The sequence below is a fragment of the Panicum hallii genome, chromosome 6 (genome assembly GCF_002211085.1).
Source record: "Panicum hallii strain FIL2 chromosome 6, PHallii_v3.1, whole genome shotgun sequence".
In the NCBI taxonomy this organism is placed as follows: domain Eukaryota; kingdom Viridiplantae; phylum Streptophyta; class Magnoliopsida; order Poales; family Poaceae; genus Panicum; species Panicum hallii.
The window spans coordinates 44,097,893-44,234,534 of NC_038047.1; the positions used below are offsets into that span (position 1 = coordinate 44,097,893).

Here is a 136,642-nt window from a genome sequence, read left to right on the forward strand (position 1 = left end):
TCAACACCCCACAGCAGGAATGGATGTAGGGGGAGGCCCCCAAATCACATCTAAATATATGAACTTTGACCTTTATGTCAAAATTGGAATTCAAATCCAACTCATATATTTAGGGGGAGGCTCCTACATCCATTTCTCGAAAAATTCTCAGTTATAGTTTATACTTTTGTAAGCTCTAATTGGGTTGTCATCAATCACCAAAAAGAGGGAGATTGTAAGTGCAATCAAGCTCTTTGTGGGTTTTGGTGTTGATGACCACCTAATTAGGGAACTAATGAGATTCATCGAGATGACATGCAGGTAATTTAAAAGGAGGAGGATGTACAGGTTGGAGGATCCCCCAAATCTATTTGATGGCTATCTTGACTCATGAAGGCTTAATTTATTTTATATTTTGAATATTGAGTTTAAGGAAAGCCGTACTATAAAGAGGGATCCAAGTACAACTGTCCAACTGTTGAACCAAATGCTCAAATCCTGAAAACCACATCCTCATACTCAACCAAAATAGCCAGCAAAATTTCACATCCAGCAGAGTTGTTTTGATGGGTGCGGCAGTGCCGCACCTTGGTGCGGCAGTGCTGCACTTAATGTACCGTTGGAACCAGAGGGGTATAAATTCCTCAACGGTTACTGACCTCCCAACAGGGCTCCCAAATGTTCAGATTCGCGGAAGAAAGAACCAGAGCTTTTCTCTCTCTCCTCCATTGCTCCCACCTCTTCCCCCAAGCGGATCTCCACATCCACCCACCAAATCTTGAGGGAAAGGGCAGCAAACTTCGATTGGAGAGCAGATCTACTGTTTTCCCCACTCAAAAGAGCATTTGGTTCACATTTGGCCGGCGGTTCTAGGGTCTGTTACTCTTGGAGTTTGCTCCTAGCCGACTAGTGGTCGCCCTTGTGCTTGCCCCTCCGTGTAGCAGCCTTGGGAGGTCTGTAACTTTCCCTTGCAGCTAGTAAAATCACTCCTCATCTCAAGAGTTCACTCTCTTGACTTGAGAACGAGGACGGGCCAACCTTTGTGGTGAAGCTCAAGCCTTTTGTGGCAGCCTCAACAACGTGGACTTAGGCCAGCTTTTGTGGCGACGCCGAACCACGGGATAAATCCTTGTCTTGCGTGTTGATTTGCTTTATTGTTTAGATACTTGCTTGTTCTAGGTTTGAGGCCGATCTACTTATCTACTATGGTGTTATCTGTTTTAGCTCCATATATGTGTTGCTGACACCTGCAGGAAACCTAGAAATTAACTCGATCTACTTTTGGTTCGTCAGTTTTTGAACTCAGTAATTTCTGTTCTGTTAAGCACGGCAGTGCCACACTCGGCACAGCAGTGCTGCACTCACCTCTAACGAGAATTTGGAGTTGAGTTTTTACAGGCCTATTCACCCCCCTCTCTAGGCCTCTTTACTGGTCCAGTGATCCTACATTTTCAAACTCCGCTGCTGTAACCTAACGCTTTAAACTGTTTTGTAATAATGTTCCTCGTTGAAAACTAATGTTACTTTTATATCCTTATGTAATATACCTGCCTGTGATGTAAAGTGTAATGGCATTTATATCTCTGGACTTGCCTTCGTGCGAGGTACCTTGTTGGATCCTGGTTTCGGTGGTTTATCGGGACGTTACCCGACAAGCCAAGGGATTATACCGTTTGAAGCACGAGGTAGCCCTCCAGAGAGGACTCGCGTACTTGAGCCGGTGTAATTCAGGTTGGTTCTGCCACATCGGGCTACCACGACTATGTCTCCGACTGCTTCTGTTACACCTCCGTCTACTACAACTACAACTTCGACTTCTAAAACTGCATCTCCGACTACTACGACTACATCTTCGACCACTTCGACTACATCTCCGACTGCTTTTCTGTTTTGACGGTTTTTCAGTGGATAAAGAGCTAGTATTTTTATCACCAGGGAAAATCTACTCAGCCAAAAATTTTCAAATTTGAACAGTAGCTGATTGAGTAAGTTTGCAACAAGTTTGATGTTGAACACTTCTGCGGAAAATATCACTAAGAAGGTCTAAGAATTTATTTGTAACATGAGTGCTCAAAATAGGTAGAAAACCGAGGTGTGGAAGTTTCTAGTGTTTCCAACTGAGTACTAGTCCAAAAATTCTCAAAATTTAGTAGTAGAAAGGGGCAAAATTTGAAGCAATTTTCGTGTTGAGTTTTTCTTCAGATAAGGTCATTTCCTAAGCCTAATTAATTTCTCTAGATATAGCAGAAAAAGATAGATTTCTAGATAGCCCTTAAGTAAGTGCTCACACGTGCTCTAGTGCAACTTACTCCCTTAGAAATCCAGGATAATGTTTCATTCAATTTTCATGTTTGATCATGATGCATGCATGTTCTATTCATCCTCACAAAGTAAAATAATTGCCAAATAGATTTGGTCTTACGTGGTTAATTTCGGTGGCATACATAATACGTCTCCCCTTGTATTAACGAACCGAATTTTTCTAACTGTGCCAGCACTCACGAAAGCGTCCACATTCATTACTGTTTACTGTAGAAATGGCATCCGTACAATTTCCGCAGTACGAACAACGTTAGCATACACTACCGAGATAGCGTATTCACGGGAGTACCATCACATAGTGAGACAGGGGTATGAACAGCAATTGCCATACCCTGCACCAACCCTTTACTCCCAATATAATCAACGAATAGTTAGTATATTGGCAGCACCTCAAGTAAGCCACTGCTTGAGGGCAGTGTTCGGTTCGCGTCACCATCCTATCGCCGCCCTTGACGTCCGGGACCGCGCCGCGAACCCTAGCGCAGCCTCCTTAAGAACCCCCCGAGGCCGCCGCCAAAAACCCTAGCCGCCTCAGTGTCTTCCTCTTCCACCGCCACCGCAACCGAGAGGGAGGAGAAGGAGGGAGGGAGAAGGAAGGAGAAGGAGAGCACGGGGGAGAAGGATGCCCCCGCCATTGCAGTAGCGTCTTCACCGAGCCAGCACCCCGATTGACTACATCGACGACCCCGCACTGCCCGGCTCTGCTCCGCCTCGCCACGGCCTCGCCTCTCCGCCGCCCCGAGCACCGTTTTCCCTAGCCTCGACAGGTGAGCTCCGCCACTGCTCCCCATCTCCCTTGTGCAGTCGGCACCGCCGATGAGCCTTCCCTAGCTCAGCTCTAGGACCCCGGGTCCTGTCCTGATCTTGTGCCACCCTTTTTGCAGGAGCCCGTCGTGCCGCCCGTGCCTCCTACCACCGTCGTCGCCTCCTCGCCGCCGCACTGTGCTGCAGGTTCGGAACGCCGGTACCCCATGCACGGCACGGCCACGCCGTGGTCCTGGGAAGCCAGGACTCGCGCGCGTGCGTGCACGCCCGAGCCATCAGCCAAACACCGGGCCCTGGCCTTGATCGACCGACCCACCGCCGTGCCGCCTCGCCGGCGTCGAGCCACGCCACTAGAAGACCAGGACATCGCGGGCACACACACGCACAAACCCAACACCGACCCGTGCCAAGCCCTACTACCGGCCGTTCTCCTTGGCCACGCCGCCACCGCCGCTGTCATCGCGCCACGGCTGCGGTGACCGCGCACGCCACCGCGACATCGCGGCCTGGCGCACGCGAACGCCTCTATGCCATATCATCGAGCGCCTCACTTGCGTTTGCACACACACACTCACTGCACACACACGAGCACACGCACACCTACCTGCCGCACCAGATCCTACTGGTACCGATGCGTGGGTCCGACCAGTCAACGAGAAGAGGAGGAGGAGGAGGGGAAGCCGCTCAGCCCGACACGGCCCACGGTGCTACCGGGCCCGAAGACGTGTCAGCCCGCGACGAATCTGAAGCCCAACCCAGCCTGCTAAACCCCGAGTCGGCCTGTGAGCTGAACCGAGTTGTTGGGCCAGATCAAGCCAGCCCATCGCTTTCAACCCAAAAATGGAGTCGAGCCCCGTTTCCTTTTTCCTTTTTCCAACCTGACCTGTGGACCCCGCCTGTCAGCCTCGAGGTGAGACTGACCGGTGGGTCCCACTGACCGCTGACCCCGTTGACCGTTCACCGGTCAGCGTTGACCGGTCAACCCTGATGTCAGCAGGGCCCACTGCTGACGTCAGCTGGTACTGACCCCCTGCTGATGTTAGCATGCCACGTGGTAAGCTCTGGTGGTGCCACGTGTCACTGCTATGTGTTTTTCTTTTTTGAAATTCTTTTATTAATTTTAGAAATAGATTTTTTCTTAGAAAATTCATAATAAATCAATCGGACCTCCGAAAATTATGAAAGCAATTGCATGATTCTTCAAGTCCTGGCACTGTGAGCTCCTCCCGCCGCCACCTTACATCCGTGAACCCAAGTACTGTCATGGCTGCCCAGAGATCTGCTCCTATGCGGTGCTCCGTGGTGGGTCAAGGGCGTTGGCACCTATTGCCTGGTGTTAGAATGTAAACGTGTGGCTCATGGGCCTGCCACAAGTGGCTCCCCTAATGGCCTATATGTACTCCCTAATTGTCACTATTGATGGTAATTCGAGTATTATCAAACCCTAATACTCTCTCATGGTATCACAAACCGGATCACGATCCTCTCCCTTCCGCTAGAGCCGCTGCTGCAGCGGATCTCGCCAGCCTCCCGCGCCGTCGCCGAGATCCCCTCGCCGGCTCCCCTTCCCTTCCCCGCGCTCTCCCATGGCGCCTGATCCCGATGCCACCGCTGAGGAAGAGCGCCGCCAGCGCCAGGCGGCAGAGGCCGCCACCAATCGTGAGGCCGCCCTCGACGCGTTCGACGCCCAGCACGCCGCTGTCCACACCCAGGCCCTGGCGGTCATCAACATCAAGGTGTTGGTCCCCATCACTCTTGATCGCATCGCCAACAACTACGACCGGTGGCGCAAGGTGTTCCTCGTCACGCTCGGCAAATACGTCCTCACCGACCATGTGCTCTCCGACGACGCGCATCCGACGCGCTCGACATGGCAGCAGATGGACTGCACCGTGCTGTCCTGGATCTACGGCACCATCAAGGACGATCTGCAGCAGCAGGTCCTGCTCAAGGAGCCCACCGCTCGGGCCACGTGGCTCACCCTCGACAACGAGTTCCTAGGACAGCGAGAGTCCCGCGCTCTCTTGCTGTCCGCCGAGTTCCGTCAGTTCAAGTAGGGCGCCCTCAACATCACCGACTACTGCCGGCGGTTGGAGACGATGGCGAGCGCTCTCGCTGAATTTGGCGATCCCGTCGGCGATCGGACCTTGGTGCTGACGTTGATCCGCGGCCTCAACGGGACGTTCCGTCACATGATGTCACACTTGAAGCTCCACCGCCCCTTCCCCACGTTCGACGAGGCACGCACCCTCCTTCTTCTTGAGGAGATCGACCTCCAGGATGCTGTCGGCGACAAACCGCCGAACCCAACCGCCCTCTTCGCATCTGGCGGCTCTGGTGGCGCCCCTCAACGCCCCCCTGGCGGGTCCGGGCAGACCGGGGGCTACGGTGGCCCTCCCGGTGGTCACGCGGGCAGCTCCAACGGTGGCAACGGTGGTCGCAACAACCGCCGCCGCGGCAAGAACAAGAGTGGTGGCGTTCCTAGCAGTCAGGGGGCCGGTCACGGGGGGAGCTATCGGCCTGGACCTCCTCCACCGCTGGCTCCCATCCCTAACCCGTTGTCAGGCACCTTCCAGCTCTGGCCGCACCCCTACGGCCTCGGAGGCGGCATGCATCGACCCCCGACGACGCCGTTTCAGCAACCTCCGGCTGCGTTCCACGCGCAGGCGCAGCAGCAGCCCTACTTCGCGTCTCCACAGGTGCCTTACCTGCAGCCGCATAGGACAACTGGTGCTCCTCCTGGCTTTGGCTATGGGGGTGTGCTTTCTTCGCCGACGACGCAGCAGCAGGCTCCCTGGACTCCTATGGCTGGCGGGTCTTGGCATCAAGGCTCACTGATCGACAACTTCAACACCACGTCGCTCAATGTGCCTCCACCTTCGGCTGAGTGGTACCTCGACTCTGGGGCCGGCTCCCATATGTCCAACACCGCTGGTATACTCACCTCCTCATTTTCTCCACCCTCCCATCCTTCATCCATCATTGTCGGTAACGGGGCGACACTTCCCGTTACATCCGTCGGGTCTACTTCTTTTATCACGCCGCGTCGGTCACTAGTTCTTTCTAATGTTCTTGTTGCTCCTGGCATTATTAAGAACTTGATTTCCGTTCGCCGCTTTACCACTGATAACAATTGTTCTATCGAATTTGACCCGTTCGGTCTTTCCGTGAAGGATCTTCAAACCAGGAGCGTGATCGCCAGGTGCAATAGTTCGGGTGATCTCTACCCGTTCTTTACTACACCCACCACCAGCACCACCGCCCTCGCAGCCATTGCCGCTTCATCCACCCTATGGCATCGTCATCTCGGTCACCTAGGGTCTGATGCTTTGTCCAAGCTTCTTAGTTCCAAAGTCATTTCATGTAATAAGAGCACCACTGAAACTTTGTGTCATGCCTGTCAATTAGGTCGTCATGTATGCCTACCTTTCAGCTTGTCTACCAGTCGTGCATCTAAACCTTTTGATCTTATTCATTGTGATCTTTGGACGTCTCCTATTCTTAGTGCATCGGGGTATAAATATTATCTTGTCATTTTAGATGATTGCACTCACTATACCTGGACATTTCCTCTCCGTCTCAAGTCTGAGACGTTTGAGACGCTGTCCCATTTTTTCGCCTATGCACGCACACAGTTTGGCGCCCCCATCAAAGCCGTCCAGTGCGACAATGGCCGCGAGTTTGATCACTCCTCGGCCCGCACGTTCCTCCTTACCCATGGCGCCATTCTCCGTATGTCGTGTCCCTACACCTCACAGCAAAACGGTCGTGCCGAGCGCATTCTTCGAACGATTAATAATATTGTTCGCTCCCTCCTATTCCAGGCTAGCCTACCTCCTACCTACTGGGCTGACACCCTTCACACTGCCACATATCTTCTCAACCGTCATCCCACTAAAACCATGGCTGGTCGAACTCCATACCTCGCGCTCCACGGCACACCTCCCACCTATGATCATCTTCGCGTGTTTGGATGTGCTTGTTACCCTAACTTGTCATCCACCGCCACCCATAAGTTTTCGCCTCGCTCCACACTGTGTGTCTTCCTCGGTTATTCCACAGATCACAAAGGTTATCGGTGCCTTGATCTCCACTCTAATAGGATTATTGTCTCCCGCCATGTCGTGTTCGACGAGTCGTCCTTTCCCTTCGCCGACATGTCCACAACTCCAATTGATCCTGGCACTCTAACTTTTTTGAGCGATGATGACACCACCACTTTGCCCATTGGGCCTAGTGTTGTTCCTGCAGGTCCTTCGGACGTCAATGCGGCTGCTCCACCGTCCGGCGCTGCTGCCCCTGCCGACACACCATCGCAGGTTGCTGCCAGTAGCGCCATCGCGAGCAGCTCTGACTCCGGCGCTGCTGCCCCTGCGGACACGCTGTCCCAGGACGCTGCCAGTAGCGCCACCAGGCCGCACAGTACCGCTGACCCTGCTCCGCAGGTCGCTGCAAGCAGTACCTGGCGCACCGTCTCCACCAAACCGGCCGTCATCTCGCCGGTGACCAACGCCCACAGCATGCGTACGAGGGGCAAGTCCAGGTTCATTCAGCCAGTGGACAGACTCAACCTCAGTGTTGCTGTCCTCTCTCCGTTGCCGGCGTCTGTTCGGTCTGCTCTTGTTGACCCGAACTGGCGTGCTGCCATGCAGTCTGAGTTCGACGCTCTCAAGGCCAACGACACCTGGACCTTAGTGCCTCGGCCTCCCGGCGTCAACATTGTTACCGGTAAATGGGTTTTTTGGCACAAATTTCTATCAGATGGTTCTCTTGACTGTTACAAGGCTTGTTGGGTTTTGCGTGGCTTTACTCAATGTCCTGGCATTGATTTTGATGAGACTTTCAGCCCGGTTGTGAAGCCTGCCACAGTTCGTTTGGTTCTCAGCTTGGCTCTCTCTCGTTCTTGGCCTATGCATCAGCTCGACGTCAAGAATGCTTTCCTTCACGGTCATCTGACAGAGACAGTATATTGTGCTCAGCCCTCTGGTTTTGTCGATGCATCACGTCCTGATCATGTCTGCCGCCTCAACCGGTCACTATATGGGCTCAAGCAGGCGCCGCGCGCCTGGCACACTCGGTTTGCCTCCTTTCTTACTTCGATTGGATTTGTTGAGTCGAAGTCAGATACCTCTTTATTCACCTTCCACCGTGGCAGCGAAGTGGCTTATCTCCTCCTATATGTTGATGATATTGTGCTCACCGCTTCGTCGCAGAGTTTCCTTCAACGGATCATTTCAGCTCTCTGTTAGGAATTCTCTATGACTGACATGGGTCCACTTCATCATTTCCTGGGGATTTCAGTTGAACGCCGAGGTGATGGTCTATTTCTTTCACAGCGACAGTATCTCTTGGACATTCTGGACAGGGCGGGCATGCGTGACTGCAAGCCGTGCTCCACTCCCGTGGAGACCCACTCCAAGTTGTCAGCTGACGGTACGCCTGTGACAGATCCTACTCACTATCGTAGTATTGCTGGAGCCTTGCAGTACCTCACTTTCACTCGTCCAGACATCGCCTTCGCTGTTCAGCAAGTGTGCCTGTTCATGCATGACCCCAGAGAACCTCACCTCACTGCTATGAAGCGGATCCTCCGGTATTTGCAAGGCAGCCATGACCTCGGTCTTCACCTTTCTCGGAGTGCACCTCTTGATCTCACAGTATACTCTGATGCAGACTGGGCAGGATGTCCAGACACTCGCCGCTCCACCTCTAGGTATGCTGTGTTCCTTGGTGACAACCTTGTTTCATGGTCTTCCAAGCGTCAGGCAACAGTGTCCCGTTCGAGTGCTGAGGCCGAGTATCAAGGCGTGGCAAATGGCGTCGCTGAAGCCTGTTGGTTGCGACAGCTGCTTGGTGAGCTTCGCTGCCCTCTCCGCCGTGCCACCATTGTTTATTGTGACAACGTCAGTGCCGTTTACCTCTCCACCAACCCAGTCCAGCACCAGCGCACTAAACATGTGGAGATTGACCTACACTTCGTTCGTGAGCGCGTCGCCCTTGGAGAAGTTCGTGTTTTGCATGTTCCCACCTCTTCGCAATATGCTGATATCTTCACCAAAGGGCTTCCGACATCAGTGTTTACAGAGTTTAGATCCAGTATTAATGTTCGCGGTGGTCACAGTTCCGACTGTGGGGGTGTGTTAGAATGTAAACGTGTGGCCCATGGGCCTGCCACAAGTGGCTCCCCTAATGGCCTATATGTACTCCCTAATTGTCACTATTGATGGTAATTCGAGTATTATCAAACCCTAATACTCTCTCACCTGGACACAGCAAGCCACACATGGAGTGAAGTCGGCAAATGGACCTTACCGTTCCACGGCAGGGTTGAGTATGTGCCTGAGCTCAAACTCTGGTTTGGCCTCTCCGGTGAGGCCCGGCACTTGGCTGCGGCTGACCTATCTTCCATGGACTCTGAGCCACAGCAAGTGGGCCCTTGGAAGGAGCACTGCCTGCCAGAGGAATGGAAGGAATGCGAAGATTCTCAACTTGTCAACCTGGGTTCAGGTAGGTTCTGCATCACAAGGTTCTTCCACACTAGGATTCACAACGGTGACTTTGGGGATGAATCGGTTGCAGTGTTTACCGGTGTGGAGGTTGTGCCACATGTGCGCGACTTCAATGGCAATGCAAACAAAGGTGGCAATGGGAAAGTGGAACTCCAAATGATCCCTCACAAATCCAAATGTCACACGTATAATGGCAGTACCATCGATGCTGTGTTCTAAATAATATTGGCCCTTTGCATCCTTTTTTATCCATTATATACCGTCTGAATAGTTTTGGGAATGTACTGTAATAGATAACTCTGGAATATCGATCTCTATTTACTAGGTATTGTGTTTTGTGAACAGGCTATGTATGCCTGTTGAAAGGAGTGGATTGGTTATGTGAAAAATATTTTTCCAAGAGTGTCCACTTTTACATGTTCATTTACACACGGAAGGAACATTTAAAATTCCAGTTGCTTAAAAAGTATGTGATGAGACAATTAGATTATTATAGTTCTTTCCAATCCTGAGTTACAGAATGAGATTCTACAAAAGGACAAGTATGAAGGTAGAAGTACCTGCAGGCATTGAGGCATCAAGAAGGCCACTGAAACCCTCGCAAGCCAAGCCTCTGACCTTGTGGTCTGCTGTCTATTGTATCTACAAAGAATTGGAGATAACCAATGAGGTGTTCTGTACAAAGAATTGGAGATAAACCAAAAAAATTATGTCAAATACAACATGCTATGCTACTGCAGTACTGTTAACTCTTGGTAGTCTTGTTCATACACTCAGAAATTTGAATGCCAAATTGAGACTATTGACTAGAGATTATTCCTATTCCAGGAGGAATAGTCAACTACTGAAAACAACATACAACTTCCATGCCCAATATTGGAACCAACTATCATCATGCAAAAATTGAAAACGACATGATATAATTTGCAAGCTACTATAATAAAGAGACATGAAGAGGAGGTGGTGTGGAGCTTACCAAAGAGGACGGTTTTCCTCTATAGCAACTATAGCTGGATGGTACACGACAGATATTATCCGACAAAAAGGTAATCTTCAGATCAGCTTTTAGCTATTTACATAACCATGGAGTGATGTAGAGAATTAGATCCATAGAGGTAAATATTTTCCCCTGAAAAGCAATATGTAAAATGGTCTTCTTATCCGTGGAATTTGTGGGTAACCTCTCGATTAGCAATCTGCAAATATTTTCGTTTGATGCTGATCAATTTAATCCGTTCAGTTAGGACCTCTGTGGCCATGCCTGCAACTCATTGTTGCTTTCTTGCTAGCCGACTGTCTATGCCCATGCCTGCAACTTTTCTAGTGGTAACTAAACCATTTGGTAGGTAAGCATTGTCACTCAATGATGGATATTAGCTGATGTTACTTGTTGCCAGAGTTGAAAATAGTGATGTATATATTCCTCATAATGAATTTATCTCTCTTCTTCGATTGACATGCTGAAGATTGCTTGAGAAAGAAACGTTTTGTTTGCATCTACGTCGACTCATGTGTGAATCTGTGATGCAAACTTTTTGTTTCCATTGGGAGCTTCCAGTTCTTCTTCCATGTACACCATTGAGCTCAATGCATTCTTTTGCTTTGCGAATCCTTGATGCTGCTTCTTGTGCAGAGTTTGTTTTCTTTAGTTTTTTATGTCTTGCATTACTCGGCAGCAGTAGACATAGTAACTCTGATGTCCCAAATTGATGAACCAGGTTTTCTGAATTTTTCACATACTAGAGGCATCTTTGATGTTTAACAGTAGAAATAGTACTTCTGTTCGTTGCAAGTCTTTTCAGAACTGAGATACGTATAGCACAGATTTAGGTAAGATTTAAGATTATTGCAGATTTAAACAAGGTTTATAATTGTTCCCTATTTAAATAAGGATTATGAGTATTATTACATATGTAAATGGTTTGCTTAGGCCATCTTGGAGGTGAGGTGGCATCTCGTAGTCTGTATTTATTTGTTTATTTGGATACCCGAACTACTATCCCCTCTAGCCAAGCATGAAAGGTTTCTAAGATGGAAAGATGATTGCTAGACAATCTTCCAGGTTAAGCCTTCATCCTTAGCAAGAGAATATTCACATGAAAGTGAATGTGTATAAGACAAATAAGAAGATAAGATGATCAATATCTAGCGCAACACGTGTGTTCAGAGGAGGTTTATCATATAAAACGTCACTTATGGATGATCAGCTTGTATTTCAGTGACTTCTCATGTATGGTTCTGAATGAAACTGGCGTTTCCTGTCTATGTGGAAACCCTTTCAGCTTGGGATCATTCGTTTTCTGAATTATTTCCTTGAGACGGGTTTAGATTTTAGAAGGATCGTGGCAAGTTCGAATCCATCATTCAGAAGATAGACGGCAAGTGGCAAGTTCGAATCCATCATTCTGAATATAGATGGTATGTCCGAATTTGTTGTCCAATGTTGGTTGTCGGACCACAGCTTGGAATGGCTTCATGAAATATTCCCAAGAGCAGAAATTGGTATCGAGAAGATTTTGATGAACCTTCCTGAAGATAGTGCTACATCGACTCGTTATGCTTGTTAGTTTTATTGGATTGCCTGTAGATGGCTCCTTGTTCTGGCAGACAGTGTCATTGGACATTTGCTAACAGTGTAGCCAAATTCAGTTGTTAAAATGCATTGTTTTGCTAAAATGATTAATCAAATCCTTGTTAAAGTCTTTGCTCGTTCTCTTTTTCAGGATTTTCTGTATTTTCTCTTCTATTTTTGATCACGAGTATGCAACTGCATGCATGGAGAAGAGGAAAGCAAACGTTCAAGTTCATCGCTTCTGAGCTAAAACCATGGCAACAACCCCTGCTTTGCTAGTTCATATCCGAGGTGCATGATGCTCTGGTAATCAGTCAATCACATGATACTCAGGTGCTGTTTGGTTTGCTCAAATGTAACGTAATCCCATTACACATGGTAAGCGATACGGTTCCGACTGTTTGTTTCCAACAACCTATAATCAGTTTCATATCAGATAATGCTGCCCCTACTCTGTAATCAGAAAAAAAAAATACGACGCCGCCCACGGCCCACCTCGAGAGTCGAGACACAAACAAGATGCCGGACGCCCACCGCCTCTCTCCCGGAGGTCCCGACCACACGCGCACTCGGCCGCTTCCCTGTGGACGAGTTTGTTGCTCCCCGGCGTCGCAAACGGGGCTCCTCCTCCGACCACTCGCCAGGGTTCCACCGGCGGCGGCGCTGACCACGCTGCTCTGGCTCCGCGACTTCCTCATGTCACCTCAGCCGGTGGCAGCGGCTGCCGGCGACGACGTCGGTAGCTGCCTCCTCCGCCTCCTCCTCCTTTGCTTCCTTCTCCACGTGCACAGCGGCCAATGACGCCGGCTGCTCCAACTTCAGCTTGAGGTCGATGCTCTCCTCGCTTCCTCGCGGCCGCGACATCCCCGGCGTCGTTTCCACCGCCGGGCACGCCGAGCTGGAGCTCGGTCTCCTCGAACCCGAGGCCCGCCATGAATTCATTCCCCAATGCCGCCAAGATGCAAAGGGAGAAGCAGGGAGCCAGATGATAATGTCAGATGGGTGGTTAAATATGCAGATTTCCATTTATCTTCACAGCGTGGGAACAACCAAACAAAGCCTGACTTTTTTCTTTTGCTAACGTTTCTGATGTTTTTTTGGTTAACGTTAACGCTGGTTTTCTGATGTTTGTGTTTGCGTTACAATTTCTGAAAGAAACAGCACCTCAGACTTGCTTTGGGAGCACAAAATGTTTGTGTTAGCGTTACACTTTCTGAACCAAACAGCACCTCAGACTTTGCTTTGGGGGCACAAAAGATGCAAGAAGAAAAAGATGGTGGAACGGTTGACATTGTGACAAACAATCGCTATTTATTGTTATTGCGTTGCATTTATATGTTTGCAGCCCACCTCTGATTCCATTTAGAGTTGATCAACAAACCAAATCAACAAACTTCAAGAAAAATAAGCTTTGAATTATGATCAGCTGCAAATCTCCAATAACTTGCAGAAGGTTGTTGCTTACCAGTTGATGCACGCAACACTGCTAGTCTGCTACTACTAACAATGTTGAGCAAACAAGGGGAATCATAAACACAAGCAGAAACAATAGCTGAGACACGGCACTTTAACAGACACGTCTGCGCGGGGTCTGGGGAAGGGTTATCTTTAGCGCCAAGCCTTGCCCGCACAAATGTGCAGAGGCCGGGGCTCGAACCCGGGATCTTCCGGTTACAGATGGTAGGCTCTACCGCTGCACCAGGCCCGCCCTACAAAGCTGACCAAAAACTCAGCAGCACCATTTAGTAACAGGCACAGTATATCATATTACTGAACATTGTCTCCTTGGTGACTGAACAAAAATATTTAGGAATAAGACCCCTGAGATCAATCGTAGTCCAGGACAGCACATGCTCAGTTAAGAAATCAAACACATAAGCTGAATCACCCCTTTCTTGTGAACTTCATCGTTAGGACAACTGGAAATGCTACAAGCAGAAAAGGATGTACTAGAAGGTCAACTTGTGCTATTCCTAGCAGCACCCTGGAGCAGAGTATATCGATGGAATAGGATCAGCAAGTCTAGCACCAAGCGTGTCCCACTCCCCTTTGACCCAGAATGCCTCGAATGCTACAGGCAGGTACAGAGGAAAATTGTAACGGAGAAGCTGTATGACCTCCTTTCTTGTGTACGGAGCATGGCGAAGGTTACTGGCACATGAACCTGGCAAAAAGTCAATCAGTGGAAGCAACTTGGACTCGACTGAATGTATTGAGCCGTGTCTATTAACATCAACCAATATGATTCCAACTGCCAAGGGCAGATCAGAACCAACAGGGACTGGCATTGGCGGAGATATGGCCATCCCAGGGCCACCAGTACCAGTTTTGATTGATGAAGAGACAAGACCAAAGATGGAGCCGGGGCCACGAGGCCTCACAGTTTCAGGACCACAAGTTACATTATCTGCCAGATCATCAAGATGAAACTGCACATTCTTCAACGAGCTAGGCAGGTACTCATTTAGAACTGGGTGCTTCTGGCACACAGCAACACAGTCTGGCTCCGAAAGGGGAATTTGCCTGAGAATAGCTATCGGTTTCGCGGATTTACCAAATACACGGAACTCATTTCTCAGAAGCCTAGACACCTGAATTAGCATACTGCCATACTTTTCATCGGACAGAAGACAAGGATAATCCAAAGCAAATTCTGGCTTCACCTCATTTCCATCCAAAAGGGAAAAGAAAGCATCCAATCCCTTGGGCAGCATATTATGCGAAGAGGGGTGACGCTCAGAAATAATGCCTCTCATGAAGATACTGAACTCATTGTAGCCCACCGCAGAGTTTGACTTCCACTTGTGATCAGCTTCTTCTTCTAGATTCCTGTACGCGAACATCCCAAGGTCGGCAATCACCCCCACATTACCTTTGCTAAAGGCACCAGAGCATGATTTTCCAAGAATGTTACGGAAATATGGAAGGTAAAGCCCTAACTTTATGAGGCGATAACTTGCATCATTACTCATGTACGGTTGACAATCATCAGGTCTTCCAAACAACCTGTTCACAGGCACATCCTCAAGTATGGGTTTACTATCCAAAAATTCATCCAGATCTATCCATCTTTTCCCAGGATAAACAATCTGACCATGCCTGCCCCTGCAAGCAATCAAGAAGGTATTAAACAACAGAAAACATAATCCAGTGACAACATAGCACGCCAAAACCTGATGCACAAAAATGGAATCGGAAAAACTTACATCATAACGCATGTTTCTGGGGGACCTGTGTTAGGAAACACAGAAAACCTCCGAATGTGGTTGGAACCAGAAGCTGTGCTTGTTCCAAAACAAGAACTAACATTTTCTCGGGAACAAAACCTGACACCAGCCTTACAATTGTGAAATAGCCTACCAAAATCCTCAAATTGGTACAATCTTATCAAAGATCTGCAGTTCTACACACACAGAAGAAGGGTCATGCTCATGTCATCAATCTGAAAAATAAAAGATGCAATCACTATGCCAAAACATCTTATTACAGACGTGTTACAAAGTTCATCACAGACGCAAAATACCCACGTCTCTAAATTCACGTCTGTGATAAGGCATCATCAGCATCTCTGATGACTCTGATCAGAGACATGTTTTGGCAAAATGCGTCTCTGATGACTCTTATTAGACACACGTGTTGGCAATCAGTGTCTCCGATGATGAATTAAAAAACAAAAAAAGAAAAAAGAACATGAAAAGGTATAGCAAATTGGTCAAACGTACATCACAGTTCCTCCTCTCATCACAATTACATTCAAAAGAGTAATTTACAACAGCTTTTGTTCATACATATATATCTGCATCATTGCTACACTATGTTGAGATTCAACACTATGTACAAATATGACAACTGAAAGGTTAAAGAGGTTTGAAGAATGAACTTACAGTGTCAAGATACCATGCTAATGTAATGCTACATTATGTAAAGATACAACGATATGGCCATGATCATGCTGCAAACAAGATCAAGTAACTCAGCAAGTATCATGAAAAGCAACAGCCTATAGGCAGCACCAGGCTGCAAACAAAATCATTGTCACCATCATGTTTCCGTTTGTTTGGGACTTACTGATAGTAGGACAACGCCTTCAGGTTCAAGTGTTGAACAGCACGGACCAAACTCTCGGGCTTGCACAGTGAGAACTCATGCCAATCCCTTAAATCACTGACTCCAAGCCACTGCTCCATAGTTGGTGTTCCCAACAGCCTTTTCCAGAAGTAGATTTCAGTTAAAAGCCCATCTCTGCTAAAGAAAACTAGAATGAGTTAATTAATGCATGGCAGATCATTTGTCACACAAATTTTGACAGGCCAACAAAAAGAACTTACGCAATTTTTGACAGGCTTACCAGAAGAGAAAATATGATGAAGCTTCTGTGAACAAATCAAAAAAGAATTCTAGTTAGTTTGGGGTAGTGAAGGCTTGTTTGATCAAAGGTGTAAAAACAACAGAAAAGGGGAACAAAAACCTGTAGGATTTCAGTTAGATCCAGTGGTGGCATTTCCTGCATTATATTCCAAACTCAGATTAGAAAGGACACTCTAAACAATAAACAATCAGATCAACTAGCAACAGAAATTCTAGAAATGAACATGCAGATAGGAGTTAATGCTTGTGCAAGTGAGGTGGAGATGTTTCAGTGTGTGCTTTTCGCCAAGGCCTTGAGATGGTAAACAGTGGCGGAGGGCCCGGTATTGCCCGGGCAATACCTCGGCCGGCCCAGCCCAATTAGAAAAAAAAAATCTAACCCTAGTTTGCTCGACTGCTCCCCACCAGGCACCGTGCTCTGCTGTCTGCTCCCCACCCCGCCGCCGCCTGCAGCCCCGCCCGTCGGCCGCCGCCCGCAGCCCCGGCGCCCCGCACGCCGCCCGGACGCCACCCGCAGCCCCGGCGCCCCGCACGCCGCCCGCAGGCCGCAGCCCCGGCGCCCCCGGCCGCCCGCAGCCCCGGGCCCCGGCGCCCCGCACGCCGCCCGCAGCTCCGCCCGCCTCTGCGGGCTGCGGCTCTGCGGCTCTGCCTTCTGGCTTCTGCGCCAGGTCGTGATTGGGTACTTGGGTGCCAGGTCGTGAACTCGTGATTGCTCAATGTAGTGGTTCTGTGGTTGGGTACTTCATACTTGGGTGCCAGCCTGCCAGGTCGTGATTGCTCATTTGCTCAACTCTCAGTCTCTCACTCTCTCAGGTCTCAGCAAGGGCGTGCAGTGCAAGAGCATGTGCCCTCGTCTAAGCTCTGGCAGGAACCAGGAAGCAACTAGCAAAGTACTAAAGTAGCAAACTAGTCAGGAAACTCAGGATCAGAGCCGCAAGAAATCCAAATCCCCACAAATCCAGGCATCCAGCAGCTCCGGCCTTCTGCCTTCTGCGCCTCTGCGCTCCGAGGCTTCTGGTGAATGCTTTCTTCGATTCCCTATGTGCTTTGTGAATTGTGAAGACGTATTTTGATTCCCTACATTTCAATTTATGCAGTGATTAGTGGATAGTACTCCAATCCCACGTCTTTGCTAACCAATCTACTTTTCATGTACTAATATCCGTGTATGTGCAGATTGGCGCCGCTCCGGCCGCCGTCCTTGCCGACTTGCCGTCTTGCTGAGTGCCGGCGCCCCGCCGCCATCCTAAGTTCCTAACCATGGTTGGAAATAGCAAGGGGAAGAAAAAAATTAACCAAAACGGTATATTTTTACTCATTGTCCAGTGTCTAGACTCTAGGCCTCTAGCAATGTCTATTACTATTAATTTATAGGTATATCTTGAACATTCGGCATTTCGGCTGACCAGTGACCATATTTAATTTCAGGGATCTATAGATATTTTACTCGTGGACAAAGTAGCACTCATGCTAGTGGAGTTTATCTTCATCATGAACCTGAAGTAGAAGTGGAAGCAGAAAACATTGCTCATCTGGATGTTCAAGATGACAACGGTGAAGCGGAAGAAGATGCACATGTTCAAGAAAATGCACATGTTCAAGAAAACAATAGTGAAGAAGTTAATGGTCAAGAAGTGGAAGGTATAATTGAGTTCAACCCGGACCACATTATTTCTGATCCGGGTCTTCGTATTCCAATTGATCGCTTTGTTTCTAATATTAGAGATGAAGTTAGAAGGGCTTTCATAGTTAAAGGTCCGACTCAACCAATTGGTCATAATTTTCCCAAATCAAATGATAAAAGGAGCTTTCAAAAACATTGGTTTAGGCAACATAGTTGGTTGGAATATAGTTTGCAGAAGAATAAGGCTTATTGCTTCTATTGCTACCTTTTTAAACATGATCGAATGGATGATAAGTTTTGTTATGATGCATTCACAAAACTTGGCTTCTCACAGTGGAGGAATGCTTCCTTGGCATTTTCCAAACATGTTGGTGGGCCTAATAGCATACACAATATTGCAACAACAGCATTTCATGATTTTGCTAACCAAAGGTCAAGTATAGGAGATAAGGTTTCAAGTTATACTAGAGATGCATTGGTTAAATATGAGACTCGATTGGAAGCTTCCTTAAGTATTGTAAGTTATCTAGCATTGCAAGGTGAGCCATTTCGGGGACATGACGAGTCTGCTACTTCTTTGAATAAGGGAAATTTTTTAGAATTTCTTGATTGGTACAAACAAAGGAATGAGGAGGTCAGACAAGCTTTTGATGAGTTGTGTCCGAAAAATGCCAAAATGACTTCTGGAACAATTCAAAAAGAACTTGCAAACTGTTGTGCAGAGGCAGTTACAAAGGCAATAAAGGAAGAAATGGGGGACTGACTATTCTCTGTTCTTGTTGATGAATCCCGTGATATATCGGTCAAGGAACAAATGGCTATAGTTGTGAGATTTGTCAACAAAAAAGGAGAAGTAATAGAAAGATTTTTGGGTATCAAGCATGTCAAGGACACAACATCAGAATCATTGAAGAGAGCATTGGTTGAGATGTTAAGTGATCATGGATTAGTTGTTGCAAGGCTTCGAGGGCAGGGGTACGATGGTGCTTCTAATATGAGAGGAGAGTTTAATGGTCTTCAGAAATTGATTCGTGATGAGAACCCATTTGCTTTCTATATACATTGCTTTGCTCATCAGTTGCAATTGGTAGTTGTTGCTGTCTCAAAATGTTGCTCATCTCTTGAGGATTTCTTCAACTACGTGACATTGATTGTGAATAACACTAGTGCTTCTTGCAAAAGAAAGGATTTACTGCTTCATAAGCATCGCTTAACTCTCTTGTCTAAGTTGGATAGTGGAGAAATTTCATCAGGAAGAGGTAAACAACAAGAAACATCATTGGCAAGACAAGGAGATACAAGATGGGGATCTCATTACAAGACTTTACTTCGTATTGAGTCTATGTGGGATTCAGTAATTGAAGTTTTAGAAATTGTGCATCAGGATGAGCGCAATCCATCGGGTGCAGGAGGCTTGGTGGAAAAAATGGAGTGTTTCAGCTTTGTATTTAACATGAAGATGATGTTGCAAATTCTCCGCATCACAAATGAGCTCTCTCTTCTCTTGCAAAGGAAGGATCAAAATGTTGTTCAAGCTATGTCTTTGGTTGTTGATGTGAGAACACGTTTGCTTAATTTGAGAAGTGAAGGTTGGGAGCCATTGTTTGAAGAAACTAAAGTATTTTGCCTTGCAAATGATATCCCAATACCAAATATGAGTGATGCTTTACCACGATATGGTCGGTCAAGGAAAGGTGAGAGAAACAATATCACTCAAGAGCATTATTATCGTGTTGATACTTTCTATACTGCTATAGATTCTATTATCACTGAGTTGGATCATCGCTTTAATGAGCTATCCTCGGAGTTGCTTGTGGGTTTTTCTTGTCTTGACCCAAGAAATTCATTCTCTAAGTTTGATGTGGATAATCTTGCTCGGATTGCGAATATCTATTATGAAGACTTTTCTTTTGATGACTGTAAGACTATAAAAGATCAACTAAAAACTTTCATTATTCATGTGCGAAGAGTTGAAGAGTTCAAAGCTTGTTATGACCTTGCGAGCCTAGCAAAGACAATGGTTCATCTAGAGAGACATATTGTGTTTCCATTGGTGTATCGGCTTATTGAGTTGGCATTGTTATTACCAGTGGCAACCGCAACAGTTGAAAGAGCCTTCTCGGCTATGAAGATTATTAAGACAGAATTGCGCAATAAGATGACCGATGGTTGGCTAAATGACTTGATGTTGTGCTACATTGAAAGAGAAATATTCAAAAGACTTGATCTTCAACAAATAAAAAAGGCATTTCAAAATAAGAAAAATAGGCAAATGCAATTGCCTAGGTCTCCTAGACCTAAGCGCAACTAGAGGTATATTTTATTCCTCTTTTTAAACATTCTTCACTTAAATATATCATTATTAACTTATTTTTATCTTTTTTGCAGATTTTTAATTGCTATATTGTAATTGATATTTGGATATTATATAACATGATCGCGTCATCACGATGACCTCTTGATAAGGTATTTTTTCGCTCTCATTTCAGTCTCATTTTATATTTGCTTGTTGTGAAAAACGTTTAAATTACGGCATGTATTTTTTAAGCTGTTATCTCGGCAACACCTTGATTTTTTTGCGTCCTCCGCCACTGATGGTAAAGAAGCATGCCAAATAATTAACACATACCAGCAACACATTGTTCAGTCCAAAAGATACTTAGTTACTATCAGCAAGCATGTCTTAGTTACTATCAGTACCAAGCACTAATTATCTTCAAGGAGATCAATCCAAGTAGCTATTGTAGATCTATCAAGAACACAAGAAAAATCCACTAGAGATACTTATCCAGATTAAGGCAAGACAAAGAAGAGAGTGATTTAAATATTAGCTGATGCATTCAGGTTACCCGTCATTCAATGAGTAGGTGAATATTCATTCAGGTAAACAAGCAACAGGCTGCTATGCAGAACAGAGATATAAAAAGACAGCACAGGCTGCTCTTGTACTGGTTACCACGTGATCTAGGTTCGCTGAAAATGGCCAATATATATTTGGTGACCTGGGCTCCCTTCTCTTGTGCTGCTTACCTGCACAAAATTCAGCCAAGCTTAAACATGCATTCAACCTAGCAACTACTAGTAGGCAAACAGCATGCCAATAAACAATACTGCATATGTACTGCCTATAACTTAGGTGCGTATTACACGTATTATTCTAAATGTTGAGTTGAGCAATAAACAATACTGCATATGTACAGGCCATTCTATAAAAAGAAAATTTCCATTGACAGTGCATGTGATGTGTAATTGTATCCACCAACCACCATCTCTTCATAAACTGAATAAAATCTCTCCAGCCTCCAGGTGACCGTATTCCCAATAGGCAATATGCGAACTAGCATTGTTCTAATGATGAACACTAACATGAGGCAACTCCGAACCCAAGACAAGAAACAACGCATCAGAGGAATCGATGGGGCAGCCAAGTTTAATTTAAACCAGAAGCTACCAATGCAAAACCTTGCAAACCAGTAGTCTGCTAATGTTCTATTTTGAAAAAGAATGCAGCCGCCCATGACGAATCGTGCACCAGGCGGGCGAGACGAGGAGGGATCTAGCGTGTTACTTCCGGGGACGAAGAGCAGCTGGGTGCCGTGGAAGTGGCAACCGCGAATGGGCCTGTCGTGCTCGTCGAAGCTGTCGAGGAGGCCGGCAGTCGGGGAAGGGGGCCGGCGTCGCGCCGCACGATGGGGAGGCGGCGCACCGGACTCGGGGCACCTCCGGCGGAGCGGCGTGGAGGCCTGGGCGGGCGGCGCGGAGGCTTGAGCCGCGGCGAGGTTCAGGGTGGCTGCGTCTAGACGGAGGTCGGGAGCGGGCGGCGAGGTCGGGGGAAGGCCAGCAGTGGGCAACCGTAGCATGGGGGAGGTGGATCCGGCGTCCCGCCGCCCCCACGGAGGGCTGCGACGACGGATTCGGTGGTGGATCCAGCGTCCCCCCCACCACGGAGGCGGTGGCGGCGTTGGGGTGTCGGGGGCGTTGGGTGGATGACCTAGGCTGGTGATGGTGATAATAGCAGTTTTGTTAATCAGTTTGGTTGCATACAATAACTCATGTATAACCTTTGCACATCGTAAACAACTTTGGTAGCTCAATGGGCTTTGGCGTGGGTGGGTCAACTGGTGTTGGGTTCGATTCTTGCGAAGCCCACCTTTTTTCCTAATGCCAGGGATAGGCCGTCCGATCCGTCGGACGCCCCTATCCACTCAAATGCGCTGCCTCGCTCGCCTCTCGTCCCCGCGTGTGCTGCCTGCTCCCTCGCTCGTCCCAGTGTCCTCCTCCCCCACCTCGGCGGCTCCTTCCCAACATCGGCGGGGGCGCCTCACCCACCCCGGCGTCATCCTCCCCAACCCCGGCGTCTCTCGAGGCCGTGGCGAGCAGGGGCGGGCCAGCCAGCGGCACGGGCGCGGGGGAGAAGCAGCGCAGCCGACGGAGGAGCTCCAGGCGGCGTCCATAGCGGGGCAGCAGGCAGGTTTTAGTGCATGTTGCAAGCATATATTCCACGTGTTTAAGATATTTTAGAAAAATATTGCAAGTGTTTTATATGGATGTTGCAAAATAGATATAGATATTGCGATGTTGCGTATGCTTCACAAACACGTTGCAGGTGCTTAATCCGGATGTTGCATTTTTATTGAGATGTTCATGTGGATTTTGAATGTTCCATGAAACATGAAACAGATGTTGCGACGGGTTTTTTTCCTCGTCATCAATGAATGCCGTAACTTTTTTCGACATGTTTTTTAATGTTGCAAAGCTACTGTTGAGGAATTGCTGTGAATAATTTTGGGATTTTGCTTTCAACACTTCCTGCATTCTCTATTGGTCCGAATAAAATTTTGAAGTTCAACCACGAGGCAACTTGACATCTTTAGTAGATTAGCCATGATAGCGTTATACAGTTTCCAAGTTTTGCGTGCACCCATTGTATTTTTTATCTAATGCAAATTAAGTATAGCGACCTATGTTTTGATAAGCTAGCATGTTTATTTCTTAAGTGGTAGTCCGTGTTTTGTTTATCCACGGCTAGTTAATTATTTTCTTCATCTCTGAGTGATGTTCGTATCAAACAGTCCCTCGCCGTAAAGACTCCTCCAACAGATAAGCCGCCAAAGAAACTCGGCTGCACCGTAAGCATGCATAGCCACCCAGAAACCTTTAGATACAATGCCTAGACCCATGCCGAAACACCACAGCCTTGTGCATAGTCGAGCATCACATCCTAGTGCATAGTCTCCACTGAGCTCTCCACTGTCGTTACTCATCCCATGCACACAGCCTCCACCAGCATGCCATTGATGCTGCTTGCGTTGTCTTCCGAGTTCAGACAATGTCCTGCACCAGAATAGCCCCTGCCAAGGAGAACAAAACCGCAAGAATCCGCTGGAAGCCTATTCTACAAGCCGCAACCGCTAGAAACCACAGAAAAGAACCCAGAGAAACCCCTGGAACAAAACCCACAGAAACCCTAACCCTAGCTAAAAGAGGAAAATGGGACGGCGGTCAAGGGGAGGACTTACCTTTTCTCTCCTTGCGCCGTCCACCGTCGATGCCTTCGGGATGCCGGGCGCGTCGACCCGACCTCGCGAGGCCATGGGCCTCGCGCAGACAAAAGCCGCGCGAGCCGCCGCCGTGCCGCTCGCCGCGCGCTAGATCTGGGCACCACGGTGATGCCGCTCGACGGCGGCGCGCTCACCTTGCGGTGGACGCGCGCGCCGGCGAGGGGGCTCACCGTGGCACCGCTTGGTACACCGCCGGCCACCGCTCTCTCGCTCGCTCGGGTGAGAAGAAGAGGCGCCGGGAGAAAGGGAAGAATGAGCTAGGGTTTCACGGGGCAGCCGCGCCGGGGGTTTTTGTTCCGCCGCAACGCGCGCGCAGCCGTCCATCGCCATCCGACGGTCGAGATCAAGCCGCGCACCACTGGGCTTCTTTCGGCCCAGGCGGGAACGTGAAATTGAGGTCCGGGCCCAGGTTGCCTCGCTCGCGGCCGCGGGCGCACACGGGGGCGCGCAGGCCGGCTCGTAACAGGCCACTGCCACGCGCCCCGCGCGCGGGCCTGTTTTTTTGTGGGCTGCTGCGCGCGTGCGGGCCAGTCTTGCTGCTGGGCCCCGCGAAAAGAGTGGGCCGGACAGGCTGAATTCCAAGGAAGCATAGTGCATTATTGTCACACATTATTGTTGCTACAAGTGACGTCCTTGGACGCAGCCTTGCCGCAATGGCTACTACCATGCAAAGCCAACCTCCGTGGTTCTATACGAGCAGCAACCCCGATGAGCATGCGGCAACCATTGATTGTCCATCCGATTGCCATTTGTCGATGCCACCACCATTCACGACCTCATCCTCTAGCCATTGCCAGTCACAACGCCTTGGCAAGGCCGCACTAGCACCACCACCTCAGCTCTACCGTACCGCTGTTGGCTTCACCGTCTTAAGGTGCAGTATATGTGCTGCTCGCAGGGTCTGACAAAAACCGTCGAAACAGCGAAACAGACTTGCCAGCGTCGTAGCTCGTAGAGCTCTTTCGGCCATCGGTACATTAGAATTATATCAGAGTGCGTTGACCACCGCAGTCACAGATGGACCACACACATGGATCAGACCCGACCGCCGTAGGCCAGTCGAGTCGCCTCCACAAATGTGGCACACAAATGCATGCCGTCCCCGTGAGATGGCATTTTCGTTAATGGTCGCCAATTATCGTAAAGGATGGGTGTGGAGCACCATTGGATTGACCCACATTGCTCCACTTGATCCATGCAGCTAACAAGGCGCACTGTATTTGCTGCCACTATTACGATCCATTAATGTAAGTTTGTACATCGACGTTCTGTTTGTATGTATACACCTGTAGTATCTTTGGCCTCCGCTGCAGGGACTGATCGCGGGGCTTCTTCAGAGCGTAGACGTATGCGCTTTGGTTGAGGCAGCACCACACAACACCATCAGACGTCCACACGTCGGCCGCGATGCGGAAGCGGATCGATCCACACGATCCTATATATGGAGAACCCTAGTCTTTTTAGGGGAACGGAGAACCCTGGGTGCCCACCGTTGTTTCATGCACCGAACCGTTACTTGTTACTTGTTGGCAGGTTTTGGGAAGGAAATATTTTAGACTTTATCCTGCTTCTGTATCTGTGGAACTGTACCCTCAGACAGAGACAATGCTAAGCAATACTGGTCAGGTGATTAGTCCATTTTAAACATGTACATTACATATGGAATAGAAGTTTTTTCGAGATCAATGGTGTTTGCATGCTAAAGTGACATGAATAAAAAAGCTTGATTGGATGCCAAAAATGCTGGAAGCTTACCTTATTGTCAATAACTATTGTGTTTCTTGCTTTTAAAAGTTTCTGAACCTGTAACAAATATGCTATGACCTTTGAACAACCCTGATGTCAAGATTCTGAAAATACAGTGATTTCTTTATAGTTCTGGGAATGAGTAACTAGGCTAAGCAAAGTGAGGTAAGTAACCTGTACCTGTTTTAAACGATCACTATATAGATGGAACCCTTTTCCAGATCAATGTTGCTTGTATGCTAAAGGGACATATGACTCTAAAACTTAATTGGATGCCAAAAGCATAGGTAGCACTTTACCTTGCTGTCCATAAGTATGTTGTTGCCGGCTCCAAATATGCTACTTGATGATGAGATTTTGAAAATAGGGTTAGCTGTTCTTTTAATAATTCTGGGAATACAGTGAATATGCCAACCAAGCATACGACTAGTGATGGTGCCAGATTTTTTTTTTCCTGAGCGCCTCTGGTCAACCTTTCTTTATGGGAATCCCCCTGTTCAACTTCGCTTGGTAACAACCCAAATCAATTATCAGTCTGCGATCCTATAGCTTTGTACTGTCAATAAGGTTTATTGAGTTCTGTTACAAACCAAGTTGATCTGCATGTGATTTATTGTGCTAGTCTGTCTTAACAGGTAGATCTTGACAACTTTGACGAAAAGGAATTCCCGAAGGCAGCAGATCTTGAATTCATGGATGGCATATTGGAGGAAGGTGACCTGCTTTACATTCCACCAAAATGGTGGCATTAAGTGAGATCTCTTTCTATTAGCTTTTCTGTTAGCTTCTGGTGGCGAACGTCACATCTTCCTTCAGGATATTCATAATACCATTGTTTTGATCGTCCATGATGTTTCTATCATCGGATTGGTAGAGACTTGGTAAAACCTCATTAAGCCCATGTTTTCTGATCCACTGGCATGTGGGTATGGCCTCGCCACGCTGATGTATATTGTAAGATTGTGTATACTGCGTGCGATGTATTGCAACGAGCTTCTAGGGCGAATATATAGGAGTACATAGCTTGGAGGGCAAGTAGCCTCTCCTAGAGTTAAGGAAGGTTATCCCCGGATTACAATCAATTCTAAACTAATCATATCTGGAGTTGCCTAATATACTAACATATATCATTGTTTTCATGGCAGTGATTTAAATTGTTAGCTGTAATCATACTAAGTTACTATCAGATACTAGTGTGTTTGTTTTACCCTGAACTGATGACCTAACTATGTTCCCTAATCGATTTAATTTTTCTTTTTCGAGTAGAAGGGATCACTAGTGCTTAGTCCGTCATTGATGTAAATGTTATGTTTGTCTTTACCCCTGCGAGATAGGCAACCAAGAATGGTTTTTGTAACTTCTGTTCTTACTTTGAATGCATCTCATGTCTGCTCCTTGATGTCTTTCAGATGAGCTATGGAGCAGATCATTTGTTTTACTTGGCTGTGGATTTAACTTTTGTAATTATTTATGATACAGCACTAACTGCTAACTGTACTGTCCATAATAAGTACTCAAAACATTTTTGGTGATGATATAAGCATGTATTTTGTTCCCCAACCAAGTTTCATAATTTTTGGAGAAAATATGGGTATTATTAATTTTCAAATTTTATATAGTGGCAAAGTAAACTGAAGTGTAAGGTATATAAACGTTTGTATTTATCCTTCCAAATTCCATTTAAATATTATTTTTACAGCACATGTAGTTGATATGCGATGTAATTCCATTAAATAGGTAGAAACATATTCAAATTCCGTAAAATAGACTTGAATATATTTAAACAATACTAGATATATTTTAAAGATTCAAATGATTACTAGCAATAAATCATATAGTCCTAAGCCTCCGGAAATATTTTGGGATTTTAATTAAGGTATTCTTTTTGAGCTACATTGTGAATATCATTATCATAGTTGATTATTGTCGGTGTTTTACCGGCTGTCCACCGAGGGGTACACCCAAGGTGGTAAATTTAGGTGAGGAGTCACCGAGATTAGGAACTCGAAGGTGTAAGGAACACAAAAATTAGACAGGTTCGGGCCGCGAGGTGCGTAATACCCTACGTCCTGTGTGGTGATTTGTATTGTCTTGGATGTAGAATGATCTTAGGATGATCTGTTTTGAGGGGGTCCCTGTCCCCCCTTATATATCCGGGAGATCAGGGTTACATGAATCCTAATCGATACTAGCCAAGGAATCGTACCAGAACATATCTCGAGTAGATTCCCTCTGTACCGACTAGCTTTATCTCCTATTCATACGAGATAAATAAGAGATAAATGAGATAAACAAAAGATAAGACGAACTTAATCTCTCAAGCCTGTTTAAACTACGTTATGTACACAGTTCCGTGGCCCCGGGTCTGACAAGCCCCCGAGCTCTTCGTAGCTGAGTACTGCAGGCTTATCGAGTACTTTCGAAATAGTCTTCGGCTTCTCCTGAAGCTCCGTCTTGAAGTCCTTATTCAAGTACTTACTTGGCTTCATTGAAGCTATGAGGTGCTCATGCCCCGAATTATTTCTTTGGTATGGTGTGCGATTGAAAAATCGCACTCCATATGGAGTAGCCCCCGAGCCTTAGGTTGAATCGGAGAATCAGGCTGAGGGTCGCATTAGTCTTGAATCTTCCTTACTTACTCTTCGAATAAATTTGAAAAAAAAAAGTAGTCGATGCCACGTACCCCGCAGCCCCCGAGACTTAAACCCAAATCTCGCAGGTTTGGGAAAAATGATCCAAGAATCGTGGCATTGGTGTTACTCTGAAATTCTAATAAAAAACTCTTCGCCTTCTGCATAGTGAAATTAAGTCTCCCGCTGGTTTATTTAACCGCACGGTGATTTAGGGTTTTTTCTGCACTCTCAGTCTTCATATGAGTCATCTTCGAGTAGTTTTGCGGCGTCCAGCCCCCGAGCTTACAAGTCAGGAGAGCCGAATGAGCCATGTCGAGTAGTGTGCATCGCCCAGCCCCCGAGCCTGGGAACTAGCGGAACTGTGATGGCACGCTGTGCTGCCTGGAGGGTTGTTGCCGAAGCTTGATCTGAAAAAAGACAATGCATACATTATAGTGCTGTTTGGATCCAACCAGCAAAAGAGCAAAAGGGCAAAATTTTTACCATTTGCCAAAAGTGGCAAAAGTTTTGCCATTAGGGGTGTTTGGATCCAAATGGCAAAAATTTTGCCCTTTTGCCAAACAGGCCCTTTTGCCATCCAGCGCTGGCTCGACTCCGGGAACACCACCTGCCCGGCCACCATGCTCCCGCTTCCCTCCACGGACCTCGTCCCCAACCTCACCCTGCGCCGCCTCATCGCGCTCTGGGCGTCCACTGCCCCCCCCTCTCCCTCCTCCTCCTCATCATCGTCCCCGCCCGCGCCGTCCGCAGTTGGGCCCACGCCGGCCGCCGCGGCGGCTGAGCTTCTTCGCCGGGTCGCCGCGCCTGGCGCCGACCCCTGCCCCCCGCTCCGGAAGCTTGCGGCTTTCCTAAACGACGACGACGTGGACGAGTTCGACAAGAACACGTTCGCGAGGGCGGCTGGCGCCACGGAGACCGTGGCGTCCGTGCTCCGGCGGGCGGAGAAGGAGGAGGCCCTCGAGGCCGCGGAGGCCGCCGTGCGCGTGCTGGCCACGATCGCGGCGTCCGACTGCGTCGAGGAGGAGAACAAGCGGCGCGTGGCCGCGGCGCTCGCGGCTGACGCGCGGTCCACGGCCACGACCCTGGCGCGCGTGTTGCGGGGCGGGAGCGTGCTGGAGGCCCGCGTCGACGCGGTGGTGGCCGAGTCCGAGCCGCTGGTCGTGGAGCTGGTCCGCCTCATCAGCCCCGCGGACGAGAAGGGCGGCCTGGACAGGGGCGCCGTGGCGGCGGGGCTCTCGTGCCTGGCGGCCATCGCGGCGACGCGGCGCGCCCGCGCCGAGATGGTCCGGCTGGGCGCCGTGTCGGCGGCCGGCGCGTCCTGGCCGCCGACGCCGGGTGCCCTGCCCAGGCGCTCCGCGTCCTGGAGGCCGCGGTGGGGTGCGCCGAGGGCCGCGCCGCGATCTGCGAGTCTGCGGAGACCGCCGTCCCGGCGGTGGTGTCGCGGATGATGAAGGGCAGGATGGGCGGCGCGGCGAGGCAGGGAGCTGCGTGCGAAGGGGGAGGGCAGGGAAACAGCGGGCGGATTTGAAGGCCGCGCAGGGGCAGGGTGGCAGCAGTGCGGAGGGCAAAGAGAGGAAGATGGGCTGGAAAGAAATTGGGGGAAGGCGAGGCGAGGGGCAATGGTGGAAGACGGGGCGGCGGGGGGGGGGGGGGGAAGGGATGAGACGGGAGGGGCGGGGTCAGGCGGCGGGGTCGGGCGGCGGGCGGCGGGCGGCGGAGGTCGGGCGGTGTCGGTGTTTAACCGGCTGCCCACCGAGGGATATACCCAAGGTGGTAAGTTTTGGGTGAGGGAACGCCGAGATCAGGAACTCGAAGGTGCAAAGAACACAAGACTTTAGACAGGTTCGGGCCGCACGGAGCGTAACACCCTACGTCCTGTATGGTGGTTTGTATTCTCTTTGTTGTAGAATGACCTAATGATCCTTCTTTTTCTGAGGGGGGTCCCTGACCTCCCTTATATATCCGAGAGGTCAGAGTTACAAAGATGCTAACCAACCCCCTCCGAGGAATCCCACCAGAACTGATCTCGAGTAGATCCTCTCTGTGTTGGTTAGCTCTATCTCCTATTTAAACGGGATAAACAAGAGATAAACAAAATGAATAAGAGATAAGACGAGCTTAATCTCTTAAACTCCGTAACATGCCCAGCCCGGTGGCCCCGGGTCTGACAAGCCCCCGAGCTCTTCGTAGCTGAGTACTGCAGGCTTATCGAGTACTTTTCGAAGCAGTCTTCGACTTCCTCTGATGATTCGTCTTGAAGCCCTTCTTCGAGTACTCCTTTGGCTGCATCGAAGCTATGAGGTGCTCATGCCCCGAATTTCATTCCTGCTATGGTGTGCGATTGCAAAATCGCACTCCGTATGGAGTAGCCCCCGAGCCTTAGGTTGAATCAGAGAATCAGGCTGAGGGTCCCTTTAATCTGTAACCCTCCTTATCCTTGAAAGAAATTTGAAAAATAAGTAGTCGATGCCACGTACCCCGCAGCCCCCGAGCCTTGAATCCAAATCCCACAAAATTGGAGATAAGGGTCCAAAAATCGTGGCATACGGGCTAAACAGTGATACGTTAAGGGGTGACCAAAGTGATGGTACAAATGATGTAATTGGACCAAAGATTCGGAAAACCCCTTTTTTCGGGCTAATTAGCCCTGAAAAAATGATTAATTGAATATTTAATCCAATCAGACCACCAAACGACCCCTCACCTTCGGAATATTCCACAAAACGACTCTTGAACTTCAGAACAGTAACTTTTCCCCATCCCGCTGGTTACTTAACCCCGCGGCAATAGGAGGGAAAATTACACTTTCAGTCCGCATTCCGCCAAAAACCGCCAAAACCCCAATCCGAGCCAGACGCCGCCGCCATCCCCTCAAGGAAATCCTCCCGCTCCAACCTCCCCACCCCTCTCCCCGCAGCCCCCGAGCATCTCGTGGCTTAGTGCATCGGAGATGGCGTCCAAGAAGTTGGAGATCGAGGAAATGAAGAAGGATGCGGAGCCATTGACGACGGGGTGGACACACAGTAAGTGCTCCCTCAACAATCTGAAAAAACTTGTTTCCGAGGGGTTGCTGCAAGAGAAAAATCTCGTCAACTGGCGCCCCTCTTTCCGTGAACCTTTCCCCATGGAGAATGTCGATGAAATCGTCACATTCTACCATTTTGCCGAACGGGGATTGGCCCTCCCCTCTTGTTCATTCTTTCGCGGCCTTCTTTACTACTACGGGCTTGAGCTCCATCACCTCAACCCGAATTCTATCTGCCACATTTCCATTTTCATCCACTTCTGTGAAGCATTTCTCGGAATTGAACCCCACTGGGATCTATTCCGCTTCCTCTTCCGCCTCAAACCCCAGCCGACCACGAAAAAACTCGCTGTGGTGGGGGGCGCCGGCATCCAACTGCGACAGCAGGCCGACGAGAAGTACATTTCATATAAATTCCCCTCCAACCTTCCTGGGTGAAGAAACCTCTGGTTTTACATCGAAAACCATGCTCCCTCCTGCCGACGAAGTCGAGCAAACCGCCAGTGGTGAGGGGGGAATGGAACCTTGAACCCTCCGGCATGGAAATGATACAAGTCAAGGAGCTGCTGGAGGCCATCGAGGCACTGAAGAAGGAGGGGGTGACCGGCGCCTCCGTCATGTTCTCATTTTACAAGCGCCGCGTCCAACCCATCCAACAGAGATGTTGCCTAGGCTTCGAGTACACCGGCCCCGCTGACCCTTCTCGCATGTGCACAGAGGAGGTGCCAGATGAAGTCGCGCTCCAGCGGGTTCAGCGGGTGCTGCTGGACGTGAACACCGTGCCGTACGTGCCCACCTTGTACTCCGCGCAAAAGCCGCCCCCGCCGGTAAGTATTCGACTTCTTTTGCTGAAAAAATCGGCTACTACGCCGATACTGAACTGAAAGACTTTCTGCAGGGACACTCGGAGCTGTGCTGCAGCTACCCGCCGCAGCCGGACCTCCCCCGAGCGTATCACCTCCTTCCTTCTGCAGCCACGGCAGCCAAGAAGGCTCGCCTTGCTGCGGCCCAAAGCCGCAACGAGTCCGCCGAATGCGTGGACTTGCCAGCGGGGGAAGAAGCTGAGGGAGGTCCGCGCCCTGCTGCCGCCGTTGCCACCAAGGCGGCTCGCCTCGCTGCGGTTCAAGGCAGCAGCGAGTCCACCGAGTGCGTGGGCTCGCAGGCGAGCGAAGGAACCGGAGGGGAGCCGCGCGGGGACAACTCCTCCGACCAGAGCGTGGAGTTGACCGGCGCTCTGCCACCGGTGCCGAAGGGCCAGCGCCAGGTGCGCAAACGCAAGGCTCAAGAAGTCGAGTCCTCCAGGTACGGAATTGTTGTTTTGGCCAGTTCCAATGTTTCCATGATGCTGAGTACTGACAGCGTCCCCTTGCAGTCTCCCTGCCCCGCCGCCCGGGACTGAACCCGAAGGGGTGGAGGCAGGCCCCTCTGCCGCCGCGACGGTGACAATCGCCGTGGCGGGGACCCCTCCATCGGCCGACCAGACCCCGCCATCCGCAACGAGCGTCCCCCGACGGGCCTGGCGGGTGAAGAAGGGTGAAGAATATGCTGTATCGACGTACAGATGAAGTCGAAAGGCTGCAGAAGGTGATCGGCGACACTGAACGCCAGTTCGTCGACTGCCTTCAGCAAGTCAAAATGCTGGGCGAGAAGGACGAGCAGCAGCGCAAGGAGCTGGAGGAGCTCCGGGGGGCCGCCCAGGAGCTGGTGGACATGGTGGACCCGCCAGAAGAAGGCGATGCAAGCCCACGGCCCCTGCTGGAGCGTCTCCGCGAAGCCCCGAAGAAGGTGCTCAAGTTCCTATCCGAGGCTCCGGTCGCGTGTGTGAGCAATGCGCTTGCATACGTCAAGTCCTTCGTGCCTACCGCGCAGCTGAGCATCTTCGCGCAAGGGATGGCGGCGGACTGCACCGACGAGCGGTTCGAAGAGTACCTGCAAGAGGCCCAACCTGTAGCAGAACAGATTGCACACAATGTACTGCAGGATTAGGGTGTATGAAACACATAATTATTCCCTTATTAAAACGCTTCCCTCGACATCTCTACTATATTTTCGTGCTCGGCTGAATGGCGATCTAGGCTTACGAGACCCGAGTAGTAGATGCGCCCATGGGTGCAACGGCCCGAAGGGCAGATAGAATTCGGCTAACAGAATAGCCACAACCCGATCGAGCGGGTCTAGACTTGTTAGGGAAAAACGCGAGCATCGTCGCGGGGTTGCCGTGCGTAGGGCAAAAAGGGGACTACCCCGAGTTCGCGGCCTCGGAGTGTAGTCGAGGAGCGCTCCTTCTGTGAGCGTGCTCCGCAAGCTGGGTAGGACCCGGACAGGCGGATCAAGCTTGCAAGGAGCAGGTGCGGGCAGCGCCGCGAGTGTGCCATTCTTTTGGCAAAAACAAGACTGTTCTGGGTGCAGCCACTCAGAATGTAGTCGATGCAGCTCTATATGCGAGCCATTCCAACGTACTAGGTGTAGGCCAGTCGAACGGATCGACTGCGTTGGAAAATGTGCGACTGCTGTCGCGTGCGACCATCGAAGGTCGCGGCGGAACTCGATATGCCGAGGAGTTAGTCGGAGCCGAGGGCTCCGCCAGACGCGGAAGTCGGAAGGAGATGACCGTGGCCGTGGCCCCCGCGTCATGCGCGACAAGAAGTCGATTTGTGTGTATACATGTTTGCTCATGACACCTGCCACCGTGGAAGTAAGAAGGCATGTACAACACGAGTTATGTGGCTCGCGGCCTCCAACTGAGCTCGGGGAAAAATCTTCTGAGCCCCCGGGGAATTGGCGATCACCGGGCCTTGGCTTAAGGGTAGAACTTGCGCAGGTTCTGAACGTTCCAGGAATTCGGGATCTCGCGACCCTCGGGAAATTGTAGTCGATAAGATCCTGGCCTTGTGACCTGCTTGACGACGAACGGGCCTTCCCACCTTGAATTGAGCTTATGTAGGCCGGACTCATCCTGAATGCGACGCAAGACCAAATCACCGACGCTGAATGACCGCTCCCTAATGTTGCGATCATGGTATCGCCGGATCCCCTGCAGGTACCGGGCTGACTGAACAAGGGCGGTACAGCGAGCTTCTTCCACGGAATCGAGCTCTAATTGCCGCGCCTCGTCCGCCTCGCCTTCATTGTACATTTTGAACCTTGGGGACTTCCACATGATATCGGCCGGTAGGATAGCTTCGGATCCATACACGAGGAAGAAACGAGTTTGTCCTGTGGCTTTGGACGGCTGAGTCCGAAGCCCCCAGACGACATGTGGTAGCTCGTGCACCCATTTTCCTCCCTTCTTGCTGTTCTCATCATAGAGTCTCTTCTTGAGGCCGTCAATGATCAAGCCGTTCACCCGCTCGACTTGTCCGTTAGCTCTGGGGTGTGCAACCGAGACATATTTGACTTCGATGCAAGCATTCTCGCAGAACTCCCAGAACTGGTTCACCGTGAAGTTTGATCCCAAATCCGTGATGATGGAGTTGGGGAAGCCGAAACGATGCAGAATATCTGAGATGAAGTCGACGACCCGATCTGGTGTGAGCTTGGCTATCGGCCTGTACTCGATCCACTTAGTAAACTTGTCGATAGCCACCAGAACATGGGTGAAACCGCCTGGTGCTGTCGTGAAGGGCCCGATCATGTCAAGACTCCAACAGGCGAAAGGCCAGGACGGCGGTATGGTGATGAGGCTGTGAGCTAGAACGTGCGTCTGTTTGTCGAAGAATTGACAGTTTTGGCACCTGCGCACGAGATCCTCCGCGTCGGTCACCGCGGTGGGCCACCAGAAGCCGGCTCGGTAGGCTTTCCCCACCAGCGTTCTTGAAGCCGCATGATTACCGCAGACGCCGTCGTGGATCTCCCGCAGTATGGCGTAACCATCTTCCTTTGTGACGCACTTCATGAGAACCCCTGACCGGGCGCCTCGCCGATAGAGCTTGCCGTTGACCAGGACGAAACCTTTGCTTCTTCGCAAGATGCGAGTTGCGTCAGCACTCCTGGCGCTGACTCCCGCTGGCAACCGTTGATCTCGTATGAAGTCAATAAAAGCCCCTCGCCAGTCTTCCTCCAGCACCATAACCTCTCGATCGGGTTGTTGGGGGCCCGCATCGATGGCTACCTACGGAGAAGACTTGATGGATGGCTGGTTGAGCTCCTGGACGAAGACTCCCGGCGGGACCTGGGCACGCGTGGACCCCAGTTTAGACAGGGTATCCGCGCCAACATTGTGCTCCCGCAATACATGATGAACCTCCAGGCCGGAGAACTTGCTTTCCAACTTGCGCACTTCCTGCACATAAGCGTCCATTGTCTCTTTGTTGCAATCCCATTCCTTGTTGACCTGCTGAACAATAAGAAGAGAGTCGCCATATACGAGTAGTCGCTTGATCCCTAGTGATATCGCCACACGAAGCCCGTGAAGCAAAGCTTCATACTCGGCTTCATTGTTGGATACCGCCCACAGGATCTGAAGGACATATTTCAACTGCTCACCTCGTGGGGAAATAAGCAGAACCCCAGCACCGCCGCCGTCGAGCTTGAGGGACCCATCAAAATACATGGTCCAATGCTCTGGCTTGTCCACTGGAGTTGGGACTTGATTCTCCCTCCATTCAGCCATGAAGTCGACGAGAGCCTGCGATTTGATTGCAGTGCGTGGCTTGAAGTCTATTGACAAAGCCCCCAGTTCCACTGCCCACTTGGATATGCGCCCCGTGGCATCTTGATTATGAAGAATGTCCGCCAGCGGGAAGTCCGTGATCACAGTAATCTTGTACTCGTCGAAGTAATGGCGTAGCTTTCTAGATGAGATCAAGATAGCATACAAAAGCTTTTGAACAGCGGGATACCGTACCTTGGATTCGGAGAGGACCTCGCTGACGAAGTAGACATGCCTCTGCACTCCAAACTCATGGCCTTCTTCGCCTCGCTCGACTACAATAGCACTGCTGACGACATGAGTTGTTGCCGCAATGTAAAGTAGTAGATCCTCCCCTGGCAACGGTGCTGTAAGGATTGGAGGTGACTGCAGATGATGTTTCAGATCTTGCAAAGCCCGCTCAGCCTCCTCCGTTCACTGAAACTTATCCTGTCGTTTCAGGAGCTTGAAGAAGGGTAGTCCTCTCTCCCCGAGCCGGGAGATGAACCTGTTCAGGGCCGCCATACAACCTGTTAACTTTTGCATATCCTTGACTGTGGCCGGAGCCTCCATATCAGTGATGGCCGTGATCTTCACAGGGTTGGCTTCAATGCCCCGGTTGCTGACGATGAACCCGAGCAATTTCCCTGAAGGTACGCCGAAGACGCATTTGGTGGGATTGAGTTTCCACCGGAATCTGCGCAGACTGCTGAATGTTTCCTCCAAATCCGCGATCAAGTTATCGGATTCTCTGGTCTTGATGACCCCGTCATCCACATGGGCCTCGACATTCCGATGCAGCTGATCCGCGAAACAGATCTGGATCGCACGCTGGTACGTTGCTCCTGCATTCTTCAACCCGAAGGACATTGTTTTGTAGGCGTAAGTCCCGTACGGCGTGATGAATGCAGTCTTGATTTGGTCCTCCTCCTTGAGCGCGATCTGATGATACCCTGAGTAACAATCAAGAAAACAAAGAAGGACACATCCAGCCGTCGAATCGACTACTTGGTCAATGCGCGGTAGCCCAAAATGATCTTTTGGGCAATGCTTGTTGAGATCGGTGTAATCGACACACATTCTCCATTCATTGTTCTTTTTCTTTACAAGGACGGGATTCGCTACCCACTCTGGATGGATTACTTCTTTAATGAATCCAGCCGCGAGAAGTTTAGCGATCTCCCGTTTAATGGCCTCACGCTTGTCGTGGGCAAACCTCCGGAGGCGTTGCTTCTTAGGCGTGGCCTTCGGGTGTACATTTAAAGCATGCTCGATCAACTCCCTGGGCACCCCTGGCATATCCGCTAGTTTCCATGTGAATATGTCTCGGTTAGCCCGAAGAAAGCTGACGAGCGCGAGTTCCTATTTATCACCCAAGCCCGCGCCGATGATGGCGGTCTTGGATGAATCTCCCTCCTGGAGCTGGATCGTCTTGAGGGCCACATCATCAGTCGACTGGATGCTCGACTTGTTGGCCTTCTTGGAGGGAATCTCTAGCCCGGTCTGGGAGAGCTGCTGCGCGGCCGCGAGTACTTCTCCCGAAGCATCTGGCACACGGGTAGTCGAGGCGTACTGGATCGCCTTCTGATTGCAGTCGTACGACTTCTTCAAGTCGCCGCGGAGGGTGAGCATGCCACCGAGTCCTGGCATCTTAAGAAGCAGATAGACATAATGCGGCACTGCCATGAACTTGGCGAGTGCCGGTCGACCCAGTATTGCATGGTAAGAAGAGTCAAAAGTAGCCACTTCGAACTTGATGAATTCAGTACGATAATTCTCCCGCGTGCCGAAGGTGACTGGGAGGACCACCGTACCAAGCGGGTGCGCCGCATTACCTGGGACGATGCCGTAGAAGGGAGACTTGCTGGGAACCAGCATCTCCTTGAAGTCCAGGCCCATCTTCTTCAAAGTGTTGACGAAGATGAGATTGAGCCCACTCCCGCCATCGATGAGGACCTTGGTAAGCTTGACCTCTGCCACCACAGGGTCCAAGACCAAGGGGAATTTGCCAGGCTCGGAAAAGCTCGTCCACTGGTCATCACGAGAGAACGAGATGGGGACCTCCGACCAACAGAGTGGTCGTGGTACCGCCGGCTCGATGGACAAAATCTCTCGGAGGAGCAGCTTCTGATCCCGCCTGGAACAGAAATCCTCGTCCCCCCCGAAGATGACGTTGACTACTTTGGACGCATCCTGAAATTTCGGGTTGCGCCCGTGATCCTCCTGATCATCGTCTTCGGGTTCCTTGTCGGCAGGCTTCTTATTCTTCTTGCCACCACCAGAGTTGCTGAACGTCCTCCGAAGGTGGTAGCAGTCAATGGCGGCGTGGTTGGCGCCCGGATGCCACGGGCACTTCTTCTGCAGGAGCTTCTCGAACTCCACCTGAGTTGTCGACTTGTTGCCCCGCGAAGGACGATCAATAGCCGCGATGACATCATCTGGCTTTCGTTTTCGGGGTGGCCCGAAAAAGTCCCGCTGGCCTTTGTCGCTGCGGTTGTCGTTTGGGCGCCGCAGACTGCTATCATGGCGCCGCGGGAATCGCTCCCGCATCTTCTCCTCCTGCTCGGACCAATTGTGCATCATATCACGAAGGCCCGCAACAGTTTTCAGCCTGTTCCGCCCGAAATCTCTGTATATACTCGGGTCGGTGATACCGTTGTAGAAGCAGTCGATGATGTCCTCCTCCGAGATGTTCGCGATGGTGGCGCGGACGTCGAAGAAGCGACGCGTGTAGGACCGTAGAAGCTCGTTACGTTCTTGCTTGCACTGGGCAAGATCGTGTCGAGTACCTGCACGGGTAATCGCTCCCTGGAAATTGTCGATGAAGACCTTCTTAAGTCGTTCCCAGGAATCGATGGAGTTACTGCCGAGGCTGTCCAGCCAAGTGAGCGGCGCGGGGTCCAAAGCCATCGGGAAGTAGACGACTTTGGTGATATTTGAGCCCCCCGCGACATCAATGGCCATGGAGTAGCAACGGAGCCACTGCTGGGGAGCCTGCTTGCCGTCGTACTTGGTGATGTCGATCGGCTTGAAGTCCTCCGGGTACTTGTAGCTGCTGAAACGAGCAGAGAAAGCAGGAAATCGATCGCTACAATCAGTACCTTCAGCTTCGACTTCTTCGCGAGTCTTGCGCCTGGAGGAGATCACGGTGCGCGCGTCGCGACCATCATTGATGTGCTGGCGCAGGTCCTCCGGAGGAGGTCGTCGACCGGCCTGTCGCGGACGACCCCCTTGCGGTGGCTGTTGCCTCCCGCCAGGGGCCTGGCTCGCGCGTGCGTTGTCGTTGCTGATCTGATGTTGAGGACGACCACCAGTCGTTCGACTGCGGGCCTGGCTCCGGCTCTCGTCCACGCGCTCTTCCCGGATGACGGACGCCGGATTATGTTGATCCAACTGGATCCAAGCCCTCTGCGCATAGAGGAGTGCTTGACGTACCTCCGGGTCGTGGCTGCGCTCGAGGATGGCCGTGACCCTGGCAATGTTGGCCACCGGAGTCCTGAAGCCCCACTCGCTTACGGCAGCAAACTCGGGGTCGAGCTCGCGTTGCATAGATCGCCTTCGCTCGTTAGCTCTCCTCCGCCGGATTGTTCGGGCCCTGTTCCTGGCCCTCCGCGCCTCACGATCGGCGTCATTCTCGTTACCGGCGTTGGCCGTGATCTCATCGTCGGAGATCACGTCAAAGTTATCGATGGGGAGATCCCCACCGTCCTCGCCTTCTTCGGCCATCAGCACCTAACGGGAGGAAAGCTCATGAGAACTTTCGTCGACTAGCTCCGTCGACTCTTCCGCCGCGGTGGCCAATGGCCTGCCCTCCTGGAAAGGCAATGGCTCGAGGTGAGCCACGAGCCGGCTCTCTGCCACGAGTAGATTGGATAACTTCATGCCCTTCCAATGCACGATGTGCCCCTTTGGCGAGGAAGCGATCACCAAATCACCGGGGCCAGAACAACCCGAAGCCTCCCGACACGCGGTGGCTTCAGGGTTTCCGTCCCGGAGCAGCAGGTCCAGATCCTTCTCTAACATGAAGAGGGATCCAGGCGCGTTGGCCTCCTGAAGATCGGTGGCCGAGTCGCACAAGCCGGGTTGAGTCCGACCATGCGAATCCCTAGATCGGAACAAGTCCAAACCAGGGGAAGTTGTCGCGACACCAGAAGAAGTCGAGCCTGGAACAAATTCCATCTCGACCTGTGCTGCGGAAGCGTGGAGCGGCAAGTTATCGAGCTCGTCGACGAACTTGTCGAGGCCGCTGCGAGGATCCGCAGCGACGGTTTTCGGCGTCATGTCGACGAGGAATCGCCGAAAGTTGCCCGCACCATCTGCGATGCAAACCCACGAGCCAAAAACAAGCGTCGTACCCTGAGAGGGAACTGACCTGATGAATTTGAAAGATGCCATCGAGCTCGCCAGTGGATCTTCGACGCGCTCCCCTACCTGGCGCGCCAGCTGTCGGTGTTTAACCGGCTGCCCACCGAGGGATATACCCAAGGTGGTAAGTTTTGGGTGAGGGAACGCCGAGATCAGGAACTCGAAGGTGCAAAGAACACAAGACTTTAGACAGGTTCGGGCCGCACGGAGCGTAACACCCTACGTCCTGTATGGTGGTTTGTATTCTCTTTGGTGTAGAATGACCTAATGATCCTTCTTTTTCTGAGGGGGGTCCCTGACCTCCCTTATATATCCGAGAGGTCAGAGTTACAAAGATGCTAACCAACCCCCTCCAAGGAATCCCACCAGAACTGATCTCGAGTAGATCCTCTCTGTGTTGGTTAGCTCTATCTCCTATTTAAACGGGATAAACAAGAGATAAACAAAATGAATAAGAGATAAGACGGGCTTAATCTCTTAAACTCCGTAACATGCCCAGCCCGGTGGCCCCGGGTCTGACAGGCGGCGGGCGGCGGGGGGGGGGGGGGGGGAGGCGCGCTTGCTATTTCGTTTTGCTGTTTTGCTACCAGGTGTTGCTCTTTCCATTTTGACACAGGGTGTTTGGGTCCTAATGGAAAAAAAAGAGTAAATTTTTTCTCTTTTGCCCTTTTGCCAAAGGATCCAAACAGGCCCTATGTAGCATAATGCGAAGATACCAAGTAGTACTCAGTAATAATGTGAAGACTCCAAAATTTATTCGGTGTAAAAATTGCTGTGTCGAGCTCTTTTTTAGACCATTTAAATATCCCGAGCAGTCCACCTGTTACGTTTAAGCAACTGGTCTTGTTTTAGCCATTGCTCATAGCGTGTATGAGATCTTTGTCTCGTGTACGCGTAGAGGCATTAGGCGTGATAAAAGAGCCGAGGTTTCACGGATTAAGGTATGTGCTAGTAGATTAGCGACCGTTAAGAGGAGACAACGAGCAGAAAGTAGTCGTCATGCGACAAAGAGGATGCGCAGTGCGCAAAAGTAGTCGACGAAGTGTAGCTCTGGAGGGTTTCAATGCCCGTCGAGAGACGTACACAGATAGGTAGTCGGCGAAGTGTAGCTCTGGAGGGATTCATGCCCGTCGAGAGACGTACACAGATAAGTAGTCGATCATGGTGTAGCCCCCGAGGGTTTCATACCCGTCGAGAGGCGTACCCAAAAAGGTAGCCGATCATGGTGTAGCCCCCGAGGGTTTCATGCCCGTCGAGAGGTGTACCCAAAAAGGTAGCCGATCCTGTGAAGAACAAGTCGGAAAAGTTATAAGTTACTTAACTTGATTCGTAGACGAATGTCGAGAAAGCCGTGGAGCTCATTGATGGAGCTGTGACGATTTATTGATGAAGCTTGACTAGTCGGAGTCAATTCCAACTAGTTTTCAAGTCGAGGCGAGTAGTCGAAGTAGTCATCGGCGGGCCGCCGATCGTCCTCGCGAAGTCGAGGTGCATCACGGTGGGCGCCAGCACGGTCTTCTGGTGAACTGGAAAGATACCATCGAGTTCGCCGGTGGATCTTCGATGCGCTCCCCTACCTGGCGCGCCAGCTGTCGGTGTTTTACCGGCTGCCCACCGAGGGGTACACCCAACGTGGTAAGTTTAGGTGAGGAGTCACCGAGATCAGGAACTCGAAGGTGCAAGGAACACAAAACTTAGACAGGTTCGGACCGCGAGGTGTGTAATACCCTACGTCCTGTGTGGTGATTTGTATTGTCTTGGATGTAGAATGATCTTGGGATGATCTGTTTTGAGGGGGTCCCTGTCCCCCCTTATACATTCGGGAGGTCAGGGTTACATGAATCCTAACCGATACTAACCAAGGAATCGTACCAGAACATATCTCGAGTAGATTCTCTCTGTACCGACTAGCTTTATCTCCTATTCATACGAGATAAATAAGAGATAAATGAGATAAACAAGAGATAAAACGAACTTAATCTCTCAAACCTGTTTAAACTACGTTATGTACACAGTCGCGTAGCTCAGAGTCAAACACTTCGAACATCATATATACTACACTATGCAAGAGTTAGATAAGGTGAAATCTAGTTTTAGTTTGGAGACCATGCCAAGTTAAACCGAAGATCAGGTGGACCCTATTCCAGAGTAAGTGTCCAAAATGTTTCCATGCACCATTGCGAGTATGTCTGGAATAATTCCCACTAGAAAGTAGCTAGCAATTTCTTTATTCAAAATATAGTACACATGGTGCGTTTGGCAGAACTCTCAGAGCTGATTCTCTGCTGAATCCAGTCTAAGCTCTACCAAATAGTTTAGTTTTTTTAGAGAGAAGTGATTCTCTTCTGATTCTATGAAGTGATTCTCTGAAATAAACTATGAGGTTGGGAGCTGAAAAATAGCTTCTTCTGATTCTATGAGGTGATTCTCCATTCTGATTTTAACAGTTTATGTTAGAGAATTAAAAATTTAACTATATAATCAATTCTATCAGAGAATTAGCTCTAATAAAGAATCATAATGAGTTAGAGGCCATGAGTGTATCGTCACCGTGAGTGTGAGCAGATCTGACGACACAGCACAGCCACACACGCATGCGACTGATCGAGATGTCGTTGTGGCCAGTTTCCTTTTGTGTTGTGTGTTGGAATGCTATACATGTCGTCCAGAGATTGATTGGGAGGCAGCCATGGCGCTGGCGGCTCAACAGAATATGTCTTGTTGTGATGTAGAGTTCCAACAGTTGAGATGGCCGAGTTGGTCTAAGGCGCCAGATTAAGGTTCTGGTCCGAAAGGGCGTGGGTTCAAATCCCACTCTCAACAATTTCCTTTCGTTTTTTTTGTTATCCTGTCCTCTGGATGATTTTGTTGTGCCGCTGCCTGCCATCCCCTTGCCTTGCCTTCACCATTAGGATTTAGGAGTAACAACTCATGTGTGGAGCTGCCGAGCAGCTGGTTCTGAGATAGAGTATTCGTAATTCGCTTCCCAAAAGAGACCTATGACGTCCCCACCGCCTGTCGCTTTCATTTCTTCCGGAACGCCGCCGTGTGAACCACGAGGAGGCGGCGTCCATACAGATTAGAGGCTTTTCCGGCCGCCCCTGCCTCCAAACCAGAAACGCAAGCGCTGTCGTAAGCAAGCGCCGCCGCGTGGCGCCACCGGCCCATCCGCCGCCAATCCGTACAAGAGGCGCGGCCCGGTGGAGGTCTCCGTTCCTCCGCTCCACCCGTGCCGCAGCTTCCGGCCCTCATCAGCTCAGCTGCCTTCCAGCCTGGTACGCTCCCTCCTCTTCTCCCTGCTCCTCGGCCTTCACCTCTGCTTCCCCCTTCCCATGCCCTGGCTAGGATCGCTGCCTTTCTACGCTACCTGCTTGTGTATTATTCTGCCCCGTAGATCGGTCGATTCTTTCCATGTTTCCTGCGAGCGATTCGTTCGGAAAATTAGGGAGATGTTCTCTTCCAAGCAGCTGTATTTCCCCCCCCCCCCCCCCCCCCTCTCTTACGCGATCCGCAGGAGACGGTTGTCGGGTACCAGTTCAAAGATTCGATTCCCTCTTCGGAGACGCAGAACCACCAGCGGACCAACCAGCTGCAACTATACGTATTAGATCAGTAGAAATAGTTTACAGCTTTAAACTGTAAATCAACTATACGTCCTTACCAACTGTAAACTCTGCCAAGAGAAAGTTTGCAGCTTTAAACTGTACACAGAGGGTTGTTCTCGATAGATTCCATTTGCTTGTTCTTGTCCATTTCCTGACTGGTTAATTCAAAATTTTGCAGGTGGTACGGTGGTGGGAAGATGAAGATGTCGCCGTTCCTTGTGCTGCTCATCACGCTGCTATCTGCAACCGCCGCTCTTCCGTCAGAGGCGCTCAACGTGAGAGGCCACCTGCTCAAGTCCAAGACCTTCCTGTCCCCGCCGATCTTCCTGCGCCCCGGCTCCGTCTCCAACAAGTGGTACTTTGACATCGCCTTCCCCAGAGGCCACCTCGCGCTCAAGAGCTTCAACGGCGAGGTCGTCGACGAGCGCGGTGTCCCTGTCCCGCTCCATGAGACCTACCTCCACCACTGGGTCGTGGAGCCCTACTACGCCCCGAAGGAAGCCGCCGCCGCCGCCGAGACGCAGAAGCTCTCAAAGATAATCCTGAACAGGAACTCCGGTGTGTGCAAGACCACGCTGGGACAGTACTACGGACTTGGCTCCGAGACCCGGCACACGGCGACGTGGGTGCCTGATCCCTATGGCATCGAGGTCGGCAACCCGGAGGCGCCACCGGAGGGGTACGAGGAGAAGTGGCTGCTCAACGTGCACGCCATCGACACGAGGGGCGTCACCGACAAGCTGGGGTGCACCGAGTGCAGGTGCGACCTGTACAACGTGACGATCGATGAGTACGGCCGGCGCATCACCGAGGACTACACTGGCGGGCTGTACTGCTGCTATGATGAGACCCGGTGCAAGGTGAAGGAAGGGTTCGCCGATGGCGAGGCCAGGAAGGTGTTCCTGCGGTACACCGTGACGTGGCTCGACTGGAGCGATGCAGTTTTGCCGGTGAAGATCTACATCTTCGATGTCACTGACAGAGCTCTGCTTGAGGGGAAATCAGAGCCTGCTTGCAAGGTATGCATATGCAACAAGTAGAAGCTTTATACATGCTTCGGATGTCGACAAATTCGCAATCTGAAGCATTTGGATAGGTTAAGAGTCGAGATGGTTAGTTAATGATCTTGACCGTTTGGATGTGCAGGTGGAGTACCAGGTCGAGGAATGCAGCTCAGAGAACCGGGCCAACAATGACTGCGTCCATGTTCAGGCGACCAAACAAATCCTGCCGCGGGGAGGCGACATCGTGTTCGGCGTCGCGCACCAGCATTCTGGTGGCATCGCCGCCTCTCTTCACGGCGAGGTAGCTGCCACACTGATTCGATCTCTTTGCGTTTTGCTGGCGCCGAGCCAGTATCATCGTCTGAAAAACTTTACACAATCCAAGTACTAGCAAGTAATTAATGACCCATGGACCCGAAACAGTAGTTGGTAGCCTGAATGCTGACGAACCGCTTGCACTGAACTTGTAGGACGGCCGGCTGCTGTGTGAATCGGTGGCAACCTACGGCGAAGGGCAGGAGGCCGGGAACGAGTCGGGCTACATCGTGGGCATGTCGACGTGCTACCCGAAGCCGGGCAGCGTGACGGTGCGCGACGGCGAGGTGCTGACCGTGGTGTCCAACTACAGCAGCGAGAGGCAGCACACGGGCGTGATGGGCCTGTTCTACATCCTCGTGGCCGAGCACGAGCAGCAGCAGCAGCTGCTGCCGGCTGCCGCCGGCAAGCCGGGCCTGTGCTTCAGCTTCCCGGTCTCATGTGAGCTATCTGTTTCTGAATCTCTCACGTTCTGAATGAACTTGCTTTGTCGTATCTTGCAGTCTGAAACTTTGAAATTTTGATGGCATTTATATTGAATCTGTTTTTTTCACGTTTTTCCTCCAAATTTTGCATGCAGGGTGCCTCCCGTCATGGCTGTCGAGCAACCTGTAAAAGGAGTCTAGCATGGTATCTTGACTGTGATAAGAGTGGAAGAGTTACGCCTGAAGGAGCAGAAAAAAAAAAACTACCAGACAGATGACACGCTTGGAACTTTGTTCTGGAAAGATATATGCATACGTACAGGTGTTACTGAGTTGTAGTATTAAGTTTGGTTTTGCAGTATTATTACAAGAAGAACTGTCCTCACAATAATTAATTCCCCTTTCAGATTGGTTGAGTTACTGTAAGTGAGAACCAGATGTACAATCTCTTGTACAAAAAAAGAATGTTGAGATTACACGTATACCCCAGCATATGCTACTAGCTCTCTTCTTGCAAGCTAAATGTGGTGGCACAGCAATACTAAACTGTCGTTTGTTTGCTATGAAATTCAACAAATGACGTTCAGAATCGGAGAAAACAGAAAAGGACCAAGTATATATACAGTCGATGCCACATATATAGGCGTCTCGTGTCTTCGTCTGCAAGGGAGAGAGAACGAGACTGATTCGTCTGTCATCAGGCCTCGAGCAGCGTTGGCATGGTTCGACGCAAAAGCTGAGTAGTTCTGCAGTGTGTGTGAATGAACGTCGTCAGCGATGATCTTAGCAACGATGGCCTAACAGCAAACCAGCATTGGAGATAAAAAGTTGTATTTACATGTAGTCTACTCCCTCCGTTTCAAAATATGTTAAAAAATGTAGGTCGTTTTCTGCTTTGGAAAAAAAACTCCAGCATTTTCCTCGTCCGTGGGCATATCCTTTTCTTCAATTTTTGACACTTTAATTTCCTGAATCCATTGACAGTACAGATTTACACCAGGCAACGGCACTGATGAATTCTTGCAACACGAGGCAATGACGCCTAACAAGAACAGCCTTACTACCAGGTTTTGACTCTGACTTCCAAAATACCGAAGCTGCTTCAACTCAGAAACAGATTCGGGCAACTTGCTTTGATTGTAAAAGCGCATATGCAGTACTACACGCAACTTCTTCAAATTCTGCAGTAACACTTGAAGAAGATCACTTGAGTACATCATCAGCGAGAGTTTCACCAGCATATATAGTGCAGGAGTTCAGAACTATCTCTGACCGTGGTAGAACTGATGTTAGCACAACAAACTGAAACACCAATGATCGCGTAGAAAGAGCAAAACATCAATCGACTGCATCAGCGAGTAGAATTGCGATTCGGCAGCATGATTTTCCATGGAATTGGGTTCACAAATTACATCGTCGAGACGAAGATATCTCTTGCAACACACCGATTTTGGAGAGCAGACAAGTCGTGCGGCAGCAGGGTGCCGAGCCTGGCCATGGAGGTGGCGACGGAGCTCCTGCAGCAGCGGGCGGACCTGGTCGTTCGCGAGCATGCAGAGCTTGAAGGCGTTCATCGCGCAGCGGCGCAGTCGAGCCGGCACGCCTGGACGAAGCGCGCGCGGGACGGTGACGGCGCCGGCGAGCGAGGAGGAGAGGGAGCTGAACTGGGAGATGAGCCTGAGGCACTCCGCCTCTGTTGTCAGCGGCGGAGACGAGGTCGCGGACGTACGCCCGCTCCAGCTCCTCCCCACAGCTTCACCTCCATCGGCGTCAGGGGGGTTTATGTAAACTACTGGATCGATAGTTTACACATAACCCCCTGATTCGGATTGCGACTATTAATCGCGATCCGATTCAGGAGGTTATGTGTAAATACTGAGGGGTTGATTGAAAACAAAACTCCCGACGGCCGACGGCTTCTCAGCTGCTTCTCCGGTACGCCGCCGGCCTCTCATCTTCTTCCCCAATGCGCTATCTGCCTTCCCCAACACCTCCGTCGTTACCCGCGCCCTCCCGGAAACCGAGCATCCGCCACTCGAAGTTAGAAGGCACCCATGGCCGGCTGCAGCCTCTCCAATTCCCCGCGGCGCAGCTCCACCATCGAGCTCGCGCCGGAGCCCCATGGCATCGCCTTCCGCACGGGCCACGTCGCGGGCAAGAGCTTCAATTCGACGCGGAGATCCGTATAAAGAGGCGCGGCCCGGCCCGGCGGAGGTCTCCGTTCTTCCACTCTGGGACCGTGCCTGGTACGCTCCGTCCTCTCCTTCCCTAGTCTCTGCTCCTCGGTTTCATTCACCTCTGCTTGCCCCTTCCCATGTCCTCGCTAGGATCGATGTCTTTCCACGGTATCTGCTAGAACATTATCCTGTCAGGTCGATGTTTTCTGCGAGCGATTGATTCAGAAAGTTTGGTAGATGCTCTGCTCGGTTCTTGTGCTCCTGTATTCTTTTTTGCTGTTATATGCGACCCGCTGACGGTTGTCCGGTACTAGTTGGAAGATCCGATTTCCTCTTCGGGAAGCAGAACCGCCAACTGACCAAGAACTACTGCTTGCTAGTCAGAACCCCCTTAGTTTCTGCAGATTAGTTGAACATAGAACTTGTCCTCAACAAGAGCGATAAGGTTAAAAATGAGTGACATCGATCGGATCCTCTGGAGTCCATCTTTTTCCTTAAAAAGAAATGGAAATAAAATAAATGGCATGGTTGGTGGGAACCGCCAGGGTTTGACTTTGACATCGTGTTTGTTTAGTCCTGCTTGCATTATTTTCTATCGCGTGCTTCTTACCACTCTAATTTTATATATATCGATGCACAAACTTCTGTGCATATGGAGAAAGTTTACAAATTAGCAGTCAAACTGTAGACAGAGGGTAAGGATTAGATCAGTAGAAAGCAACCGTACCAAATATTAGTCCCAGCAGAAAGTTCAGTGATCAATAGTTGCTCTCAGGTAAAATAAAAAGACGCTCTTGTAATCCAACAGAACAATTCAAGTAATTCTCGATGAGTCCATTTGCTTGTTCTTATCCATTTTCCTGATTCGGTTAATTCAAATTTTTGCAGGTGGTACAGTGGTAACAAGATGAAGATGTTGTTGTTCCTTGTCCTGCTCATCACACTGCTATCTGCAACCGCCACTCTCCCGTTGGAGGCGCTCAATGTGAGAGGCCACCTACTCAAATCCAAGACGTTCCTGTCCCCGCCGATCTCCCTGCGCCCCGGCTCCATCTCCAACAAATTCTACCTTGACATTGACTTCCCGAGAGGCCACCTTGCAATCAAGAGCTTCGATGCAGAGGTCGTCGACGAGCATGGCGTCCCCATCCCCCTCCACGAGACCTACCTCCACCACTGGGTCGCGGAGCCCTACTTTGAGGCGAAGGACGCCACCGCCGTCGCGGCACAGAATCTCCCGGACTACATCCTGATTAGGAACTCCGGCGTGTGCAAGACCACTCTGGGACAGTACTATGGGCTCGCTCAGAGACCCGGCACACCGCAACTTGGGTGCCTGATCCCTACGGCATCGAGGTCGGCAACCCGGAGGCGCCACCGGAGGGTACGAGGAGAAGTGGCTGTTCAACATTCACGCCATTGACACCAGGGGCGTCACCGACAAGCTGGGCTGCACCGAGTGCAGGTGCGACCTGTACAACGTGACGATCGATGAGCATGGCCGGCACATCAGTAAGGACTACACCGGCGGGCTGCGCTGCTGCTACGATGAGATCCGGTGCAAGGTGAAGGAAGAGTTCGCCAATGGCGAGGAGAGGAATGTGCTCCTGCGATACACCGTGACGTGGCTCGACTGGAGCAATGCGGTTTTGCCGGTGAAGATTTACATCTTCGATGTTAGTGACAGAGCTCTGCTCGAGGGGAAATCAGAGCCTGCTTGCAAGGTATGCATATGCAACAAGTAGAAGCTTCATATATGCTTCAGATGCTGAGAAATGCACAATCTGAGGTGTTAATTTGGATAGGTTATACTCGAGATGGTTTATGATCCGGACCGTTTTGTATGTGCAGATTGAGTATCAGATCGAGGAATGCAGCTCTGAGAACCGGGCCAAGAATGACTGCGTCCATGTTCAGGTGGCCAAACAAATCCTACCGCGGGGAGGCGACATCGTGTTCGGCGTCGCTCACCAGCATTCAGGTGGCATTGCCGCTTCTCTGCACGGCGAGGTAGCTTCCACCACTGATTCGATCTGTTTGCATTTTGCTGGCGCAGAGCTCAGTATCATCGTCTGAAAAAACTGAAATCCATGTACTAGCATTCTAGCAAGTAATGACCATTGTTGACCTGAAATTTTAGTTGTTAGCCTGAATGCTGATGAACTGCCTGCACTGAACTTGTCACACAGGACGGCCGCCTGCTATGTGAATCGGTGGCAAACTACGGCGAGGGTCAGGAGGCCGGGAACGAGGCTGGCTACATCGTGGGCATGTCGCCCTGCTACCCGAAGCCGGGCACCGTGATGGTGTGTGACGGCGATTTGCTAACCGTGGTGTCCAACTACAGCAGCGAGCGGCAGCACACGGGCGTGATGGGTCTCTTCTACATCCTCGTGGCCGAGCATGAGCAGCAGCAGCAGCTGCCGGCTGCCGCCGGGAAACCGGGCCTGTGATTCCGCTTCCCGGTCTCATGTGAGCTACATGTTTCTGAATCTCACACGTTCTGAACTTGCTTCCTGATCGCCTTGCGGCGCCTGAAACTTTGAAATGTTCATGGTGTTGGTTCGAATCTGATTTTCTTTAAATTTTCTCCCTCCAAATTAATCTTGCAGGGTGCCTACCGTCATGGCTGTCGAGCAACCTCTGAAAAGTTTCTATAGCATGAAGTATCTTTACTGATACAGTGCAGTGGTGAATCTTGTGATGCCTAAAGGAGCAGAAAAAAACTATCAGACAGATGACACGCTTGGAACTTTGTTCTAGCTAGATATATGCATGCAGGTCACTGAATAGTAGTTTGTGCTGTCCTTATGAGCCATCCATCAGTCATCTTTAGTTTGATGGCTTGCAAGCTACTTATATTAAGCTGTTTACAGTATTGTAACCAAAGAACTGTTCTCCAAATAGTTCCCCTTACACGGATTAGTTGAGGGGTTGCTGTAAGTGAGAAAAAGATGTACAATAATTCTTGTACAAAACAAATGTTGAGATTATACGTATGTATGTATAACTGTTTGCAGTCGAGTTTTCTAATGTTTGACTTGCTTCAGTGTTCATCTGGCATCGAACTGTGCAAGTGCCTATTGCCATTACGTGCCTACCAGCCGTCCGATGCAGATGGACTGAAGCGCGGATGGAGGTCGCGGCGCTCTGCCTCGTCAGTCAGAGTTGGGCCGGGGGGGGGGGGGGGGGGGGGGGGGGGGCGGCGCGCGGGGGCGGTGGTGGCGGCGCGCGCGCGGTGCTCCGCCGGCTAGTGGAGAGGAGGGCTGCTTGTGGCGAGCTTTGTAATCGCGATCCGATTCAGGGGGTTATGTGTAAAATATTGAGGACTTCTATGAAACAACTCCCGACGGCCTCTCAGCTTCTTCCCAGTGCGCCGCCTGCCTCCGTCACCACCTCCGTGCCCCGGGGACCCTGCCTGCGCCCTCCCGGAAACCCCCTGACATAAGCATCTCGGAGTTAGCAGGCGCCATGGCAAGCTACAGCCTCCCCCCTTTCCGCGGCGCGGCTCCACCATCGAGCTCGCGCCGCCCGAGCCCCCATGGCGTCACCTTCCCCACGGGCCACGTCACGGTCAAGAGCTTCAATTCGACGCGGCGATGGTCGGCGACGAGCGAGCCGGCGCCCCCGTCCCGCTCCACGAGACCTACCTACCAGCACCGTACCACTGGCTCGCGACGCCATACTACACTACGCCGCAAAGGCCGCCGCCGGCGCGCGGCCGCGGAGGCCGCCCCGAAGCGAACGCCGGCGTGTGCAAACATAGACGACGGCGATGCTACTGATGGCAATGAAGAGGGCAGGAACAAGCGATTCACATCCGTGCGGGAATCGACAAGACAAAGACCATTTTGCATTTACAAAACTTGTCAACCTGTTAGGTTACATGACTATGGTACTAGCTCCTACTAAAGTGAGGGAGGTTAGGGGAGCTCTCAGGGCAGCCTTTCTTATATTTTACAACAGGTGTAGCTGCTCACAGAGGAGTTTCCCATGTCAAGAGACAAACAGAAACAAAGGGCATCTAATATCTAACTCTGATCATCTGGCACCTAACAGTTCAGCATAGGTTGTGTTGGATCGGCGATGCAGCATCGCGGAGTCGATCACGACTCAGATGGCTCACTTTTCACCGGCGTCTTGACCGGAACCACTTCCATGGCTGCAGGCTTGGCATTTTGATCGCTGCTGAGGCTGCTGGCGACGACCAAGTCGCTGACAACGTCGAAGTTCAGCCGTCCGCTAACTTTCTTCCCACTGCGCACACATTGCAGGTGGTCTGGACGTCAGTACTCTGTTTTTGTTGGAAACGGAATGAGCAAACCTTCTGCGAACTTCGCTGTAGATTTTACCTGTTTAGCCGGTTATTGATAGCCTTCAGATCCTTGGAAGGGCTTTGAAACGCGTAGGTACTCTCACCAACACATGCATAGTAGCTCTTTGAGCTTGGGGAGAGCAAAGTATCCATCTGGAGAGTTCGGTTATGAAGTTGTCACAGCATTGATAGATGATTACACAATAGTTCAGTCAGATGAAAATGTAATGATACACACAAAATTGACAGGCATATACCTTCGACGATCGTAGCGGTGAGACATATACATTGTGAGTAGCAGAAACCTTCTTCGGAGACATGTCAGGAAGGTTTGGAAACCGTGCTAGCCGTGGAGATTCTGGAAATGGACCTACTGATACAACAAAAACACTTCAGCAAAGCCTTTATGGAGTCAGCACTAGGATAATGTTGCCTAATTTCTATATACAGGTGCATACCATCACCAGAACCTTTTTCCTCTTCTTTCTTGTTTGGACTAGCACCAGGCCCTACCTCCACCAACAAAGGCTTGGCAGCAGGAATAAATACTTCGTTGTAGAAAGTGATAATATCAACATGATCTTCTCCTGTTTTCTGGCAGGATAAGAATTCAGTTAGGCAAACTTTCTAACTCATTGCAATGTGCGCAACTTAGAGAAATCCTTAAAAGCTGAAAACAAGAAGGAACTAACCCCATTCCTGCATCTTGGGGGCCAATGAACATAAACACTTCGGAAAACTTGTGGCTTGCATTGAGGTTGTTTTCTGTAGCCGAAAATAATCTCCTTGAATGAGAGTTCCAGTTGAGATATCTGTAAATTATTTCCAACAAAAAAATTAATGGTTATAGTATGATATATTTTACCCATGGATTTGGAACTAAGATAATTGCTACATGTACCTTAGCAACTCCATATATGCTGCACAGTATGATCTGGTCAATATGCCTGTTGAAGAAAAGAGCAGTTTGTTGGCTAAGGATTTGCTGCACGAGGAAGTACACTCGCTCCAGAACTTGCTGAGAAAGTTGCAATCTTTCACAGAGACTTCTGATTCTAATGGCTGCAAGTTTTGCTATCTGCAGGGATACATGGACATCAAGTGAACAGCAAGCATTTTATCTCATCACATTATGATGCATCAAAAAGGAATACTCACCTTGCTAAAGAAAACACCTATTCCTGTCTCTGCGCATGTTTCACCTCCTGCTGCAGGGTTCGGTCTTGTTGGACTGCAATAAGAATACAAAAATAAAAATTCCACTTAAGCATCTGGCTGATTGCCAGCGAAATTCCGCCGAAATTGTAAACCTTGGACACAGTCACATAAGAGTTCACAAAGAAGCCAGGAAGGAATATTAACCTTGCAAAAGCTGATTGAAGAGGTGGTAACTTCGATTTGATGATATCCTTGACTGGTGATCTAAATGAATTGTTGTCCACCAGAACATTTCTTCTCTCAGTGCATGCTCTTTTGGGAGATCTGACTTCATCTTTATCTGCAGGAAACACCATTAACAAGGAGGAAGTTCAATCACTAATTGCGTACAGTGAAAATTGTAAAGCCAAAGAAATACTCTTTATTAACACTCAGGAACATCAAAATAAGCATTGAACTGATGATGGTTGATAAAATGCTACCTGGTGAATGCTCCTGCTTTTGGAAGGGGAGAGGTGGCAAGCCCCCTAATGAGATATTATGATGCGCTGCAATGGCATCAAGTGAAGGCATTGGTTCAGCCAGTAAACCTAACCGGTTTATTTCTGCAGACAGTGCTGGCCTTGCAACAATCAAGGAATTGTACATTGATGAGCCTTTCTCCCATGCCATGCTCTCCAGAAGCCGTTCCTCAAGAGAATTCAGATGACGCTTCAACTCTCTGGGAAGTGTATCTTCATGCCTAACAAAACCCTCTATGACCTTACTCAAGTCAAAAGCTGTAATGCCAGTCTTCTCCAGAACAGCTGGGAACATCATAGTGACAGTCTTATGAGTTGCAAGAACTAATTCAGCAGAACAGGCAATCATACACCGATGAAATCGCTCATTAGACAAGAGTGATGTAAGATTGTTCCCGCTCCCACTCAAGATTTGCGACTCTGCTCTACACATTGATTCCAGAACCCTGTAATATAGCTTAAGGGCTTCCATTTTTCTTTGCTCCGTCCAGATAGCATCCATCCTATTTGCGCTTCGCACATTGGTACATATGCGTTCACCAAAAGAACTGCTTGTGAATATGGCTCCAAGTATAATGCCAGCTCTGCGTGTAATGTCTTCTGTTAAATCCTTATCACATGCTGAGAAGAAGCGCAATAGTTCCCCAGAAGGTTTTGAAGGAAGGGGAGTTATTGTAGTCCGAAGCCACTTAGCAGTTGTCATGGCTGTGCTCACTGGAGTGATAGGAGCCATCTTTGAGTTGCCAAAGCTGTTGCCTTTAGGTGATAAACAAAAACGTGGAGGAGACATTGGACTTGGGCTTGTTATTGATTTTGCAGGTGAGGCCATAACATCATACTTTCTCTGAAATACCACAAAATACAAATATGTTTAAACAAATTTTAAAGCTTTCAAGTAATGAAGCAATGGATGAATTTTAATCTTGCTAGTTAGCAGTACCTTTGTGCCTGGTAAATTAATGGCTCCACCTGACAGACTTCCACTGCCAAGCAAACTGTCCTCATCATTAGCAAACATGCGCTCATCTAGCTCTCCTTCTGAGTTAATTGCATTGTCATATTCCTTTTCTAGGATTAGCAGACTTGATTTCAACGAGTTTCCCTGAAGCAAATCCTTAAAAACTTTCAAACCTTCTGCGTCAAAGAAGAAATTTTAGTGAGAATGGGCAGCAGATGAGCTCGTGAAAAGACAGTGAATACCAAACATTAAGTTTTGCACTGTAGATCTTTACCTGGATCAATAAAAGACAAATTATCCTGTTGACATTCTGAAGCAGAGCATGGCTTATTTTTCAGAATATCCATTATGAGAGTGTTTGTCTTCTCCAGTGCTTTGCTCAATTCATCTTCTGATGTATGATATTTTTCACACAGAGAAGCAATAAGATTGACTCCCTGATCTGACTTCTTACCTGATTCAAACCAACAGAACGTATCAGTTTTAAGCCATAACTGCTATAACTAGCAGAACATGATTAGCAAACAGTATCTGTCAAATAAAGAGTTAGTTGCCATTACCAAAGTAGGGTGAATCCTTTATATTGAAGCTCCTTAGCCACACAGGAACGTGAATGATAAGTACAGCCTGCAGGCATGCAAAATAAGCAGTATTTGTTATATTCAAGTTGACTAACACTATGCATCGATTGCCGTGCTGCATGCGAAGAGAAAACACTTGTGAATTTGATCATAGCAGATGTCCTTACCAACACAGAAACCAGTTCGTTCGTTGATGTCACAAGATCCTTGAATCTGCTGAATGATCGGATTCTTAGGACTAAAAAAAGCAACCATCCAAAGCGATAATAATCTGAAGCCTCTTGGTTGTTTGATTCTGAAGAATTTTCTGAAGACTTGGCATCATTTGACAAGAATAGATCCTGGTATGCACGCTTGTAGTACCTGAACCAAACAAACATCATAGTCATTTACCCAAAAATAGTTCATAATTTTAGCCTGCAGTTTCAAGCTTTCTAGGATGCAATTCTAGAAAAGTTGGATAAAAGAGAAAGAAGTTTTGGCACCACACACACAAAAAGCACCACAAGCTTGGCTATCCCAACATTTGTGGTATCAGCCTTTGCAGGGAACATAAGAAATCTAGAATATATGCAAACAATACAGGCTGTTAGGAGCATAGAGTCCTTTACATATATGCCTACTCAGATTATTATATAAATTATAGCTACAATCCACTAAAACTTGATATATTACATTTACCAAATGCTCCAATGTGGTTTGGATTCAGTTCAGTAACACTGGTGGAAAAAAAACTCACCCAAGGGGGAGAGCAAGCAAATTGATTTTTCAAATAAAAACACTAGTTAATCAACATTATAGCACAGAAATTTATAAAAGCAAAAGCTAGACATTTTACACTACGAGTAGCCACAGGTGAAGCATAAGCAATAGAAAGTATAATTTTACCTGCTTAGCAAGCTTAAATGGACAACGTTCGCTTGCAGTTCCTTCAACTGAGCACAAATGAGGAAATGCACGTCAGTAATAAGATTGAAACCAACAGCATTTTCAATTCTGAAATGTGTTCTAAAACAGGGGAGAACACCGGTTACATATGTACCTCAAGCCTCTTCTCCCAATCTGAACCATACAGGCCAGTAAGAATATGTGCAACCTTTATGCAGAACTGTGGCATCTCCTTGAAAAAATCCACAATGCTACATGGAACCAACAGAAGGAATATAGAGATTAGCCCAAGCGAGATGTGATTTTTCTTCAGCCAAACAGAATTAGCAGGATTCTTACTTCAGCTTAGATGCCCTCAGTATCTGGCAGAGTGAGACATCACCATCTTCCTTCGACCTTCCTGCTTTGCTGAGCCTTGACACACAGTAAAGGACACAGGCAGACCAAAACCTCTCGATCTCCTCGGGCTATATATGAATCCAATAGGTAGCAGAAACACAGGTTTTAGACTTTTAGCTATACAACATGGTCCTGAAATTGGATGGGAGAAACACTAACTAAACCAGAGATGAAGAAACACAATCTTACCGATCCACCGCCCAAGGAAGACATGCTGGACTTGAGGATGTTCTTGGTCTCCTTGAAAAGTTGCATTGCCTGCCGCGTCGTGCTCTCATCCAGTCCCAGTTTGCTCTGCTCGCCAGCAAACAAAATAGCAATTCACAATTGATTATAAGAGAATAGTTCACAAGAGAAATAGTTGTGGTAAAATTGAACACTAAACTGACAGTAATAATAAGAATACAAAGGACAGCAAGGCCCAAACTTGAAAGCGCGGAGAAACGAAAAGAACTTTCATTTATTCGATTTTGAAAGTAGAAGCCACAGATAAAAAGTTGCCCCTGATTAGGCTAGCTATCAAATACTGTAGGAAAAAATAGCATATATATCTACACATGACAAGAAAACCGAATAAAAGGATTGGTAGGGTTCCTTTATCGTAAAGATATAGATTGGAAAGATCCAAGGGTCGCGAAAATGCTTGAAACAGCCTAAATCAAAGGGACGAGAGCACAAAACCTCAAAGACGGCAGCACAGCCAGCAAAGTTCACACATCTCCCCCCAAAAGTGGAAGATGCAAAGCAAAGGGAGAGCACCAGATCCAGCACAAATCCACTCCAAACTACAAAATCCGCTCAAATCTTCGACCTTCCATAGTTTCTTCACCGAGGAAACCCACACCAAGCAGCTAAAACAGATCACCAGGGAGGTAAAACACGCCTTGGGCAGGGGTAAAAAAAATGAGTTTCAACACCCAACCAGCTGTTAAAAAAAACCCGAGCCCAACGGAGATGAACAAACGCCGCAGAAGGTGAGCATCCGTACCTTGCAGAGATCAGCGAACCTCTCCTCCATGGAGGCAGCGGCGGCTGTGCTGGCGCCGCCCGAGGCCCCGTCCGTGACCCCCGACCCCGAGCTCGTCGACGGCTTCGCGGCTCCCTCCATGCCCCCTCCACTCGAAGCACAGCCAATCCAGGCACGCGAAACCCTCACCGCGACGAGACTCTCCCGACGGCGGGAGGCGAGGAGGCGGCGGCGGCGGCTGCAGTGGACAAGGACGCGGGGGCGGGGAACGGCGGTGGCGGCGGCGTCTGTTGGGATGCGCGCCAAAAAAAATTCGGTTCTGTGCGGCCGGGCGCGCGCGGACTTTTTATATCGGCGCGGGCGGCTAGCGCGGCAAAACGGAGCGCCCGTCTCGCTGCGCGGTGGGCCAGGCCCCGCGCGGGCGGCGCCGCGTGGCGGGGTCGGTTGGTTTTGGCGGGAGAGGGGTGGAGTTGGCGGGAGATTTTGGTGGGAAGGGATGGGGACGGGGACGGGGCCGGCGGGGCAGTCATGGGCCCGGATGGCCCACATGACAGGTCTGTGGCCTTTGTGGGTGGGCCGGCGTGTCGGGATGCGGGATGGCGACCACGTGCGCCGGCTGCGGCGGGCAGGGGCAGAAGCGTCCAAGAGAAAAAAAAAAGTTGGATGGCGCCGAAGGCCCGAAGCGGAGGGGCCGCAGAGGCTTGCATGGCAGCGCACGAGTCCTCGCTCTTGGCTGCTAGCTGATCGAGATGTTTGGGTCGAATCTTATTTCAAATCCATACTAATTAGAAATATTAAATATAAATTTTTAATAATAAAATAAATTCCATAATCCCTAAATTTATTCGCGAGATGAATATATTAAATCTAATTAATCCGTGATTAGCCATATCATGCTACAGTAATATATATGCTAATTATGAATTAATTAAATTAAATATATTCATCTCGTGAATAAGCCCTAGATTTATGTAGTTAGTTTTTATAATTAGCTTATATTTAGTATTTCTAATTGTTATTATAATAAACATTTAACGTGATAGTGCTTAGAATATGTTCCTGGAAATTGGCGTGCACACAAATAAAAATGATTTGGAGTGTTTTACCATATAATTTTTGTGGTTTAAGTATAAGACGATCATAACAAAAAGTTGCGTGGAATTGGCGGAAAAGAGAACAAACAAAATAAAATCTGTGCAACTGTATCTGCCTATCTGGACTGGAACAGATTTTACCCCGTCACCAAAGCAAGAGCCATCAGAGGAGCGCCTAACGGTTTATTACCAGTACCAGCGATCTGGCCCGAGTCCATGCACCTGTCACGGCCACATCAGCAGACTGCTCCTACTACACCACTCACCAGGCTCTTCTGTGTCGATCTGGTGACGAGTGACACCCACCAGCCTCGGATTCCGCTCTGCTTCCTGACGCCTGACGGTGTCTGAAACACGACATGCCCGTGCCGTGAGCTCGTCCTTTCGTCTTCGCTGCTCCCTGTCGTACCTGCCTGCATCAGGATTCAGGACTGGAGAAGAATGCACATCAGCACTTTTGCAGCAGCCAGCAGTACAGCACCATCCAAGCAGTTGGCTTTATTTTTCTTCCACAGAAGTTTGATCAGCCTAAGGGCCTGTTCGTTTTCTACTCTCTAAACTTTAGACCCGTCACATCAAGGAGAATCTTGCTATTTAGAAGTATTAAATAAAATCTGTTTATAAAACTTTTTGCACAGCTGGGTGCTAATTCGCGAGACAAATTTAATGAGCCTAATTAATCCATAATTTGCCACGGTGATGCTACAGTAATCATCTGCTAATCATGGACTAAAATACCTCATTAGATTCGTCTCGTGAATTAGCACTGGGGTTCTGCAATTAGTTTTATAATTAGACTTTATTTAATAATGATAAGATTCTCTTTGATGTGATCCCTCTAAACTTTAGATCCCAGGAAACGAACGCACCGTAGGCGATGGACACACACTAATACACCCTTCGCTTCAAGTTCCGCAGCTCAAATTTTCTCTCCAACGATACGTCTGAATCTACTGGGAGATGTACAGCGGGGGTTACATCTACTGTTATGAGCAGTCCTTGACATGGGGAAGTCTATCATCTCATCTGCCCTTGGTTCAGCCCAGGACGACCAGGAACTCTCCCAGTCACCCGCCCATCCCATGATTGCATCAACAGCCAGGAACTTCGCCCATTTTCTCTAGCCTGATGGTGATCTCAACAGAGAATGCACATAGCGCAGGCACAGGTTCCTGTTATGCCGCAGGGTTCTTTGGTTCCGTGGGGCTAGGGTGCTCCAGGTAAAGCTGCATCTTCAGAGGGTCACAGCTCACCGACTTGATGGGGGTGATATGGGGAGCCTGCATCCACAGCTTGGTGTCCGTGGGGATCCACAGCTGAGCTTCTCGGTCGCCATAGCCGGGGAGGGATCGGAAGTAGGCGGTGACCTCCCAGCTGCCATCTATCAGGATTCACAATACAACCATGTCACTCCTTAAGATCTCTCTTGCTAACATGGTTGGCTCTCACTGCTAGCCTTGAAATAGTAAAACAAGGAAGCCTAAAATAACGAGATGGAATAGAGAGAGAACCTGATGGAAGAGACTTGGTGACAGGTTCAGCAACAGTCAGTTTGATCAAGAAAGCGCGCAGCACAAATTCCAGGTCTGCCTCCTCTAACTTGGAACCGTATGATTGGTTTACTAAAAGCTTGAAGACAAACTTCTCTATTGGTACATGCTCCTTGTCATAGAAGATGACTACAACCCTCTCAACCAATCCCTGGATTGTTAAATAAAGAAATTAAGGTTATTGATACCTACAAATGTCAAAGTAGAGCTCACCAGGAATATTTCTACAATCTAGTATCAGAACATCAAGGATTATCAACACTGAAAGCTTCAATCAAGCTTAGCGTGGAACAATCAGTCAAAAGAGGAGACAACAAGTGATCCTAAAGAGAAGTCATTTTACTTCAAAACAAATTGTGATCTATCAGCTATCTACTTTAAGAACGCCTACCAAATAAACTCCCCTTGCAAGGTATTTAAATTATTGGTGCACTTAACTGCAGCAGGAGGAACAGTCAGTTAAAAAAGCGGGGGTTAAAACAAACCTTCTGTATGAAAGGGAGAAGACCAGTAGTCGTGGAGTGAATATAGCTAGCAAGTTCTGGATGCACTGCTTTCTGGACCACTACATTCATGTACCTTCTCCTCTCAAAGGCACCTATAGATACATTTGTTTAATCTAACAAAACCTTTCAAAGCGCAGCACTTAAATGCAAAAGGAAGAGGACTTCTTACGAGGAGGATAGAAGCCTTTGAGGAAGACAATGCAGCTGACAGCTACCTCAAGAAATTCCATGACCACTTGTGCTATTTGACCTATTTAAGTGAATTCAAGTAACTATTAAAACAGCAACCCCAGCTTTCAGAGAAACAGATAAGAAAACTAATCATAAGCAACCTTGAGGAGTTCGACTCCTCCGATCCATAACTCCGTTCAGGCGAATTCTTGAATTTCAGAACAAGTCAAAAACTTCTGTTAATCAGAGACTCCTGCTTGTTTATATTCCAGTGATTGGCACAGCCCTACAAGCCAGTGGACACATGATAAAGTTCCAAGCCACCAGATGGTTGTGCTGAGAAACAAAAATTCAGTTCTAAATCAAATATGGCCAATTAAACGAGCATGAGAAAAGGAACAGGAAACCAACGCAATGGACAGCTAGATGACAGCAGCATGCCAGCATAGCAGTGAACACTTGAGGCCATCGTGCTATAAGAGCCACAATTCTTATCAATACCACTACAGGATTTTTTTGGCTGACATAACATGTTATAGCAAACTGCAAAAGCATATATAGAAAATGGTTCTGAAAGGAAAGATTCGAAAACTGGAGGACAGGCAAAATCATACCGGTGTTTCTCTCATTAATGCTAACATTATATGTCCCCAAAACTTCTACTTATCGGTTAGCAGAAAGTTCAGATTTTGAAGTTTAATTTTAGTGAATTGTGATCCTACAGTAATTCCTGCAATATCTAGTTTCATGACTCATGAACGACATGACCTGCATATAATTTTCTAATCAAGCCAGCTCATATAATGATGGGTGAAACCGTTCACCATGTTCCAAGGATTCATAAATCAGATATAAGACTACAAGCGAGGAATAACTACCAATAAGAGCTTACTAAATAAATCCCATGGCACCTTTATAGGAGTATTAACCTCTAGTCCTCGCTCCTCAATGAAACACAATAAGGCATTTACGTTTGTCACAATAAACTTTAAACAGAAACAAAAAGGTGTGAATGTGATCTCTGTATATAAAATAGTTGATACTTTCAGATGTTGCAGAGAAAAAAATAGAGTCATAGTGCACACTGCACATTCAATTACATGCTAGTTTTTTTAGACCTAGGCTAACAGTATTTTTTTCCTTTTTCGGATGCTTCGGGAATTAATCCCAATGCTAGGAACACACCCTGAATTCTCAGACATTGCAAGGGACCCAAAAGCTAACCATCAAGAATTCTATTTGCGAAGTTAAAACATGAAAAATGAATTTCCTACCTCCCAGATAAATAAAAAAGTATAAGCATTTTTCCACTCCATCATATAAAATCATAGCATGGTACATTTGAAATCTGTCTATCTAGTTGCCACAAAAGTATCTTAACTTTCATATGACAAAGGACTCTGCTACTAATAGCTCATTGATCCCCAAAAGAATATTGTATATAGCTTCTGTCTCAAGGTGTGATTCATCTCCTGCAAAGAACTCATGCACACATCCGTCCACTTCAATGAAAGAGCAACCCGGCTGCTTACTCATCCTGATACCATCCATTGGTGTCCGCAACTTATTCACATCAACCCACCTTGATGTGGTAGCATAGACATTAGAAAGTAAAACATGTCCTGCACACTTTTTTGGCTCCAATTCTAGGATCCTTTCTGCTACATATTCTGCAAGTCCTACCTCTCCACAAGCTCTGCAGGCAAACAACAACGACCGCCATACTACCACATCTGGAGCAATAGGCATCTCTTTAATAAACTGTGATGCCTCTGCCAATAGTTTTGCACGGCCCAATAGATCAACCATGCATCCATAGTGTTCGATCCTTGGTGCAAGATTGTAGACCGTGGACATACGCTGAAAGTGATGGTACCCTTCTTCCAGTAACCCTCCATGGCTACAAGAAGTAAGGACACCCAAGAAAGTGATCTCACTTGGTATAACCTCACCCTCTCCTTCCATCTGAGCAAACAAATCTAGTGCTTTGCCACAGAGGCCATTAACAGCAAAGCCCATTATCATTGCTGTCCAAGAAAACACATCGCGCTTGGTCAATCCACTGAATATCTCATAAGCCTTTTTGATATCCCCACACTTTGAGTACATATCAATAAGTGAATTCTTCACAGAAAGCTCCTTTCCTAAACCATGAATATCACAATAAGCATGAACATAACATCCCAAGTCAAGTGCTCCCATTTGGGCACATGACGACACAACAGTAGCAATTGTCGCATCATCAGCCTTCATTCCAGAAATTTGCATGTCCCTAAAAAGCTCAACGGCCTCTTTAAACTTACCCAACTGTGTGTACCCAGAAATCATTGATGTCCAGCAAACCACATTTCTCTCGTGCATTCCATCAAACACCTTGCGGGCATCTTCAGCCAGTCCACACTTAGCATACATACTAATCAGAGAGGATCCCATATGACAGTTAATTCCAACCCCATTCACCACAACTAAAGCATGGCACAGTCTCCCAACCTTCACTGTGCTTGTCCTGGCAGATGCAACGAGCGCATTCAGCAGTGTGACATCATCCAGCCTAACTTGCTCCTTGGCCATTTCACCAAAAGCCTGCAATGCTTTATTAGGCATCCCGGCTCGTAGGTATCCAGAAATTATTGTGTTCCAAGAAACCACATCACAAGCTCCTTGGGGAGCAGAATCAAGAACTAGCCTTGCAGTAGCTGGATAGCTACATGATGAGTACATGTTGATAAGGGAATTAAGGACAAATGTATCAGAAACCAAGCCAAGTTTGACAGAAAGGGAATGAAGCTGGCCACCAACAGAAACAGATGGGAGGCGGGCAGTGGCAAAGAGAGCAATGTTGAGGGAATAGTTATCGAGGGTCATATATCCAGAGTGGCGGAGCAGGGAGAGGAAGGAGAGGGATAGAGATGGGACAGGCCCCAAGGAGAGAGATCGGAGGATGGAATGGACAAGGGGTGGCTTGAGGAAAAGACCTGAAACAATTGCACGAGAGAGTAAGAGGGGAATATGGCAATGGGAGAGACGTGGGATACATTTGTTTTCAGGGAAAGAGCTTTTTGCAATGTAGAAGGGTTTTGATTTCCCAAAAAATATTCGGGAAGCTGTGCTCATTAAAGACAATGGAGTCCACAAGTAAGAAATGGGGCAAAGTGGATCTGTCACTGCAGGCAAGCGATTGGAGGATATGGAAAACTGTTGTCCAACACTGAAACCTACATTCCAAAGTAACCTGACGTGAGACGGTGAGAGATCAATAGATCATATCTTGCTGAGTATCAAACTGTGGGCTATGTATCTATGTATCAGGACCGAGCACTCAAGTTCAATGCACAAGCAGGATTCTGCAATTTTTAGAGCTTAGCAATAATCAAGAGCAGTAGTTTGCAAGTGTGATGGTGTGGCATTCAGTGAGCTAGCATAATCTGGAATTTGGGAGACCCAGGGAAAATTCAGCTATTGAAACTTGAGGGGCAATGGGACACTGTTGACAACAGTCTCCACCACAGCATTCGCGCAACGAACATGGGGGCAGTGGTGTGGCCACAATGACCATCTGGGCATCCTGACTACTCTTTCCATGTCACCAAGAGTGATCACAATGTCAGCCTCAATGCTAAACGCAAAAGGGAGAAAATATTGTGTGAGAGAGCATTAGGCGTAGGCATGCGCTTATGTGATTAGACCTCTTCGCTGGTAACTTGTTGCGATGTTGCTCAGTTTGAGGTCAAAACTCAAAAAGCAGGCCACCAAGAATCGCTACTTTGACCGTAGCGAGGAGCCAGTGCCGAGGCTAGAATTTCATTGTTGGGTGTGCCCATTCGAGCTTCAAATTCGATATAAAAGTACAAAGGGTGCCAGATCACGATTCACATGTATTATCGGTTGCGAATTTGCAGTAAGCAACGGGACCAAAATAGGCAAAGGATATACTACCTTCTCTGCTGTTGGTTCGGCTGCTAGGCTGTCGTCTCCTCCTCGCCTGCGGCCACGTCGTCGTAGACGTGCAGGCGCAGCAGCCCGCGGCGGTTTGGCGGCTCCGCGCCTCCCGGTGCGCGTGCACACGGCCGCTTCAGCAGCGCAGCTCGGCGGCGAGGAGCAGAAAGCAACAGGCCCGCCGCGGTGCCGCCGGCTGCCCTCGTCCGTGGACTGGGATTCTAGGGTTCGAGAGGGCCAGATGGGATGGGGAATCGAACGCGAACGGCCGGAACGGGAGGCGCGGTCAGCCAGGCGGCGGCGGCGCAGTCGAGCCGGGAGAGGCGGAGCAGACTGGAGGTGGAGGAACACTTCCACGCACCATGTGGGCTGGAACGTTGAGGGCTTTGGGCCATTGGGCCCTCTCCTTGCGCTTATTAAGTTGCTCCTGATCCACAAGGCGGCCCATGTAGGCATGCCAGGGACAAATTTTCTGAACACAAATCACAGAATCTCTTGACTCTTGAGAGGGAAATCAACAAACTTTTGTCAGTTTTGCCAAAAAAAATATATATCTTTTTGTCAAGAACTTGGCCAATTTTCTGCGGTTACGTACACCAGTAAATCGTGGTGCCTCCACTATTAGTACTCGGCCTTGTCGACTTAAGAACAATTATCAGTTATGTATGAATATGTTTTTTTCTTTACACCAGAAACATCTCATGTAAGAGATCCTAAAATACCCAGGTGCCAGTTCACCCTATCTAACATTTTTCAGCTAGCAGCAATCAGAAGTTTACAAAACAAACCAAACCAAACCTCACACACTTTGACTTTCTTCGGCGATCGAATGTCTCATAAAATGGTTAATGATACAAAGAGGTACGCTCTTCTTCTGCCTCAAAGTCCTCCGCTTGGAGGCCTTTGAGGGAGAAGGAGAGAAAACTCCTTGAAGACCACTCCTTAGTCCTTCCTCTTCGCAGTTCTTGTCTGCGAGGAAACCATGGAAATGCGTGGGTTTATATAGGCCATAAAGGACATTAATAGATTCCGCATATCGGGTGAGTCATCTTGTGAAATTGCAGAGTTGTTCAGATTCTTCCACATCTTTTCCCTAGATGCACTTGCACTACCTGGAATCGTTTACTTTAGGAGCTTGGACTTTGGACAGCACCAAGGAACACTGGCATATATTGTCGAGAATAACTACTGAACATGGACATCGAGTTTCAGTGATCTGAAATGTGATGCTGAATTCCTCAATATAATGTTCCTTCAGAATTGCCTGTGAAACATGAATGCAATAAGAAATATATCAAACAGTACGGAGACTGCAAGATGATTATGTGTATGTTATGTTTTTACACGCGAATAAATTCTGCATCCAAAAACAACTAGTTCAGATTTTTTTTACGTGTATATATGTGGTGATACAAAAACTTATGAATGGTGGCACTTAGTAGACAGTATCTAGAAAGTAACGGCAGAAGATTTGGGTAAGATAGCTTCCGGATAGCCGCAGCATGAGGCATCCAAAAAAAAAATTCTGACCTTACCCTGATCATACTTTTGGAGATTCTGCCAAAGCTTCAGGCTGGTTGCTGTCACACAGTTGACCTAACCCTGGCAAGGAGAAAGAGCCAACAGAATACAAGATGAAGCAGAGCCTCGTGGCGCACAGAAAAGCTCATGAATCATGCCTTGTTTGACATTCTTCCGCACACTTGCATACTTCACGTGTCCGACAACAGCCACATACTGCAAGTTCCAGCTTCTTGCGCCAACGCCCTTGAGAAGCTGCATCAGATTATGGAAAAATACGTTATTGAAATTGCAGCTTGTAGCCTCGCAACTACCGCAAGGGTGAAGTCATTGTTTGAGTATCTGTAGCTTTTCAGGAGTGATTTCCATGCCATGCTTGTCTAGTCGAAGCTTACAAATTGCAGCGGAGAACTTGGGAGTTGTTTTCTTCTTCTCGATTTGCTCAGTTGACTGAAACGAAGTCTTTTCCGATGCATCTCCGGCCCCAGCTCGCCATGGCGGCAGGCGGCAGCATCCGACCGATCGGCCATGGACGCAAAGCGGAAACGAGCTACGGCGATGTGTTCAGGAGGGTTTGCATAGAGAAGATCGAACAAAGCGCATCCATTTACCCGGAAGCAATAGCGATTTCCCGGCGGATCAAACCGACACCGGCTCGTGCACGCAATGCTTGGGAGCTCGCCGGGGCCGGCGAGGCAGCGCCGCGGGACGACGACCCCGCCTCGTTCGCTTTGGAGTCCGAAGCGGGCGTATCCTGGTCGTCAGTTGCGGATCGGACGGTCCTCGGCTGCCCAGGGGTGGACGGTAAACGAAATACCGTCCACCCCGGACGGTAATTGGGATACCGTCCCCCCCCCCCCCCCCCCCCCCCCCCGGTCGCCGTGTCCGGCCGCAAGGCCGCCCGCCGGCGAGCCGAGAGCCCGCTCGCGAGGCAAGCAAGGGGAGAATGGTCTGGAGTAAACGCTAGGAGCGCCGGCGAGGCACCCACCGCTCCCTGCGTCGGCACCAGTCACCGCCGCTTCTGCCTGCCCAGTTCCGCGCGCGCAATGGGGGGCTGCAAGTGGCAGGCCGCCATGGCGTCCCGTCGCACGGTGTGCCGCGTCCAAGTCCGACATGACGCCGCGGTGGGTGCACAAGGCCGTGGCGCGGTGACCTTGGACGAGCGGGCGGACGCCTGCTGGTGTCAGGTTTTCTGGAAGGAGGGGTGTGGCTGTGGTGGGCCGTCGCGCCGCCGGGCGTGTCCGTGCTGACGTGCTGCGATGAGGTGCGAGGCGATGCATAGCTCGCCGCGGCGATAAAGGGGGCGCCGGAGCTTCAGGCTGACGAGAACGCGGCGGCGTCCACGCCGGACGTTGCGCCGTGGTGGATGCAGATGTCGACCGGGGGCCGCGGCGACGGTGAGGTGGGCGCCTGAACCTCAGGTTCAGCGGCATGGCATGCTCTGGCTCCTCTGCTTCGGGGTAAAGTGACTGAGCCATTGCAACTTCATCAGTAAGCAATGCATAGGGCATCAAATCTCGGAAACTATATGGTTGATTGTTTTTTTTATAAGAACATATGGTTGATTGTTGTGCTTCCCTTCCGTCATCAGATGGGTAGTTCCGTGCCTCGTGCATTGGTACATGAGGTGGGCGTGGCGCCATGGTGGATGCAGATGTCGACCGGGGGCGCGGCGATGGTGAGGTGGGCGCCTGAACCTCAGGTTCAGCGGCATGGCGTGCTCTCTGCTCTGTCTCCTCTGCTCCACGGTAAAGTGACCGAGCCATTGCAGCAACTTCATCCATAAGCCAATGCACAGGGTATCGAATCTCAGAAACTATTTGGTTGGCAAACAGAAGTGAGGAAATCTGATAGCAGGTTGATGTTACAAATTACAGCTTCAACAAAATCAGAAGCAACAATGCCACACCACACATACAACCACACATACAATACAACACATGGACCAAGAGTACATAGAACTAGCAGTATAAAATCATCCAAACCGAGTGCGGATTCATCATTCCTATGTCGTTAATGAACATCTATTACTTCTAAATGAAGTCTTGGCTGGAAATTTCAGCCAAATGAACTAACCAATGCCTGTCAAATTCATTCTACCATTTTGTCCTACTTCTTTTTCAACTTTCCAAACTTTTGCTGCCTAAGTTGAGGGATTGACAGAATGTTGGAGAGGGGCTTATGATAACGAAACTTTCTATGGACCATCATTTGTGCGTCGCTCAATCTTTTTCCTCTCACTGAGCCCACGTTCCATGCCAAACTCTTCTGCAAATGCCTCTATGTCAGATGAAATCTCAGAGCAGCCTTTTCGACCAACAAAATGCGGGGGTTCAGTGCCACATCTCTCCAGACCCATAGCACTGCCGATCTGGCTGTGCAAGTCTTCCAAGTCCTCCGCAGCCACAGCTTGCCTTTTCGTGCCCATCTCAAGGTCCACACTCATCTTGGGCGGACTTAGAACCCGTCCCATACTGAGGGATGTCGTGAAGGTAGCAGAATCCTCCTTAACTTTTGCTCTGAAATTGTTTTTTGAGCTGGGGATCCTTGAAAATAAGATGTCAATGAAATTCTGGGTCGCTCCAAGGTTGTAAGGATTTGTTTTCCGGTCGTAACGGTATCGGAAGTTCTCATAAGTAGTCTGCAAAAAGTTTTTTTTCATGAGATTTCAATATGCCAGCTTAGCTTGATCAATGCTCATAAACTGCAAAGCAGATTAACTGTTACTCCAGTTACTCAAGAATAGGCTAACCTGATTTGTAGAAATCAAATAGAGGTGGAATGAAGTCAATCCTCCTACAAACCACACAGCAATAAATGTGTATAGAATGAGAAATCCAGAGATAGGAGACTTCAAAAGGGCTCTACCAATTTTACATTCATGCATGTCCATAATTCTCTTGAGATTGACCCAGCAGAATGCAAACACATATATGCAGAGTAGGGTAGTTGAAGACACAAACATGAAGAAGAAACGGTAGTTCCTCTGCAAGAAAAGAGAATTCAAGGCATGATTAGTAACACCCACATTTAAAATCAAAATAATAACAGACCTATATCCCACACAACATTAAGAGAAAGCATATAACTGCATATATCTCATTCCCTGTTAGACTGGCGAGGGAACTGCTGCCTCAGCAATCTAAAAAGGTCTTATATTATTATCCAAAAAGTACCTCTACTATATGACCATAAGAATGATTACTTATCACTTCATTTCTTTCATCAGACAACATTATCCGATCCATTTTGTTGACACAACATTATACTTACCTTTCCAATGCACTGACCTACCCACGGACAGTGGTGATCAAAACGTTCTACACAGTTGTTGCAGATTGAGCAATGAGAGCACCTTGGTGGACGATACAGCATGCATGTATGGCAATATTTGACCTTGACCGAAACGCCATTGACAAGAACATCCCTTGTAAGTGGTAAACCTGTTGAACCATGTTGACCGCCAGGCCAATCTGGGGATTCACCAATGTCTTCAGGCTCTGGGGGGTGAGCGTTTCGAGGAACAATTCCAGGATCACGCCCAGATGTGAGAAGTAGAACAAGAAGAATCTGAAAAACAAGAACAGTATGTCAGTCATCTTGTCAACCTATTACCATGTTGCAGACACTACAATCATTCTATTCCAATATCTATATGCGTAATGGCTATGACCATTCTCTTTGATGCAACTACGGTATAACTTAACATGGTAGAAGCAATGCAGAAGATCACTCTTCCTAAAAGATGGCTACAAATTTCCCATGCATAATTCCACATTAAAAAAATCAGAAATATAGAAGAGAGAAAAGTATAGATTGGTGTGTAACAAAGTGATTGTTGATGGCGCCTAAACTTACACATGCCGTAAAGATGACAGCTACAGATGCCACCCAACCTCCAATTTGGCTCTGGAACTCATGACCAAGCTGTGGACAAACGGCGGCAGCAAAGAATATGACTGGGGTTACAATTAAACATACTGTGAGCACGAGTGACCTCACATCTGGCCCAAAGATAAGTCTACCTCCAAGGAAAAACAACTGCAATAACGCACAAAAGAAGAAAAGAGCATGAGCTTCATTCCGACACATGTTAAGAAGGTAGCACTTTGAAAAGTAAAGAATATGGGGTTTCCAAAATTAGATCTATCCTTTCAACTATTAAGTTAGTAGCCACTGCATTTCAACCCATGGTGAAGTTGTACATAATAGATTACAGAACAAACTAAGCCCATGTTGATGAGCTCTAGAATCTGTTTCTGCAAATAAACAACTCGCAATAGATGTATAAATCCATGAACATATGAGTACCCCCCCCCCTCCCACACCCACCCACCCAAAGGAGAACATATGGAATGTGAAACGTAGTAACAAACAGACAATATTCTAGATTGCAAAATGCAGATTCTACCTCAACCCAAACTTAGATTACATTTTTATAACTACTCTCAAATTTCAGTTTATCTCTCTCACTCACTCTATTTGTGTGGCGTAGCAAATCAACATCATATAGTCACCATCTTTGATGTGCTCCTACACTAGCTGTTTCAGTGAGGATAACAGCCCGTTAAAACAGGAACCACTTCTGCTACGCCAAAGGGCCAATAAAACACACATCAACAAACACTAACACCACTGCACTAGAATGTTTTCTGTAGCTTTTGGACGCGCACTTACTGCCACTACAGTTAATTCCAAAAAAAATATCAAGATTTCAACAGCCCAATGTCTCCATGTACTAACGCTGGTCAACAGAGAAAGAATTTTCCCCCTAATTCCTTGATCTTACTAAAATCAACAATTGGAAGTAGCCATGGCCCATCTTAAGGAAAATCGCAGAATCATAAACCAATCAGAGAGCAAGAAACCCTCACGTTGCTTCCTTTCCACGCCTGGTACACCCGCCGCGGCGGCGCGTCGACCTCCATGATCCGCCGGTTGGAATCCGAGAGCTGCGCCTTCCCCTGCATCCTCCCTCCCACAGCTCGACCCTCCCGCAGACTCCACAAAGGCAAGCTCCCTTTCACGCAAGTAGTTCCATTGCGCTCATGAGCCCCCAAGAACAAAGATTCCAGAGCCAGCCACTCCGCCGCCCGCAGGAACACGGAGGGCAGGCGGTTCTCGCGGATCAAACGGGCCCGCGAGGGACGGCGACTCCGCACCTTGAGAGAGTAGGCTCGGCGGCGGCGAGAGGGGAGCAAGGAGAGGATTACTGGGTGGGTGCGGAGAGGATCGATCGGAGGTGATGCCTCCTTTGGGATCCCAGCGGTGCTCGCTGAGAAGAAAGGAATAATTTTGGAGCTCTGAACTGGAGACTGAAGTGTTAAGTGTCACTTTCGTTATTAACCCCTAAGAACCAATTTATTTCAAACAAAGGCCCCTTTCCCTATTTAGGAAAAGTTACCGCGGTGTACAATTCATATAAATTCATTTGCCATCAAATATTGACATATTTTGTCTCCTGAAGAACAATCAACATCTTACTGATGCATATACTAGGGGAACAAAACACTAGATAAATATTTTTTTGAAAAATTAAACACTAGATCAATATTAAGTGCCTAAAATAGAGATTGTTATCTATCGCTTTTGTTCATCATGCATGTTTTTTCTTAGAGCCGTTTCATCCCTGCAGGCATGCAACAAAAGATAAAGGTGAAAGGCTGCAAACTTGCTTGCCATCATGAAGACATGAGCTCAGAGCAACATAAAAAACAAAAGATTTGAGATGGAAAGACAGTGAAGAAGCTTTCGTAGCTTGCCATCATCCAGTTTCTTAAGTTTAAAAGGATATAGTAAGTTGGAAGGTTGCAACAATTTTGTAGGAGGAGGGAGCAAACCTTGGTTGACTAGCCCAGCACCAATAGACAATGGTACCAACCAGTTCTTACTCAGTTGGAGTCGACCTCAGGAGACTTCTTTGTCTTCTTATTCAGTTCATTAGTCTGGTCCCATCGCTAATGAAATACTCCATACTCTGCGTTGGGGTGATATATGTTATTGAACATTTGGTGACACTCAAAGCCTATTTTATTCCTACTAGAACTTCCATTCCTCGCATGCATTTACATTTTTTTTAGTTTAAACACCCTTTAATTCAAACTCATGAAGTATGAATGAAACTAAAAACACGTACTCAAAGAAAGAAGAAAAGGGAAGGAAAAAAAAAAGCAGAGTCAAAAGTGTCATCAGTCCAAACTCCAAAGTGCTCTCCTCTTTCTTGCAACAAGTGCCGTGTTTATCGGCTAGTGGACTTGTGTGGTTCTATAAAGTAATGCTCGATGGAAAGGACAAAAGAAGGATTTCTGTCGATCCATGATGCCCTTCCAAGTCCTTGCCACTTGTTTTTCTCGGGTGAACTAGTTAAGGTTTTGCAAATGCAACGAGCTGTTGCAATGTTGCTCAAGCAATCGAGCAAAAGGGCGCCTGCTAGCCTAACCTTTTATCTCTTTTTTTCCAAGAATTAAATAAACAGGTCTGAAGATCTTCGAAACAACTGTACAATTATAGCTTTTTCTAGTAAAATGAATGCTCAATGTATAAATCTACTATTTGCAAGATCAAGAAAAAAGTAGATCATTCTGTTATTGTGAAAAGAAAGAAGAAGAAGAATTATACATACTTGGTAAATGGGGTTTGCAACCACTCCTTTTCATCCTTCTTCACCTTTTGAAAAGAAAGTATCATATCTCAAGCTACAAACCAACACGATTCAGAACTCTTTGTTGATTGCAAGCACAGATCGACAAGTAACTCATTTTCCCTTTTCACATGTGTCGATCTCTCCTTTCCTTTCCTTTCCTTTCCTTTCCTTTTGCGATCTGCGATGGAGCCAAATGGAGGATATATACGTACACATCACCATGTTAATCCAAGCTGGATCGTCTTCTCGCTACAAAGTACAGTAGCTAGGAATGGGATGTGCAGTAAAAATGTAGAGATCTGGCCTAGGACGAATCAATTAAACCTAAATGGACTTCTATTTATGACCGCAAGAAGTAGTCGTAAATGAGGTATGCGATTGTTGTAAATAAAAGTGAAATACACCACTGGTCCTCAAACTTGTTCGACTTTAGATCTCGAAATTATTAAGTTGCAGGGTCCAAAATCTTGCTAATAAGCAGTTCCCGCGCATCATTGCAGTACACACTGCTTTCTTAGCTTGATTGCAAGCATAGGTCCACAAGCAACTAACACCTCTCCCTTTTCTACGATCAACAACGTAGTCATCTGGAAGATGTGCCCATCACCAAGTTAATCCAAAGCTAGCCCAAATTAAGGCCTTCTTGCTAATGGAATTGACGATGCAGAATAATTATTGACCAACCACTCTAATACGACTCCGTTCGCCGCGTACAATGCAAATACGCGTGGCGACCCAACAAAGCGAAGCAGAAAGCTACAGCAAAAACACACAAATAAAGTAGGTGTTAGGCATGCGAGATATCTGCAGCTAGCATGGTAGAGATCGAGACGTAACACAGATGGTCGTCAGCATGGACCAACTCATGCTCATGACGCTAAGCTGCAGCAAAGGCATCGGCGATCGATCCAAGGGTGCGTCGTCTGGAGAGCATTGCACGACACCAACGACGCCGTCGACTGCGGTGTGATCGATTCAGTACTGATTCAGGTTCCTGTTCTGGTGTATCTGAATCACACGCCACTTTGCTCGGTTTGCCTAACAGATGACTCGCTCTCTGATGGAGACACATACATGCTTCTGCTTTTGCATATATCTAAGTTCGTTGCCATTTTGTCTTGCTATTTGGAGCCTCTTTTGCTTCATCATCAGTGTAATCTCCAAGGCTTTTCTTAGAACCCTAATAGTCATCCAATAGTTGCCTTTTGAGGTCCTCTTAACTTGAGCTTTGAGAAGCCCAGCTGCATGTAATACCTCCCTATCTTTTTCCATCTATAAAAAGGAGACCACGTTTAATTTTGAGCACCAGTTCGGACAAGGCACACACATGTATCTGCAGTGGCCGTGATCTCCTACTCCTACAAACCAAGATCATCGATCAGTGACTTCTTCTTGATTTCACCTCTCCCTGATCTTCTTTATTTGCGTTTCACCAATCCTCATCAGCTCACCGACCGAGACCAGCTGCCATGGAGAGCATTGGCAAGGCGGCCGAGTTCCTGAGGAAGGCGGTGGGCGCGCTGCGGGGGAAGGCCGCCGTGCTCCGCGCCCGCCTCCTCTTCCTCGCCTCGCTCCGCCGCAGGATGGCCGTGGTCGCCGGGATATCGCGCCACGTCCGCGCGCTCACGCCGCGCCAGGGCCAGGGCCGGGACAAGGCGGCGGCGCAGTGCCGCGGCACGCCCGTCGCGCCGGCGGAGGACGACGCGGACGTCGTCGGCCTCCCCGAGATGGCTCGCTTGTTCGAACAAGTGGCCAACGAGGACGGCGACGGCGGGTACGCCGAGTGGGCGCTCACGCTGCGCTCGCTGTTCGATGACGACGAGGACAGCGAGCGCCGTGCTGGCGCGTTGCCCGCCGTGGACGGGCTCGACGACGACGACGGCCAGGAGGAGGAGCCGTCGGTGATCAACGTCATCAGGAGCCGCCTGGAGGGCGACGGCCGGGAGTTCAGGATCGAGGACGAGATCGACCGCGCCGCCGACATGTACATCGCCAGGGTCCGCCGCCGGATCATGAACGCGCAGACGGCCGGAGCTTGCTGAATGAAGCCAGTGGCATCCAGTAGCAGCTAGTAGATCGTTAATTTCACATGCATACTACCTGAGATTTGAGTATTTGACCAAGCACTCCAGGCTTTCAGTTTGGTCCCTCCTCTTCAGTTGACCTTTGCACTGGAGTAACTAAATTAGCAATTTGGCTGAAAGCTGACTGTTGTATAAAAGGGATTATTTTTTATAGTAAGTTCATGTAAACCTATGTGGTTCAAAGCGAGTACATTTAATTTAAAACCTGTTTAAATATGGGTGATCATTTCTGGAACCTAAATGGTTTAGATAACATAGTAACTGCTTTTAGACGGTTAAAGAACAATATAGGACGGAATTATGTAATGTAAAATCGTGACATTCGATCGTACGTAAAAAAGACGTTGAATGGATAGATCCTGCGTACGCATTGTACCTTCAGCGAAAACCTAAAAATAAAACTTTTTTTTCTAAAAACAAGCCATGCCAAGTGTCTTCGATAAATAGGATTACACCATTTTACACGAATTTCACGCTCCAAGAACACATATCCAAATATTGCTTGGTAAAGTAAACGGCATAAAAAGCCAAATAATCACCATCCGATTTTCTTAATTACCATTTTGCCATCTTGCACCCCCCCCCCCCTTCCATTCCGTTCGGACACACCGTCCTCATTTCTCTCTCTGCCCCCCACCCTCCTCTCCCCTCCCCTCCCGTGCGAGCTCCCGCCCCCACCCCAGAGCGCCTCCGTCGCGAGAGAGGCAGCAGGCGGCTCGCCTGGGGGAGGCGTCGATGGATCTGGAGAGGTCGCCGCCGGCGTCGCCGGCGGAGGCGGCCGGTGGCGGGGGCGGGGGCGCGGCTTGTTCCATCTGCCTGGATCCGGTGCTCGCCCGCGGCGGGGGCCGCTCCGTCGCCAAGCTGCAATGCGGCCACGAGTTCCACCTAGGTCAGATTCCCTCGCGCCCCTGCTGCGCTGCGGTTTTTGCTCAACCGGATCTGCCTGGGATGGTCGCGTTGGTTCGGATACTGCAGATACGGCCGTAATTTGGCTTAAAAGAGGAGTTTTGGCGGGTTGAGTTCCAGAATTTCTTAGGGTATCACGGTGTGATTCAGACTTCAGATTTGAATTATGAGATATGCATATGTACATGCATGTCCGGATGATGGATGATGAATTGATGATGGGTCCGATGACGATAAGGGGGTGGGTGGGGTGGGTTGAAACTGCATGTATGGAATTACTAGTGCTGGGCTTTCAGAATTGGGGCCGCAGATCGAATTTAGCGGTAATTTGGGTTGGTTCACTACCTGTTGCCTTGCGGGTTCAGGCAACTTAGCTTAGTCGTTAGGTCTACAGTGGCTTTTGCCCCTGTGATAACATAGTAACGTGAAACATTTGTTGGATAGTTTTTGCTGCAAATATGCCAGCTTCAGGGCTTGCTGTTCCAATTCATTTCATGCCTTCATTGTGTTAAGAACCGAGTGCATCTGGTGAAAATGGGGCCCTCATTTAATTAACCGGTCTCATTTTGCATGTTTGGGATGATGCTTCGATGACCATTAGGGCGCTTCACCTTGTTTTCCATGCATTTAAAACTCCTCTGGTGGCGGTTCTAATCACTACTGGTCATTGAGTATTTTGCTACTTTCTGATCTGTTATTTACTTCTTTTACTGCGTATTCTTTATGTTTCTATTATGTTTGTTTTTCAATCGACTTAGGCTGTTTCAAAAACTGAACTGTTGCTTTGTGATACTTCACGTTTTATAGATGATGGGTTGGTTCCCTATGCAAGTCTTTTGATTTAAAATTTAATATGAAATAAATTCTGAATTTATTAGAAAGTTTGGTCAAATAATAAAATAACATATTTAGTTCAGGGATTAGTAATCTTAGATTTTAGTTCTCAGTTAAAAAATTATAGGCGCCTAATTCAAGATTTTCTCAATTTCTTTAACTGCTTGATTGATCTTGTAGTTTAACCAAGATAAGGTATACACACAGACCACATTGCTACATTTATAATTGAATGAACCTAATCATCTTCAAAATATCAACCACAACTTCACATCATGTAGCTAAGCAAGTGGATATTTTGCACTGACATCCAAAAGAAACCTTCAAATTATGCCTTCTCATTTTGTCGAGCACCTAAATTTAGTTGAACACTGGCATACTGCCAGCATAATTTTATTTTTGCATTAGTTTTTTTTTTCTATCTCAATGTTTCTGTCCCTTCATTCCTCTATCTGCCTGTGAATGCAAGCACCAAACTACATTATGATATCTTACTCAGATTGCTGAACCAAACAAGTTTTTTCTGCTAGACTGTATTGGATCTGCATTTAATGCAAAAGGAGCAATGCAATGCCCTAACTGTCGGAAGATTGAGAAAGGTCGCTGGCTTTATGCAAGCGGACACCGCCCTTCTGCTGATATTGATATGGGTGGCTGGGCGACTAGTGACAACTATGATATCACCTCTGACCTTGTAAGTGCTCATCTGAGAGCATTTTTAGGCCATACAAGTGTTAACATAATTTTCCTGTTATTTTTGCATCATGAAAAGTCATATCTTTTAGTTTGTAATTTGTATGTTATAGGCACTAGAGTAAGTGTTACCATGCTTCTGTAGTACAATATTATGCTGGCTTGGGGCATAGTTAGGCTGTGCAAAATCGACATGTGACCATAAATTTTCCCTATAATATTTTATTATTTGTTACGAAATCATAATCATTAGCAAGTGCTTTTAATACGAACCTAATGGTATCAATTTTGTGTTGGATAACTCATATATTAAGGAACTTGGGCAGTCAGACTACACCTTATAAAATGAACGGAGGGAGTATTGAATGTGCCGTGAAGATGCAGTTTTCAATTTTAGTACATCATCTTTGTCTGACATCATTTGATTTCTCTACTATTTCTCATTATCTTGTTGGATCTACTCACAGCCATTTGGGTTTCAGTGGTGCCCCTTTAGTGGATTCACCCAGCTAGCATCTGTGTTTGAGTAAGTACTTCTCTTTACCTTGGGTTGGATGGGTTTAGCATCATGTTTTTATTGTTTAAGAAGCGAGAATGAGGATTGTGCTATTCCTTTTAAACCTGAGTACCTATTTTGTCATATGGCATGTCAACGGATATTTAAAAGCACTTGTTCTTAGCTATCAGAAAGCAGCTATGAAAATTGAAAAGCCAAAAACATGCAAGATGAATTTAAACCTATGGCCTACTATCTGAAAGGTATAACCCTTAATTCCTTTGATGCTGCCATCAATGGTTCATGATGACGATTACTGCATTATGTTAGCTATATGACATGTCCCATGTTCCTTAGTACCATATGGAGTTTCCATACAGTAAGCATATCTTTTATGAATACATGCCATGGTTGGGGCCTTTATATTTGTAAAAGTAAAACTAGACCAACCTAGGAGGAACTTGGCAGCTTCGTATTAAGAAGAACTATGCACCCAAATTTGCCTCGACGAGGACTCGAAATTACGCTGTCTGGGCATATTTGGGTCTTCATTTATGATGAGTACATATATGCTTTTTGATTCCAGTGAGGCAGTACCTAAGTCCAATGTTGACTATCAGGATATTTTGTCCCCCCTGCGCTGTGTATTTCCATTCCATTTGTCTATGTATGGCATTTAGCTGTTAATACTGGATTACTATGTTTTGCTGAAAGACTTGTTTATTTCCTGGTGATACCATATATGGAACCTCAGGTTCTTAAAAAAATGTTTCATTTATTCAAGTTCTTAATTTAACTTATATTTTCTTTTGTAGGGAGCGTGAAGCTGAGCCAACTTCTTGTAAGAATTCAACTTAAATTTCAACCCTTTAAGGTTCTTTCTTTTTTACTGCATTGATATTTCCCTTTTATGAAGATCACACAATTGGAGATCACTCAAGTGCTGCAAGCAGTTCACTTGTTTGCCCATATCTTGCCCTGCGTGGTTTTCTTCATCCTGTGCATGTACCTTCTACTTCTAATTCTGGTGCTGAAAGCACTTCATTTCATCGGCATTCAACTGGCTTGGAAGGCCATGCAACTCCAGATTTGAGTAATGCTCAAGTTTTCCATGCTACCGAGTCAAGAAATCATGACAGTGAGCACAGACATTTGAGTAATCTTCCTGTATCAGGAATTCCTGATCATTCTATGGCTCCATTTGGTATAGGACTACCAAGATATGACACCAGCAGCCAACAGAGATCCAGATCATATGCGCGTCATCATCCCCTAATCCATAGGTATGCCCAGTTCATGAATCTGATTCTAAATAGGTTTGTATCATTTAAATATTGGATCGCTATATTCAGGCTGAAGCTAAAGTTTTTATCATTTGGGTAATTGGGATTTTTACTACATGATGCAATCTTATATATTCGAAAAGAGAGATTGCTACTTCTTTTGGCAGGATTATAGTAGAATTACCGAAATATGTTTTTTTACAAGGAATTACCGGAATATTTTGGAGTCAGCTGACCCCAACTAGATGCAACTCCGCCCCTGCCCATGTTTATACTTTCTACATAGACCCCATTTTATGCACAAAGGTACATATACTCCACCTCAAATAGGTGGTGCCTAATAATCGTGCCTATTAGTTGCTGCAACGAGGTCACTTGCCTCTCACACAATTGGCCTTGTAGTGCAGGGTGGTTGTTATACACAGGTAATCGGCACCGCTGTAATTAGTTTTCAGTTTGTGTGTGTTGGTGTGCGTTTTGCACCCTTCATTGTACCATATGCTTTCTTCTTAATGGAATGGCACGTAGTCGAGGAAAAAAAAAACTGCTGAAACCTAAATTATCCTGAAGTTCAGTTGCAAGCCCTGAAACCTGAAATTTTGATCTGTTTGATGGTTCCACTGGCTAATTCGAAAGCTCACTAAAATATTTGAGTGCTACAAATCTTTGCTGATTTTCTTCCGCTCTGTTAACTACATAATGCCGTATCTCTTACAATGTTTAAATACTACAGGCCAACACCTCGCAGTGGAAACAATTTGGTAGCACCCTTAGGGTCTGCTCCAGCTGTTGTGGCAGAGACTAGAGGCCATGGTCATGGTGCACGAGGCCATATGTACCAACAGTCGATGCACTCCTCTATGCAGAGCAGCCCATTCCCTCCTACCACTAGAAGGGTTAGGCCGAGGGCCTTGACAATTACATCTTTTATTGCAGCATCATCCTCAGCTGAGGTTGGAGGGCCCCATGGATTTTCAGCCCCTGGAGCTGTGAACAGGAGCATTCCTGATGCTGAGGGCATCACTAGACCCATGGACCGACCATATCCTTGGGGGCGAGAGGGCTTTGCACCGTTCCCTTGGATCCCTGCTGAAGGCGAGTCTCACTGGTGGGGCACCTTCAATCCTATGCAGAACCCGGCACATGGAAGTTTTACCAGAAGGCCTGCTGGTGAGCGGATGCCGCAGAGTCACCCAGAGAACGGCTATCCGCCTGTGCCTCCTCCCCAGAGGATGCCACCGTTCTTGTGATTAGTGAAGGCTATTCTGCAATTATTGTGTATAAAATTTATTTGATTCTAGACTTGAGAGAAGAGGGGAAGAAGATCAGCTGCGCTGCAGTGTCGAAACTGGTTGGTTAAAGGACCTGTATGATGTTTATGCCGCTGGTATTTTAGCGTTTTCGGTCCAGCAGCACTCAGGCTTTGTTGAGCGCTGTCCTAACTGATGCGTTGTTTCATTGAGCAGAATTATTTGAAAACATGAGCTAAACTGCATCTTTGGTCGCCATGAGTCGAGTGCAGCTATGAATACAAGACAGTGGGTATTCATCCGTGCGGTTCATCACAAATAAATCTTGTACTACTACTGAATGATCCATGTCCTGCAGAAGATGCGGAGATCTTGTTGATTTGCGGTGGCAGGGAACATGCGAATTCGTTGGAATCTTTGATGTTTAGGAGCACGATGCTGGAGACACCTGCAGGCTTTCCTAATTTTTTAACGTGAACGAGAATGTGTTCGGACAGCCTCGGATGCTGTGTCATGCAACAATCGTGTTGCGATTGTGATGGACCATATATCCAACCTATGAAACAACAAAATAACAAAATACTATATATACTCTCGTTAGTAACTATGCAATCCTATCATACACTGATGGAGGAATATCGAGGAATCCTGCACCTTTATTAACTTTGCTTTATCCGTCCGATCGAGCATTGCAAGTTTTGTCCTCTTCTCCTCGACATGTGATTTACTATATAAATTGCCTGCTAAACTTCTCCTGGATCACCAAAGCTCATCTCATCTGCCAATCCGCTCACTGCTAGCACATTCATCCATTCCTACGAACCAAGAAAAACAAGCAACAGTAGTCATTAACCATGGAGCCTTCAGGAAGGAATGCTAATCTCTCTGCAACGACCACTGCCGTCATCCTCCTGCTCGTCGTTGTGGCCGCAGGTACGCGCGTGAATTCAAGCCGCGTGCAGTGGTTCTTTCTTTAATTTACCCGTCAAGCTAATCGACGACCTAGCTTCTTGCTCTACTATTCAGAGATGGGGTGGGTCGGGGCGGCACGCGGCGCTTGCAGCTACCAGAGCCGCGCTTATCCAGGGTGGTGCATCAACGACCACTCCTGTGAGAGTATATGCAAGGCTGAAAACCAGGATAATATTGGCGGCGCGTGCGACGGCGACCCCAGTCTCTGCTATTGTCAGACGCAATGCCCGCCCTGATCTCATCAAGATTGCTGCTGCTGCTGCTGCGTTTTTTAGTTAGGGCTCCGATCAAGATTGCTTGGTCTTCGTACATGTAATAATATGTAATAAAGTCTGCCCGGTGTCGTACATGTACGGGTAGCATACTTGTGACAAATAAAACTGCTTGACTTGTGGATCAATTTGAAAGAATAAATTTGGTTTCTTCTTGGGCAGCTGAATCGAGTAGTCATTCCAAAAACCAAGCACATTACGTTGCCGCGGGCGTCAACAAGCAGCAAGCGTGTCATTTTAAAGGTCATGGAAGTACGACTGAATATTTTTTTATTCAAGTCTTGAGCAAAACCATTAGCCTTATTTTTTTTATTTTGATAACTTTCCTAACTTCTTTCTTTTTTCCCTATAACTTGACTGAGTATATCATTAAGAAGAGGAAGAGTTTACAAAGCATGAAGCCAATATGAATCGGCCCTATTAGCCATCATAAAAAGTTCAAATTTCTTAAATGCTCTGAAAAACTTGTTGCGCCCTTTAAGGCCTCCTCCAACGGTCTAGCTTAGAGCTAGCGGGGGCTGAGCTGGCATTCAATGTGGAGCGGAAAGAACGCAAAAAGAGCAAGTACTATAGCGCGCATGCGATCGCTTATCTCGAACGCTGCCCGACGCAACTCTCTCTCAGCGCACGAGGGTCGAAGCTCTGAAATCATCAACTCCACCGCACTGCACTGTACTCGTTCTCTCCCCACCATGTAAGCCGGCGACTTCGTTACTACAACTGGAGGAGGCCTAAGCCGCTGACTCAACTCCTGTCACCGTCAAAGCCACTTCCGTCACTTCTGTCACCCTGGCTTGCCGTAAGAAATCAGATTTTCGTGAAAATGACCACGATGCCCCTCTGACTAGTGGGCCCCAGCTACAGCATCCAAGCCTCCCCTTCACTCCTACTCCTAGGCCCACTCCCTCCCGGCCGGCCATCGCTCCTGTCCCGGCCGCCGTGCGGAGGCCAGCCTCTCTTCTCTAGCAGTTGCAAACGCCGAGGATGTGGAAACCCCAACCACGGCGCACGGTGCGCACGATGGGGAATAGTGGCACTGTGCTCAGCTCCGCCGAGAGCTGGGTGGTGGTGCCTTGGATCAGGTCGGGGCGCAGGAGGGGCCATCGGGGCTCCAGTACGGCAGTACGCAGAGGAGGGAGATGGAGAAGAGGAATTTGCTTGCGGTGGCTCATGGCGTTCACTGCAATGGGACCATGCGATTCATTACCTCCATAATTTGGATTGGAAATGGAAGCTGTAGTTGCTTGCTTGCGTGTAAGAGAAGCTGAGCAAGGTGATTGGTTGGGAGAGAGAACGACATGCTGCTGCTGGTGGACTCGTGGTGTGAGCTGCTGCTCCTCTGATTCGTGGTGGCTTGTAGCTGCTTGCTTGCCGATTCGAGAACCGGGGAGAAGAGGTACGGACAAAGCATATGTATGTGCTGACGCTCGTTTGGTATAAAAATACTATATATGCTCTCGTAAGTAAGTATGCAATCATATAATTTAAATCTATATATTCTCTCGTAAGTAACTATGCAATCATACACCGATGGAGGATTATTGAGGAATCCTGTAGCTTTATTAACTTTGCTTTGTCCGTGCGATCGAGCATTCTACTGGGCAAGTTTTTCTGTCCTCTTCGACATGTGATTTACTATACAAATTGCCTGCCAAACTACTCCTCGATCACTCGCTCATCTACCATCCGCTCACTGCTAGCACATTCATCAGTTCCTACGAATCAAGAAAAACAAGCAACAGTAGTCATTAACAATGGAGCCTTCACGAAGGAATACTAATCTCTCTGCAAGCACTGCAGTCATCCTCCTACTCATCATTGTGGCCGCAGGTATGTGAATTCAAGCCGCGTGGTTCTTTGATTTATCTGCCAAGCTAATCAACAACCTAGCTTCTTGCTCTATATTTAATCTATGTGCGTGTTCATGCATTATTCAGAGATGGGGTCGGTTGGGGCAAAACGTGCCGCTTGTAGCCACCTGAGCGGCAGCTATCCAGACTGGTGCATCAACGACCGCGCTTGTGAGGAAGTATGCAAGGTTGAAAGCCATGATAATATTGGCGGTGCCTGTGACGACTTCCCTGCTCGCTGCTACTGTCAGACGCAATGTCCGTCCTGATCTGATCAAGAGTGCTGCTGCTGCTACTGCTGCGTTTTTTAATTAGGGCTCCGATCCGATCAAACAAAGATCCCCGCTCGGTCTCCATACATGTAATGATCGATATATGATAAAGTCTGCCCGGCGTCATACGTATATGGGTAGCATACACTTGTGTTGTGACAAATAAAATTGTTGGATTCGTGGATCAATTTAAAAGAATAAATTTGGTTCCTTCTTGAGTAGCTGAACCGAGTAGTCATCCCAAAACCCAGCATGTAAGCAGCAAGCGTGTCATCTTAAAGGTCATGTAAGTACGAATGAATCTTTTTGATTCAAGTCTTCAGCAAAGCCTTTAGGTTTTTTTTATTAATAACTTGCCTAACTTCTTTTTTTTTTCTATAACTTGCATGAGCATATCATTAAGAAGAGGCGTTTATAAAGCGTGAAGTGAATATGTTTATAAAGCGTAAAGTGAATATGAACTCGACCCTAGTAGAACACAAAACACAATTAGGATACAACATATTGATAAGCATGCATAAGAAACCAAAGCTATTGTGCCGGAGCTTTGTATTATTGGCAGTTCACCAAGCGAATCCCCAGGCCATGGTGGTAGAATGTATACAGTAGAGAGGGATCGTCGGACCTTTAACCTAATGGCAATATGGGGCACGGGGGTTGAACAAGTTCGGACCGCTGGAGATAGTGTAATACTCTATTCCCTCCGTTCTAGAAAAAATCCATTCTAATTTTGTCCTAAGTCAAATTTTTTAAGTTTGATCAAATTAATGAAAAGTATTAACATTTGTGATAACAAATAGGTATTTTGAAAATATACTTCATGATGAATCTAATGGTACTTCTTTGATATGCTTTTTTTTATATGAAGTTGACCAAACATCAAAGACTTTGACTTAGAACAAAATTAGAATGATTTTTTTGTAGGGAGAGAATATGTGGTGTATTCTGGCGTAAGATGTTTTGCTTCTTTGGTGAATGCTTGGGTTATTACACCAATGTGTATCGTCTGTCTAGCATGGTCTGTACCAACCTTATATAGTATGAGGGGTAAAGTTACATATCGATTGAGGATCCATCTCTAGTCGATTATAAAGAAAGGACTCGGATAAATGATTATGTAGGCTTAATGCAAAACTTGCCCAAGCTATCTTCACCTACTCTTCATCTACTTCTATTGTATCACCTCTCCTTGGAATCCTAAGTAACATTAGGATGTAATAGGTCCAATAAATTCATCCATCGCAAAGGTTCTGAAATTAACATAGAAAATACAAATCTTTGCTGATTTTCTTCCGCTTTTTTGTCACCCTAAAATATTTAATTTTAGGATGTGAATGTCTTTTAGAATGTGTTCATCCATCTTTAGAATTTTGTTGAGAATTTTCAAGAATTTTCTGGCAATTATTCTTTTTTTTCTGAGAGCTAAATCTATTTATTGGAAGGCTCTGAAACGTTTTTCATGAGATCTAAGTATTTTATTTGGACTCGTCATGTCCTAGGTTTCTCCCCGAAATTTTTCGGATCCTCAGGATATAATTTTCATGGTTTAACATATTTATCTAGAGTTTTCTAGATTTATTTAAGCTAGAAAATATATTCTTAAAAAATGAAATCCTTTTTCTTTTCTTCTCAGATGGATTCAACTCGTTTTTGGCTCAATCCAACCTAAATCGTAGAACCATGCTGTTGAGCTCGACCACCGCTTTGATCTCGTCGTCTTTCGAGTTCCGCCATCCAAAAGTAGACTTCCTTCCCGAAGTTCAATTTCTCATCGTAGTCGGACCGATCTATTATATCATCATCCTCCCTTTTTTACTTTGTCATATCTCACCCCTTATAATATCCATTCGAGTTCCCCAATCTCTAATCTTTCTCCCCGATCAAATCTTGCTCGAAACGAAGTCGTACCTGGACTTCGGCATTTCCTGGTGATACTTCGTTGTCGTCAACATCAGTTCTAGCGACTAGCACCATCACTCTAAAACCCCTGAACCCAACTCGATCTCGCTCAGCCGCCTAGCCTTTTTCCCACTCTTTCTCTCTCCGTGGCCAGGTTTCTTTTTGACCGGCCCATGAGTCTACTCAGCTTCGACTTTTCCATCTTTTCTTCTTTTCGCAGCCCAGCTCGATGGTCCAGCCCAGCACCAACGGAACCTGCTCGGCTAGTCCAGATTCAGCTCTCGACCCACACCCTAACCTATCTCGTTCTAACCCAACCCTGCCCGCAGCTCCCAGCTCGGGTCAGCCTCGGCACGACCTGCATCGCGTCTGTGTGGCTGCCTGGAACCGTGGCGTGCGTGCCACGCCGAGCCAGGGCGTTCCATCCCTATAAAATGCAAAGCCCTGCTACCCAGACGCCCTACCTGCCGCCGCACGCTCCCTGCTGGGCGTCGCCCTACGCTGCGGCCGTCGCTTCCCCCTCGCACCCCTGCGCCGCCTTTCTCCCTATGCCCTATATCCTGTGCGCCCCTGCATCGCCTCCCTGCTCCGCTCCGCCTTCTGGCCGTGGCTCTCTCCTGAGCCCGTGCGCCACCACCAGAGTGACGACGCCCCTTGCTTCGCCTCTGCATTTGCGTGCCGCGCAGGGCACCGTCGCCGGAGGAGCAGAAACCGGCGACGCCCGCTGCATTCTGCCTCCCTGCGATCCCCCGCCTCCCTGCCATGCGGGACCCCCCCTCCTGCATCGCCCCTGTGCCATCGCCTGTGCCGAGGGCCTTGACAATTACATCTTTCATTGCAGCAGCATCCTCAGCTGAGGTTGGAGCCCCCCATGGATTTTCAGCCCCTGGAGCTGTGAACAGGAGCATTCCTGATGCTGTGGGTAACAGGAGCATTCCTGATGCTGTGGGTATCACTAGACCCATGGACCGACCATATCCGTGGGGGCGAGAGGGCTTCGCGCCGTTCCCTTGGATCCCTGCTGAAGGCGAGTCTCACTGGTGGGGCACCTTCAATCCTATGCAGAACCCGGCACATGGAAGTTTTACCAGAAGGCCTGCTGGTGAGTGGGTGCCGCAGAATCACCTAGAGAACGGCTATCAGCCTGTGCCTCCTCCCCAGAGGATGCCACCATTCTTGTGATTAGTGAAGGCTATTCTGCAATTGTTGTGTATAAAATTTATTAGATTCTAGACTTGAGAAAACAGAGGGGAGAAGATCAGCAGCGCTGCAGTCTCAAAACTGGTTGGTTAAAGGACCTGTATGATGTTTATCCCGCTGGTATTTTAGCATTTTCGGTCCAGCTTCACGCAGGCTTTGTTGAGTGTTGTAGTTTGTCCTAACTGATGCGTTGTTTCATTGAGCAGAATTATTTGAAAAATGAGCTAAACTGCATCTTTGGTCGTCATGAGTGAAAAACACCGAGTGCAGCTATGAATACAAGACAGTGGGTATTCATCCGTGCAGTTCATCACAAATAAATCTTGTACTATTTCTGAATGATCCATGGCCTGCAGAAGATGCGGAAATCTTGTTGATTTGCGGTGGCAGGGAACATGCGAATTCGTTGGAATATTTGATGTTTAGGAGCACGATGCTGGAGACACCTGCAGGCTTTCCTAATTTTTGACGTGAACGAGAATGCATTCGGACAGCCTCGGATGCTTGTCATGCAACTATATTTGCTCCGTATGCAATCATACACCGATGGAGGATTATTCAGGAATCTTGTGCCTTTGTTAACTTTGCTTTGTCCATCCGATCAAGCAAGTTTTGTCCCCTTCGACATGTGATTTACTATATAAATTGCTTGCCAAACTTCTCCTCGATCACTCACTCATCCGCCACCCGCTCGCTGCGAGCACATTCATCCATTCCTACGAACCAAGAAAAACAAGCAGCAGTAGTCATTAACCATGGAGCCTTCACGAAGGAATACTAATCTCTCTGCAACCACTGCCGTCATCCTCCTGCTCGTCGTTGTGGCCGCAGGTATGTTCAAGTCATGTGGTTCTTCAATTTATCTTGCCACCAGCTAATTAATCGTCCTATCGTGCGTGTTCATGCATGCAGAGATGGGGTCCGTTGGAGCAAAACGTGCCGCTTGCAGCCACCTGAGTGGCAGATTTTCTGGAGTGTGCATCCTTGACGAACAATGCGAAATTAATTGCCAGATTGAAAGTGCGGATAACATTGGCGGCGCGTGCGACGGCTTCCCCTCTCGCTGCTACTGTCAGACGCAATGCCCGCCCTGATCGATCTGATCAAGATTATTGCAGCAACAGCGGCAGTTGCTGCCCTTTTTAGGGCTCCAATCCGATCCAACAATGATCCGTACATGTAATAAAATAAAATAAAGTCCGCCCGGTGTCGTACCTATGGGTAGCATGTTAGTGCTGCGACAAATAGAATTGTTGGACTCATGGATCAATTGAAATAAATAAATTTGCATCGGTTCCTTCTTGAGCAGCTGAATCGAGTGGTCATCCCAAAACCCAACACGTTGCCACCGGTATCAACAAGCGGCAAGCATGCATAAGAATTCGAACCTATTATGCCGGTGTTTGTACCGGCAGTCCATCAAAAGAATCTCTAAGGCCGAACCTGTAATCTGATGGTAATATGGGACGTGGGATTGGACAGGTTTGGACCACTGGATCTAATGTAATATACTCCGTCCGACCCAAAAAAACAAAACATTCTAATTTTGTTCAACTCTATATTTTATAAAGAAAAGTATCAACATTTATGACAACATATAGGTATATTTTGAGAATATACTTCATGATAAATCTAATAGTACTTATTTACATAAAGTTGTTCAAACATAAAAATCTTTGACTTAGGAAAAAAATAGAATGACTTTTTTTTTGTGGAAGGAGGAAATATGTCGTGTATTCTGGCATACGATGTATTGATTCTTGCGTGAATACTTGGGTTGCACCACCAACGTGTATCCATCTATCTAGCATGGTCCCTACCCGCCTTATATAGTATGAGGGGTAAAGTTACAAGTCGATTGAGGATCTATCTCTAGTCGATTACAAAGAGAAGACAAAGATAAATAATTATGTAGGCTCAATAAAAGTTACCCAAAGTATCTATATCTACTCGTCATCTACTCCTATTGTATCACCTCTCCTTGGAATCATGAGCACCATTATCATGTAATAGGTCCAATAAACTCACCCATTGCAAAGGTACTGAAATTATCTTTACAACGGGTACTTAAACATTCCAAATGGGTAAGTCATCTTCGCACTGTTTTTGTGGATACTACGTTTGTGAGTTTCTAAGGATTAAGGTATATAACGAATCCTGACGGGGAAAGCCATCTTGGCACCGTTCTTATAATTAGATTCTTTGTGGTGTAACGTGCTCATCCGGATTCAAATCTTCGACTTGACATAGGTGTTCATATTAAGATCTACCGGTTCAGTTTCTCGGAGGTGCAGTGCATATAAGGGTAGGATTTGCAGCATGCATTCATACTCCTGTTAACATGTACGCACTTATGCTTGTTTGGTACATAAAACTACACATACTCTCGTAAGTAAGTATGCAATCATAGCCTTAATTAACATATATAGGTGCCATTATACCCAGTTGAACCTAGGTGGAAGAATCACATACTCACTGCTGTATATAAATCCCTATGGAGGAAATCCAGTATGTTTCTAGACTTGCTTTCTCCGTCCGAGGATTCTAGGCAAGTCCGACCGATCTGCCCATCCGTCTGGTAGTGATATAGTTTTGGAGCAAAATTAGCGCAAATTTGTCCTCATGGACATGTGATCTATAGAAATTGCCTGCCAAACTTCTCCTCGACCATGCACTCGTCTGCCATCTGCTCGCTGCTAAACACATTCCTCCTCAACATATACGAACCAAGAAAAACAAGCAGCAATAGTCATTAACCATGGAGCCTTCACGAAGGAACACTAATCTCTCTGCGACCACTGCCGTCATCCTCCTACTGATCATCATGTTCCTCAATTTATCTGTCTGTCTAGCTAATCAATGACCTATTTAGCTGCTTCTTGTAAATAATGCTCATGCACTCAGAGATGGGGTCGGTTGGGGCAGGACGACCCAAAAGAACATGGGGCCTTCCGGAAGGAAGAATCTCTCAGCAACCACTGCCGCCATCCTCCTCGCCATCGTGGCCGCCGGGTATGCATGCATGTTCTTAATTATTAATTTATTATCTGGCTAATTTCTTTTTTTATCACAATTAATTTATCTGCCTATTATGATAATAATGGATATATACAGAGATGGGGCGGCCGGTTGGGGCAAAATAATGGATATAGAATTGTTGTGTACACCGGCTCTGAATCATCTGTTTGTTTTGACCTTTGCTTGTGCTTGGTTTGGCTCAGTAGTACAGACAGACAGATACTACACAATCAACAAAATAAAAGGAGGCTGCAACCTGTAAGTGGCAGGAGGTCCGGGAGGTCGCGAGAGGGCACCGCGGGTCCGGCTCTGGACGGGACCGACCGAACCGCTGGGCTCAAACCGGGTCGTGCAAACCAACACAGCAGCGACCAGACGATTGAAAGAAGGAACGCAAAACAGAGCACAGTGGCAACTAATTGCAACAGAAAAACGTGAAAAGACGACTTCAATAGCATCAGTCCAAATGGACCCAGTGCCAACTATAGCAATGGGACTAATCCGGCCACTACCATCCTACTACATGAAATGGAGCACAGGTGAGGGGAAGGAGGATTGAAGCTCGGAATCAAGGAATCCATCAAGGTTTACCGGGCTACTGACCCTCGCCAGCTTCACCCTTTGGGGCTTCTTTGCCCTCCTCGGCACCATCCTCCTGCATCCGAGAATTTCATATTATATACCTCCAGAGATATAGGGTATCAATCATTCGTTCAGAAAGGGCTGACAGCAAGGAGATACCGTGAGGTCGGAGGTCCAGAGGGTCAAGTTGTCTCTCAGGAGCTGCATGATCAAGGTGCTATCTTTGTACGACTCCTCTCCAAGGGTGTCCAACTCTGAGATAGCCTCATCAAACGCCTGCAAAGAACAGTAGGTAAGGAACAAAATTCATTTCTAATACCTGGAAAATAACTGCTCTCCTAATTCCATAAAGAATATGAAGATTCTTCTCAATCAGAGGCAAATATCATGCAATTCTTCTAGCTCAATAGCTCATCATATAAAAGTAGCAATAAAAATAAGATATGTATGATGGAGAATCCCTCTCCTGCTAGTAAGATTTCTACTGCTTCCTAGATTAGTATGGGTAGCAAACAAGTGACAAATGCACATCATACAAAAGTATGAAGAACCATTGTACCCGACATATGTAATTATGTCACAAGAGACCACATACTCTAAACTGAAGCAGAAAGAATTCACAATCGAATTGAAACTAAAGCGTAAAGCCCCTACATGAGTCATCATCACACAGGACCAGCAGAATACTCATCCAGCTGTTCTGATGGGCAAGCTACTGAAGGGTCTTAAATATGTCTTGAATGAAAAGGTAAAATCAACCATATCTGAGCTTCAGAAGACATAACATGTGCAATTATGCACGTTTTCTTCCATCCCAGATTTAAACAAATGACACAAGATAATTACAACTCAGAAACCTTCTACAGCAAATAGAAAGATACATGTGATACCTACCTGCTTTGCAAGGTTGCAAGCTTTGTCTGGAGAGTTCAGAATCTCATAATAGAACACTGAGAAGTTAAGTGCAAGTCCAAGCCTAATGGGATGGGTAGGTGCCAATTCAGCCAGTGCAATATCCTATACAGTTGCAAAACAAGACACGGTGAGAAGATGTCAGTCCAGTAGTCAGCAAGAGAAAAGCAATTGTCACGCAGAAATGAGGGAAGAATATATCTACTACCATAAAAAATAACAATCAAATACAAGGAGGAGGTTATGGAAGTGACAACATGGACCAACCTGAGCTGCCTTATAAGCCACCATTGTGCTCTCCGCAGATTCCTTCCTCTCAGCGCCAGTCTTAAACTCAGCAAGGTACCTTTTACAAAAATTAGAAAGTGCACAGTTAGAGACTGTTACAAACTATATGGATTCAACTATGCAAAACATCGTAGCATTCCACTTCCTAACCTGTGATAATCACCCTTCATCTTGAGGTAAAACACCTTTGACTCTGCAGCAGTGGAGGAAGGCACAAGGTGCGAGTCAAGCAGCTTCAGGATACCATCACAGATATTGCTCAATTCGGCCTCAATCTTGCCACGGTATTCCTTGATCTGAGCAACATGTTCCTCATTCTTACGGGACTCCTCCTTCTGCTCAATGGAGGAGACAATGCGCCACGAGGCACGGCGAGCCCCAATGACATTCTTGTAGGCAACAGACAGGAGGTTACGCTCCTCGACGGTGAGCTCTTCTACATCCACGGTCTTGGCCACCTTCTCCATGTACTCAACCATCTCCTCATACCGTTCTGCCTGCTCAGCCAGTTTGGCCATGTAAACATTCTCCTCCCGTGACATGTTGATCAAGAAATTGGGTTACTGCAATAACCAAAAAAACACTGATGAGGCAATTTCAAAAGCCAGTTGAGATTATCATCTGACAAAATGACGACAAGCAGAACAGCAATGAGTAGCTAACTGAGATCAGCACAGCCTTCCAGTTCATTCACAATACGGAGTAGCTAGCAACAGGAAACATGTGCATGGTGCCTACAGAATTTGTGAGAAAACAGCCAGAACATTGTAGACTTCAAAAAAAAAAATTAATGTAAATTATAATACATCAAGTTGGCGAGGCCTAAATTCCAAAAAATCTAGATAAAACCAGAAAATGTGGGCTACTATCTATCATTCCTCCAAAGTATTGACCTCCATCACCAAAGCAACATTAAATATTATAATCTGATACTACTTGCATTGCAGCATAAAAAATCACTGAAACAGGCAATTATACCTCGGCAAGATGCTAACCCAAACAGGTCTACTACCCACAGAAGCGTATTACTCTGTCCTCCCGTTGCAGATTAACAAGTTCCCCAATCATCGTGCAGCAACAGGACGAGCTCGGCTTAGATCCAGCAATCAGAGGACAGGGGTAAATGCGCACCAGATCCCGGGAACATGCACGGCCAAATGGACCGGATGGACGAGCTCGCCTGCCCTATATTGGTCCATACATGATCCCCCAATCTCCCCAAACACCACCGAACGCCGCAAAACACAACGAAAAAAAAGGCTAAACAGGAAAAAAAAATCCTCAGTTCTCGCACGACAATGCCAGCCAAATCGAGCGGATCTACGCACCCCACGCGCTCGGGGTCTCAGATCCCGCGGACCGAAGCCGAGCGAGAACGCCCAGCAGCACCAGCGACAAGCAGATCTAGCCGCAGCACGTGACCGCGCCCGGAAAAATTCAAACAAAAATCGAGGGGAAACAACCCGTCGCTGCTCGCATCTCTCTCGCAACAGTACAGCTGGATCTAATCGAGGGGAGGAGAGCTCTAACCCTAACCTTTCGGGGGTGCGGTGGTGCGGTGCGGCGCACGGGCGCGGGTCGTCTCGATGCGAGCGGCGGCGGTGGGGAGGAGGGGTGGACTGGGAGCTATATAGGTCAAAGAATATCGAGACTGTGGTCAACGGGGCAGTGAGGTGTGGACGCGTCGGCTGGGAGGGCCCACCCGCAGCCTGAAGCAACAGCAGATGGCATGTTTACATGTAGGACGGATTCAGAGTGGGGCCAGCGTGTCATAGGGAACGTGACAGGCCTCTGTGCGTAATGCTAGGGCGTCCGGCGTCCAAAGCAAAAATGCAGTCTGAACAACACTCAGCGCTACTGCTTCTGCTTCTTGCATTTTGCTTCAAGAGCACGCCTGAACGCTGCACAGCACTGCGGCACAGTGTAGACTGAACTGAAAACAGGCGCTCTGAAATGCTGGGTGTGTCCAAAGCTAGCAGCCTGATGGTGCGATGGCAGGACGGCAAGAAGCAGAGCAATCCAGTTCTTTTTTCTTACGGACAACGGAAATGGAAATACCATGCGGTGATCTCTGATGGGCTCCGAAGCAGCTCAGCCCCGCTTCAAAACGGGTCCCTTTAGGCCTGCACGTTTTTCAGGAACTCCTCCTTGTACCTACCGTTCGGTGCCCAGCGTGAGTTCCTTGAGGCCCTGGAGAGAAGCAGTGACCCAATTATCATAGTCTTAGGATGGCTAAGGGTGTGTTTGGTTCAGCTGTGGATTCCTGAAAATCTGATTTCTAGAATCAGCTGTGGGAAAGCTGCTGTGAGCTGACAGCTGTGGGAAAGCTGAAAGCTGTTTGGCTGAAACAGCTGTGGATTTCTGTAAGAAATGTCTGTTATGCCCCTGAGATCCCATAAGGCTGTTTATATGCTAATTAATCGTATGGACATGTAGATGACCGTTTTGGAAAGAAAATATTCATGTTTGTTAATATTTGACATATATAATAGTTCATGTTTGCTAATTAATTGCGGATGTCTCATAACCCGACATGTCTAGGCACTCAAACTCCTCTACGCAATCAAGAAACATTATTATCGCAGAGGTAGACATATCTGAACTTGGTATCTCGGGCTTCTTTAGCTGAGGAAGAGAGTTACAGCTTAGCAATAGATTGATGTATCAACATAGCAATATCTCATAAAGATACTTGTGTGGTACATCAATTTTATTCTAAATAGGCATAATAAAATTTAGAATATCCGGACAGAATTGATTTTGGAGTTCCTTTTGTCAATTGTCCGCGTATGGTATTCGCATGTAAATCTCTTAGAACAGACGTCTTGGAGCTCATGTATGACATTCATCTTGGTATATACAGCAATAAAGAAGTTGAACTTCATGAATGAGAAAATACCAAAAAATAAACCACATTATATAGAGATAGCTTAGCTAAGGTCTTAGTATTTATCAGTTGTAAAGTTTGGTCAAAATGGAGAAGAAAAAATATCCATGAGCTCCCAATAATTTATGCTAACTTGATTCTACCTCAGCCTTCCTCTCAAATCTTATTGGAATAGCAGGAAGAACAGACAGGTGATAAACTCAATGCTGACCACAACATGTTTGTTAACCCATTTATTAGCACAACTCATGGAACCTGCAGTGCTCCACATGGCTGTCGCTCTTAGCAGCTTATAGTCATGGTGGCCACAGCTGAACCTGGAAGCCTCTGAAGAACTGATCAGTTAGATTGTAAAATGTACTGAAACCTGAAATAGCGGAGCTGAAAAATATACAAATTAGATAAATCTGTAGATAGTGATAGATCAGCACAATCCTGTGTAAATATTGATAAGGCCAAAATTTACTACCTGCATTGGTTCCTAGGAGAATCAGTGTATCCAAGCAACTTGCCGATGAACTTGGTTTGCTTTCAACATATCAATTATGAATGGCTATTGCAATGTGTGAATAAAGAAAAGAATTCATGTATTCATACCTTCTCATAGTAAGCAAAGATATGGATTAGAACAGCCCACGTCTGATGCCAAGGAATGAATGATAGCATCGTTATGCGCGTATCTGAAAAAAATCAAATTTCTGTAAGAATATTTAGGGAAAGTGTGAATTTGCCAACAAGACAATTTGCCAACAAGACTGTCATCTCCTTGGACTTCCCCTTGTTCAAATAACCCTTATGGAAGATGGAGACTGGATAAGTGGATATATGGCTTTGCCATGGATCTTATTTGGCTACATGAATAAGATCAAATTGAATCAGATCAGAGTGATCATGGTGGCTAGGAAATTCTAAACCCTAGCGATGAAATTTCACATAGGGAGATCATGGTGCTGTTCAAATCGTGTACCCGATCAATTAACTATGAAACCCAAACATAAGGTAACATGAAGACTGAACCTGGAAGATATATAGCTCTATTCACTCATGATTTAGAAGCGACAGATTTTCTCAATGCCATTGACCTTTCCTGACATGAAAAAGTAAACATATCGATCTTAAGGTGCTGTTTGCTTTTTGAGCACAAAGAAAACAAAACTTTATTCCAATAATGATGAGAAATTTTATTATCAATGCTATTGACCTTTCCTCCTCATAAGGATGCACTGATGTGAAACTAACTTTGAAAATGAGTGAGAAATGTAAAGAAAAAAAATCAATGTGACTAATGAGAGAGGGATCATATATAGTCCATTGACAGGGATCGGTTTTGATATTGGTTGCGCATAACATTCTCACTCATCTAGCTCAAAAAAAAGATACAACATATGCTGCAAAGAATGATGCAATGCATAGAAATGAAGCACTCAAATTTGACCTGCTGTCAATACTACTCTAAAAATTAGGGGCTTTCTTTCCCTGATGTCTTCCACTGCAACTCAACAAGACGCAGTTGTTCTCTAAGAAATCAATACGAACGTGCTTGAAATTGTATAAGAACATAACGTATCAGATCAATAAACAACGAAGCAAGCAGTCAGGCTCGATTTGCATTCAAGTACCTTGGCGGAGAAAAACTTGGTAAAGGCACTGACCGGACGTCCGACGTCGCCGTGGTCACCTCCAGCCGAGCATCGCAGAACTCAACCCTACGAGCGAGCTCTCTGCTTCGGATCGACGGAGTGGGGGAGGTTTCACGCGAGGGGCCAGCGCCCGTGCCCGCCGGGGAGGCCGGAGGCATCCTCGACCCGCGGGGGATGCCAACGGCGGCTGCGAATCGAAGGCGAGCAGGTGGGGACGGCGCCCGTGTGCGCCGGGAAGGCCGAAGGAACCCGCACGCGCCGGGGAAAACGGAGTGGGGGAGGTTTTGCGCGAGGGGCCAGCGCCCGTGGCCGCTGGGGAGGCCGACGGCGCCGCGGATGGAAGGCGAGCAGGCGGGGGCGGAGGCATCCACGCGCGCTGGCGCGCTGGGGGTCGATTGGGGGAAGCGGCGGGCGGCGGCGGCCCGGAGCGAGGGCAGCGACAGGAACGGCGACAACGCCAGCGAGCGGTCCAGGTCGTCGAGCCCCCGGGCGGCGGGCGGCGGCGGGGGCCGCGTCGGGGGGCGGCCCGGGGGGCGACGAGCGGCGGCGGGGGCGCGTCTGGGGGCGCGGCGTGGCCGGTCCGGGGGGCGGCGGGCGGAGGCGGGGTCCGCGTCGGGGGGCGGCCCGAGGGGCAGCGGGCGGCGGCTTGCTCGGAGAGGGCAGGGGAGAGGAGGCGCACGCGAGATGGATGGGGAAAGGATCGCTCGGGAAAGAAAAGAAGGGAACCGGTACGTCGTAACCGATGGCAATGCGGGTAATTTTACCTGCGGAATCGGTAGAATCTGCGTTGCTGCCCGCTGCGTCGTTTCCACTACGGGAATCGGTAGATTCCGAGAAATCGGTTCGTGTAGCTGAGCCGTTTGGTTGCGATTACAGATTTTTCGAAGCGAATCGGTGGTACGAAGCGGAACCAAACGTAGCCTAAGTTTGGTAGCTCGCCAAGGACCCGTATGGTGGCTTCAACCTCCGTTAGATGGGTGCCCCTCAGCACCAACTTCACAAGGCTCTGGAGCCTCCCGATCCATCATGTTCTTGACTAGGGATCCATCACACAATGGCTAATTGCGAGATATTTTTCCTATTTTTTCTATTTTCCAAAAATAAAAAGTTTTATAAATATATGTTTCTCCTATTACTTCCTAGAAGGTAATATTTAATAATAGCCATCTAGATCTATGTAAATGGATGGTTCACATTCAATTTGAAATATTGTAAAACGTCCTCTACAATGAGTAGTCGTGCAAATGCATGACCGATGGGCTACTTACTCCTTAGTAGTGAGATCAATACATTAATTCTTTCATGTGCCTAGAAAAATGTGGCACAAAAAATAACAGATCCAACAAGCTGAGATCGCAATAATGAAAGAATAAAAAGAGTCAACACTAATTAGACGATTTCTGAAGGAAGAATAGTACCTTCTCATAGAAAGCATAAATGGTCTGACCAGCGGACAATTGCTTGAGCTCCAATGCTTGGCTTTCTTTCCCTGCGCACGAGCTTGCAACTTCAACTCGTGGACTGCAAACTATAATTCGGCTCCCTTTCTTGTGGTTCGGGAGACATGCTTTTATCCCATTCCAGTCTTCAAAGGTACGGTGGACAGGTCATTAAGCACAATCAGGTAACTATTCTCGTTTATGTATCCAGTGAACTCCGATCCTCAGCCAACTCTTTTCCTGGCTTCTCGGTCTCCAACAGAACATCAACTCCCACGGCTGATCTAAACTGCATCACCAAGCTCTGGATGAAGTCGTTCGGATTGAACGGATGCAAGACCCTTACCGATGCCTGCCATGGAAATTTGTTCTTGATATCTGGGTTCTCGTAGGCTTCGCTGATGATGGATGCCTGCGCAAGGTCACCACCTGTCCCCCACACCGCTATCACCCTAAGACCCTCGCCCTCCTCCGCGGCAGCGGATTTGGCGTAGCCAAGCGCTCCATCCACATCCAGCACGGACTTGCCTACGCTCAAAGCCGTCGCCTCCATGGCTCTCCTCTCGGTCTTGCTGTGTGGCCGGACGGAGCTGCTATTGTGCTACATTGCTTTGTGCCAGGCCAGAACCCAACCATAGGTTAAAAGCAGGAGCTCGGCTGCAAGGCTGTGCAGATTGTCAGTTTCTTATAAAAGATTGCCGAAGATGCCAACGGAGCGATCGAGGGAGTAGTCAGGTGAGGCCGGAGCGAAGAATGCAAGCAAGTTCATCATATCGATCGCCTAGGTTGTAATAGTACTATATGTATGCTGTTACTATAATAGTGTATGCTCATTTCACAGTGAGTATACGTGACTGCGATGAAGACGCAGGTGCCTCAAGAAATCAACCAAAATTGGCACACACGCTGTGCACTTGTGGCTGACCCGTCAACAACTTTTGGCTGCATCCTAGGCTTGGTGTTGGTGATGTCCATGTCGTCGTTCTCTTCTCGCGCTGCGCTGCACTAACACGGCGCTATTGACGGCCATTGAAATGTGAGGTACGTTTGCAGGAGGTAACAAATATATTGCAAATCGGACTGAGCAAACATGAGGTCAAGGGATAAATGATACAGGACTTGTATGGACTCCAACGACACACATGCATACAGGATCGGAGCACTACAAAATGGAAAGTGCGCGGTATTTTGTTATGTTCTGGTACATGCGCAAAAAAGAAAGAAAATACTAGGAAACATGAAACCAGCAAAGCGGTGATCTCTGATGGCCTCCGGAGCAGCTCAGACCCGCTTGAAAACGGGTCCGTTGAGGTTCCTGGCAAGCTGGTCCTGCACGTTTTCCAGGAACTCCGCCTTCGCGTACCCATGGTCGCTCAGCATGAATTCCTTGAGGCTCTGGAGAGATGCTAGCCCGGAAAAGAAGCCAGAGCTATAGGTTCCAGCATCACGACCAAAAGGTTCTAAATGTAGCTGTTCAAGTTTAGGCGTTGCTCCATCCTTAAACTCCACCAAGTCAAGCCCAATTACGCAAAACAGCTCCAGTACCATCAGGCTCGGGAATGCCTCCCGGTGGAATGTGAGCCGGATGAGCTCTCCACGCTTGAAGTTGAACGGATGAAACCGTAGGCGTAAGATGGCTAAATTTGGTAGCTTGCCAAGGACTTGCATGGTGGCATCAAGCTCCGTTAGCCGAGTGCACTCTAGCACTAACTTCACAAGACTATGGAGTCCCTCGATCCATCCTGGCAGTTTGAACAGGGTGCCGGACAGCTTGAGGCTCTGGAGGTTCTTCGGTGGTGAGGACACACCATCCAAGCAGCCATGTAAACCTGACTCCACACTTGATCGCACTGACAGTGATTCTAGACGGCTAAGATCGGCAAGGGTGGAACAAAACTCTTGACTGTTCTTCTTACTAACACCGCTCACTGCTAACTTGCGTAACTGACTCAGCCTTCTTATGTCCTGTAGGATAGCTTTTCCATTTGTGATGTTCACAAGACCCAGTGTGCGCAGGCCTTTCAGATTCCTCATCCCTCTTGGCACTACAACACCATATGGCTCTAGTCTCCTAGATGCCAAAGTAGGGAATACAACGTGGCACCAGAAAGTGCACACATCTTGCCTATCCAGATCACCATCTAGATCCTCGACGTCGTTCAAAAACTTGGGCGCACAACAGGCCAGACAAAGCTTTGCCAGATCATGTGGTAGGCATTCATCTGGATACACACAAATAGGAACACAATCCCCAGCAAAAAGGTATTGCAGCTTCCTGAGCTTGATGATAGTTTTTGGCAGCTTGCATACGCGTGTACCTTTCATATCTAGTGTCTGCAGTTGCTTCAGGTTACCCCATGAATCTGGCAGATGATATATACCGTCACATTGTCTTATAGAAAGGTATTTTAGGTGAAGAAGCCTCCCAATGTGCTCAAGGTGATGGTCAAATAGACCTGACGTGCCTTCCAAGTCAAGCACACGTAGCAACTTCATCTTCTCGGAAATAAAAAAATGCTTCCAATATCCAAATACTGTTAATGACCGTATATGAGACAGGTCCACTGCACTCTCGAACTCACCTTTATCTCTATTCCAATTGCTGCTTACAGCAAGGTGACGAACTTTGTCTTGGGTGTTTGAACTGCAACCTTCCTCCAGTCTAAAAACAAGATTCTCTTCTGCTGACTTTAAGATGCAGATTTCGCGCATGAGATCATGGACTTGACATGAGTCAATTTCTTTTCTGTTGTTAGATGATCTTTTGGATGCCAGGATCATGCTCCTACCTATTAGTTGCATGAAGTAGCTGTCAGCTATTTCCTCTGCAGTTTTGTCACGAATCTCTCTTGAGTAACCTTCTGCACTCCACCGCCGTATCAGAAGTCTTCGGTTAATCTTGTGGTCTTCAGGAAAGATGGACAGATACAAAAAACAAGACTTGAGATGATAGGGTAAACCATCATAACTTTTGCCAAGGACTGTTCTTATGACCTCAAGGTCTGGGTTCATTTCCAGCTCAGCACTAATATGCTCATTTAGTTTCCTCCACTCCACGGCTATTTTTGGTTGATTTGCCAAGAAGCCGCCAATGGTGACTATTGCAAGGGGAAGTCCATTGCACTTCTTCAAGATCAGTTTTGCTTCTTCAATGAGATCAGGATGTTTATCCAAATCTATGGCCTCCTTAAATACCTGAAATTGACAGGGTTTAAGTTCTTTACAGTTTAAATTATAAATTCATTCACTGGAATGACCGGTAAAATTAATAGTCTTGTATCAGTTACTACCAAATTTTATACGGTTCAATATTGGCAATACTGATGGGGGTAAGTTAGTGCAATACAGACATAAATGTTGCTTTATATCTTGTGTGAGTCCAATTGTGAGTAGATTTCACCGGTGCTCCTTAAACTTGTCCCGAGTTCTCATCCCGGTCCTGGTACTTTTAAAATGCACATAGTGGTCCTTAAACTTGTCCCGCGCTCTTATCCCCGTCCTTAAACTTGTTCTGAGTTCTCATCCCTGTCCTTATACTCTCAAAATGCATATAATGGTCCGTAAACTTATCCCACGCTCTCAAATAGGTCCATATACTTCCAAAATATATTTTTGTGAATTGTTTCAAACATTGAGAATTTCAAATCAAGTATAATATCGCTTAAAATTCATGAAGCAATCGTCTTGGATACAATATTTGCTTACATTATACTGCTAACAGGTGGTGCATGATACATATCACCTAAGAATAAAAATAGGATAATACTATGGACTCTTGAATAATAAAGAAAAAAGATCCAGCCTGTGGTTAATTAGATCCAAGTTATAGTTCAATCATAGTCAAAATATGTATCTATATGGCTACCTCTGTTAATAAGATATTTCACTGACCATAATGTACCATCAAGTTAATCACTGTGTGTACATATTGAAATAATTGTGGGACAAATAAATTCAGTGTATGTGGTTCTAGACTTTGTTGTTGGACTGATGTAGTTGTGAATTAACTTATGCACTCATAGCCACGGGGTGGCAGACCAATGAATGAATTATACATCCTATTCAAAGCATATACATGTAAGTAGTGATGTCTTTATATTGGAATGAGATTCAGAAACAAATGGAGCATTGTAACACCACCTTTCTTGTGAAGAGTTGAAGTGCATCTCTGTATTCAAGAACTTTGAGCTTGTATATGTTTTCTTGTTTCTCTGAACAATGTTTTGCAATACTCTCTTCTCTTGTGGTGACTACAATCCGGCAAGTACCATCCAATTTAGGGAAGTGTTGTATTATATGGTCCCATTCTGCCCTAGATGACACGTCATCAACAACAATCAAGCACTTCTTCCCTTCAAGGAGCCTAGCTAGCTCTTTGGTTAATTCTTCAACTCCCACCATTACTGCTGTATTTCTTGTACTGTGCCCAAAATCTATTGCTCCCTTCTTTTCAGAAGAAGATTGCATACTTAGTTGTATAATTAAGCTTTTAAGGAACTCCTTGACAATGAAAGGGCGCATCACTGTGACACAAGCGCGCTTCTCAAACATGCCAATGAGCTTCTGGCTTTCATAAACATCTTTGACTAGAGTAGTTTTCCCTAGACCACCCATTCCCCACACTGAGATCACTGGAAGTTCATGACCAGATTGATTGCAAATAAGTTTCACCATCTCATACTTTTCTTTCTCTCGACCAATAAGCTGAGATTCCTCCATAGCACTTGCCATAGTTTTGAGTCGAGTAAGGCTCCTTGTGACCACCTTGCTCCCATCGCCACCTGTAGGTTGATGTTCCACTATCTCATTTGTACTTGTTGTGTCTGCATTCGAGCTAGATGCTGGCATCAATAATTTTGCTTGATCTTGAGAATCCTGAACAAGTATACAATCAGTAAAACAATTTTAATTACAGTGTTAATTAATATTTCCACTGGAAATTAAAAAGGACATTCTCTGACGTGAAATTATAATTTATTGCAGACATATGTTCATGCTTGAGTATTTTTTTTAAACGACTCTATTACTTAGGTAAGAAAGGGAATATAATATAGGAGGTTAGTATCTAGCCCAGCCCAATTATGAGAGGTGTTTAAATAGAAATTATAATGTGCAGAGACTATTACGTACATGGCAACATATATAGTTTGTAAGGAACATGGTCCTATTAGACTATAATTATAATTTTGGTGATTGTGTGACAACATAGTCAATAGAAGTAATAAGTTTGTGAGCTCAAGTTTGTAAGATTTCTAGATCCCATGGATGGAGTCCAATCCATATACAAGATGGTCCATTTCGCTGTCAAGATGTCAAAGGTGTAGTGAAAGATGATCCTTGTTAAAGGTGTAGTGAAAAGGCAGAGCATGAATACATGTATCGGTTGAACCAACGACATCAAAAATGAGCTGAACGGTGCATTGGATGGTGCAGATGGAGATCAAGTGAAGAAACTTCTATAGGACTGGTTAAACCGACGTTAACCACCGGTTTAACCGGCGGTGCAATGGAGAAATGCATTGACGGTCTGTACAGAAGCCCTAGAAGGTTCTGATCAAAATTGCCTCAAGCACCGGTTAAACTGACGGACGTACCAGAGGTATCGGTGCATTAGTGCTGTGATTACTCGGTACTGATTTTGGAGGTGCAGAAGAGTTCGTGGAACAAATCCTTCATGACTAGTTGAACCGACGTCCGTCGGTGCAAGGCGTCGGTGCAATGACGTCAGCACAAGAAGAACGTTGGAGTTCAACGGCTAGCATGCAGGGTTAGTATGACCGGTTAAACCGACGGTGGCGGCCGGTTCAACCGACGCATTATGCTTTTCTGGGTAAAAGCAAGCAACGGCTATGAGCTGCCCTCTAGCCTATACAAGACCTCAACCCAGGTCATTGAGCCGTTGGAGTTCGTGTGAAGCTACAGATTCCCTGCTAAGTTCTCCAAGCCAACCAAAGAGCTCATTGATCACATCCTTAGATTTAGCACAAGCTTTGTAAGTGAGAGTGCTAGGCCAGCTCTAGTTAAGTGAGAGTGTAAGGTGTCGTTGTCTTGTGTGCTAGTTCTTGAGTGAACCAAAGCTTGTATCTTGGTGTGCCGGCCCTTTGGAGTTCCTGGTGGCTCGATGACGAGTCATTGACCCTCCGGCTTGGTGTGGAGCGGCGACGACAGCTTTGTGCGGGGGACGTGGAGACCCCCTTCCTTCGTGGAGAAGCTGCTTAGTGGAGACGGCATTGAGGTGACCGGGGACTTAGCGTGAGCCTTGGTGGCTAACCCTTTGTGGCAAGTCAAGAAGAGTTCCGGAAGAGACTTGGTGACTGGGAAGAAATACTCTTAGTGAGTGCTTCAACAACATGGATTATGGGTGATTTTGTGCCTACCGATACGACCGGATAAATCCACGCGTCAAGAGTTTGCTTCCCCTCATCCTCTTCTTTACGTTTCCGTATTTCATACTTGCAACTTGCGTGCCTTTATTTTCTTTGAATAGTTCCAAGGTAGGATTGGCTATAGGTTGCAAAACTTGTTTGGGATGAGGGTTTCACATTGAACCGTAGTTACACATTTAGATAGCATGTTCTAGTTTATATTTTGTGCAAATTAGTTCGAGCCATATGTTAAGATTTTATATTTGCCTAATTCACCCCCTCCCCCTCTTAGGCTACGAGCACCGATTCCTTTCATAATTTCTTCAACATTTTTGTCTTCATGTTTATATTACTAATTGAAGACTATGTTTAAAGCCTCCACATTAATCCTTACATGAGATGTGCTAAAAGGAAAGGATGGATTTTTACACATGTACAACCTACGTATGTTGAAATAATAACAGATAACTAAAGTATACAGCCAACTTTTTCTATAACTTAACTACTATAAAATGTCCTCTACAATTAATTACTAGCCGTGCACAAGCACAGGCTAATGAGCTTGTCCTTAGCAATAAGAAATTATACATTCTTTCATGTGCCTTCCATGATGTGGCATAAAAGAATATATATATATATATATAATAGATCCAACTAGCTCAGATATTAATAAAAAATTACAAGAATTAACACTAATTAGATGATTTCTGAAGGAATAAATAGTACCTTCTCACAGAAAGCATAAACATTCTGGTCACCGGACAATTGCTTGAGCATCAATACCTGGCTTTCCTGCCCTGCACACAAGCTCGCAACTTCAGCTTGAGGTGTGCACACGATGATTCGGCTCCTTCTCTTGTTGTTTGGGAAACATCCTTTAATCCCTTTCCACTCTTCAAAGATGGACAGGCCATTAAGCACAATCAGGTAACTCTTCTCTTCAACATATCTAGTGAACTCCTCAGCCAACTCCTGCCCTGTCTTCTCTGTCTCCAACAGAATTGACACCCCCACACCTGATCTAAACTGCTTCACTAAGCTCTGGATGAAGTCATTCGGATTGAACGGATGCAAGACCCTCACCCATGCCTGGCATGGAAATTTGTTCTTGATATCTGGGTTCTGGTAGGCTTCGCTGATGATGGATGCCTGCCCAAGGTCACCACCTGCTCCCCACACTGCTATCACCCTAAGATCCTCGCCCTCCTGGTTGATCAGATCAACAAGATCTACTTTTGAATTGTCATGCTTCGCAGCACGCCGAGCCTCATTGATGCCGAATATCGCTGCAGCTGTATTGCCGGACAGCTCAGCGGCAGTTTCAGGCTTGGAGCCGGCGTTCTTGATGAGCTGGTAGCGCAGGTTCCTCTGGCTCACGTCTTCAACTCTGGCTCTCAGCTCCTTCATCTGCTTGGCAATGCGCCGCCGCTCTCGCAGCGTGCAAGGGAGGCGCCACCAAGACGGCTTCTTGAGATGGATGGCAAAATCTTGGAGGCAGTCCTCGGCGTCGTAGGCCACGTCACGGACTTGCTTCACCCAGGTCATGAGCACCTCGTGGTCGTCTCGCTCGCGATGCGCGGCCCTCAGGAAAGCCTGCATCATCTCGAGCTCCTCCCTGATGAAAGCATGATCGCGCTGGATGCCGAGCTGCAAGGCCACCTCCTCCGCGGCAGCGGATTTGGCGTAGCCAAGCGCTCCATCCAGCACGGACTTGCCAACGCTCAACGCCGTCGCCTCCATTCCCCTCTCCTCTCGGGTGTGCTGTGTGGAAGGAGCTGCTATTGCGCTATTGCTTGGTGCCGGTTCAGAGCCCAACCAAAGGTTAAAAACAGGAGCTCGGCTGCAAGGCCGAGCAAATTGTCAGTTTCTTATAAAAGCTTGTCGGAGATGAGAACAGAGCGATCGAGGTAGTATGTAGTCACGTGAGGCCTAAGCGAAGCATGCAAGCAACTTCATTGCCTACGTAGTACCGTAGTAGTACTATATATGTTACTCCCTCTGTTCTATTCCAAATTGTCGGTTGTGCGATGAAGATGCAGATGCCTCAACAAATCAACCAAACTTGGCTGCAGACGGAGACAATTGGCACGCACGCTGCCCGTGCACTTTGTTGGGACTTGGGACTTGCCCACCCGACGACCTCGGCTGACCCGTCAACAACTTTCGGCTTTCCTAGGCTTGGACGCTTGGTGGTGTCCCTGTCCTCTTCTTGCACACTGCAAGCCTTTTTCACGGACGAAGAATCCAGGACACCGGTCAGTTACTGAGCGGTTGCATCACTTTCGCGCGCTCTACTTGAATTTCAGAGTCTCAGCTGAGATCTACGATGGGCGCTTCCTTTTCGTCTCTTCAGTTCCTCTCCGGATTCCAGACGGCTACGAGTGTTACAGCGGGGGACACAGACATTGCGCTACTGGGAGTTCCCTCCTGCACACTCAAAAGCCCCAACATTTTTTTTGGGGGGCGAACGAGCAGACCCAGCCCCCAACACAATAAGGTAGAGACAAACTGCATACAAGCTGTGCTTTTCATTTTTTGTAACGGAAACATGCTAGTAGCGTTGGGGGGTTGATGGTTATTGGCCAACTTGAGCTAAGCACGTGAGCTCACAGATCCAAGTACCCCTCCAACGTGATGGCTCCACAATCAAGGAGTCACTTTGATTTCCTTGTCGATTAGCATGGATATATAACTTGTTTTCATGCAAGTTGCTTCTCGATCTTTGGTTGCTTGGGAGAAATATATATAATGCGAGTAGATGCCTCGGAAAAGCCTTACTAAATTAATCTATGCAAAACATGCAATAGAACAGAGCTACGCATGACGATAGATTTAGGGTCTGTTTGGTTGAACTTCTCAACATGCTTTTACTTTTACCTTTTAAAAAATCAAAATCCAACCAAAAGGGTTGGTCCTCATCTAAAGTCACAGCCAAAAGTAACTTTTTCGTAGTTCATTTTTTATAGCACCCCTTCCCTGTTTTGGTTCTCGGCAAAGTCTCGTCAGTATAGTGAAAAGTACGATTGGTTCGTTTTCTAACCGGGCCTGGCTCGCTGGTGGGAGCCAGGCCGGCCGAGGTCAGGCCTAGCGCATGCAAGAGCAGGCTGTTTGGTTGAGTGGTTCACTCCAACCAGGCCACTCGGAGCTACTGATTGGTTGCATGCATGTACAGGCGCTGAGCCATTTTTTTTCCACACACCAGCGCGCTCATCGCATCTGTGTTGTGCTCGCGCGAGCGAGGCTGCGGGGAACGACCATTTTCTCCGCATCGCCCCAGAGCCAGGCCGGGAGGAGCATCTTGCATCTTACGGGCCAGTCCCAAGGAATGGTGCACGTAACCAATCATCACAGGGTTGAATCCCAGGAGCCTGGCTGGACTGTATCCAGGCAACCAATCACCCCCGAACTTGCAAGGAAAAAAAAGAAGAAGATGTGCACCTTCCGCGAGAGAGCCCTTTGGGATAGCTAGCAGCACGACTTGCATGCTCGCAGCTTCAGAACTCGTGCTGACCACTTGCAGTTGCAGCCGTACGTGCTAATTTTGATTAGAGATGCACTGCAACATACATTGCCTCCATTTTGATTTCCTTATCGTTTAGCAATGCAAGTTGGTTCTGGATCTTTGGTTTCGTGGGAGAAATCCGAGTTGATGCCTAGGAAAAACAATAATAATCCTCTATATTTTTCTTTTTCTTTTTGGAGAACGAGCAGCACCGTCACAAAAAGATAGAGAGAAACTGCAGCCAAGTTATGCGTTTCATTTTTCTTAATGGAAACTTGTGAGCGTGGGGTTAGATGATTCCCTGAAAAACCTGGCGCGCCTTGCTTCGAGCGTGCCAGCCCAGCATACATACATTTGCAGGCCAGCGAATGAATCGCATTTTGTTGGGCTGCTGCACCTTTATTTATCCTGTAGCTCAGCAATGTTACCTTTAGCACCTGATGGATCATTAGCCCATGATCCTTCGCAAAAGATGGATGATGAACCCCTGGTGTAGATGTAGAGATGGAGGTCAACATACCTCCTCTTAAGATATGATATATAGGATGCCACCGTTCTGAATCGCCATGGTCTCTGAGATCTCTTTCTCCCCCCATTGTTGTGCATGTCTTCAGCCTGCCGAGCATGACCTGTAACCAAAACAAACAGGAGAAGGTCAAGATCTACAGATTAATTTTACCCCTTACAGTAAAGTTAGTGCTGATTCCGTTAGGTAACCTGCGTTCTCATCTCATTGAAGATCCCGTCGGATCGACTGATGGGGCATTATTCATTCATACTGGAGTATTCCTGTACCTCCCAGCCTGTAGTAGTGTAGCATGCATGACTGACCAACGTCGCACCCGCCTCGTTGATGGAGGCCGAGTGCTTCTCTTCAACCAGCCCGCCTGGGTTCCTGCCTTCCTCGACACGTAACGGCACGCCGTGAAAACCTTGCGGCGCCGGCGTCACATGGCCGCGGGTCAAGGTCAAGCCGCCTCGCTCGCTGTCTCAGAGCCACATCCCGCAGGCATGTGCTAAATCTGCGATCGCTCGCTGCAGGCCAGATAGAGCACACAGCACAGCCTCAACCGAGGACACGCGCTGCGGCGAACCAGCGAAATCCCCTTTTCTGAATGGTGTTTTGCACAAATTTTTGTCAGAAATAAGCACTGTCAGCACTCACTTGCCACCACACTGCGAGTAGGCGTGAAACACAGAAAACAGAAATAGAAATAAATATGCAAAGGAAAGGAGGAAAAAACATCCAAATCCTATATATATAATCATGTATACGCTCATAACACGGACGGTAAGGAGTCAGCAGAGCGACTGACTTTGCAGTAGGTTAACACGCAACCAGACAGTATATAATTCGTAATACAGCACCGGTCTTTGTAGTACATTCACCCAACGACAGAACATTTAAATTACATCTGGCAATGCAGGATGGACCATGCCAATTATTCTTCACACGTCATCACAAGAAAAGGAAAAGGTTTCAGATGGTGCAGATGTGGCAACTTAGGATACTTGCACTAGCTCAAGATACACAGAAGAGCATGCAGCACGACCGGGAATCGATACAGAAATCAATCACAGATGCAGAACAGGGAAGCAGCGACATGTACCCTCGAATAAGTCGGCTGTGCAGCAGCCTCAGTGCCTCCTCAAAACGGGTGCACTTGGATTATGTGCAAGCTGGGCCCGCACGTCTTCCACAAAGTCGTCCTTGTAGTCGTCGTTGTCCAGCATGAATTCCCTGAGGCTTGCGAGAGATGCTAGCCCAGAAAACAGCCCACACTATTGACTTCGTGACGATTACCCAAGAAATCCAGCCGCTCAAGCTGAAGCATCGCCCTGTCTTCAAACTCCACCGACTTGAGGCCATCTATGCCATTCAGCTCCAGCACTGTCAGACTCAGGAATGATTCCGGATGGAAAGTGTGACAGAGGTCTTCACCCTGGAACGGCTTCAGCCGCAGACGTAAGCTGACCAGGTTCGGTAGCTTCCCTAGAACTTGGAGTGCAGTTTCGTGCTCCAGTATTCTAGAGCTCCTAAGTGTCAACTTCACAAGATTCTGCAGCCCCCCGACCCATCCTGGCAATTCGACCAGATTGCCGTACAGCTTGAGGCTCTGGAGGTTGTTCGGAGCGGAGGTCAAGCCTTCCAAACAGCCATGCAAACCTGGCATCCCAACTGACTGCACTAGCAACGATTCCAGGCAGCTCAGATTGGCAACGACGGAACAGAACTCCTGGGAATTTACCTTGTTGATGCCAGTCACACCTAACTTGGGCCCCGTTTAGATCGCTTCCAAATTCCAAATTTTTACACTCTCTCTCCATCACATCAATTTTGGAACACATGCATGGAACAGTAAACGTATGTAAAAAAAATAACTAATTGCACAGTTTAATTGTACATCATGAGACGAATCTTTTAAGCCTAGTTAGTCCATAATTAGATAAAATTTATCAAATACAAACGAAAGTGCTACAGTAGCAAAAAGTTCCAACAGTTATAAAAACTTGCAATCTAAACAAGGCCTTGCGCAACTGGGCAAGCATTTTTAAGTCCCGTAGGATTGACTTGTTGACAGCAATGTTCACAAGACCCAACGTGCGCAGGGATTTTAGTTTCCCCATCCCTATTGGCATGTGAGTTGGAAGCTGTCCGCTCACAAATGCAGGGAACGCCAAGCAGCAAAAACACATGCAGACATCACGCCTATTCATGTCTGCATCCGACCAGTCAACCTTTTTAAGAATATCAGGTGCGCAACATGCCACACAAAATCCCAGCAAAGACAGAGTAAGAATGCATGTCCTGTTCTTTAACGATTCTGGTAGATCTTCAACTAAATCTTCGTGTAGGTCATCATCATCACTTTCCGTGCCTCCAACACGAAGATATTATAGCTTCCTAAGTTTGGTGATGGTCTTCGGAAGTTTCCATATCCATGAACATGCAAGAATATCTAATGCCTGGAGTTGAGTCAGATTACCTATCGAATCTGGCAGGTGAAAAATACCATTGCATCCTCTTAGAGAAAGGTATCTAAGGTGACGAAGCCTCCAAATATGCTCAAGGTGATGATCAACTAGACCTGACGTGCCTTCCAAGTCCAGCACACGCAAGAACCTCATCTTATCAGAAATGAAAAATGGCCTCCATTTCCCAAACACAGTTAACGAGCGTATGCGGGAAAGATCCACTACGCTCTCAAACTCACTCTTATCTCCCTCCCAATTGGTGCTTATGACAAGGTGACGAACTATGCCCAAGGTGTTTGAGATGCAACCTTCCTCCATTCTAAAAACAAGATTTTCTTCTGTTGACTTTGAGATGCCAATCTCACGCATGAGATCATGGACTTGGCAAGAGTCGGTTCCTTTTCGACTATTAACCGATAGTTGAGATGGTAGGATCATGCTCCTCTCTACTAGTTCCATCAAGTACTTGTCAGCTACTTCTTCTTGGGACTTACCTCGAATCTCCCTAGAGTAACCTTCTGCACTCCACCGTTGTATCAAACGTCTTCGACTAACCTTGTGATCTTCAGGAAAGATGGACACATACAGGAAACAAGACTTAAGATGATAGGGTAGACCATCATAACTTTTTCCAAGAATTGTTTTTATGGCCTCAAGCTCCGGGTTCATTTCCAATTCAGCACTAATATGCTCGTTTAATTTCCTCCACTCTACTGCTACTTTTGGTTGGTTCGCCAAGAAGCCATCGATGGTGACTATGGCAAGGGGAAGTCCATTGCACTTCTTCAAGATCATTTTTGCTTCTTCGATTAATTCAGGATGCTTATCCAAATCTTTGGCCTCCTTAAATACCTGAAATCAGTAGAGTTTAAGTTCTTTAGAATTGAAAGTACGTATCAATGGTCTGTAGTTTACTTATTTATTAGAAAATGTCTATGGTACAATGCTATCCAAGCATAGAACTACATGTTATATTATGATGCCCTTATATATTGTAATGAAAGGTCCACACAAATGGTAGGATTATAGTGTAATAGTACCTTTCTTGTGAAGAGGTCTTGTGCATCCTTGTATTCAAGAACTTTGAGCTTGTATATGTTTTCTTGTTTCTTTGAACAATGTTTGGCTATACTCTCTTCCCTTGTGGTCACTAAAATGCGGCATGAACTATCCAATTTAGGGAAGCTTCGTATTATATGGTCCCATTCTTCTGTAGATGACACATCATCAAGAACAATCAAGCACTTCTTCCTCTCAAGGAGCCTAGCTAACTCTTTAATTAATGCTTTGACTCCCATCATTGCTACTGTGTTTCTTGTGCTGTGCCCAAAATCCATTGCTCTCTTCTTTTCAGAGGAAGACTGTAAACTTAGTTGTACAATTAAGCTCTTAAGAAACTCCTTGAGAATAAAAAGAATAAAAGGGCGCATCACCGTGACACAAGCACGCTTCTCAAACATGCCAATGAACTTCTAGCTTTCATAAACATCTTTGACTATAGTAGTTTTTCCAAGACCAACCATTCCCTACACTGAGATCACTATAAGGTCTTGACTAGATTGGTTGCAAATAAGTTTGACCACCTCAGCTTTTCTTTGTCTCGACCGGCAAGTTGATATTCCTCGAAAGCACTTGCCATAGTTTTATGGCGAGTAAGGCTCCTTGTTTCCACCTTGCTCTCACGGCCTCCTTTAGAATGATTTCCTAGTACCTCATTTGTACGTGTTGTGGTTGTATTTGAGATAGACGCTACCATCAACAACTTTTCTTGACCCTGAGAACTCTAAACATAAGTATAAAATTAGTGACACAATTTTATTCTCGATGTTAAATAATGTTTTCTCAAGAAAAGAAACAATCTTTGTCATAAAATTATAATTCACTGCAGATATATGTTGATGCTTGAGTACTAAAAAAACTCAATTACTTAGTTAAGAATGAGAATATAATATAAATATTGGAGTCTGGTATCTAGCCAAATTATGAAAGAGGTGTTTAAACAATAAATATATTGCGCTGAGATTATTACAGGTTATTGTATATATCTTTTTATTTTTATATTTTTGTTTATTGAAGATACTTTTAAAGCCTATAGAACTTACATGTATTGAATGAATACAGATAAGTAAACATACAACCATATTTTACAAGGGAGATGCTACAATACTCTGATTACCTCTTAAGAGGTAAGATATCAAACAAATCTAAGCAGCTGAATTTCAGGATATAAATGAGTTAATAAAATAAATATAAAATAAATATAAAATGAATTTATAAAAGGAAAAGATGACTGGCTATCCCAATCATGCGAATGACTAGGTCGGCACTGCTCCGGTGCTTCCCCAAAATCCTCAAAGCCAATATGTGTAACTTTGAGGTACTGCAAGGAAGACCGGTGATGCAAAGGGCACACGCTGCAGCTGCCAGATGTGTCTTTACGTTTAAATTAATTAGTTTCCGCCAATAGAAATAAAAAGTATTTTTATGTACGTATATGTAGATCTGATCATTTATCGGGTTAGGTCAAATTCGGATCGGATGAAAAACTATATTTATTTCTTCAGCCTAAACACCGAACCAACCAACCCGACTACTGGACCGAATTTCTAGCCCGAGCCTAACTAGACACATGGTCGGGTAGAGTTGATTCATGTTGTTGGGTAAAATCCGATTTTTTACGTATAATTTTTGGATCCGGTCAAGTTTTGGATAAAAGAAATCAGCACAGCATGCTCGGCCTGACTTTTGTTGCGGGCCAAAAATTTCAACCCGAGCCCGACCAATGTATTGGTCGGATCGGACTTTTTTCGGGGGAGTCAGGTCAGATTTGTCAGGACGGACAGTCCATGATTAGGCATAAGTATAAGTATATATGGATCACATTATGCAATTATGGGATCTATCACGTTAGAAAAAACCGTCAGGGATCATGTTTTTGACTAGGGATCCATCACACAATAATGGCTAATTGCAAGATATTTTTCCTATTTTTTCTATTTTCCAAAAATAAAAAGTTATATAAATATATGTTTCTCCTATTACTTCCTAGAAGGTAATATTTAATAATAGCCATCTAGATCTATGTAAATGGATGGTTCACATTCAATTTGAAATATTGTAAAATGTCCTCTACAATGAGTAGTCGTGCAAATGCATGACCGATGGGCTACTCCTTAGTAATGAGATCAATACATTCTTTCATGTGCCTAGAAAAATGTGGCACAAAAAATAACAGATCCAACAAGCTGAGATCGCAATAATGAAAGAATAAAAAGAGTTAACACTAATTAGACGAATTCTGAAGGAAGAATAGTACCTTCTCATAGAAAGCATAAATGGTCCGACAAGCGGACAATTGCTTGAGCTCCAATGCTTGGCTTTCTTTCCTGCGCACAAGCTTGCAATTTCAACTCGTGGACTGCAAACTATAATTCGGCTCCCTTTCTTGTGGTTTGGGAAACTACAAGAAAACAGCTTAATTTCGTCGGCCAGAAACCGTCGACAATAGGCAAAAAACCGTCGAAAATATCTATTTTCGTCGGTCGGCAGACGAAATAGGCCGACGGAATAAACTCAACGAAAATGAACATATTTTCGTCGGCAACCGACGAAAATAAAATTATCTTCATCGGCTGTGCTGGCCATGCCGCTCGGGAGCTCGCCGCAGAGCTGGTTGTAGCTTAATTATCTTGCAATTATCTTCATGCTGTCGAAAATATTATATATACGTCGGCCAGCACAGCGACGAACATAATTTAGTAGTTTTCGTCGGTCTCGAGTACCGACGAAAATAGACATTTGACAGCAGTACGAAATGATAGTAATACTGACATCTAAAGTGATTAATTTGGTGCCACCAGCTCAGCAGCTTATGCTTGGCAGGCCGGAAGGGGAGCGCCGCAGAGGCACTTGTTGTGCCGGAAGCTGTAGACCTTGAAGCTGGCCATGCCGCTCGGGAGCTCGCCGCAGAGCTGGTTGTAGCTGACGTTGAAGAACATGAGCTGGCTCAGGTTCCCGGCCGCCGCCGGGACGCCGCCGCGGATCGCGTTGTGGCTCACGTCCAGCGAGGCCAGCCGCTCCGGGAACTCCATCCGGGACATGTCGAAGCTCAGGGCGTTGCGAGACAGGTTGACGGCGACCAGCAGCGTCCTCCCGCCCCCGAACAGGACGGAGGCGTCGCCGGGGTGAGCGCGTTGCGGGACAGGTCCACCTGCACGAAGCTGACGGCGGCGAACTCGGCGAACCGCGGCCGAGGTTGATGCTGGCCAGGCGCGGGAGCGCAGCCAGGGACGCCGGGATGGCGCCGGTGAGCGCGTTGAAGGATAGGTCCAGCGACCTGAGCACGCGGAGCTCGCCCAGGAACGCCGGCACGGGGCCCGACACTCCGGTGCGGGAGATGGTGAGGTCCGTGAGGGCGGAGAGGCGGGCGAGCGCCGGAGGGATGGCGCCCGACACGCCGGGCACGTGGAGGAACAGGAGCTCCTGGAGGCCGGTGAGGCGGGCGATGGCGGCGCCGGGCACGGGGCCGTTGACGCCGGCGTCGCGCATGATGGTCAGGCTGACGACGCGGCGGCCGCCCGTGGCCGTGGCGGAGGAGGATGTCGCGGGGGCGGCGGCGGCAGACCACTGGGACCGAGCGAGCGAGCAGCGGCGCGGATTGCAGCACGGCCGGCCACCAGAAGGGAACTCAGGAGGCGCGGATTAGCCTCCGGGCACCGGTCACCAGCTCCCCCAGCACCACCTCCGTCGCCGAACGAGGCAACCGCGACCGGAATTCCGCCCCGGCGCCTGGTCGATCCGAGCGAGCCCGCGGCAGAACCCCGCCGATCCGGGGCCTCAATCCTCCGCGGCAGCACGCGACCCAGCCGAGCCTCCCGCACTCAGGATCCGAGATGGCGCTGCCGAGACGAGCTAGGCTCCCGCACTCCCGCGAGCGACTCCACTCGGCGCCTCCCGCGCGGGGGCGGCGCGGGCGGGCGGGGGCGGCGGCGGGCGGGGCTGAGGCAGCTGCGGCGGCTGGGGGGAAAGAAAGAAAAATGTGCATTGGAGCCACGAAATTACGCTTATTTTTGTCGGCATCGGTTAAGCCGATGAAAATATAGTATTTGTTTCTTCGGCTCTGACCAGGTCGTTGAAAATATGTGTAATTTCATCGGTTTGGGTAGGTGGTTTTCGTCAGCTTCCCATAGGCCGACGAAAATAAATGTTGCCGATAAAATTGAGCTGTTTTTACGTAGTGAGAGACATGCTTTAATCCCATTCCAGACTTCAAAGATGGACAGGTCATTAAGCAGAATCAGGTAACTATTCTCGTTTATATATCCAATGAACTCCTCAGCCAACTCTTTTCCTGTCTTCTCGGTCTCCAACAGAACATCAACTCCCACGGCTGATCTAAACTGCATCACCAAGCTCTGGATGAAGTCGTTCGGATTGAACGGATGCAAGACCCTTACCGATGCCTGCCATGGAAATTTGTTCTTGATATCTGGGTTCTCGTAGGCTTCGCTGATGATGGATGCCTGCCCAAGGTCACCACTTGTCCCCCACACCGCTATCACCCTAAGACCCTCGCCCTCCTGGTTGATCAAGTCAACAAAATCTACTTTTGAATTGTCATGCTTGGCAGCACGCCGTGCTTCACCGACGCCGAATATCGCTGCAGCTGCAATGCTAGACTGCTCATCAGCAGCAGTTTCATGCTTGGACTTGGAGCCGGCGCGTCCTCAACTCTGGCTCTCAGCTCCTTCATCTGCTTGGCGATGCGGCGCCGCTCTCGCAGCGTGCAAAGGCGCCACCAAGATGGCTTGTGGAGATGTATGGAAAAATCTTGGAGGCAGTCCTCGGCGTCGTAACGGACTTGCTTCACCCAGGTCATGAGCACCTCATGGTTGTCTCGCTCGCCATGCGCAAATCCTGCATCATCTCGAGCTCCTCCCTGATGAAAGCATGATCGCGCTGGATGCCGAGCTGCAAGGCCACCTCCTCCGCGGCAGCGGATTTGGCGTAGCCAAGCGCTCCATCCACATCCAGCACGGACTTGCCTACGCTCAAAGCCGTCGCCTCCATGGCTCTCCTCTCGGTTTTGCTGTGTGGACGGAGCTGCTATTGTGCTATATTGCTTTGTGCCAGGCCAGAACCCAACCATAGGTTAAAAGCAGGAGCTCGGCTGCAAGGCTGTGCAGATTGTCAGTTTCTTATAAAAGATTGCCGAAGATGCCAACGGAGCGATCGAGGGAGTAGTCAGGTGAGGCCGGAGCGAAGAATGCAAGCAAGTTCATCATATCGATCGCCTAGGTTGTAATAGCACTATATGTATGCTGTTACTGTAATAGTATATGCTCATTTCACAGTGAGTATACGTGACTGCGATGAAGATGCTGTTGGAACAATGGTCTTGGCCCATTCATTCTAATGCATTAAAAGAATTTAAAGCCCACTATTAAATGCTAGGGAATCAATGGCTTAATTCCGTACCGGGAATTGAGGAGGATCTCAACCGACTTAAAAGGTGGACTTTATGTACATCTCTTGTGAAGCCGGTAAGAGGAGGACAGTGAACCACACGCGCGCGCGCTCGCTCGCCGCGCCGAGGCCGTGGGCGCGGCCGGACGTGCCGGTGCGACGTGATGTGCTGAGATGAGAAAGACGTTTTGCTGTAAAGAGCAGTTACGACGTCCAGGTTCGTTGAACCTGAGGCTCATTAAGGTAGGTACTCCTTCTTAGGAGACCTCTCCCTTCTCCCTCAGCTGCTTTCTGCCATTCCCAACGCTAGCACTGCGCGCACAGCTCTAGCGAGAGCAGGGCCTCCGGAACCTCTGCTCGCTGAAGGCTTTGCACGGGGCGCGGGCAATCAGGTTTTTGGGGAGCGTCTTGACGCGACTGCTCGCTCCCTGAACGACTACTTCGTCTACTTCCTGGCGTGTCCGTTCGTGCGAACGACTATTTCGTCTACTTCCCGGCGTGACCGTTCGTGGGACTGCACTGCGAACATCTTCCTGCATCGACATAGTTCGTGTGGCAGAACCAACCTGAATTATACCGGCTCAAGTACGTGAGTCCATTCCCGAGGGCTCCAACGTGCTTCAAACGGTATAATCCCTTGGCCTGTCGGGTAACGTCCCGATAAACCACCGATACACAGGATCAAATAAGGTTACCTCACACGAAGGTGAGTCCAGAGATACATTCACCATCACATTTTACATCACAGGGAATTACATTACAAGGGTTTCCAAAAGAGGTACAAAGTTTCAGATTCAAGAAAAGATTACATACTATTAAAAACTATGGTTTTTAGCAGCGGAAAACATACGCGATGATTACATCTCGTCGTTAAGTCGCATATCATGCTAAGCCCGAGCACGACATCGCTCGATATCACCAGTGCTGGCCGGGGACGGATCCCATTCCACGGACCAACCTTCTGAAAGAGCACAGGGCCAAGGCATGGGAAGAGTAGGGTCTTCAAGATATTACCTGCAAAACATATAACTAGCAAGGCTGAGTATACTAATACTCAGCAAGGCTTACCCGGGATTGGGTATACTTAGCCCATAACTAGACTTATGAAAGCTTATAATGGTTCTGGGTTTGGTTTCAGCTGAAAAGCAACAAAGAGTAGATCCTTAATTTCAACTTTTACCTTTCAGGTTCTAGTTAATTATCCTTTCTAAGTGAGCACCTATAACTATTCAAGCATGGTAGGATCTTTATCTCAACCATCAGTATTTCTCATCATATAGTTGCTCTTGTTACTCTGTGTGATAAAGGGATCAAGCAGTCTCAATCTTCGTGAGAAGCGGACGATTCGAATCGAATTTAACCTTGCAAGGTAAACCTAACTCACACGCTTGGAACATCCAACGACAGTTCCAAAGCAACCGTTTGCCTTTCATTCCGACTCGTGGATCAGATCCACCACAAGCGACTGCAGGAACATACGCACACCCAATGTGTGCAGCACATACGTCTGTAGCGTGACTACAAAACCCGTATTCCTGGTTGCCCTTGCAACACGTATTTCCTCAGTCGAACATAAGTAACCAGAAGAAGCAAATCGAGTGGTGGGAGGTATGTCCACTCCTCGGGCCGATTGGCTACTAGGCTTACCGCTTACCCATAACTCACGGCATGTGGTTAGTACTTTCAAACGCTTAACCCCGATCGGCACACACCGCGACCTTCTCAAATTTCATCAACACAGACGGGGTATCACCTCAACCATGATACCTCACAAAACTCCCGTCCGGTATCCTTGTAGTGATAACAGGAATGAAAACATTACAATTCCTATATCGCGCGAGTGACAGGAAATCACCCGACTTCTACCGGTCCTATTTAGCGGAGCATCTATCCGATAAGGACTCGGGGGCATTACATTGGTTTCCTAGGATTCATGCATCTAGGGTTTCACTTCAACTCTTAGACTTAATGCAAGATATAGTATAAATAGATATAGATTGCAGTGTAAATAAATAGTGGGATATGTCCGGGGCTTGCCTTTTACTGGTGAGGCTGGGGTTAGTCAAGTTAATAACGTCCGAACTTTGGTTCGGGTCTTCAGAGAATTCCTTGACGAAGTCCTTAGGGTCTTCAGAACAACCTCCTCCTTGTTCCGGGATTAGCTGTTAATTTCCGTCGGTGGGAGAGTTGAGTCTACATGATATGCAAGATGAAGTTCAATGGATGCACATATTTTCATCTCAAATCTCGGTAAAGTTGCATTCCAAAAGCTAACACTCAAGCACTCATGGTATAAGAAACCTAAGTTTTGAATCATAAGCATTGACTCATGATTAAAGCATTGATTTAATCGAAAATAGAAATTAAGCATTCAAGTTTAAATTTAATTCAAATTGAATGTGAACTCTAGATAATTAGGGTTATAAAGTTTTGAAAACTTGAATACAGATCAATTACATATTTAAAGATTTTGATCAAAAGATTTAATTAGATAAGCCTTACTGAAAAGATTTAGTTGATTGTATTATAAATAAATTGAATTAATCCAAGATAAATATTAAAACATCAATTAGAATTAAATTCAGATTTAGATTTGAATTTAAACTTTTTTGAATAAAGAATGTTATAAGATTTTGAATATTTAAAAAAAATAGATTACTTCATAATTCATGATTAAGAGATTTAATTGATTAAAGTTTAAAAGGTATGCTTAGCAAATTTTTGCTCAAGATAATTCAGGATGGTTATCTTAAAAGAAATTATATTATATTATGAGTTTAGAGTTGAAGATTTTATAAAGTCATTTTATATCACTTTATATGTCATCTATAGAAATTTGCATATCAAAAATCATGATCACAAAGTTAACCTGTAGGGTAAAAATTGGAATTGCGGGTTGGATATTACATTTCCATATCTTAGATTCAACATTGATTCAAAACTATTTGGTTTCAAATCAAACTCATTTAATGGAAGTTATAGAGTTCAAAACCTAGTTTCAAACAAAACTGGTTTTGTAATTTTTTGAATTTCCTACAATTCTCTATTGAATTTACAAGCCAAAAATACCACTCACATGAAATAACAAGCACCCATTCACTTCTATTCTAAATACAGCACAAACTATCCATTTTCACAGCATGGTCATAAAACAAAGGTGATAGAATTTGAAATGAAGATTCACATGTAACTGGTTTCATATTTTTTTGAATTTTCTACGATTTTCTAGGGATTTTCAAAGTTCAGCACATTGGAAAGGAAGAAAGGGCTGGAAAATTTCATACAGGCCCTTGGAAAGAAACAAGACCTTGCAATGTGGCCCCTATGGCCGGAAACAGGACACCGGCGGCGGTTTGGGCCAAATTCCGGCGAGGTCGAGCACCAAGGAGGGGAAAGGGTTGGCCTACGGGCATCAGGGGCTTGAGGCGCACGGATTGGAGTGCTTGGGAGGAGAGGGAACGGCCGGAGGGAACCTGCCGGCGGGAAGACCGTAGGGCGGCGGCGGGCGGCACTGGGTGGGGCACTCCGGCGAGGGCAAGGCGCAAAGGGGATGGGGAACAGCTTCAAGGGGTCCTGAGGATGCTATTTATAGGGAAAGGAGGGGAAGGGAGGGGCGCTCGGCCGGGGAACGACGGCAGCGTGGAGGAGCAGTGTACCGGCGGCTCGGGTAGGCGGTGGTGGGTGCGTGGCGGCACGGGAATGGGCGGGGAAAGCAGGGGATAAGGGCGGGGAAGGGATGAGGCGGCGCCTGAGGTGGAGAGGGGGGCTGTACTGACGCCGAGATTAAAGAAGACGGCGGCGGCGGCAGTGAAACAGAGGAACAGGGGAGGCGGCCGGAGGAAGAAGAGGAATAGGAGAGCGCCAGGGACTTGTTTGTGATTTGCAAAAACTTCAAGGGTCTGAAAGTAAAACCAAAATTACCCACTGTTACAAGGTTCAAATGAAGAAATGACCAAAATGAAAGTTGTACAACTTTTCAAGCTCTACAACTTTGCTTTAGGGTTTGAACTCCAAAACTCAAAGTATGCATCTTTATTTTGAAACTTTGGACTAACTTTAAATTTCATAAAGATTTGTCCTTGTTACATATTTCACACACAACTTGGGCCTAAATGCAAGTTTCCAGGTAAGCCATGATTACTTGCATTCTTATAATTTGGCCCCTAGTAACTTTTGAAAATTACTTTTGTAACTCGTGCATTTTGCACAAAAGGACTCATGTTTTTATAAAATTACACATAGGGTCTTATTGCTACAAATACATCCAATCTTATACATATCAACACATGCATTACATTTCATACATATTATGGTACAATTTGACACCTAGGGTGTCACAGTTCGGCTACTTCAAGCAAGGCCAGTCGAATAGCATGTCTATTCCAGCTGGTAACGGCGCAACCGGTGCCCTCGGCACTGGTCCCGCCTTGGGGTACCTACTAAAACTACTCTGGTTTAATTCTTTGTTCATACTTATTAGTGAGAATAACATGAACACATGCACATATCTTGTACACACATTATCACTCATCTATATCATGAAATTGCTAGTAATATTTGGAATTAAAATATACCGAAAATTGCCTAGATGTCTAACAGATGCAGGTGCCTCAAGAGATCAACCAAAATTGGCACGCACGCTGTGCACTTGTGGCTGACCCGTCAACAACTTTTGGCTGCATCCTAGGCTTGGTGTTGGTGATGTCCATGTCCTTCTCTTCTCGCGCTGCGCTGCACTAACACGGCGCTATTGACGGCCATTGAAATGTGAAGTACGTTTGCAGGAGGTAACAAATATATTGCAAATCGGACTGAGCAAACATGAGGTCAAGGGATAAATGATACAGGACTTGTATGGACTCCAACGACACACATGCATACAGGATCGGAGCACTGCAAATGGAAAGTGCGCGGTATTTTGTTATGTTCTGGTACATGCGCAAAAAAGAAAGAAAATACTAGGAAACATGAAACCAGCAAAGCGGTGATCTCTGATGGCCTCCGGAGCAGCTCAGACCAGCTTGAAAACGGGTCCGTTTCGGTTCCTGGCAAGCTGGTCCTGCACGTCTTCCAGGAACTTCTCCTTGAACAAATAGTCTCTCAGCTCCATGGTCAATTCCTTGAGGCTCTGGAGAGATGCTAGCCCGGAAAGGAAGCCAGAGCTATAGGTTCCAGCATTAGGATCTAAATGTAGCTGTTCAAGTTTAGGCGTTGCTCCGTCCTTAAACTCCACCAACCCAAGCCCACCTACGGAAAGCAGCTCCAGTACCATCAGGCTCGGGAATGCCTCCCGGTGGAATGTGAGCCGGATGCGCTCTCCACGCTTGATGTCGAACGGAAGAAACGGATGATACCGTAGGCGTAAGATGGCTAAATTTGGTAGCTTGCCAAGGACTTGCATGGTGGCATCAAACTCCCTTAGCAAAGTGCTCTCTAGCACCAACTTCACAAGACTATGGAGTCCCTCGATCCATCCTGGCAGTTCGACCAGGGTGCCGGACACCTTGAGGCTCTGGAGGTTCTTCGGTGGTGAGGACACACCATCCAAGCAGCCATGTAAACCTGGCTCCACACTTGATTGCACTGACAGTGATTCTAGACGGCTAAGATCGGCAAGGGTGGAACAAAACTCTTGACTGTTCTTCTTACTAACACCGCTCACTGCTAACTTGCGTAACTGACTCAGCCTTCTTATGTCCTGTAGGATAGCTTTTCCATTTGTGATGTTCACAAGACCCAGTGTGCGCAGGCCTTTCAGATTCCTCATCCCTCTTGGCACCACAACACCATATGGCTCTAGTCTCCTAGATGCCAAAGTAGGGAATACAACGTGGCACCAGAAAGTGCACACATCTTGCCTATCCAGATCACCATCTAGATCCTCGACGTCCTCCAAAAACTTGGGCGCACAACAGGCCAGACAAAGCTTTGCCAGATCAACTGGTAGGCATTCATCTGGAATCACACAAAAAGGAGCACAATCCCCAGCAAAAAGGTATTGCAGCTTCCTGAGCTTGATGATAGTTTTTGGCAGCTTGCATACGCGTGTACCTTTCATATCTAGTGTCTGCAGTTGCTTCAGGTTACCCCATGAATCTGGCAGATGATATATACCGTCACATTGTCTTATAGAAAGGTATTTTAGGTGAAGAAGCCTCCCAATGTGCTCAAGGTGATGATCAAATAGACCTGACGTGCCTTCCAAGTCAAGCACACGTAGCAACTTCATCTTCTCGGAAATAAAAAAATGCTTCCAATATCCAAATACTGTTAATGACCGTATATGAGACAGGTCCACTACACTCTCGAACTCAACTTTATCTCCATTCCAATTGCTGCTTACAGCAAGGTGACGAACTTTGTCTTGGGTGTTTGAACTGCAACCTTCCTCCAGTCTAAAAACAAGATTCTCTTCTGCTGACTTTAAGATGCAGATTTCGCGCATGAGATCATGGACTTGACATGAGTCAATTTCTTTTCTGTTGTTAGATGATCTTTTGGATGCCAGGATCATGCTCCTACCTATTAGTTGCATGAAGTAGCTGTCAGCTATTTCCTCTGCAGTTTTGTCACGAATCTCTCTTGAGTAACCTTCTGCACTCCACCGCCGTATCAGAAGTCTTCGGCTAATCTTGTGGTCTTCAGGAAAGATGGACAGATACAAAAAACAAGACTTGAGATGATAGGGTAAACCATCATAACTTTTGCCAAGGACTGTTCTTATGACCTCAAGGTCTGGGTTCATTTCCAGCTCAGCACTAATATGCTCATTTAGTTTCCTCCACTCCACGGCTATTTTTGGTTGATTTGCCAAGAAGCCGCCAATGGTGACTATTGCAAGGGGAAGTCCATTGCACTTCTTCAAGATCAGTTTTGCTTCTTCAATGAGATCAGGATGTTTATCCAAATCTATGGCCTCCTTAAATACCTGAAATTGACAGGGTTTAAGTTCTTTACAGTTTAAATTATATATTCATTCATTGGAATGACCGGTAAAATTAATAGTCTTGTATCAGTTACTACCAAATTTTATACGGTTCAATATTGGCAATACTGATGGGGGTAAGTTAGTGCAATGCAGACATAAATGTTGCTTTATATCTTGTGTGAGTCCAATTGTGAGTAGATTTCACCGGTGCTCCTTAAACTTATCCCGAGTTCTCATCCCGGTCCAGATACTTTTAAAATGCACATAGTGGTCCTTAAACTTGTCCCGCGCTCTTATCCCCATCCTTAAACTTGTTCTGAGTTCTCATCCCGGTCCTTATACTCTCAAAATGCATATAATGGTCCATAAACTTATCCCACGCTCTCAAATAGGTCCATATACTTCCAAAATATATTTTTGTGGATTGTTTCAAACATTGAGAATTTCAAATCAAGTATAATATCACTTAAAATTTATGAAGCAATCGTCTTGGATACAATATTTACTGATTTTTAGAGTTGTTATTTTAACACATTTATTTAATAGTTGATGATGTAGCTTCCGTGAATTTTTTGCTTACATTATACTGCTAACAGGTGGTGCATGATACATATCACCTAAGAATAAAAATAGGATAATACTATGGACTCTTGAATAATAAAGAAAAAAGATCCAGCCTGTGGTTAATTAGATCCAAGATATAATTCAATCATAGTCAAAATATGTATCTATATGGCTACCTCTGTTAATAAGATATTTCACTGATCATAATGTACCATCAAGTTAATCACTGTGTGTACATATTGAAATAATTGTGGGACAAATAAATTTAGTGTATGTGGTTCTAGACTTTGTTGTTGGACTGATGTAGTTGTGAATTAACTTATGCACTCATGGCCACGGGGTGGCAGACCAATGAATGAATTATACATCCTATTCAAAGCATATACATGTAAGTAGTGATGTCTTTATATTGGAATGAGATTCAGAAACAAATGGAGCATTGTAACACCACCTTTCTTGTGAAGAGTTGAAGTGCATCTCTGTATTCAAGAACTTTGAGCTTGTATATGTTTTCTTGTTTCTCTGAACAATATTTTGCAATACTCTCTTCTCTTGTGGTGACTACAATCCGGCATGTACTATCCAATTTAGGGAAGTGTTGTATTATATGGTCCCATTCTGCCCTGGATGACACGTCATCAACAACAATCAAGCACTTCTTCCCTTCAAGGAGCCTAGCTAGATCTTTGGTTAATTCTTCAACTCCCACCATTACTGCTGTATTTCTTGTACTGCGCCCAAAATCTATTGCTCCCTTCTTTTCAGAAGAAGATTGCATACTTAGTTGTATAATTAAGCTTTTAAGGAACTCCTTGAGAATGAAAGGGCGCATCACTGTGACACAAGCGCGCTTCTCAAACATGCCAATGAGCTTCTGGCTTTCATAAACATCTTTGACTAGAGTAGTTTTCCCTAGACCACCCATTCCCCACACTGAGATCACTGGAAGTTCATGACCAGATTGATTGCAAATAAGTTTCACCATCTCATACTTTTCTTTCTCTCGACCAATAAGCTGAGATTCCTCCATAGCACTTGCCATAGTTTTGAGTTGAGTAAGGCTCCTTGTGACCACCTTGCTCCCATCACCACCTGTAGGTTGATGTTCCACTATATCATTGGTACTTGTTGTGTCTGCATTTGAGCTAGACGCTGGCATCAAAAAATTTGCTTTCTCCTGAGAATCCTGAACGCAAGTAATCGCTAACACAAATTTAATCTCAATGTTAATTAATATTTTCACTGGAAAATAGAAATTCTCTGACGTGAAATCATAATTTATTGCAGACATATGTTGATACTTGAGTTTTCTTTAAGTAACTCGATTACTTAGGTAATGAAAGCATCTAGGCCGATAGGTGCATGGTAAGTTTCGGTGATTAGTGACAACCACATATGACTAACGTGTGTTTTGTCGGAATCATATCTATTTGATTATGTCAAATATGAAATGTGAAAGGAGACCCCTCAATTTGTATGGAAATATGGGCCAAGGACTTGGACATGAAGATTAAGGAAATTTCTAGTATCAAGTGTCACAAGGAGATGAACGACACTTGATTTAATTCAGGTTTTATAATTTTTAGTCTTTGACCGTAATATTAAGAGGGGCTCTTGAGTTAGTAGCTTGACCTAGCAAAGCTTGGTCTTAAAATAGATGCACACTTGCTCAAACTCAGTACTAGACAGCTCAAGGAAGTCAAGGAAACACGTGGGAATGGAAGTAATCGAAGTTAGAAGCCATTGCAAGTTAGTTTGAACAAGGGACAACATGAAAAGGGTATCGGATCAACCGACACTATTAAATTTGAAACGGTGCAGACTAATGCAGAATCTAGAAGACGATCAAGTGCAGAAAAGCCTTTAGTACTGGATCAACCGATACTTTGAAGGTGGGGGTCGGTGCAATGAACAATTGCTCTGGTGTTCTACTCAGTACCTCCAGAAGGTTTTGGGAAAAACTCCTTCAGCAACGGATCATCTGTTCCTACATGAAGGGGCATTAGTGCAATGGTGGTTTGATTACTCAGAGAGTGTTTTTGCTACAAAAGGTTTGCTTAGCAAAATCTTTAGCACCAGATCAACCGATACCCATCGATGCAATGTGTCGGTGCAATGACGCCAGCAAAGAGGAGCAGTTAGGGTTTAACGGCTAGTATTTGGGCTCAGTGTGACCGGATCATCCGATACCTAGTATCGGTTCATCCCATGCTTTAAGCTTTTCGGGGAAGTTGTTGGCAACGGATATGGCTGGCTTTCTAGCCTATATAAGCACTTCCCTCAGGTCACTTGAGCTGCCTTTGATATCCTGAATACCTGAGGCCACCGTAGAAATGCTGAGAGAGAGTTTAAGCCAAGAAGAGAAGATCTAGTGTTTATGAGTTGATCCAACAAGAAGAAGTTCATATGAGATTAGCAAGTGTGCTTTGAGCTTAGGGTTTAGCTTAGTGTAGGTCAAGTGAAAGCTTAGGGACTTGTTACTCTTGGTATTTGATGGCACCTAGACGGTCTTGGTGACCCGGAGGTTCTTGGAGAGCTGTTGGAGATTGTGGGAGCCCCAAGATGGAGATTGTACACGGTTTGAAGCTCGCCGTACTGAGATGGAGAAGGAACATTCTTAGTGAAGCAGTTGTGTCTTTGTAACACAAGGGAGCATCCAACATGGACTAGGAGGGAGTGTCAACTCCTCGACACCATGGGAAAAAATCCGCTTTTCTCGTGTCCCTCTCATTTACATTCAAACAATTTATTTCACTTTTACTTATTTTGTTCTTACTTGCTTGTTTGTTACCTAGCCGATATACTTGCTAGTGTGCTCTCTTGACTAGGTGAAATACTTGCTAGTGTGATCTTTGTACTAGGACGATGAGCATGTTAGTGTGGTTACCTATCTAAGATCTTGTTGCTAGTGTGCACTAGTTGATAGGTTCAAAACTCATAGGTTGGGCAACACTAGTCATAGGCTAGGGATTGTTAAAAATTGAAAAAGATCCAATTTATCCCCTTCTTTTTTTTAAGGGGGGGGGGCACTGAAGAATAGTGTTTTTCCCATACCAAACCCTAAACAGGGTATAGAGGTAATATACATGGGCCCCTATGGGCCACAATACACATGGTCTCAATATACTCCAACAACCCCCCGCAGTCTGAACAACCGGCGCAGCGGTGTTCAAGACCGGACAAGAAGAGAGTACAAAGGGCAAATACCCCCCGCAGCCACAACTAGCCACCGGCTACGTTGAGGCTGGATCGAAACTCCGAGAAGGTCGAGGAGGGCAGCCCCTTGGTGAAGATGTCAGCAAACTGGGAGGTAGTCGGGACATGGAGGACCCGAACATCGCCGATTGCGACTCTGTCGCGCACGAAGTGTAGGTCGATCTCCACATACTTTGTCCGCTGATGCTGGACGGGGTTGGTGGAGAGATACACGGCGCTGACGTTGTCGCAGTAGACGAGCGTGCTCTTGGCGAGCGGGCTGTGGAGCTCCGCCAAGAGCTATCGTAGCCAGGACGCCTCCGCTACGCCATTAGTGACAGCCCGGTACTCCACCTCGGCACTGGAGCGAGAGACAACCGGCTGCCGCTTGGACGACCAGGAGACCAGGTTGCCGCCCAGGAAGACGGCGTAGCCGGAAGTCCGGAAGTGGAGCGACGAGTGTCCGGGCAGCCAGCCCAGTCAGCGTCGGTGTAGACCACCAGCTCAGCAGAAGACGAGCGGTGAAGTACCAGGCCGAGGTCCACAGTGCCACGGACGTAGCGGAGGAGACGCTTGGCCTGGTGAAGGTGAGGAACTGCAAAGCACCAGCCAGACTCCGGTAGGCAGTAGGATCAGCCACTGGATCACCCAGATCAGCGGACAGTTTCGCCTGAGTGTCGACAGGAGTGGAGCAGGGCTTGCAATCAGTCATTCCAGCCCGCTCCAGGATATCGAGTGCGTACTGCCGCTGGTGCATGAGAAGGCCAGATGGGCGAGGCTCAACATTGACGCCCAAGAAGTGGTGGAGCTGACCGAGATCCTTCATAGCAAACTCCTGCTACAGAGAGGAGATGACACTTTGAAGCAACTGCTGACTAGAGGCTGTGAGCACAATGTCATCAACATAGAGCAGCAGATAGGAGGTCTCATCCCCACGGCGGTAATGAAGAGAGACGTGTCAGACTTGGCCTCGGTGAACCCCAATGTCAGCAAGAACGTGGCGAACCGAGAGTACCAAGCCCGAGGAGCCTGCTTCAGTCCATAGAGAGACTTGTTGAGCCGGCAGACCATATCTGGACGACTCGAATCCACAAATCCCGCTGGCTGAGAGCAGTAGACAGTCTCTAACAGAGTGCCGTGAAGAAACGCATTCTTCACGTCCAGTTGGTGCACAGGCCAAGAGCGCGAGAGCGCAAGCGAGAGGACAGTGCGCACCGTAGCAGGCTTCACGACTGGGCTGAAGGTCTCATCATAGTCCACACCAGGCCGCTGTGTGAACCCCTAGAGAACCCAGCGAGCCTTGTAGCGCTCCAGTGTGCCATCAGCCCGACACTTATGCGTCCAGATCCACTTGCCAGTCACCACATTGCAAACAGACGGATGCGGCACGAGGTCCCACGTCTGGTTGGCAAGAAGAGCCGCGTACTCCTCTTCCATCGCGCGACGCCAGTGAGGATCCGCCAAGGCGTCGCGGACAGAGGAGGGCACCGGAGAGACCCGCGGCTCTCCCTCGGCGGCGGAGAGAGTCGCGGCCTGAGACGCCATCCGCCGAGTCACCATGGGATGGATATGCCGAGGATCCCGATGGATGACTGGCGGGTGGTATACCTCCGGCTCGGCTCGAGAGGGAGCCGGAGGAGGCGGCGGCGCTGGCGGCGGCGTCGCAGGAGCCTCCGGAGCAGGAGGCGGCGCCAGTGTTGGCGCCGAACGACGCCGGTACACCTGCACCGGCTCAGCGTACCGCTGTGGTGTCGGGGTCGGCGCCGAGCGACGCCGGTACACCTGCACCGGCTGGGCGTACCGCGCAGGTGCACGTGAAGGCACCGGGGCCGCGCGCGGCACGACCGAAGGTCCGGGGACTGCGCGTGGCGCGACCGGGGGCACCGGGGCCGCGCTCGACGCAGCAGGGATCACCGGAAATGGTGCCGGCGTGCCGGGGAAACCTGCAGGAAAAGGACAGACAGGTAACGGTGGCTGAACCACCGGGTTAGTCGGAAACAGAGTCTCCAGCTCGGGGTCAGGAGAAGGTGTAGAGGAGGTAGAGTAGGGGAAATCCGACTCGTCAAAGACGACGTGTCGGGAGATCAGAATGCGGCGAGAGGTGAGTTCAAGGCATCGGTACCCCTTGTGGTCAGGGGAGTACCCGAGGAACACACAACGAGTCGAGCGGGGCGCCAGCTTGTGAGAAGCGGTGGCGGAGGTGTTAGGGTAACATGCACACCCGAAGACCCGAAGGTGGTCGTAGCGAGGAGGGGTACCGAAGAGAGCGTGGTGTGGAGTGGGAGCAGGAGAAGCAGTGGACGGGAGACGGTTAAGCAGGTAGGTGGCGGTGTGGAGGCTCTCAGCCCAGAAGCGCGGGGGCAGAGAGGCCTGGATCAGAAGGGTGCGCACGACGTCGTTCGTCGTGCGAATCATCCGCTCAGCCTTGCCGTTCTGAGGAGAGGTATACGGACAAGACATACGCAGCTGAACACCTCGAGACAGGAAGAAGGGCCGGGAGGTGGAGTTATCGAACTCCCGCCCGTTGTCACACTGGACGGCCTTAACTGTGAGGCCGAACTGAGTGGACACCCAGGCAAAGAAGTGGAGGAGGGTGGGGAAGGTCTCAGACTTGGCGCGCAAAGGAAAAGTCCAAGAGTAATGAGAAAAATCATCAACAATGACCAGATAATATTTATAACCAGACATGCTGAGTACAGGAGATGTCCATAGGTCACAGTGAATCAGATCAAAAGCATGCGCAGCATGCGAAGAAGAAGAAGAAAACGGAAGTCTAACATGACGACCTAACTGGCACGCATGATAGAGGTGCTCAGCAGGAGCCTTAGTACAGGGAGCATCGGTACTACGGCTGAGCTGAGCCAAAACGTCGCGGCCGGGGTGACCAAGCCGGCGGTGCCAGGTGGTGGAATAAGGTGTCACGGCAAAAGCACCAGACAAAGAAGCCGAAGGCGAGGCAGCGGAAGTAGGAAGCCGAAGGGTGTAAAGGGGCCCCGGGCTGTCACATCAGAGGAGTGGACGCCGGGAAGCCGAATCCTTCACAGTAAGACCAGAGGAGTCAAATTCGATAGAACAGGAGTTGTCAGCAGTAAACTGGCGAATGGAAAGAAGGTTGTGAACCATTCGAGGAGCAACAAGAACATTAGGAAGACGAGGAGCAGAACCCACGGCGGTGACAGGAAGGCAAGACCCATCACCAACCATGATAGAAGAAGGACAAGAGGGGTATAGGGGTCGGACAGAAGAGAGGATACCGGCATCAGGAGTGGTGTGGAACGAGGCACCCGAGTCGGCGATCCACTCGGTGCTGGCCGGCGGTGTCAGTCCCATGGTGCTAAAGGACTGCGCCAGAGCGGCCTGGTCCCACCCCCCAGGCCAGGTCGGCTGCTGGCTAGGCTGAGCGGGCGGGGTCCAGGACTGCGCGAAGAGTGGAGCAGTACCAGTGAACATGGCCGCCGGCTGGAGCTGAGGACGAAGCCCCCTTGCCGGACCCTGGAACGGCCACATCGAGATGCGCCCTGACCATGGGTTGCTGAAGGATGGCCAGGGCGTACCTCCAGGGGCAGGAGCGGGAGCCGGGGTCGGCGCGCCCCGATGGCCCCCACCGGTACCGGTATCCCCAGGAGCAGGGCCACCAGTGCCACCACCACCACCCCGTCGCCGGCGACGTCCACGCCCCCCCTCCTCCGGTCTGCCCGGCGGGAGCAGCCCCAAGGAGGGAGGTGGCAGGAGCAGCGGAGGGGGCCGGTGGAGCAGCAACGAGCGCGGCGGGGCTGGGCGAGGAGGATCCGGGCACGAGACCCCTGGTGATCTCCTCAAGGGCGAGGTCGTCCCGGACCTGCAGGAAGGTGGGAAAGGGCCTTTGGCGGGTGACCCAGCACTTCAGGTGGTCGTAGGTGCTGCTCAGGCCCCGTAGGACATTGAGCACCAAGACCCGATCGGACACCGGATCCCCGAGGTCGTGAAGAGCATCAGCCATGCTCTTCATCCGCCGGCAGTACCCACCGACGGAGAGGTCCCCCTGGACGAAGGTGCGGAAAGTGGCGTCGAGCTGGAGGGCGCGGTACTCGGCGTTGCCGAGGAACTGCCCCTCGAGCGCCACCCAAGCCTGTCGTGCAGTGCCGCCATGGGTCCTGACGAGGTCCTGAAGATCTAGGGAGATGGTCCCGAAGATCCAGGATATGGCGACGCTGTCGAGACGCAACCACGCCACGTCCCGCGCCTCGATCGGCGAGTCGACGAGGACGTGGTCGTCGAGGGCGTAGCGGCGGAGGGTGAGGAGGACCTGGTCCCGCCAGCGGCTGTAGGAGGAGGACGCGGGGTCGAGGAGGATGGAGACCAGGGCCCTGATGTTCTGGACGCCAGCTGCCTGGAGGTGGAGCTAGGCGACCATGGGGTCGGTCGGGTCGGACCGGACTCCAGATCCAGCGGACGAGGCCTGGAAGGAGGAGGAGGTGCCGTGCTCAGGGTCGACGGGCTGGCCGGAGGAGATGCGGAGGTAGCGCTCCGCCTCGGCGACCCGGAGAGCGAGGGCGTCGGCCGTGGCGCGCTCGCGTTCCCAGGCGAGGGCAGCCACATGGACCCGCTCCTGGGCTGCCGAAGCCTCCGACTTGGCGGCGAGGAGGGCCGTGGCGAGAGCGGCGTCGGCCTGCTATCCTCGGAAGGCGGCGGCGGAGAGCGGCGCATCCTCGGGCGCCATCCCGAGGCCAGACCGTGCGGCACCGGGCGTTGCATCGACGATGGGCTGCGTGCCCGCAGTGACAGTGGCACGGTGGGAAAACCGGGCGGCGGTGGCCCGGCGCCGGCGGCCCAGGCGCCCACATCGGCGCGAGCAGGAGCAGAGGAGGGAGAGGAAGAGGAGAGGGGAGGGAAGGATGGGAGGGGAGGAGGAGGGGCCGGCGGCCGGCGGCGGCGGTGGGCAGGAGGGTGGAGAGAGAGGAGAGAGAGCAGACCTAAGCTGATACCATGAAGAATAGTATTTTTCCCATACCAAACCCTAAACGGGGTATAGAGGTAATATACATGGGCCCATATGGGCCACAATACACATGGGCTCAATATACTCCAACAGGCACTATCCTTTCAGGTAAGAACAGGAATATAGTACTAGTATCCAGTCCGGCCCAATCATGAGAGGTGTTTAAACAGGAATTATAATGTGCAGAGACTATTACAGGGCAGCATATAGATTTTTCTTCTACATTTTTATCTTTAGTTTATATTACTAATTGCAGACTATGTTTAAAACCTCCACGTTATAGATGAAATGTGCTAAAATAAAATAGATGGATTTACACATGTACAACCTACATGTGTTGTAACAATACAGATAACTAAAGTATACAGCCAGCTTTTTCCATAACTTTACTACTATAAAATGTCCTCTACATTAGTAGCCGTTCAAACAAACAGGCTGGTGGGCTATTCCTTAGTAATGAGAATTTATACAATCTTTCATGTGTGCCTAAGATGTGGCATAAAGAATAATAATAGATCCAACTAGCTCAGATATTAATCAAAAAATTACAAGAGTTAACACAAATTAGATGATTTGTGTAGGAAGAATATAGTACCTTCTCATAGAAAGCATAAATAGTCTGATCAGCTGACAATTGCTTGAGCTCCAATACTTGGCTTTCTTGCCCTGCACACAAGCTTGCAACTTCGGCTTGAGGTGTACACACTATGATTCGGCTCCTCCTCTTGTTGTTTGGGAAACATCCTTTAATCACATTCCACTCTTCATAGGTGTACACGCCATTAAGCACAATCAGGTAACTCTTCTCTTCAACATATCTAGTGAACTCCACGGCCAACTCTTGCCCTGTCTTCTCTGTCTCCAGCAGAGTTGACACCCCCACAGCTGATCTAAACTGCTTCACTAAGCTCTTGATGAAGTCGTTCGGATTGAACGGATGCGAGACCCTTACCCATGCCTGGCATGGAAATCTGTTCTTGATATCTGGGTTCTCATAGGCTTCATTGATGATGGATGCCTGCCCAAGGTCACCACTTGTTCCCCACACCGCTATCACCCTAAGATTCTTGCTCTCCTGGTTGATCAGGTCAACAAGATCTACTTTTAAATTGTCATGCTTCGCAGCACGCCGAGCTTCACTGATGCCGAATATTGCTGCAGCTGTAATGCTGGACATCTCAGCTGTGGTTGCAGGTTTGGAGCCAGCACTCTTGATGAGTTGGTAGCGCAGGTTCCTCTGGCTCACGTCCTCAACTCTGGCCCTCAGCTCCTTCATCTGCTTGGCGATGCGGTGCCGCTCGCGCAGTGTGCAAGGGAGGCGCCACCAAGACGGCTTCTTGAGATGGATGGAAAAATCTTGGAGGCAGTCCTCGGCGTCATAGGCCACGTCACGAACTTGCTTCACCCAGGTCATGAGCACCTCATGGTCGTCTCGCTCGCCATGCGCGGCCCTCAGGAAAGCCTGCATCATCTCAAGCTCCTCCCTGATGAAAGCATGATCGCGCTGGATGCCAAGCTGCAGGGCCACCTCCTCCGCGACAGCGGATTTGGCATAGCCAAGCGCTCCATCCAGCACAGACTTGCCCAAGCTCAACCCTGTAGCTTCCATCACCACCTTTGTTGCTGATAATATATGTGGATAAAGTGGTTGAGGAAGTTGTGCCAGCACAATGTGCAATGAACAGATTGATCATCTGAAATAATATGTTGAAGGCAAGAGGTCTTCTGATGATACCAGACTTGATGACTCTGTGTATATCAAGGCAAGCAAGAGAGGATACTTTGGTTTGCAAGTGAGGGTTGAATCCATTCTTATCCTCTGCTTAGAGGTGACGAGAAGAACAAAGATGCGTTTCCTCTTAGCTTGCTAGCACACTCAATGGATAGATTCTGAAGGCAACTATTTTTTTGTGCCGCTATGCGCCTATGCCACATTCAGCCACACTCAAATGATATATGCCAAAGACGGGTACTCCTGCACTGTAGCATCTCGCCCTGCCAATCTTGATCTGTAAGCGCAGGCCATGATGCTTTCCTGTCTTTCATCAAAGTTAATTAAAGCTAAATCAAAGGAGCTGGGAAGAATTCCGATGAAATATTCGATTACCTTTGCTTGTGGCCGGCGTGGATAGCTTTGCCCCAGGTACCAGCAGAGCAAGAAATCCCGCAGCATTTTGCCCCCCGTCATTCTCGATCTGTGCGATTATGCCAAAAGAATCGAAAACAAATAGACATAATACACATCAGTGATGTTGGGACCATAAGCACAGGAAGCGCGCACATAGAAGAAGCTCAAAATTAAAATACTTCTATCTGCAGTGAACGAAGAATCAGACTTTCTCCTTGCATTTTGGAAAATACAACGTACCTTTCCTCCGTGGAGGGACGAATTGCTGATGTTTACATCGACGGAGGCAGGGGTGTCGCTGGAGCGAGGGGCAGCACCCACCGCCGGTTCCGAAACGGCAAGCGGCACACGTCGCCGGCGGCCAACGGGATGAGGCAGGCGGCTCGAGCCAGCCGACGACGGGTCCTGGAGCCCTGCGGCGGCGCGCCGGGACGGACGGGGAGAGCGCCATTGCAGCTGGGAGCCTGGGACCGGAAGGCGACCCGAACAGGCGACGCAGTGCAACCGACGGGCCCGGTCGGACATCCATATGGGCCTTCGTAGGCAACACGGCCCAAGGTTCAACTGTGCCGCTGGACTCTGCACCGACCCGGCCCATTAGTCCCCGGCTACGTCACCACCTCCACTCCACCAGACGACCGCTTCCTCTCCACAGAGTACTCTCTCGCATCGCACGCCACCGCCGCCCAGCGCCGCCCAAGCCGCCTCCGTCCATCTGGCCGCGCCGCCGAGGACGAGCACGCCCGCCCAGCTTCCACCGGTGCTTAGCCGCCTCGAATTCCAATCTACTACTAGTAGGCTCCCTCCCCCTCCGCTCTATCGCGATGGCTTCGAGTGGGGATGCACCCGGATCTACTGGTGAGCACTTGCTTGCTTCGATTGTTCGAATTTGTTCCGATCTCCGACTTGCTTGGACAATCAAATCCAATTCCTCTTTTTTTTTCACGGAGCTGTTGCGGTTCATTCATTTAGTCCCGGATTTGTTGTATGTGTGCGGAGAGTGTTGGTCCAATCCATTCACATGTGGCTCGATTCGGTACCCGCACAAGTTCGATCTCACTGTTAGGGGGCCTAGGGCTCTATTTACGCTGAACTAGTGCTGCTAATGCTAGTAGTTTATCTAGCAGAATTTGGGGGATCAGTTGAAGTGTTGAACCCTCACGTCCTTGTTAAGTCAGCCCCTGCACGCGAGCCATGTCAATCATATTAACTCTATAGGAACGGAGTACATGTCTGTAGTTGTTCGATAACAATTTCTTACTTTTTTTGGCAGCCCAGTGATGAGTCGCTGTAGGAAAAATATGTGGCCTATTTTACTCAATTCATTTACATCAAGTTTCTTTCTTGGCAGTTTCATTTTGCTTCTTTGTCATAGTTAGTTACCAGATGATGTGTGTTTATGTTCTGATCCACTTCTTTTGCAGATGAGAACAAAACCCCAAAACCAGAAGGATCATCCAACGAGCGCCAAGGGGTTCCTCCAGCCAGCTTTTCGAATCCTTTCGACTTTGCTTCTATGCAGAGTTTGCTCAATGTATGGCCCTTTATGATCATAAAGAGTCTGTAGTACATGCTGAGTTTCCTAATGACTGTTGAAGGATGCACATGTGCCCTCAATCAGTATATCAATGCATTTTATTGTAGTTTAACATGATTCTGCCATCTGCATCCATGCTTCCACCTTAGCTTTCCTGAACCTGCATTTGTCGTTCATTTCATGTCATGGATTCTTTGCAAGTTGCTTCAAAGTCTACCCTTGTTGCCAGGATCCATCTATTAAGGAGATGGCAGATCAAATTGCGAAGGATCCTGCATTCAACCAGATGGCTGAGCAGCTACAGAAAGGCGCTCAGAGTACAGGAGAACAGGGAATGCCTCCATTGGACCCTCAACAGTACATGGAAACAATGCAAAAGGTCATGGAAAACCCC

At 47.8% G+C, this 136,642-nt stretch overlaps 13 protein-coding genes, 1 long non-coding RNA gene, 1 other non-coding gene and 5 pseudogenes across 39 annotated transcripts in view; 9 read left to right on the forward strand and 11 right to left on the reverse strand.

Annotated features, from left to right (window-relative positions):
- Positions 1-13,541: 13,541 nt before the first annotated feature.
- Positions 13,542-22,179, reverse strand: LOC112896683. 10 transcript variants are annotated; one of them, XM_025964758.1, is made up of 8 exons: positions 21,708-22,179; positions 21,096-21,169; positions 16,616-16,651; positions 16,496-16,520; positions 16,216-16,389; positions 16,032-16,099; positions 15,354-15,550; positions 13,542-15,252 (listed from the first exon to the last, which is right to left on the reverse strand). In XM_025964758.1, the coding sequence occupies exons 7-8, from the start codon at positions 15,356-15,358 to the stop codon at positions 14,121-14,123; spliced, it is 1,137 nt and encodes a 378-aa protein (XP_025820543.1). In that variant the 5' UTR covers positions 15,359-15,550; positions 16,032-16,099; positions 16,216-16,389; positions 16,496-16,520; positions 16,616-16,651; positions 21,096-21,169; positions 21,708-22,179; the 3' UTR covers positions 13,542-14,120. The 10 variants fall into 10 exon arrangements, with proteins under 10 accessions (XP_025820543.1, XP_025820547.1, XP_025820538.1 ...); XM_025964762.1 differs by having other exon boundaries at positions 16,216-16,392; XM_025964753.1 differs by having other exon boundaries at positions 16,476-16,520.
- An 83-nt stretch (positions 22,180-22,262) lies between these two features.
- LOC112896684 lies at positions 22,263-27,010 on the forward strand. Of its 2 annotated transcripts, XM_025964763.1 has the most exons (3): positions 22,263-22,606; positions 26,082-26,160; positions 26,856-27,010. In XM_025964763.1, the coding sequence occupies exons 1-3, from the start codon at positions 22,301-22,303 to the stop codon at positions 26,918-26,920; spliced, it is 450 nt and encodes a 149-aa protein (XP_025820548.1). In that variant the 5' UTR covers positions 22,263-22,300; the 3' UTR covers positions 26,921-27,010. The 2 variants fall into 2 exon arrangements, 1 of the variants encoding a protein (XP_025820548.1); XR_003229535.1 differs by lacking the exon at positions 22,263-22,606 and having other exon boundaries at positions 26,079-26,198.
- A 1,602-nt stretch (positions 27,011-28,612) lies between these two features.
- On the forward strand, positions 28,613-29,699 carry LOC112898377 (annotated as a pseudogene).
- Positions 29,700-42,841: 13,142 nt separating this feature from the next.
- On the forward strand, positions 42,842-42,922 carry TRNAL-AAG. The gene has a single exon. It is a non-coding gene; the product is annotated as a tRNA-Leu (tRNA).
- A 283-nt stretch (positions 42,923-43,205) lies between these two features.
- Positions 43,206-45,950, forward strand: LOC112897427. 2 transcript variants are annotated; one of them, XM_025965717.1, is made up of 5 exons: positions 43,206-43,374; positions 43,883-44,723; positions 44,851-45,009; positions 45,179-45,464; positions 45,604-45,950. In XM_025965717.1, exons 2-5 carry the CDS (start codon positions 43,902-43,904, stop codon positions 45,636-45,638), a joined length of 1,302 nt encoding a protein of 433 aa, XP_025821502.1. In that variant the 5' UTR covers positions 43,206-43,374; positions 43,883-43,901; the 3' UTR covers positions 45,639-45,950. The 2 variants fall into 2 exon arrangements, with proteins under 2 accessions (XP_025821502.1, XP_025821503.1); XM_025965718.1 differs by lacking the exon at positions 43,206-43,374 and adding an exon at positions 43,381-43,474.
- A 1,032-nt stretch (positions 45,951-46,982) lies between these two features.
- On the forward strand, positions 46,983-50,658 carry LOC112897285 (annotated as a pseudogene).
- A 798-nt stretch (positions 50,659-51,456) lies between these two features.
- LOC112896204 (retinoblastoma-related protein 3) lies at positions 51,457-58,127 on the reverse strand. Of its 3 annotated transcripts, none has more exons than XM_025964125.1 (18): positions 57,434-58,127; positions 56,635-56,739; positions 56,386-56,513; positions 56,201-56,297; positions 56,047-56,093; positions 55,326-55,521; positions 55,138-55,204; positions 54,852-55,031; positions 54,560-54,753; positions 53,581-54,463; positions 53,303-53,438; positions 53,099-53,171; positions 52,842-53,018; positions 52,633-52,752; positions 52,399-52,534; positions 52,198-52,310; positions 51,978-52,093; positions 51,457-51,882 (listed from the first exon to the last, which is right to left on the reverse strand). In XM_025964125.1, the coding sequence occupies exons 1-18, from the start codon at positions 57,959-57,961 to the stop codon at positions 51,732-51,734; spliced, it is 3,447 nt and encodes a 1,148-aa protein (XP_025819910.1). In that variant the 5' UTR covers positions 57,962-58,127; the 3' UTR covers positions 51,457-51,731. The 3 variants fall into 3 exon arrangements, with proteins under 3 accessions (XP_025819910.1, XP_025819909.1, XP_025819908.1); XM_025964124.1 differs by having other exon boundaries at positions 52,198-52,313; positions 54,560-54,750; positions 57,434-58,125; XM_025964123.1 differs by having other exon boundaries at positions 52,198-52,313; positions 57,434-58,125.
- A 1,202-nt stretch (positions 58,128-59,329) lies between these two features.
- Positions 59,330-65,041, reverse strand: LOC112897637 (DNA polymerase zeta processivity subunit). 4 transcript variants are annotated; one of them, XM_025965988.1, is made up of 6 exons: positions 64,670-65,041; positions 60,895-61,019; positions 60,732-60,812; positions 60,542-60,654; positions 60,018-60,207; positions 59,330-59,887 (listed from the first exon to the last, which is right to left on the reverse strand). In XM_025965988.1, exons 2-6 carry the CDS (start codon positions 60,920-60,922, stop codon positions 59,682-59,684), a joined length of 618 nt encoding a protein of 205 aa, XP_025821773.1. In that variant the 5' UTR covers positions 60,923-61,019; positions 64,670-65,041; the 3' UTR covers positions 59,330-59,681. The 4 variants fall into 4 exon arrangements, with proteins under 4 accessions (XP_025821773.1, XP_025821772.1, XP_025821774.1 ...); XM_025965987.1 differs by having other exon boundaries at positions 60,895-61,069; XM_025965989.1 differs by lacking the exon at positions 64,670-65,041 and adding an exon at positions 62,008-62,136.
- Positions 65,042-67,157: 2,116 nt separating this feature from the next.
- LOC112898573 lies at positions 67,158-72,209 on the forward strand. Its single transcript, XR_003229855.1, has 3 exons — positions 67,158-67,650; positions 67,782-67,938; positions 71,826-72,209. It is a non-coding gene; the product is annotated as an uncharacterized LOC112898573 (long non-coding RNA).
- Positions 67,998-71,505, reverse strand: LOC112898572 (probable protein S-acyltransferase 7). Of its 2 annotated transcripts, XM_025966907.1 has the most exons (6): positions 71,065-71,192; positions 70,216-70,231; positions 70,049-70,117; positions 69,464-69,760; positions 68,943-69,176; positions 67,998-68,831 (listed from the first exon to the last, which is right to left on the reverse strand). In XM_025966907.1, the coding sequence occupies exons 4-6, from the start codon at positions 69,563-69,565 to the stop codon at positions 68,388-68,390; spliced, it is 780 nt and encodes a 259-aa protein (XP_025822692.1). In that variant the 5' UTR covers positions 69,566-69,760; positions 70,049-70,117; positions 70,216-70,231; positions 71,065-71,192; the 3' UTR covers positions 67,998-68,387. The 2 variants fall into 2 exon arrangements, with proteins under 2 accessions (XP_025822692.1, XP_025822691.1); XM_025966906.1 differs by having other exon boundaries at positions 70,049-70,231; positions 71,065-71,505.
- A 1,749-nt stretch (positions 72,210-73,958) lies between the features above and the next one.
- Positions 73,959-75,121, forward strand: LOC112896808. Its single transcript, XM_025964939.1, has one exon. It carries the CDS (start codon positions 74,303-74,305, stop codon positions 74,873-74,875), a length of 573 nt encoding a protein of 190 aa, XP_025820724.1. The 5' UTR covers positions 73,959-74,302; the 3' UTR covers positions 74,876-75,121.
- Positions 75,122-75,516: 395 nt separating this feature from the next.
- Positions 75,517-80,678, forward strand: LOC112896807 (E3 ubiquitin-protein ligase RFI2-like). Of its 4 annotated transcripts, none has more exons than XM_025964936.1 (7): positions 75,517-75,806; positions 77,188-77,351; positions 77,818-77,876; positions 78,662-78,687; positions 78,763-78,984; positions 79,057-79,129; positions 79,863-80,678. In XM_025964936.1, the coding sequence occupies exons 1-7, from the start codon at positions 75,653-75,655 to the stop codon at positions 80,377-80,379; spliced, it is 1,215 nt and encodes a 404-aa protein (XP_025820721.1). In that variant the 5' UTR covers positions 75,517-75,652; the 3' UTR covers positions 80,380-80,678. The 4 variants fall into 4 exon arrangements, with proteins under 4 accessions (XP_025820721.1, XP_025820722.1, XP_025820723.1 ...); XM_025964937.1 differs by having other exon boundaries at positions 78,763-78,939; positions 79,021-79,129; XM_025964938.1 differs by having other exon boundaries at positions 78,763-78,939.
- A 9,534-nt stretch (positions 80,679-90,212) lies between these two features.
- Positions 90,213-93,325, reverse strand: LOC112897672 (14-3-3-like protein GF14-C). Of its 2 annotated transcripts, none has more exons than XM_025966022.1 (6): positions 93,181-93,325; positions 91,795-92,207; positions 91,624-91,702; positions 91,339-91,461; positions 90,604-90,720; positions 90,213-90,517 (listed from the first exon to the last, which is right to left on the reverse strand). In XM_025966022.1, exons 2-6 carry the CDS (start codon positions 92,184-92,186, stop codon positions 90,458-90,460), a joined length of 771 nt encoding a protein of 256 aa, XP_025821807.1. In that variant the 5' UTR covers positions 92,187-92,207; positions 93,181-93,325; the 3' UTR covers positions 90,213-90,457. The 2 variants fall into 2 exon arrangements, with proteins under 2 accessions (XP_025821807.1, XP_025821808.1); XM_025966023.1 differs by lacking the exon at positions 93,181-93,325 and adding an exon at positions 92,623-92,878.
- A 1,893-nt stretch (positions 93,326-95,218) lies between these two features.
- On the reverse strand, positions 95,219-98,163 carry LOC112898378 (vegetative cell wall protein gp1-like). Its single transcript, XM_025966705.1, has 3 exons — positions 97,957-98,163; positions 96,184-96,935; positions 95,219-95,618 (listed from the first exon to the last, which is right to left on the reverse strand). The coding sequence occupies exons 1-3, from the start codon at positions 98,161-98,163 to the stop codon at positions 95,600-95,602; spliced, it is 978 nt and encodes a 325-aa protein (XP_025822490.1). The 3' UTR covers positions 95,219-95,599.
- Positions 98,164-98,711: 548 nt separating this feature from the next.
- On the reverse strand, positions 98,712-105,715 carry LOC112896389 (putative disease resistance RPP13-like protein 3). Of its 2 annotated transcripts, none has more exons than XM_025964343.1 (3): positions 104,759-105,715; positions 101,751-102,485; positions 98,712-100,805 (listed from the first exon to the last, which is right to left on the reverse strand). In XM_025964343.1, exons 1-3 carry the CDS (start codon positions 105,713-105,715, stop codon positions 98,892-98,894), a joined length of 3,606 nt encoding a protein of 1,201 aa, XP_025820128.1. In that variant the 3' UTR covers positions 98,712-98,891. The 2 variants fall into 2 exon arrangements, with proteins under 2 accessions (XP_025820128.1, XP_025820127.1); XM_025964342.1 differs by having other exon boundaries at positions 104,702-105,715.
- Positions 105,716-109,115: 3,400 nt separating this feature from the next.
- LOC112898379 lies at positions 109,116-112,092 on the reverse strand (annotated as a pseudogene).
- A 2,101-nt stretch (positions 112,093-114,193) lies between these two features.
- On the reverse strand, positions 114,194-115,154 carry LOC112897821 (annotated as a pseudogene).
- Positions 115,155-116,055: 901 nt separating this feature from the next.
- Positions 116,056-116,522, reverse strand: LOC112898380 (annotated as a pseudogene).
- Positions 116,523-121,748: 5,226 nt separating this feature from the next.
- On the reverse strand, positions 121,749-135,193 carry LOC112896991 (putative disease resistance RPP13-like protein 3). Of its 3 annotated transcripts, none has more exons than XM_025965147.1 (5): positions 134,952-135,193; positions 134,691-134,778; positions 133,179-134,578; positions 124,862-125,596; positions 121,749-123,846 (listed from the first exon to the last, which is right to left on the reverse strand). In XM_025965147.1, the coding sequence occupies exons 3-5, from the start codon at positions 134,190-134,192 to the stop codon at positions 121,930-121,932; spliced, it is 3,666 nt and encodes a 1,221-aa protein (XP_025820932.1). In that variant the 5' UTR covers positions 134,193-134,578; positions 134,691-134,778; positions 134,952-135,193; the 3' UTR covers positions 121,749-121,929. The 3 variants fall into 3 exon arrangements, with proteins under 3 accessions (XP_025820932.1, XP_025820930.1, XP_025820931.1); XM_025965145.1 differs by having other exon boundaries at positions 133,179-134,618; XM_025965146.1 differs by having other exon boundaries at positions 133,179-134,622.
- A 159-nt stretch (positions 135,194-135,352) lies between these two features.
- LOC112897365 (ankyrin repeat domain-containing protein 2A-like) overlaps positions 135,353-136,642 on the forward strand; it is a 4,138-nt gene continuing 2,848 nt past the window's right edge. Inside the window, exons 1-3 of the mRNA XM_025965653.1 lie at positions 135,353-135,569; positions 136,136-136,245; positions 136,478-136,642. The exon at positions 136,478-136,642 is cut by the window's right edge and continues 45 nt beyond it. Coding sequence (XP_025821438.1) covers positions 135,536-135,569; positions 136,136-136,245; positions 136,478-136,642 — 309 coding nt within the window. The 5' untranslated portion in view covers positions 135,353-135,535. The remainder of the gene's footprint in view (positions 135,570-136,135; positions 136,246-136,477) is intronic.

Coding starts and splice junctions, on each gene's coding strand:
- LOC112896204 (XM_025964123.1), bottom strand. CDS start 57,961: ATGTGGGCCATCCGGGCCCATGACTGCCCCGCCGGCCCCGTCCCCGTC. Junction 53,019..53,098: donor TAGGTGTTTTCTTTAGCAAG/GTGAGTATTCCT, acceptor GTATCCCTGCAG/ATAGCAAAACTTGCAGCCAT. Junction 52,753..52,841: donor GCATATATGGAGTTGCTAAG/GTACATGTAGCA, acceptor AATAATTTACAG/ATATCTCAACTGGAACTCTC.
- LOC112898378 (XM_025966705.1), bottom strand. CDS start 98,163: ATGGAGGCGACGGCTTTGAGCGTAGGCAAGTCCGTGCTGGATGTGGAT. Junction 96,936..97,956: donor AATTTCCATGGCAGGCATCG/GTAAGGGTCTTG, acceptor CCGATTCCGCAG/GTAAAATTACCCGCATTGCC.
- LOC112896684 (XM_025964763.1), top strand. CDS start 22,301: ATGCCAGGGATAGGCCGTCCGATCCGTCGGACGCCCCTATCCACTCAA. Junction 22,607..26,081: donor CGTCCATAGCGGGGCAGCAG/GCAGGTTTTAGT, acceptor CTGTCTTAACAG/GTAGATCTTGACAACTTTGA. Junction 26,161..26,855: donor GGATGGCATATTGGAGGAAG/GTGACCTGCTTT, acceptor GATGTCTTTCAG/ATGAGCTATGGAGCAGATCA.
- LOC112896991 (XM_025965147.1), bottom strand. CDS start 134,192: ATGGAAGCTACAGGGTTGAGCTTGGGCAAGTCTGTGCTGGATGGAGCG. Junction 125,597..133,178: donor TTTATGCTTTCTATGAGAAG/GTACTATATTCT, acceptor ACTTGCGTTCAG/GATTCTCAGGAGAAAGCAAA. Junction 123,847..124,861: donor TTCAACTCTTCACAAGAAAG/GTGGTGTTACAA, acceptor TGTCAATTTCAG/GTATTTAAGGAGGCCATAGA.
- LOC112897637 (XM_025965986.1), bottom strand. CDS start 63,847: ATGAGCACAGCTTCCCGAATATTTTTTGGGAAATCAAAACCCTTCTAC.
- LOC112896389 (XM_025964342.1), bottom strand. CDS start 105,715: ATGGAGGCGACGGCGTTGAGCGTTGGCAAGTCCGTGCTGGATGGAGCG. Junction 102,486..104,701: donor TTTATGCTTTCTGTGAGAAG/GTACTATTTATT, acceptor ATACTTGTTCAG/GATTCTCAAGATCAAGCAAA. Junction 100,806..101,750: donor TTCAACTCTTCACAAGAAAG/GTGGTGTTACAA, acceptor TGTCAATTTCAG/GTATTTAAGGAGGCCATAGA.
- LOC112897427 (XM_025965717.1), top strand. CDS start 43,902: ATGAAGATGTCGCCGTTCCTTGTGCTGCTCATCACGCTGCTATCTGCA. Junction 45,010..45,178: donor CCGCCTCTCTTCACGGCGAG/GTAGCTGCCACA, acceptor CTGAACTTGTAG/GACGGCCGGCTGCTGTGTGA. Junction 45,465..45,603: donor CTTCAGCTTCCCGGTCTCAT/GTGAGCTATCTG, acceptor TTTTGCATGCAG/GGTGCCTCCCGTCATGGCTG.
- LOC112896807 (XM_025964935.1), top strand. CDS start 75,653: ATGGATCTGGAGAGGTCGCCGCCGGCGTCGCCGGCGGAGGCGGCCGGT. Junction 77,877..78,661: donor CAGCTAGCATCTGTGTTTGA/GTAAGTACTTCT, acceptor TTTCTTTTGTAG/GGAGCGTGAAGCTGAGCCAA. Junction 78,688..78,762: donor TGAAGCTGAGCCAACTTCTT/GTAAGAATTCAA, acceptor CCTTTTATGAAG/ATCACACAATTGGAGATCAC.
- LOC112896808 (XM_025964939.1), top strand. CDS start 74,303: ATGGAGAGCATTGGCAAGGCGGCCGAGTTCCTGAGGAAGGCGGTGGGC.
- LOC112897672 (XM_025966022.1), bottom strand. CDS start 92,186: ATGTCACGGGAGGAGAATGTTTACATGGCCAAACTGGCTGAGCAGGCA. Junction 90,721..91,338: donor CTTGCAACCTTGCAAAGCAG/GTAGGTATCACA, acceptor TGTTCTTTGCAG/GCGTTTGATGAGGCTATCTC. Junction 90,518..90,603: donor TCTGGACCTCCGACCTCACG/GTATCTCCTTGC, acceptor TCTCGGATGCAG/GAGGATGGTGCCGAGGAGGG.
- LOC112898572 (XM_025966906.1), bottom strand. CDS start 71,160: ATGCAGGGGAAGGCGCAGCTCTCGGATTCCAACCGGCGGATCATGGAG. Junction 70,232..71,064: donor AGGCGTGGAAAGGAAGCAAC/GTGAGGGTTTCT, acceptor GCGTTATTGCAG/TTGTTTTTCCTTGGAGGTAG. Junction 69,177..69,463: donor TAGGTCAGTGCATTGGAAAG/GTAAGTATAATG, acceptor CTTTTCTTGCAG/AGGAACTACCGTTTCTTCTT.